The 128,096-nt window shown below is 42.9% G+C and overlaps 2 protein-coding genes across 2 annotated transcripts; one reads left to right on the forward strand and one right to left on the reverse strand.

Moving 5' to 3' along the window:
• Positions 1–4,480: 4,480 nt before the first annotated feature.
• PPP1R14C (protein phosphatase 1 regulatory inhibitor subunit 14C) lies at positions 4,481–57,870 on the reverse strand. The gene is made up of 4 exons (XM_049801304.1): positions 57,430–57,870; positions 17,002–17,085; positions 15,583–15,615; positions 4,481–5,757 (listed from the first exon to the last, which is right to left on the reverse strand). The coding sequence occupies exons 1-4, from the start codon at positions 57,715–57,717 to the stop codon at positions 5,683–5,685; spliced, it is 480 nt and encodes a 159-aa protein (XP_049657261.1). The 5' UTR covers positions 57,718–57,870; the 3' UTR covers positions 4,481–5,682.
• Positions 57,871–106,072: 48,202 nt separating this feature from the next.
• LRP11 (LDL receptor related protein 11) lies at positions 106,073–127,123 on the forward strand. The gene is made up of 7 exons (XM_049801282.1): positions 106,073–106,657; positions 111,844–112,001; positions 115,974–116,115; positions 118,206–118,331; positions 119,101–119,313; positions 125,368–125,469; positions 125,747–127,123. The coding sequence occupies exons 1-7, from the start codon at positions 106,111–106,113 to the stop codon at positions 125,899–125,901; spliced, it is 1,443 nt and encodes a 480-aa protein (XP_049657239.1). The 5' UTR covers positions 106,073–106,110; the 3' UTR covers positions 125,902–127,123.
• Positions 127,124–128,096: the final 973 nt, after the last annotated feature.

Raw genomic sequence — 128,096 nt, forward strand, 5'->3', positions numbered from 1 at the left:
TAGTCACCACTCCAATTCCCACAAGCCCCATATGACTATGAGCTACATGAGGGGCCACAGACCCATCCACAAAGCCAGGGCAAGAGTCAAAGCCTTGCTGACACAGATGTAGGAAAGCTTCTTGTGCTTTTGTCCCCCTCTGCCCCCTAGAAGTGGTGGTCAGACAAGTCTGTCCTTGAAGTCAATCGGCTCCTACATTTTTTGGTAATTAGTTATGTGCTTCAAGTCCAACCCAGTATTATAGAGTTAGTCAGACTGAAACCTCTGCTAAGGGCTTTCCCACGATATTTTTTACTTTGGACTTGGAAGAAAAGTTCAACTAAAATACAAATGCAGTAAGAGAAGACATTTCAGTTTACTGCTGAACAAAACCTGTTAACTGCACCTCCAAAAGAAGTTTGTCTCATATGCATGTTAAAAAAATGTTTTCAAATAGCTCAGTTTCTTTAATTTTAAAGAGCTAATGACAATTTTTGTTGGAAAACAGAGACGTTTGTAAGTACTGTAAGCTAATAGCTCAGTAGTTGGACATTAGTTCTACTGAAAAAATAAAGCAAATAAAATCCCGTCAGCACTAGGTAAGATTATTATAGATAGCAATTTCAAAACTTCAGAAACACTCTGTATTTACACTGATGGCAGAATCCTACAGTGGCAAGAATAAATCTTGCAGTGCTACGTACTTTCTAGGCACATTTTCTCTTCTTCACCTCAATTTCTCTCTAGGTTTCAATAGCAACTTTAATTACATTCACACTTACTATTTGCTTATTACCAGAAAAAAAGGAGAAGTAAAGTAAAAAAAAGAAGTCAAGTAAGAAGTAGTAGAAGTGTATATAATATATGTAGCTGGTACTGGTAATCTGATTCAACCACTACATAAGCATGTAGTGGCATGGCCACAACACATAAATATACAAATCAGTTTCCTACTTGTTTCCTCTGCTTTACAAAATTCTAAAAAAAAAAACACCAAAAAAAACCAAAAAACAACAACAACAACAACAACAACAACAACAAAACAAAAAGAACCAAAAAACACCCACAAAAACACACCACACCAAACCAATCTGAAGCTGATGTCTGGAGTTTTAAAGCCTTTGATTATCTTGGCTGAACTAACTCATCTAATGATATTTAATCTAGAAAAGCATCCAATTTCATTTTGGAGATACTAATAGATGGTCATCTCACCTACTCCCTCAGCAGTGGGCTCAAAGGGCTCCTGAACCTCACCATCAAGGTGCTCTATCTTCTTCCACACTTCCAGATTCTTCCAGGCATTCCTCCTCCTTAAGCTTTTCTCCAACACATGAAAACCCTTACATCTCTTTCTTCCCATACTGAAATATATGCAGCAAAGCAAGACTCTTCTCAGTTTCCTTAATAGCTAAACATGTAACAGGTAAATTTCTTCATTATTTTTTTTCCTAGACTTCCCAGCACTTGATTTCTTTTCCAACTCCCTAAATCTCCTTTAAAAAGCATTGCATGCAGTTATTCAGTACCTGCTTAAAATCTATGCAAGATGCTGGCAATGATAAACCTTATGCAGCCAAGAAACAATTAATCCTTTTGTTACAGCACTTCACCAGGAGTTTTAAGTTCAACTATTTGTTCAGAATGAGACCTGTATCATCTTCTAGTTTCCAAGCAACAGGCTCTCTGTTGATGTGGCCCACATGATTTTTTTTATTTTTATTTTTTTTACCCTGGAGGTACATGTTTACATTAAGGCTGTCTTGAATCAGCAAACATCCTAGAAATAGATTGCTGAGAAATTCCAATTTCACATACACTATTATACTTACCAGGGTAAAGTGCTAAAGACTCTTACCAAGACTCAGAGTTTGAAGTGCAGGAAAGGAGCAGATACTTTGTTCCTGCTTTTCTTGGTCATGTTCTCTGATAATAGGGAAAGCTTCCCTCCCACATTTTCCCTAGATGTTCCCTGCATGAATGGCAACTATAGGAGTAAAACCCACTATAGCAATAACGGGGAGAAGGGGCAAAAACAAGGCTGGCAGAAGAATGGCTCATCTCTTTTCTTCTGTGCCACAGGAATATACTATCCTGTCACTTCAGCCTCCCAAGGCACACTAAATATGATTACAAACACTTTCCCCCTCTTCCTAAGCCAACTGGAAGAGCAACCATGGGAGACATCACACTGTCAGCTCCTGCTGTAAAACATGCAAAGGCTAATTATGCCATGAAGCAGATCCCAGAAACACACACTCTTGCAGGCAATCTTTGTACACAGGAGAGGCACTTCAATAACCAAAACAAAAACCTCAGCTTCTCTACATATGTATAAGAAGGAACTTCAGTTCATTAGCCACTTAAAAAGCCCAGAGGAAGCTCTCATTGCAGCCAGACTTGGCCCTTCTCATGAAAGCCGTCCAGCCAAGGCAGTGAAGAGCCTGAAGTGAAGATTTAATTCCAAGTTGTTTCAGTAACAGTGTGCTATTGATATGCCCCCTGAATATTGCCCAGAGCCAAGAACACCAACACAGTATAAAGACATAAAGCACAATGAAATCTTAAGTGAATGGGTTGATTCTCCCCTCACTTACACCAATGCCAAGAGCATCTCCATTAAGTAAAAAGTAGCAAGAATGAGACCCTGTAAGTCTCCAGTAAAATCAGGCCAGGCCAGCTGCAAACAAAAGCTATTTAGATATTTTTTTTCTGCTCACTGACACTTGTAAGAGAACAGAACATGTGGAGCTGGAGGAGAGGAAGCCCTTCACAGAAGGGACTGTCCCATCCACATAAGACAAGAAAATAGTAAGGACTGTCCCAGTCTTCATTGTTTCTAAGTGTATCACCAAACCAATTGGTTTCAGAAGGGACACAGTGCTATTCTCTGCAGCTACTTCAATGCACAACAAATAGGACAAAAGATGCAAATGTGTGATGCACATAGTTGAGGGGGCATTTTTTAGCCAAGTAACATGAGGGGGGAAATAAATATATTTGTCAACTAGCATTTTGCTGTAGGAGGTGAGAGAACTGGTGCAGTTGCCATTACTTGACATTTCTGATTCTCCACACCATTATCACAAAGGAAGAAAAAAAGTTATGTTTGAAATCATAAGTGAAGTCACAAAATGCATCTGTGGATGTGGAAATTACTAGAACCTATAATATTCAGACTTGGGATTGTTTCTAAATACCACCTGCAAAAGGTAGGCAGCTGTAACCACCTCAGAAGTTGAAAAGGTGTATTGCATGCTCTCAGTTGTTTCATCCCATACGTTAAATGCACATGAATAAATCTGAGCCTGGGAACAGTATGCATGAGCAGACAGCATTTCAGACACCAGCTCAAAACTCTAAACATCAGTAATAATTCTCAAATCAAAAGGTTGTTTTGGTTTTGGTTTTTTTTTCCATTGTGGACATGATAAACTTGGTGTTCACAAAAGGCTCTCAGTGGTTTACAAACAAGCAGGCTTTCCTGAAACAGGCTTGTGAAAGCACCTGCCCAGTCAAACATCAGACTAGAAATAAGACATCTTTACTAACACCACTGGTTTCTGCCACCAGAGCTGAGTGGGGAAAAAAGTTTAACAAAAGGCCTCTTAACCTCAGGAATTTAAGGAAGCTTTTTCTGTAATTCTCTCTTCTTCAAAGGGTGATGTTCATACAACTTGGTAATGAACAATCTACATCTAGCTACAACAGATTTTCTGCAAGGAGCACAGACCAAGGAAAGACAATCTCTTTGTGGCAAGACAGGTCATTCACATGGGCCTCTTTCAGAACCAAAGACATCCCACTGATAATGCTGACACTGATAGTGGGAGATTCCAACACAAAAACAGATGAAATCACAAGCTCCTCACCAATTTCCCTGGAGCACAGATTTCACTTCACTTCCTCCTTAGGAAACCAGAGCTGAATTGCAACTTCAACAAGGTACAAGATTTAAATTTAAGATGCTGCAGGCAAACCAACTAAGTCTTTTCTTACGGCTGCTGGAATTTCTTGAGAATTCAGAGGTACAGAAGGGAAGAAAGGTAGAGTGCCTTCTGCTGAAATACTCCTTTCTGCCACACCTTTGGTAGAGAACTGAGTCACCCGGTATAAGCCCTCCTCTACGCTCACCTCGGGTGGAAGGAAAAAAGGAAGCAGCAGCATTTATTAAAGAATTTCCAGGCTTCCTCCCCCTACACTTTTTAAATCACCCAGGACACAGGTAAGGAAGGCCTCATCTGCAGAAGACTTTCAAAAGGGAAGCTGTGCACCAGGTTACAAGAGTTTGAGCAATACTGGGCAAGGGCTGAGCAATACTGGGCACATTAAAAGCCAATTAGGGTCTATACAGCTGGGTTCCCATGTACTTACCACCTCACAGGCTTCTCTTTTTTACAAGCAAGTCCATTTACCAACTTACTCAGCAACGGTAGTCTTGTAAAGTGTACATGTAACAAGTCACAAGTTGTTCCATTTATTTGAGTAAATATCTGGTAAATAAAATCATTGGTAAACATTACAAAATTAAATACATTAAAAAAGCTTGCCAGTATACATAAAATTCACAAACATGTACTTCTTTTGAAAAATAAAATATGTTCAGAGCACCCTTGATATAAAATGCCTGACTAGTGTCACCTACCAGCATATGGTAGCTTATTGAACATTTCAGTTAGGACATTTTCGAGGAGGGAGCAGGGATCTCTCTTCTGTTCTTGCTTTTACAAGTAAGAGAGCCCAAGTTAAGAAGTCTCCCCACTTCTCAGGGTACAGCCATAAACAAAAACTATAATATTCTTTGCCTACCTTAATAGGAGAGGAATCTGCATTCGATTAAGACCACATCACTAAATGCAAGAGCAGTGCTTGTAATTCATTTTGGTAGCACTGTCTTTCTTCCACTGTGAAGCAGCTTTTAAATGGTGATGGACATTTCTCTAGATATCACTGCAGGCCTTTATTCAGTATAGGTTAGCACAGTTCCAAGACATCATGAGGTGGAGAGGAAATGATCTGGCAAAGCATCAAAGTCAATCAAATAACTTTTAAGTCTACAAATTAAGCCCTTAAAACTCCCAATTCTCATATGCTGCAGTCTAAACAATGAGATATGATGAAATTCTTTACTGGGCTGCTTTAAGGGTATTTAGAAAAATGGCAGCACTCATTTTAGTAATCTAAATTGGTACCTTCTGGTAGCAAATTTGCTATAACCACCATTTAAATAATTTACTGTAACAAACTTTTCCTTCCATCCATGTGAAACAGTATTCACAACCCACTCCATAATTTATGTACAGACAAGCACAAGAAACTTGACATCCATGAGTTAAATGTACAGCCAACTTAAAAAAACCGTTATCCAACTAGTTGCAAGGAGAAGTCTCCTAGCTCTGTAAATTTACAAGATCTTCTGGTTCACCACATAGGCTTGCTGCCCCTCATCACTAACTCTTGGATTCTTCACTTGCTTCAGTATTCCTCAAGTGAAAGTTGAGCAGCATCCAAATTGTTGATATTCTTGATAAAAAAATTGACACTTAAAAAAGAACTCTTAAAACACACAAAAGAAATTCCTTGAGTCAAAACAACAAAATCAAAAAATTTGTGGAGAAAGACAACTATTTTAATAAAGGTCTTGTATTCAAAGTCCCATTTCCCTTGCCATGTCTTTTACAGAGTGCTACTGCTTCAAGTTATTTATATACTCTTCTTTTGAGGGGGACTGAGTTTCCTCATTCCTCTTATCCGAGTTAGCAGCTCTTTGATAAATTCCTAGGAAAAAAGATTAGAAAATAAGTAATTTTTATGATACCAGAATACCATGGTTTTGAGCTAAAAAAAATCAAAGCAAACTACACATTTTTATTTAAGCTTTTACTGCTAAGCTGTAGTTTCTCCAGCCTGATCTCCAGGAACCTTATATGCATACTCTCATTGCACAGTAGAGGTGTGAACAACTACCTTTTCCTCTGCATGAGTGCTCAGGCTCAGCTGCTAGCCATCTTTCAGGCTTTTATTACACAGGGCCTTCTACCAACTGTTGAATCAAGCAAGATCTATGGCTAAATACAATGCAAATAGTCAAAACAAACTTTCACAGTTTAAGCCTGCACAGAAATCAGCACTCCTGCCAAAAGGTGTTTCTCTCGCCACTCTCCATGCCGGCACTAGCATTTTGGTTGGCTGCATACTCAGCTGGAACAGGAAGCTGATCTGGCTAAAGACTCAGCCATTTTTCCTCTTGCTCTGCTACTTTCCCATGCTGGCTCAGCTCTCTGACCAGGCTCACCACTAGCCCCCACACTAACACTCATGCCAGTCTGAGGCAAGGCAGGAACAAGAAGCCAGAGGTAGCACCACTGGCTTATTCCGGTTGTGGAGCTCAGTGAATGACACTATTCTAAAAAAAATAAAAAAAAAATCTCATGGACCAAGTTTTTATTCACAGTGATATTTTCCCCAGTTTCAGCAGATCTTCTCTTTTTAAATTGTGGGAGAACAGAAGCTTGGGGAGTTACATAATTTTCTGAAATCCTTTTGGTGTACAATTTCTTATAACTACAGATGTATTAAAAGCTAGATCATCCCCTTACTGTCACATTGGGGCAATAATGTTTACCCACAGTACTATGTATACCCCTACAAAAAGGTTCTTGGCTAAATGATTTGGTAATATAAACATGGAATGCAATTATGGATTTAGTCAGTCAAGTTCACATGAAAGGCCAGGCTGGATGGGGCTTTAAGCAGCCTGGTCTAGTGGAAGGTGTCCCTGCCCATGACAGGGGGAGCGGAACTAGATGATCTTTAAAAGTCCCTTCCAACCCAAACCATTCTATGAAAGTGCAAAAAGCATGACTTCCTAGCTGAATGCTTGAGGCTAAAGATTCCAGTGAACAAGGTCACCACCTAAAGGACAACACAGTACCTCTCAAAAAAAGTCACAGGTGCTACACTGTGCATAAGGAACATCTCTGTAAATGTGCATTTTAACTTGAGAAATATGTCATGTTTCTCTGGTGGAACCACAATCCCAGCAGGTATCACCTCAACAGAGCAATTTCCTTTCCTGACAGTTCATGCACATCTATACTGTACTGCATGTACTGTTGCACCACAGTTATTGTTGCACCAACACTAGCTGTGGCTTCAACTAACAACAGCAAAGGCAGAGCAGCATACGTGTCAGTGTGGGCTACAAATGCTCACCAAGAACTTTTTATATTCTGTCTTCAACCCCTGAACTTAACTAGATCAAGGCCAGTACAGGAATACATCTATGTATATCAATATTACATTTCCCATCTGGAATGACAGGTAGCCCAAAGATATGATCAGAAAAGCAGATTTGTTAAGACCCCAAATCTTCCCCCTCCATCCTCTAGAAGCTGTCTTTTTCCACATAGGCACAAGCCACTGCAACAATATCTACTCTGAACTTGTCAGAGTACAGTACTTATCCATTCAGAGGTCAGAAAAAGGAGGGAGACAGGTTTACTCTAAAAATTCACAGCTTGCAATGCACTATGCATTGGTTCTGTATTATCCTTTCATCATTGTAAAGACCTGCTAGATAATTCAAAACTAATGTGGCATGGTGCTGTTTGAAACATACAAGCACACGTTAGGATTTTTTACTATCAAACTGAAATGAAGCCCTGCAGTGAAATCGCTACAGAAATAAACTCTCTAATGTGATCTTAACAGATTTTTACTTGGGATTAATGCAATTAGCATTGCCTTTCAGCAGTTCTTTCCATAAAAAAAGCTATACTCCCATGCCAAAACATCAGATTAAGACAGCTTTGGGAAGGAATGGGCTGAAGTTCAGTTCTTCCCTTTGAAAGACTTTATTAGTCATCTGTTAAAGCCACAAATACTCTACACCACCTTCACTCACCATCAAGGCAGCAACAAGACACTGCAGCTAGAAACTGTCAACTGCTTCACAGAAGTTAAAAGCAAAAGCATTACAGGAAGGGGCATCTGCAGAGTGGACAGGGAAATCTATGATACTCTGTGCCCATTTGGGATATCCCTGTTTTAGAGACACCTCTGCCATTTCTCTGTCCATTTTCTCCCACAACTCGGATGAGTTTGGAGCCTGTTTCCCTTGGATATGAAAGGCAGCCAGGGGTCAGTTGCTTTTCAATATGACATTACAGCAAGGGAGGGGAGTTCTGCCCTTATATTCTGAAGCAGTACCACAAGCACCTTATCTTGCAAAACAAGATTTGCTTGAAGTTTTCAAGCAAGTTTCACACAACATAGAAACCTCAGTGCTGCCAAAATAAACCAAACTGTAAGGGAAACCCCCTAAGCAGATCTGAGGTAGTTGAGTCTGTTACTACAGAAGGGAGCTGTATTCACTTAAAGAAGTACGTATAGTAATTGAAAATGCTTTACCCCAGGAACCATTTTTCTTGAAACAAAGGTCTGCAGTACCAAACAGTAAAACGCAAGGAACATTTTGTATGTGGCAGACATTTTACATAATGCAGTAGGGCTGTTGTGTACATCCCCTGGGTGTGCAAACTACAGCATTGGTTCAGTACATTTCTGATTCAAGTATCATTTCACATCTGACACTTATATGGAGCCAGCTGTCATTAACACAGCTGTGCTCCAGTGCTTGTGCCTTTGTTTTACAGCTCCCCATCAAGGAAAGGCAGCATTTCTAGAAAAGATGTGCATTTTCCCTCTTGGAGGCAGGAAAGGAGACTTCACAGCACTTCAATAAGCCTTCACTTTATAACTAACCAACTCAGCTTTATGACAGTAATACCCATTTGTTTTCTTTAAACATCACTCAAAAACTGCAGTTTTACTCCTTGTGGACATTTGAGTAGAGGCTTAATATCCACATCTATCTCAACCTCATATACAAAAATCATTTTACACAGAGCATTTTATTGAAATCCCCTCTAGGAGATATGCTAAAGCTTAGCATCATGCATTTGAAAGCTGATCGTGTATCAATCTATGTTAAAAGTAGTTCTGTTACACAGGTTGGATTATCTACTTATATAATACTTAATTCAGAGTTGGAAAACACTTAACAATAACTCAGCTAAAGACCTAAGAACTTAGGAATTATTCCTTAGAGGGCTACAGCAAGAAATACACAGGCCACATCTACTTTTAATAGAAGAAAAATCTGGTACCAGAACTTCAGGCCTTGGTAAATTAAAAAAAAAAAAAAAAGGCAAAAGTGTACACAAACTCAGTTTAAATTCTTTTTACAGATTTTCTGCAAGACCACCACCTTTAAATACAGTTGTTACAAATGTTGAGAGCCCTGTTAATTTATAATACAAAATCATTGTTTCTAGAAGACATCTTTCTAATACCAAAGGCAAATTTAAAATGAGACAGAGACTAAATCTACAGTTCATTTGAACTCATCTATACTCAGCCTTAGGCATTTGTCTTCTCCCTTCTCTAACACCTTCCCTTGAATCAAAGGCATTCAGTGCAGCAAAAGCATTCATCTAATGCAGAATAAAAAAATAAAGCTGACAAACAAAGGTGAAATGATAATTCAGGATAGGGGAAGAAACCACCTCTCTGCTTTGGAGGTGTGATTCATTGTTTTAATGAGGTCATTTGACAGGCAATGAATTCAAGACTTCCTATTCAAGTCTTCCAATTAATTCTGGAGACTAATTAGACTCTTGTCTCTCCAGATTTCTCTTCCACAAACAGTACACATGTAGTAGGACTAGTTCTTAAACCAGAATTTAGGGGCTTTAGTCCACCTGCTTCACTAGAGCATGAAATGAATCCTAAACCAGCTTTCCTCCACAGCTTTACCTCCCTGCAGCCAAGTAAAAAAAAAAAAATCATCAAGATTTCCTTGACAGTTTGCCCAAGGGTATTTCCTAGAGCGACCCTGACTGGTTGGATGTAAAAAAAGCCAAGTCAGCCTGGAGAGCAATCCCCACAACTACTTGGGGAAGCAACTAAACCATAGCTCAAAAGTGCCATCTGAATGGGGAGAAGAAAAAAAAAAGATAAAAAGAAAGAGGGAATCCTACTGCCAAACACCTTCCCTTCCACACAGGCTCAAACCTGAAGCCAATTGTACAGGAAGAAGGGAACTGACAAGGCACACATGCTTTGGGAGAATGGGGCCAGAAACTGCCTTCTATTAGCAGGAACTGGCACAGCCTCTCAGGTGAGGCCATGGCACCATCAGTGCCCAGAGGAAGACATTACACAGCAATTTAGCTTCTCCGTGAGGCCTGTCCAAGGCATTGACTACATACCACAAAGCTTAGCTGTCATCAACACAAGCAGTTAAGTTATTCTCCAATTAGGCAGCATGTAAACAAGCACAGCTTATTCTTGTCAAATCACCATTTATCCCTCTATTCTAACAATATTGCTATAGGTACTTCTAAGTTTTATTCAGGAGTACTTGCAGAAATGAAAACATGCAAGCTTAATTCCCCCAACACTGTAGTACAATATAGGGCAGATCTCAGCAGGCATATAAACAGTCTTAGTTCACTGAATTCAGTGGTCAAATGGATGAACAAGTAATCATGTTTTTCTAGAAACCCCCCTGCATTGCTTTAAAACATGCACGTTTCTTCACTTTTTTACCCCACAAAGTGTCCTATTTGATTTTGAGTAATATGGACATATATTACAGTTAACTGTGGCTTAATCTTTCACCAGCCATCAGCTGAACTGCAATAAATGTCTATGAGCTCCTAGGCTCACCCAAATGTAAGGCAGTACACTGCACTGAGGCTTTAGGGCACATCTTCAGTTACTATTGCTTCGAGTAGGTTTCCTACATATGCTGCCTTGCAATTACACTAAAAAAAACCAAACAGTAACATTAACTTGAAATAATTCATAACATAGTAGGACCAAAAAAAACATATGATCCTTCAAAAGTCTAGAGGTTCCATTCCAGAAAGGTTGAGCTTTCTATTCATGTCCGCACACTGAATACATACATTATCTGAAGACATACCCAAAATAGTTTTTAGTTTTAAAAACCACAGTTCCTGGACCACTCTAAAAAGCTGCATCACAAGCCTGTCATTTGCTACAGCTACAAATTAAACTTGGGGAAACATATAGTTAAGCAAATACATCTTTACCTTTCTCAAAATTAAGTGTTAAAAGCTGCTGAAATAGCCCAGCCACTGAAGTAACTGAGCAGTCAGCAACTTAAATCTCTGCCCAAATTCTCCAGAGAATATGCACAACAATTTAATATAGTTTCTTTGGAAATCATATTGGAAATTTTTATTAATTAAAAATTCCCAGCAAAACAACTTTTTTATGATGCAACTTCATCTCCCTTTTCTCCCATTTTGCACTGGGTGAAGAATTATACTAACAAGATGGTCTGGATAGATTTAATCCTGCCTAAATGGGAGAGATCTCCAGTCCATTTGCCTGAAGCTTTGTATATTTCTGAGAAAGGAAAGCAGCAAAGAAACCCCAAGCCTAATTTAGCTAGTTCTTTTCAAGGATTAGTTATCTGCAGACATTGTGTTGCTCAACTGCATCTTTGAGTCAGTAAACATAAAAATTGCCCACTCATTGGATTTCTCTCCCATAGTAGTTCAAGAGTCTCATCATCATTTCTCCTGTCATCACTTTGGCAGTCCCACCAGTGGAAGCTCTAATTCACATCAGCCACAAATATTTCAGATTTTCTCCAAAGCCCAGTCTAAATGGGTGGTCTTGCTGCTACCAATAGCAGAGCTACAATAACACAGATTTAGCCAGCCTCATTCTAAGCATATGTCTTGACAAAACCTCATTGATTTCATGCCCACAACTGTCATCCTATTCTAAATAAGAGCATATTGTCAAGTATCAAAACCCTATCATCAAGATTAGAGATTATATTTAAATTTCTTTCTTACATTCACTGCTAACATGAGACTCAAAATTCCCTGTGACCTACATTAAGATTCTCCATCACAAACAGAACCAAGGCAGCAACTTGTCAAAGGTCTGAGTGAGATTTTCCACAGGTGACGCATGGCACTGAGTGAAACAATGGCACATGGGTGATGCAGGAGGAGGATGCTACTCCCTGCTCCTTTTCAACCACAGAATTGTAAATCCAAGATTTGGTTATGGCACTGATTTTGCAGATAGCATACCCTTTAAGCCTGTGCAGTCCTAAAAATGAATTGCTATTCTCTCACATCAAGCCTTGTCTTATGTCAAGACTGCATGACATGTACTGCTTTTGAGCTAGGTATGATAGTAACAGAAGAGAGAAGGGGAAGCAGAGAAAGTGTAAGCTATCTGAAGAATACTTCTAGCATTGTTTAATTTTGCACGGTGGGAAGACCATCATCATGTCTCAAAACACTGTCCACATTTGAGATCCCAAAGCCTATGCCCCGAGTCAGGCAGCTACTCAACTTCTCTTCAACACTTGCAACTTAACTACAAAAAGCAGAGATATTGTGGCTCAAGTAAAAGGATGTAAAGTATAAATATAAGTCACATATTGCAGTGATTAACACCAATAAAAACACATACTTTACAGTTTGTTAGTTACCAGATGTATCTCTTAGCCACTGGGTTTTTTTTAACTGTCACATTTGTAGAAACAGCCAAGTTGGCAAATTGTGCCCAGAAATTATTTTTAGTTTCTGGCACATTTTACAAAACTAACTTTTAATGACTGAATGACACAGTCACACTGCATACAAATCTTGATTAGCAAATCAAGATTTTAATTTAAGGATCATTAATGTAAACTTAAATAGCACCCAAAAATCATACTGACTGTGCACACTTCCCTCATTAACCTTTAGTCACCCTGTTTGGGTAAACTACCTGACTCTTGACAACAAGGTTCCCACATTAAGCATACTTCCATACAAATTAAAATAACAGCTGTTAACAGCTACCTTAGAAAAGCTTTTAAAATTTTAGACCACATTCAACAGCCAAGCATATTTCCCTCAGAAGAAAGGTTTCATAGCAGTTCCTCACAAGTTACTGTCAGCTACTATCTTCAGCCAATTTATAAAGAGACTGAGAATTCCTTCCACCTGTCAAGTGACCTGGATAACTCTGCTTCTTCTGATGAAAAGTCAATCCAGAACACATGCAAAAGTCCCTCAGTCTTTCCTTAACCTTTAGTCTAAGTGAAAGACACTAAGCAAAACTGACTTAAGTTTGTTTAGTTTTGTTTTTTTAAACAGTTGGGATAAGAGCTTCAAGTTATTAAGCTTTCTTCCTGTACTGTTTTTCCTTATGTTCTGAATAGTGGAGATAAATTACATAATTTTTTCCTCAGTTAGGGATTACTGCCTTTTGCAAACTGTATAACTCTTGATGCTAAAATTCCTAGTGCACTTGATTGACTGTATTTGATTGGTCAGGAGAAATTCTATCAGCTCACATCCATTCTCCACAAATCTTCTAGAAACCCTTTCACAAACCAATTACCACAATAGTTTTGAATGGTCTGCAAATACAAGAGGATTGCAGATTTTCTAGACGAGGTGTGGATCCACATATAGCAAGTTTAAGCCAACTTAAAGGCTCTTCTTCGTCTACACATGGCAAGTTCAAAGTCACTATTTTTAAGTGGCCTGAGTTAACAGTCATGCAGTATTACTGGGCTTATGCTACAGATGAAGAAAACCTGCTGTTGTGAAAACAGTCCTGGGAGATGACTCCCATTTTAGCAACCATCCTTACAGAAGAGTAGATTAAGCACTCCTCTCAACTTGGCTATCTCAAAAGATTGTCAAGGAAGACTGATATTTGCTCAGGTAAAAGAGCTGCCTCCATCCTGTCAGCAGAGGGCTGAAGAGACAAGTCACAATTTCAGTATTAAAATTTCACCTTGATCCCTTGATCCAAGTGCCTTGAGGGCAGTCAAGCACACATGTCCAGGATGTTTCCTGCAAACTGCCATGCCAACTTAATTTACTGGCACGGCACAAATATTTCCTGCAGTTCTGTGACCAAGGTTTCCAGTGGAAAACTCACTAACATCTGTCATGTACCCTTATCAGACCTCTGAAATTTGTCCTTGCATTAAGTGTCAAGCCTCAAAGCTAAGAAAAATAGTTCATATTACATGTTCAATGAAGGAGGAAGAAAGGTAATTATTTGATTCTCTGCTTTCCTCATCCACCTTCAGAAAACATGGAGATAAGAGGTCAGCACATGAGTGGCTGCTAAACTCTTGGTAACCTGTTCCTCCCACCCACTCATGACCCCCACTTTCTCTCACTAGCCTGTGACAAGAACCATGTCAGGGTCCACATGCCATATCAGTCTTCACACCTATCTTATGAAGAAAAACTAAGGTTCAGTGGCAATTGCTGAGAGACAGCTGGAGGAGGCTGACAGCGGCCATCTGTAGTGTATCATTACTACAGTGCGACATCTGAAGAGTTGCTTTTTGGCCTGGCATCTCCATAATGGGCCCTGTGTGTTATCTGCTGTGAGGAAACCAAGGTACAACACAGACCAAGCTATACAAGTGTTATTATGAGAGTCTTTCTGGGTCAGTTCCCTACACTGTCAAAAAGTTAGTACTAGCAACTGTAATAGCAATTCTGGAGAATTCTCCCAATCTACCCCAGGAATCAATAAAAATGGAAGATCCCTGAAGAAAGTACCTGATGGACAGGGAAGTGTCTATTTAACCATACCAGTGATTCTTCCTGACAGCCTGACTATCCTTAAGTCCCAGTAGTTTAAGTAGCTACAGCTGCAGATGTTAGAGGAACCCAACTACATGCAGCCTTGTTTCAAAAACCAAATGCCTGGCCTCTAGTCATGCACAGCTGAAAGGTCCCTGACCAGGGGAATCCTAAAGCCACCCACTCTATTAAATACTGCTCAGCAGCCACTGGTGGGAAAGCACTGACTCCAAATTGAATGAAGAAACTGACCTACAACCAAGACTGTTTTGTTTTGTTGGGTTTTTTTTTGGGGGGGGGGGGGGTGGTGTTACAAAAAGTCCAAGTTTTTGTTACAATATTTACTCTTCCTAGTAAGCACTCATTACTATGAGAAGTAGACTATATTGGCACTGGACACATTAATGGATATTCAAGCTGAAAGTCGAGGGTTTTTTAACTAAATCCTGCTAGTTTAGATTATTCCACCATTGTATTCAAGTCCATTCACAGAAACAATTAGCTCAGCTGCATATCTACATAACAGTTCTCAGAATAAACAATTTTGCTGTCAGAGATAAATGGCTTCACATTGAAGAGCACACAGTCCATCTCTCAAGTTGACATTTCATGCAAATATAGTAGGGTTTTAACCATCTGATGAGAATTGTGTTTAGTTCTCTTGCAACATGACAGCTTTAAGCATCAGTAAAGTCAATAAGGACAGAGTACAATACTGATACTTCAGCTGGAATAATCAGCAGTTCCTCTACAGGGCCCAATCCTGTTCTTACTGTAGTCAAGTGACAGGCACAAACATTCCCAGGATATAAAGCCCCAAGCCCATCAGCTGCCCACTAATATTCCTATATTTACTTTATCATGAGTAAAAATGAAAGTTACTTTAGCTTGAATATAGCTACACTTTCCACACATAAGTAGTATTTAAGAAAAGTCTTTTTACCTCTGTTGGTTTGTAGCAATCTACAAGAGTTTCCTAGAAGCAAAATATGAAAGCATCAGTTCCAATACAGAATAACAGTGAACATAAACAAGTCTACAGTATGAAACCTGGCAAGAGTGGGGAAAGAAAAGAAGCAAGAACCAGGAATCACTGGATGAAGATGCTACTGAAAACCAAGCTTTATAGCAAGTCACCTTTGCTCCCTAGGTGGATCAGAATGTTTTGCAACAGGAGAAAAGCGATGGCTTCTTACTCCAGGTTGGAGGTTACAAAATCCCTCTCTCCAAGAAAAACTGGGAAGGAGAATCCTAGAACACTTCTCCCAGCAATACATATGTGAAGAGTAGCTTTCTGTGAGGGCACCACAGTCTTTGTAATGCAGAAATACAGATGTTAACTGGGTCAGGCATTCCTAGCAGGGCAGCTGCAACAGCTAGGTTAGGCAGAAGCAGCAAAGCTATTTATGAATGCTGAGTCAACAGCCTGGGGCCATGCCCCATATCTCCGTGGCTGGACAGTGGGCACTGAGAAAAGGGTGCCAAAAGGCACTGCAAATCAGATGTGGAGCATTTAACCACCACATTAGTCACCCCCCAGAAGTGAGCTGAGGGCAAACTACTACTCTGGGACAGTTTTCCTTCCTTTAGTGCATCTGAAAAGATTATAAACAGGGACCCTCATATTGGTTTTATATCTTGATTTAGATATATGAATCTCTATGAAGACAATAATGTTTCTTTTCTTCTACTCCTCATTCTTCCATTCATTAACTTCTACCTCAAGCAGGATTCAGAGAATTAGAGAGCTGGTTTGAATTGTACCATTTCAGCAGACAGCTTCTGAATTTCCCTACTAAGTTCTGTTGCCGATCATATTAACCTTTCCTGAAGCTTTTAGACAAGTTACTCCAAGATAACTCAATGGGTTCCAATTTCTAGCTAGTATAGACAGAGAAAAAATTTTCAGTATCCCAAGGACAAGGGAGGATTTCTGGTCTGTATGTACATGCATGTATATTTCTGCTGCTGCAGTGAATCACAGAAACTATCTGGTCATCATTAACTGACTCTCAACTACATCATTTTCCTACGCGACTGTTGTTTATTTTTATGTGTTTTCTGTTCTTTGTTTTATATACTTGTAAAAATTAGAACGAGTCTAATCTGTCTCAGCATATCTCCCTATATTACTGGATTCTTTGAACTTTTATTTACTCCTGTTATCACCTACCTTCCATTAATTTTTTATCCTAAAGGATTTTGATTACCTTTGTACAGTCCAGTAGATTATGCTAAACTTGGGCCTAGGAACCTCTCAGTTCTTATTCTATGCTTACAGTGGTTTCAGTCAAACACAAGATATGGACCCAGATGCATTAATTCAGCCACATTCTGATTTAAAATTAGAAAATAGTATTACCTGTAATTTGAGAGCTCTCTCCTCTTCATTAGCTGCATCAAGAAGGTCATCAATGTCAATTTCTACATCTGGCATCTCTTCTTCCTGAAAAGCAAGAATTCCCACTTAGTCTATAGAGATATCCTTTAAGCTAGCTCAAAAGCAGCCTAGTGATAGTACACAACCCCATCCGCCTGGAGCCAGACAAGGAGGAAATCAGCAAAGGACAGTGGCCTGATTCCTTGCTCCCAGGCCAGCAGAAGGCCAAGCCCCAGCCACACAGGAGGTGACAGCCCTTAAGCAACCCCTTCCTCACAGCTGGGAGTCATGTTACTAACCCATGCCCAGCAGCATAAGTCATACTATTCTTACAGTACTGAGCAAGAGATGAAGAAGAGGTCACGGAAGAAGCAGCAGATAAAAGCTGCAGCAAGACATGAAATTGCTTTGAAAACATTCTTGATTGGACTGCTTATTTTGTTACACTATGGAAGATCTCCCTCACTTAAAGTTGTCTTACAAGGATGTCATGCACATCCCATCAGAAGAGCTAAGATTTCCAGTGCCAACAGTGAAGCATTAAATCTAAGGCATACAGTATTTCAGAGAATTTTTTTAAACCTCCTCCACCCATACACTTCTGCTTTTGCATCACCAGCACATCAGACACACTGTTCCCTGAGTCAGAGCAGCAGTCCACACATTTTGAAGGACCCCTGAGCACTAGAATCGTAATGAGAATTAGTCATCCACAGACACCACCATTTATTGCATTTACAATTAAGAAAAAAAATATTCTGCTGGCCATTTTTTGCATTTTCTCATCATAAAAGGCACTTCAAAATGGTAAAGCAGCTCCTCACTGTACATAAAGCAAACACTGGACTCAGCCTCTCCCCCACACCAAGTCCCACCCTCACAATGGCCTCAGTGCCACAGACACACAGCTCCTCCATTGCCCCTGCCCCATCCGAGCCATGCACGGGCACTGTGAGTCTGTCTTCTCCCACAAGTACACTGTCATCAATCGGGTCATTGGTGCCGCATCACCTTGGCACCTCCTGAATTAAAGCAAGGACCTGAAAGTGTCCAAAGGGGAGGGTGGATTTGAAAGTCAGCATGAAGCAACAAGACCACTATACCCAGCAGCAGCTGTCATCTTGTACCCCACCAACACTTTTCAAGATCCTTTAAAGAAGCATTTTGAGGAAAAAAATGCAGTGGTTCCAGAGATTTGCAAAAGTTTCGACAACTGTGAAATAATTTAACGGCTCCCACAGCAACTGCCACAGGTAAAACCAAAATTACTCTTCTACTGGATAAATGAAGAGTCCAAACATTAGCAAGGAAGATAAATTAGCTTGAGTTAATCTACCAAAAGTTAAGTACCAAAGTGCCAAACAACTACCTATATCAGAAGCTCCACCTAAAATGCTAACTGTTCAACGTTTATTTGGGTGTGAGGAAGAAGGACACAAGTAGGATAAGTGCCTCATTCCCCACCTTTGAAGGAAAATGATAGCGTAGCCGCGCAGGCTGTTAGACCCAATGAATAAAAAAACAGAAAGCACATCCTTTGCCCAGTTAGCAGGTTCACTCTTTCAGCACATATTTTAGTCAGAAAGGAAGTGCGGGCATTTGCTGAGATTAATCATAGAAATACTAGTTACTGTAACACAATCTGGCAATAAGGGAGTTTCTAACCCAATGCTACAGACTCATTAGCAATTTAAACAAGGGGAAGAGGAGAGAAGTCTTCCACAGACTACAAAGATATTCAGTAAAAGCCATCAATATTGGAAAAAATAAGGATTAATCCATAATGGTGGTACACTTACTTAGTAGCTTACTATCCCAACTCTGCACTAATTCACATATCACACTAAGAACCAGAAATTCCCTAAATGCAGTAAACCTCCTGAACATTTTATCTAAACAGCTCATTATAAATACTATTAAGATAGGGAGCCTGGAGTTACTGTTGATACTGTAAACTTAAAATATGCATCCATGAACCTGCATAAATGCCGATTATGCATCTGTCTGCACTCAGAAGTGCTGTTCAGCACACCGAGTATTTTTTCAGATACACATTTTGAACTCTTGCCTGTCAGTGTGGCATTCTGGCAAACTGAAATGATGTTGAAAGGCAGCAGTGAGGGGGAATTCCCTAGAAGGTATATAATGTTTTTTTGTGATGACACTTCATTGAAGACAAGCGTTCCTGAAAGGTTAGTTTTACTCTGATTGGTACCAGTCATGTGGGAGAAATCCTTGCTTCTATCCCTCTTCACTCTTCTCTTCTTCAAATCAACTTTGTCCTACATCTTCAACGTTCACACTGCCATCAGTCAAGAGGGCAACTGTACCAGTAATAACTGAAGCTTTGGTTTAAGAGGTAACAGCTGCTCTACATGAAGGAAAGCCATAACAAAAAATTAGGAATACTTCAGAAACCTTGTGTCTGACATACTGGCATTCAATTAAGTTACATTTTCTGTAAAAAAGCATGTGTATCTTCTCAGTTCACAGCAGATTTGAACTCCAATACACAACACAAATGGAGGGGGAAGCCCCAAAAGGTAACTCTTGCTCTTATTTTTGGCTGAATGAACAAGCATAATCAAAGCATTTTTTTCCCCCCATCTGAACTACTGTGCCTGCATGATCTCAAGAGTTTTATGTTAGGAATGGAAAACATGCACTTACGTCAGGAGGCTGACCACTCCACAACAGCTGTAATGACAGAGAGAAGGAAGAAAGTCATGTCTTCTGTTTGCCTGATTTTATTGGTCAGTTAAGTGTCACTGATCCTACCACAATTAGGTAGCTAGATCCAGATTAGGCTGGGGCAAGCCTGAAAGGGGGTCTGCATAGCCAAAGGATGGTATTTCAAGGGTCTTGTTAGTGCCATGAAGCTGTGCAAGAAAACCAAAGCACTGCCATGTTTTGCTCCAGTGAAAGGGATACAAGGTGTTGCAACAGCAGATGATGGGGGGGATGGGGGGGATAAGAAACCGCAAGAAGCAGGCTGACAGGGAGCAGCCCCCAGAAAAGCAAAAATAAGAGGTGTGGGGGTTGTGGGTACAGACACCCATCAGCTGAAACAGTTGGGGGAAGGGAGGATGGACACCCTCCTTTTAAGCACCCTCTCCAGTTCGCATTAACGACGTAGGCAGGACATGAGCCAATTTCTGTTTGAGTATTCAAAAGTCAAAAAATATCACCAAAGTTAGCTTCCAAGCTATTTAATGCAACTTAAATTCAACCTTACATTGGAAGACAGCCTGTGGTTATTTTAGGTTGCATGAATTCTTTGCAGTCTACTGGCAAAAGACCTTGGGGCACAGACATGCATTAAGTAGTAAAATAGCTGTAACAGTTCAAGACATTACAACCTCTCCAACTGTTTACTATTCTCTGGCAGAGATGATCACAGCCCCAACAGTGAATGGAACAGAAACAGGTGAGCATCCCTTAGTGAGACCAGGGAAAAGGTCTGACAGCCTCTGAAACCAGCTCCCACAGCAGCTTGAGCCAAAGGGCTGGATTTTGCAGGGCCAGCTGAACAACACTTGCACACTCTAGTCTACTGACCCTGAGGACAGCACCTCCAGAACAGCAAGAACAAGTCTGACATTACCAGTATTTACTAATTAAACATTTATCTGAGGGTTTACAATTTAAAGGGCAATAGTTGCCCTGTGAATAACTTCACAGTATAAACCCAACCCTAAAATTAGCCTGCTATCCCTCATCCTCACTGCCCATTCACTGTGCATCATCTCATTCACAGTGCTGGGAAATAATGAAACAGATTGGTTTGGTTTTTACTTTATATTTTAAGTTTTGGAGAGAAAGAAGTAGTTAAGTGCAGCAAGAAAAGTTAAAGCCATCATTTGTACAGTGAGTTTGGAAGCAACCTGAAAGGACAAGAGAAAGATGAAGGAAAAGGAGGGAAAAAAGACCATACAATTCAGATGTATGAAAGTTTCAGAGTGTATGAATCAGGGATTTCTCTCAAAGTCCTGGAAGATGACCAGCATAAGTGATAAAAGCCAAACTAGAAAATAGGACCAGTTCTTTCAGAAGTAACCATTTAATATATGAAAAGATTTATTTATTTTTAAATAGAGGCATCTGCTGCACCTCTAAACAAGTTCATCTGCACATATGGATGGCACTGGTCTAAAAAATCCCAAGTGTTCCTCATTGCAAAGCATTCAGTTGTTTGGGGGGACTTATGGGTCAGGGCAAAAGTAGATAAAAGTGAGAATAAAAAGAATAGTTTAAGTGATCAAAAATTATGAAACCAGAATCAAAAAAGGTTCTTTTTCACTTAAAGCTAATCCTAGTTAAGTGAAGAGTCAAAATAAACAGCTAAAATAAAGCTGTTTGCAACACAAAAAGGCTGCTAGTATCTATTGATTGGTATGAGGAACAGAACGTTAGGAAATGACGTTAACGACAGCAAAAGACTCAGAAGTGCCAGGGTTGGGGACACTTGCAGTAGGAACAAGAATCCTCAATAGTACAACCCAATTACTAAGCGGCAATATGTTTTCTCCAATCCTAAAAAAAAATTAACAGCAGTAATGCCATAGCAGCCATGATGATCTAATGTTAGACGTGTAAAAAAAATTATCTCTCATTTCTGTTGGTCAATGTGAAGTGGTTCATACAACAGTGAACATTAGTTTGCACAGTTGATTATCAGTGCACACATTTAGGATCCTGCTCCCAGTATGATACAATCCTTATGCAGTTACATCCTATTTTCTCCCCCGTCGGACACCCATCTCATCAGCAACCAGTCAGTTGAACATGAAATCTCAAAGGCAACACAGAGTGCAAGGCTCCATACCCCTAAGCACATGCCATCCAGTCTTGGTTTCAACTGGGAGAAAAGCCTGGGTCACACCCAGGCTGTTCTAACCAGAGCAGCAGCCTCTTCCACCAACACCAAGTCTACCTTTCTTCATCACTCTTGTTCATTAAGTAAAAGTGCAGAGACAATAAAGGCAAAGTTACCAGATTTGTCCACTCATTTTCAGTCAATGATCCTACAGTTTCTGAATAATCATAATTTATCTGCAGCACTGTGGCTATTTACAGAAACCTTCTCCTGTGCTGTGTGTGTCAAAGCCTTGACCTCATGTGGATCCAGTTAAGTACCTAGAAAGGAGGGACACTAAGTGTCTGCTTCTCAATAGAATGGCTTACACAAATTGCCCAGTATCACACAGGACACCAACTGCATCTATAGCATGGTATGAGTGGCTGGATAAAAGTCAAGGACACAGTGTTTTATCTATATGGTCTAGATCTGATCTACCCTCACCACTGGAGCTATCAGGGGACTGTGCCCATAGCCTTGCACACACACCACTAGAGGGTGGTAACACTTTACAAACACAGCAAGGGCCCCTCAAGTTGCTGGTAGAGCGTGGAAGAGCCTTCCGAGACATAGATTCAGTTCTCAGGTCTGCAGAACAGCAGTCTAACTTCTGCCCTTAAGTACCCACTTCCCTCTGGCTCCTGTTCTTAGAAATTTAGTCCTCAGCTTTTACTCACAGCTTGGTTCCTGCAAAACCCTACCTCCTCTGCTCCTACCTCTTTCCTACATGTCCTTTCTCCTCAGCTGGGGACCAGAGGAAGGACCACTGCAAGCAGAGAAAACAGTGACGTTCAGCTTCTGAGGACTGTGACCAGGGCTCCCTGCCAAGAAGAACAAGAGCCCAGCTGCTCCTAGTTCCCTATAGAGGAAGCTTGTTCACATAAGACAATTTTTGAGCTTATTACCAAACTTTAACATGTTTGGGCACATGACAAGCACAAGTGAAAGAGGAGGGAAGATGCTTGATTAAATTGAGAACACTTTCATAAACTGGACACAGGCATCCCTGACACAAAGCAAGTCTGCTCCCTCCTAAATTCCCAAGATCAGACATACTAGTGTTTCAACTAAGATGTTAAAAGTCCTCATGCAATGCAGAAAAAACCACTTTTTTCCTCCTGATTTTAGTCTCAACATCAGAAGTAACTAACTCTTACCTAAAAGCCTTTCCAAGATACTCCAGCTGAGGCAGGCACCTACTGCAAATCTCTTCAGCTCAGATAATTTCAATTTGGACAAGTTTAACATTTTTAAAGTGTGTTTTCCAGTTGTTAAATCAAGGGTGATGCTAAGAATGCTTATGGGGCTCTGCATGGAAGAATACACACCTTGCTGTGAAGCAGAAGAGCTTACCTAGGAATCATCAGTGCCTGGCAATAAAGAGGATGTAACAAAGCTGTGGGGAAAGGTTATTAAGCTAGATGAGAAAGATGGACAGACACACACACAATGATAGTGTCTACACAGGCAGGTATAGCTGGACCTTAGCTTACTCAGCCAGTGTGCACAAGCTGCATGGTCAAGAAACTATAGCTGCATTAGTGCAGCTTTCAGACCAAGAGAATAAACACTGTTGGCAGAACATTTACATTCAGGTGCCATAGTTTATTAACACAGCAATCAAGATTTGCAGACCAAAGCTTACCCACATCCACCTGGCTCAGAGAAGAAAGAGCTAGCTAAAGCCTGTCTGCACCTACCAATTCACCCTATGTTGATTAGTAGGTAAGTGGGCAAATAGCCTGAAGCTTGTATTAGGAAGAACACATCTTACTCCAAGGAAATCCCAAAGAGGAGACCTGTTGGAGATTCGTGTCTGAACCCAGGGAACAGGGAACACTCTCAAGGTCCTAGGTCTAAAGTGTAACTTCACAGCATCCCAGGTCCACATCAGTATGCAACTTAGGTGTGTGCTGCCCCCAACTAGAGACACACTGAGAAAAAGCACAGGATTACATGTTAAAAAAGGATACCACGATGCTCCTTGGACAATTGGAAGAGCATGCCCATCCCACCATCTAGCCAGCCTTCACTGAAACAATGATGTGGTTAGGAATTCTTCCTTCTCCCTCCTCCCCTTATCCCAGCACAAGCAAACACACTCTTCTAACATATCCACTTTGAAATAAAGAGACAGATTAGCAGAAATAACCTTATTTAAATTAAGTCAGTAAAGGCTGCAAGGACAATACTGACTGGGTGGAGGATATGACAGTGACTAGGTAGTTCCCTTTGGATTTTCCAGGCTAGTACTTTTTGTATAAGACATACCTTTAATATATCAGGATGTCCATACACATCACTTTAAACAGCTGATCAACAAGTCACTCGTGAAAACATGAGTCCTGCAAGCTGAGGCTTCAAAGAGCAGGGAGCTCACTCTTGACCACCAATGAGCAAGGAAAAAAAGAGGAGACTGAAGCTCCTTCTTTAGCTTTAGATCAACAGCTCATTCACTATTTCTGGTGAATAACTACATAGATTTCACAGTATTGTCAACTGCAAATATTTGGAAAAAAGCACATAGGGCTGCAAAACCATACTGTCACAAGGTGACAATAACCTGTTGATCTAACACACTCGTCTACATGAACAAACTAGGGTATGCTCTCCAATAGACAGCAATAGGGAGTCAAAGGGAAAATGAGACTAGGGGTCTGAAGGGCTTTTACTCACATTTCATATAAGCCATTTGCAAGCATTCTGGTGAAAAACACAGTTCTTTTTTATAGGCTTGGTAAGATGTTATAAAGTTAGCCCTAGTTGAAAAAACACTAGCCCATGGTGCATCTGAAGCAAATTGTTTCCTTGGCCAAAATGCAAAAAACAGGAGAGGGATCCTGTGAGAATGTCTCCTTAATGGCTGGTTGTAAATATTCAGAATCACTTACTCCTTTCTGAAGGCTATGAAAGGGGGTAAAGTTAGCCAAAAGACTCACAGAGGAAGAGGCACACAGCTGAAGTATAAGGGCAGCCTCTAAGTAGCTTGGCCTTCTCCATACCCACCACCATCTCCATTATCATTTCCTGTTATACAAGTAACAGACCAGTTTGAGCAATATGTCCCTTACAGGCAAGGGAGGGACCCAAAGTTTGGATTTAACCAGCCTCCACAATGACAACTTTAAAGATTTTTAAATTTTAAAGGGATGCAGTCAAACAACAGGGACATGCTTCCTCTGTGAGTTATATTATCTGACAACATAACTTGTCATCTGGTACTCTTACAAGCTGCCTGGAAAGCATATAATCAAAGGTCACAGGTTTGGGGGTTTGGTTTTGGGTGGTGGGAGGGAGGAAGGAATTCAGGACAGAATGGTGTCAAGCAGGACAATCCTTGTATAAGGATATTACCCTAGGCAAACTGGGACAGTAACCCTGTATGTTACTGTTACTTATCAATACCAAGAACAGCTCAAACTTCCTTATTTAGAAACAATTATAAAGAAAAAACATAGTGCAAAACATATTTAAAACAACTTCTGGGAATCACTTAAGTATACGGGCATCTTAATGTCCATGTATGTGCCAGGAGTTAGGCACAGCTGTAGCTTCAGAATTCAAATAGAAATGAAAAATACACTAACAGGGCAATGACTATACAGGACACAAAACACTTAAAATTCTAGTTATGAACCTCATTAAAGAAATTAACAACAACTGATATTTTCAATAAGCAGGGGAGGAGCACCCACTCAAGCCAAGTTCTTCCATCTCATTACCCAAGCTGGCTCTTTCTCTTCCCTCAGTCACTGTAAACCGTTCTTGTTTGTTTCAAGCTGGCACTGCCACAGATCGGCCTCTTCTCTTGGCTCTCAAGTGACTGTAGAGCAGATGAAGTGGACAGATGCTATTCCAATTACAAGTTCCATTCAAAGAGTCAGCCCCTCTAAAGCAGTATACGCAGCCTGAATTTTTATTATAAAATAGCACACAAGTCCACCAAAATAGCAACAGTACAATCCCAGCACTTCAGTGATACAGAAAGAAGCAACTCTGTTGTGCCCTTACTTCAGTTGGGGTACCTCTGTCAGCATGGAGGCATCAGGGTTATGGGCAGAGATAAGATCATCATCCTTCAATGCAATTCCTGTGAAAGCTCCGTTTATGGGCAAGCCTTTGTGAAAGAGGATAGGGAAAGGACCTCCACAGCCAGAGCACTGGTCCCCACCCAGCTTCCCTGAATATCTTCACCCCCTGCCCCCAGAACACAAGCCTGCCTGCATTGACACTCAACACAGAGGCAGCTGCTGTCTTTGCAGATGCCACTGCAGTTTTGCCTTTCCTTCAATTAGAAGGCAGAAAGACAATGGCAACACACCATGATTTCCTCTGGACAAACTCCTTACAGCTACAGGCTGCCCAAACACTGAATTTAAGTCAGCTGCTTAGGTCCTACATCAGAACATGGTTAGCACATATGACATACTACCCCATTTAAGGGGTGGGGGAAAGTTACACAGCCAACTGTGTCAAAAGTCAGCTGAAAGAAGGGAAAGGGAAAGTTAAAGCACAGTAAGACAGGTACAAGTACTGCCAAACCATTCACTTAAGTGAAGTTACTCAGGGAAAGGGAGGCAGGGCCAATTTCAGAGGACAACTCAATATAGAGGCTATGCAACTAAAGGTTTTTGGAATTGGAGCAATAGAAAATCTGGACCACTCTCCTGCTACTGTCTTCTGCTGCACCACAGACAGATACCACACATCTTATCTAACCTGCCTTAGTGCCACTGGTTATGCCAACACAAGGCTTGGAATAAAACATGGTACCACTTCACATCCAACAAAAGAGCAAGTAGTTGAAGAACCGTTCACATATTTACTTGAAGCTAGCACTATATAACATTAGTAGCTTGTAACAGACAAAGCATCAAAACTTCCATGGGCTGTTTCAGTGTAGATTCTGGCCTACCTACACCCAAGAGTGATGGCAACAGGATCTTTAAATGGAGGTCAAGGCTCTCTTTAATCAGTAAATGCTAACCAGCGATTAAAATTCACTGTATACTTCTGCATCAATGTGACCATGACTGTCAGACACCTTTGTTTTTATATAGACCATGTGATAATGCCATGGTGACCTCAGTCAAATGCTCTAAAACTGTCTCTGCAGAAGAGGAAACCTTGGTCCTCTCTTTCCACAGTTACCTGTTCTGCTTGCTAGCAGGGCCACAAAGCTGCTATTGAAAGAATAACGTGTTACGAGAGCTAAACTGGAGTTTTATTGCACTTCAAACCCTGCCAACTCAGTTGAGGCTGGGCTTGCTTAGCAGACACACTGCCTACTGTTGGTCACCAACACACCTGTCAAGTTTTCTCGGCTGGAAGGAAGACTTTCTGTGCTCTTTCAGGAGGCTGTGCCATTTTACTTAGACACCCTCAGAGCCAGCATGGGCTGGCTGCCACATTTCACTGGCTGCACTCTCCCATCAGCAGCAGGGAGGTAACTGTATGTACAGATGCAGGCTTCAACTCCATAAACAGCACTGGAGGCCTGTGCAGGCACCTTAACCAATAAAGATAAATAACAGATCCTTTTACTTTTCTTCTCCCCACTTCTGTTCAAGAATTTTTTTCCTCTCAGCTTTTTTCTTTTTAATTATGAGAGCTAAGGAAGTAATTTGAAAAGAATCAACAGGAGTAACTTTTCCTCTTATAAGCTGCTAAATGGGCTTTTGTAAAAAGTAAAAAAATGCACACACACACTACTCAGGTTTGGTTTTTTAGCAAATTAATTTCTTGGTACCCTGTGTTTTAACAAGGTTTCAAAAGAGGCTGTTATGTAGGTGACTGAAAATACTTATCCTGGGCTCTGGACTTGCTATTTTTAGTTCGGTATTTATCTGTTGCTTGAATGGGTGACTGAAACACTAGTCAGGGGTCACACACTTGCAGTGCTGACTCTGGTCTGTCCATACACAGTAGTTCTTCTATGAGCAGCTGTTTAGGAAGCACTTGCTCAGATGTCCTGCCATAAAGCATCCAACAGTGAGAAACCAAATTAGGCTCTGACTTGGAACAGAACAGCTTCTAGGCATCTCATGCTGGCCAAAACACACAGTTTGGCAAGCCTTGCTTGGTTCATGGCCCCATCATTCATTTTAATACTTCCACTGGTTCATTTGGGAAATGGAAGTTGAGAGTCAAATACAGCTTGTTATTTACTCTTATTTTACCATATGGGTATTTAATAACTTCAGAAAAATTGTAACTGCCCTTAAAAATCAGACGGCTTTAACTATGACACTGATGAAGCTGCCCAGTACAACAGAAACATGGCCACTTCTCCTGAATAGGCAGGATACCTCTTTGTGCTTTCCTCTCCTGGCTGGGAAATCCTTGCCTAGTCTACCAGGAAAAGTCATCATGATGCCAGTGCAGACACAGCTGCGAAGTTAGGAAAAGGCATCTTTTCTTAACCTTTCCCTACAGAAAAAATAGTACAAGCCAGTAAGAAATATACAAGGAAAGCTCCATTTCTCTACCACTTGAATATTTAATAAATGTCTCATCTGAGAAGTTTGTATCCATAGAAGATAGAGCAAACAAGTAAGTGCTGGAAGGTGAAAGCTGAACATCAAGTTCAGACTAAATTCTCTGCCATTAGTATGGGCATATTAATTCCTTTCAAAATGGTGATTTTCAATGGAAGCATTCAGTTCTCTTTCTTGCATTGAGGTGGTGTCTTCCCAGCTGGTTTGTTAACCAGCATTTCTGTCTTGCAGCATCACACCTCCTTCACACTTGCAAAAGCACCATTTCACTACCTGACATATGGGTTCACAGGTCCTGTATACCATCTCATCCCATTTTAGTTAACATTTAATTGTCAGTAAGTTTTAGCCCATTCTTTTCCAAAACTCTTATTATATCCAAATGTAGCACATTTGAAAATAATTTAGGCTTTAGCCTTCATTTTAGAATACCTCCATTTAAAAGTTCTGAGAAGTCTGGCAAAAGTGTCTTCCCAGTCATTTAGTTTCAAGTATACACATTCACTCTTTCCTGAGAGTCTCTGAAAAAACATGTTGTAAGGCAGCACTATAGTTCCACATTAAGAGCACATCCTTGCAACCAGAGCACTGGATGCAAGAGAAGAGTTCATTGCAAAGAAGTCCAAAGCTTCTGGCAAACCCTTCCAAGTCCCAACTCCTCCCGCATTCTTCTACCCATTTCACTGTGAAGCCCCCTACATCCCTACGGGCACATTTACCTATCCCAAGAGAGGCGAACTTTTGCTCACTACCAAAGGATTGCACTCTAAACAACCAGCCAGCCTTATAAATGGTGTTGCCATCTTGAAAATGCAAACTGAGAAAGTATCATTTGACAGAGTCTGCAGATGATCTGCAACTGTTTTAAGAGCAGATACCAGCCTAACTGCCTTCCAAGGTAGCCTACGGTATCAGGACCTCCCACTTCTCCCAGGATCCTTAAACAGTGCACTTTTCCAACTGAATTCTCACTTTGCTGTGGTCAGCCTAAAATTTGTTCTCCTTCTCCTGCATCAACTTCAAGATTTATCTTTCTTAAGCAGATGCCATAAATACATGTTAAAATATTTTCTTCCATTTTTCAGAGACACAAACATGCAAAGTCAGGACTTGTCAGCAATCTCTAATCATCTGCATTGTTGAAATGGTCACAGGCTGAAGAAAAATGTGTGCTTCTCTTCCCAGTGGCATTCCAGTAGAATTAAGAGTTATGAATTATATGGGGGTTTTTTTAAATGAATAAAAGTTTTGTGGCTTCATAACCATAGCCTGAAGAGTCATTTAAGGCATACTGAAGAAAAAAAAAGTATAACAGAAAGCAAGATATTTGGGTTTTTTTACTTTGATACCAAGTCAAAACAACAGAGTCATTCTGAAGCATCTAATTTACTAACAACTTTACTTTTTAAATGCTAAGGAGCCCATCATCTTCCAGGACATGCTATCTTGCCAGCAGCAAACATGTGGCAGACCTTTTCACATTGGATAATGAAAATAATATGGTGGGCTACCTGATCATGACAGTGTTAGCAAGCCCAAAACAGAATGGGGCCAAAGTGCTGAGGTGTCCCTCTGCTCCTCATACACAAACAGGCAATATTTTCCAGCACAACTGTAAAAATTCTACATGCTTATGGAACAGCTGCTAGCCCTCACAAATCACTGTAGCTGAAAGATGATGCAGGCAAACAGAGCAAGTCCAGGACTGATGAGGGCCCTCACATGAGATGAACTTACGCACTGGCAATATCAAGAACAGAGAAATTGCAATTGGGCTGAACTGAAGGGAAAGAACCCCAACAGGCTGCTGAAGGATGAACATTAATTTTTTTCCCCCTTTCTTAGCAGCACAACTCCTATGTCCGTGCTAAAGAAAACAGCTGCTTAAACTGTTTCCTGTGACTGAAATACAGCTCTGGGAAAGGACTATTTTTTAAAAGCTATATCAAGCCTAGCCTTTCATTACTAGGTTGGAGCCCCAGCAGAAGGGCTACAATCCTCACATTTTCCAGTTAACAGAAGAGTGATAGACTCCTCTTAAGTATGTTAATTGACAGTAGGCAAAAAAAAAGGTGGGGAGGGGAAGAAGATTTTAAGGGGAGTATAATTTTCTCAAGTATCCCTTAAATGCCAGAAGGAGCCACCTTCAATTACCAGGAAAACCAAAGCTTTGCAGAAAGAACTTGCATGCATAGTCAAGATCTCATTTCTTAAATAGTTTCCTGGTTCTGTAGGACAGCACACACCAGGACTACCTGGGATCTAAAGCACTTCGATGTAAATCAGAAATCCTCTGCAACTCTTGAAGTCCAGAACACAACCAGAGCAACACTTCCGGTTAGCATTGAGTTTCCAGAGGCCAAAACAAGGTGTTAAGCAGAGGCTTTGTCTACAGCCAGCTAGACACAGCTTTTCAGACAGAACCCAAATGGGTACAGCAGTCTTTCAGTTTTCTCCTGAAGTTATTTACCTACTATGCAAAGCATTTCCAGCAGTTTAGGTATATTAAAAATAAAGCCAAACAGTAGCTTCATTCAGATTGATGTTCTACTGAACTGCAATACTATTTCATGTTACACCATCCAACAGCACACTATATACACAATATATACATATATATACACACTAACCCTTCAGAAGCATGTTAATAGACCACAAATATGCACCTACATACGCATATGTATGAACAGTTACCTGTTGTTACAGAAAGTTACCAGAAAAAGAATCTGTACACAGATTTCTGCAATGAAAGTATAGGTAGCAAGGCCTTGAAGAAGCACGGCTTGCCGTAGCACAGCAGAGCATATTAACAAGCCATCTGTTCATTATAACAAGCTCAACAGGATTCAGCTTCTAGCTGCAGAGATGCTACCTACAGCATGTCCCTTGATCAAGCAGACAGTTGTTGGATATTGCCAAAGTCTTGCCACATCCCTTTCAGAGAACATGTTATATGTTTCTGCCACCAGCACAGTCTGGATTTAAAAACTGCTTTCCCAGGGGGCTGTGCCTTTGAGCAGAATTAGTCACACTAACAGGCAGCCCAGAGTCAGGTTCCTCCAGCTAGAAATATGCAGACATAACCAATGCTATTTGCTTAGAGCTCTCAATTTCTGCTCTCACCTTGGAGAAAGACACACTGTATTTCCAGGAACACAAACACTGAAGAACATGAATCTGTTCTCAAAAGAGATACTGGTTCTCAAAAGAGACAAAACCAACATTTCTCTCTAGTCCTCTGCAAGCAAGATGACTAGTCTTTCAGTCTGTTCCCCCTCACTATGTCTCTCCCTTCAAACAGGGAAATTATGAAACAGCTGTTGCTTTTGCCAGCTTTGTGAGAGCCAAAGAACAGCAGTCAGCAGGGGAACAAGACTGTAATATACTCCGGGTCCCATCTGTTGAGAATGGGTGACAGAAGACAGAGGGCAAGGAGACAAATAGAGACTCCAATGTACAGTTGAACAGCTCCTTTCTCACCACCTATCTTAGGTTCTTTTGCTCAATATCCAGCAACTGCAGCAAAGGAAAGGACAAAACTCTTCAAGTTAAATGTACAATATCAATCAATTTAGTATCTTGATAGTGTTCACAAGCAAGTCATTTAATTAATACACTGTGCAGCCAGTATTTTGGCTTAGTTGTTACTCTGCCATGTGGCAAACTAGACAAAGCAGATGGTCAATAAGCTCTGTTAAACTGTCAGGGCCAGCTATTATGAAAAGACACAAAACAGCTCTCTGCTAGTTCCAAAATTAAGCTAAGTCTCAGCAGACTCAGTTCAGTTCCTCCTCCTAGACAGGATGGCATAAAAAAAAAAAATCAAGGTTAAACTAATAACTTTCCCAAGGCTCCAATCCTGAAGTTTAGGGCATATCAGGCCCCATACTAAGAGATGTTCAACTTCATTAGAAGGCACAAAAATGTGAGAATAGCCAGTATCATCTGCACTACACTAAGAAACCACTGACTTGGGAAATCAGCTGGTTTGCAACTTAAAAAAATAATAAAAAAGTGTAGCATTTAAGTCAGGAGAGCTAGGATTGAAGTCCAATATTAACTCCTCAGCTTTTGAAGTCCAAACAGGGAAACCAGCACAGCTTAAGTCTTACTTAAAAGGATCAATCTGTAAGAAGTCAAATTTCAAAATACTTTCTGCTCTTCACCAAAACAGTTGTTTCACACTTAAACTCTGAAACAACCTCAGACACTTTACCTCACATGTACCTCCAGATAGTACTTTGATCCTCACAACAAAAGACAGACGCTCTGAACAAATAACCAAGCAGAGTTGAAGTCTAGTTCAGTAAACAGCATAAGTTTTGCCATGTTAGACAAGGTTTCTGGCAGGGCACACATCTACACCTTGTTTTGTTCTGCTAAAGTCCACCTCTTCCTGCTACGGTGGCCCCTCTGTCTACTCACCAAGAGACATTCATGTAGGGGCCTTGTTCTGAGGCATCTCTGGAGACAAGTGTTCATCTTGACATCAAGATGCCTCTGCCTCCCATACAACCTCCCATGACAATAGGCTTTGCTTCAAGGCCTTCAGGTGGTACAGTTTAACTTCTGTGTTTCCCCTGAGGAAAAGCACACCATGCAGTTTTAGAGCAGTGCACTGTTATGACAGCCCTAATCCCAGCTGCAGCAAGCTCATCCGGCAAAACATGACACACATGCAGCCCTAGGCCTCCACAGAGCTCTTCTGAAATGAAGCATCAAATAAAGAGACTGGTATTTCTATGGTGCCCAAGCAAAGTATGTTGCAGTTTACCTCAAGAAGATGGGAAGTTCTACTTTCCCAAACAAAAGCAGCTGAGCCTCTACACCAGGAGACCAAGAACAACTAACTTTTATTAGTCTCTAGTACAACAGACCAACATCTTAAACAGAGCCAACCAAATAATGAACATGTTTCCTTAGCACAAAGTAAAAGTGAAATTTTATCATATTTTAAGGAAAACTTTGACTACTCGAAGGCTCATGCATCCACATCCACAGGCTTCAGTCGCACCTACATAGGGTATCATATTAACTATGACAATGCAAGCATGTTTTGTTTCCAGGGCCATAAGGAACCCAGGCAATGCCTACATGTACTGCTCCCCATCCCTATAATGGCTAAGCACAAGACGTAGTGCTAAAGCAAAAGGCACATCTACCTAAAGCAGCTAAAGTTTGCTTAGGATTTAAAACGTTTGGGCCCAGTTCTCTATAAACCCCATGAGGAGAGGCTAGAAGCTTAAACATATCTTTCAGGCCACAGAACACATGAAATAGTGTCACAAAAATACTGTAGCTAGAAGTTGGTTTGATGATGCCATTTCTTACTGCATTTTATCATTTATATTTACAGTAATTGAAGTCTCCCTTAACAGACAAACTGCAAACTTTACTAGGGTGTCTTGAGAAGACATCCAGTGAGCTGATGCCCCTGTCTCTACAAACTCATGAAAGGCAAGTTCTTGAAGTGTCCTTCTAGAAAACCACCTTTGTGTTCATATGCAAAATATTATCAGTTAAACATTCTGCCACCCAGAGCCTTTTCAGGGTCCAAGATGACCCTCATTTTTAGCACGCTACTTTGAGGCCAGCCACCTCAGATGACAGCTTTAGACTACAAAGAGCTTTTGGATGGATCCTACACCAGCTCACTTGGGTGCATTACAGGCACCATCACTAGACACCTCAGTACCACATTTTTCAGGCAGTACTATCTCTCATGTGTGTTTGCAACTAAACGCCTATCACAGCAGGGCTCTAATCTTAGTTGCTTGGTCTTGCAAAAGCTCCTGCAACAGCTGCCAAAGTAACTTTAATCATAAGTTCGCTGGCATCATTCAGAAGCTGTTGGCAAGTGTAATTAAGGAGTCAAGAGATCAACTTTGTCTAAATTAACTCATGATTTGTGTAATATGGGCTCAAAATTTCTGTATCTTGAACTCAGACAATACAATATATTTACAGCAAGGAGCCACACCAGCTTGAGAAAGCATCAGGTGAGGCTGTAACAGCATGGGTTTCCTCCTTTTAGACAACACTAGCTGGTTTCTATCCTCTGGCAGACTTCCAAGAAAGCATTCAAAGAATTCACCTGGATTCACACTTCAGCTACTCATTCTTCTGAGTTTTACTTTCCTTCCACTCTTGCATCTTGGAAACACTTGGAGGTTAGCCTTCTCCTTTCTTCATCTTCCCTGCTTTCAAACACATAGATCACATGACAACCAAAATTCACACACATGAAGCTGCTTAGTATGTAAACAGCCATACCTAACTCAAGAGGAGCCATCTTCCAGAATGAGACCTTCATCTGATAAAAATCATTTGTGTTGGGCAACATCTTAAAGCAAGGCTACCAAGGCCGAGGACTCACAAGTTGGGATTTCTCTCACCTGGCTATGTCTACCATCCATCTACAGTAAACAACAGGAGACTATAAAGGGAGCATCAAGCAATTACAGCATAAAGGTCTGTCTCACAGCAGATGAATTTTACTAATGGTATCTCTCATATACCTGCATGGAAGACCTGTATGCTCCTGTTATGGGAGCAGCTCAAGTTCACTGCTGCTATTTTTGATTCTGAAGGCAACATACAGCATTATCCTAACCTACAGCTGGAGCCAGTGCCCTTCTTCAGATCTTGATAAAAGTTAACCAGTGTACCTTGGTAAAGGTTGAGTCAGGACATGAGACTAAGGACAGACTGTCTTAAAGTCTGGCTGATTGCGTTACTCATACTGCTTTGCCAAAAGAGGCATGTTACAAATCACAATTAAAGTAATTTTGTTTTTCCATCTGTTATACTGTATTTTAAGACTAAACTTTTTACTACCAGATCAAATGAAACCCATCAAAAGTTCTACAGATGGGCACTACCAGCTGGCTACTTTGACCACCCAACAAATGTTAATTTCAGTGCCAAAAAGAGCCAAACAAACCCTAGCCTGCCTCAAGTTAAACATTCAACTTGTATAGATTTTAATTAATTTACTCAATATAGTGCAGTAATCTTTTCTGTAGAAAATTATTTTCTACTTCCAGATACCAAAAAAAGGAAGTAATACAGTCTGAACATCCTTTCTGCTCCAGTTCTTAAACATAATTTAGCGTTTTCTCATTAGTAGGCCTTAGTCAAAGAGCTGACTATTTTGCATTCTTCTCACATTATTCCACCTTTGAAATCAAAGATAGGATTGGAAATGCAGGAGAAGAAAATTTCAAACAGTTAAACATTACAACTTAAAATAAAATGGCATATGTAAAGGACAGCAGCATTCTCACTGACATGCTGTACTTAGCATATACATTCAAATTCAGAGTCTTTGGGTGGCAGTGAAGTATGTATAAGAAACATAACATCATTATCCCATAGGACATAGATAAGGAACTAACTCCAAGGAATCCAAAATAAAGTCCTTCAGTGGAGCTCCTTCTCAGATGACCCAGGTCTTACAAAACACCTGCATATAAACCAAATACCTTTAGCACCCTATTTCCATTCTAGGGACAAAGTGATAGCCATAAGTAAATCACACACTTTCTGCAAACAGAAACCCCATTGAGTCTGACCTCACAGCCACAGTAAAGAACCAATGCCATTAGAAGGCATCCAGAAGCACTCCTGTGCATTTTTAAAGTACCAGTTGTGTGCTAGTCTATATTTAATACAGATCAGCCAGTTCAAGGGAACTTTGAATTCGAAGTATAATATTGTGTTAAACAAACAAGTTATTTTTAAACTGGCTACTTTTCATAGAAACATCCAAAGCCTAAGATTTGAGGCCCTTGTAGAGAACAGCCTGGACACAAACATGTTCATGAGGAAGACTCCTATAATCTTTGCTCCTCCAGATTCTCACAGGCCTGTTTCTATTTCCATCTACATATTTTCTCAAATGGGAGATATTCCAGGAACACCAGAGACGATAATCAAGTCCTCAGACATGAAACTGCATGAACATGCACGCAGAAGCAGGTGGAAGGAAGGGAATAAGATCAAAGTCAGGCACTCCCTTTCCCTCCCTGGGAAAAAAAGATAAGAGAGGAAGCTCCATGCTGCTTCTGTCTCATTTCTGTTGTTTCCCACTTTAAAAGATTTCAGTCATCAAAATAGTTTTCAGCACAAACTACATCCAACACATCCCAAAACAGCTGACTTCCACAAGACTTCTCGTAGATGGAACAAGTGTTCCCAGGGTAACACACAGGGCCACCGGGGTCTGGGGGGATATTTTCAAGTAGCTTGTTTTGTTCTTTTGTTACATTACACAGTGGCACACAAAAGAGCAATGACTCCCTCTGCTAATGAAATGGCACATCAACAAAGTAGATTCAGGGGATGACTAGTAGCTTGAAAATAAGTTTTACATCAGAGTCTGACTTGTTACTAAGAGGTAATTTTCTTTAAGACAACATCCACTTTAAAGTGAACATTGTCTCCCATAAACTAAAAAACATATGGCACTATGATCTGCTATGAGTAGCAGATTTATGTCTGGTCTGTCAGAGACCAACATAGGAGCTACTCGAGAGAGGTCTATGTAACACATCTGTTGTTGAATTCCTCATGCCTGTTCTTACACAGAGCAGAAACAATGACATGGGTTAGGGAGCACCAGAGCTAAGGAAGCATGGGTTTCCTGTAATTCGTGTCTTGATTCTCAGGTGCCCAAAATAAAGCTCTTCCCTTATTAAGAATATACAGGAAGCTATACTAGCTTACCTGTGTGGATTCACTACCATCTAATAAAGGATGAAGATCTTCCCTTCAGTGAAGATACTCAGGGGGTCTCTAAGTTTTGTGAAAATAGGCAGCTAAATTCTACAGTTATCATGCTATGATATCATTATCCCTCTGGCCAATTTTAAGCTAGTATTGTAAGAGTTAGCATGGCAGAAGACACACACAGATTTTCTGCCACTTTTAGCTTGCCATTTTAGCTTAATAATGGAAACAAATACACTTGGTGCCTTTAAAATACAACCAACCCTGTTCTAGTGGGAGTCCAAACTGGTATTGGCCAGAGAAGCAGCTTTCATGATTTGTATTTGAATGGGTTCAACAAGCTGTTCTGAGCTTGGAAAAAGTGTTTATGCCCATAAAAATAACCTGCTCAGCTTTAAAGTACCTTGTAGCACCAGCTCAGAAGACTTACTGCAGTAGAAGAGGACCCTTTTAAAATTGGTAGCTGTAAATCACTGCTCAGGTAGCCCCAAAACCTCTTTTTATACCAAATTAAAAGCCTGAGCTTTAGAGGACTCCCCATGCAACATCACAACTGCACACAATCATTCTTTGTCCAACCTATATTATCAGATTTCTTTAAAACTCCCTTTTTAGGCATTCTAAAACATGTTAGCATACCACATTAGCCACAAGCTGCAAGAGATGCACATTTCTTTAATATTTTCTCTTATCAATGAGCAAGGAAACAAAACAAGGAAGGAGTCAGCATAATCAAAGTGACAGGTGGATTCTGAAAATCACTTCAGGCTACAGCTAATAATAGAATACCCAGTTTCAAATTAAAAGTTTGGATGAGTAGTCTGACACCCTCAAATACTAAAGAAACATTAGTGCTTTTCCAAGAGCTGGTCAGGGAGACCAAGCATGCCAAAACACAGGAGCAGCATGGGAATTCTCATGCAGTAATTGGCCTGAATCCAACCTCCTGGATAGACTTTTTCCTTCAACTAAGGGGAGCTGGGCTGCACACATATGCAGCCTCCACAGGCAAGCTTTGCTCCAGCAGATCAAGCCAAAACATTCTAAACCTAGCTTAGAAGAGGCACTGGCTGGCATAGGGTCATACCAGTCAGCACAAGGTGGTATCATCAGCTCCTTCCCACCAGCCTTCACTTGGTGTTAGCCGCCTTATTCATTCAAACTAGTGAAAGCAGAGTTTGAAGTTCACCTCACCACTTTCAGGATTTCTCCAGAATGAGCATGTGGTCAGACATCACAAATTCCTCATGAACAGCAGCAAACACTTTCCACCCCTGCATGCCCCCATGTACTGAACTTCACTGTCAGAGCAACAGCTTCAGAAATGTCTGACTCCTTCCTGTGACAGAGGTCTTGGACAGCTTGGGCCATTTAAGACGTCTCTAGCTGCTGGCTCAAAGACAACAAAGGATTAGGGGAGGAAGAACTGTTTTCTGAAACTAAAGAAGAGAAAAATGTCAAGATGTTTCTGAAGTAGCTACATCTGGACACTGTTTGAGGACCCCACATTCTCATTATTGCCCAAAGCTACCAAATAGCTACTTTTAATCCTCCTCAAATTCTTCCAAACCCAGATGGTTTGGAAAAAAAGATGGAGCAACCCCCTCAAACCCATCTTCACAGCTTGTAGAAGGTACATGTAAAGGACACTGTACCCATATTCCTCCCACAGGCAGGCAGCTTAAAGCACACAGGGTCCAGTTCTTCACACATGGTTCCAAGTACAGGAGTCAGGACCCTAATAAATCCTACATTCATAATAAGCAGTGCTACCTTCCGTAACAAGAGTTCACAGGATAAAATCTGCTGAATATGGAACAGGTGCAGCAGCCATTGCCTGGTCATTTAAGCACAGCAGAACATAGGCATCCAGGGAGCATTTTATGGCCAGGAAAGACTCTAACCCAAGCTTTGTAACTGGCCGATGGAATAGAGAGTTAAAAGAAGGTGGCAGAATCCATTGCCACTCAAAATCAAACCTATCCAGTATTCCTTGGTTCAAAATCCCCATTACCTACAGCTACAAGTAGGAGATGAGCTGTGCCAAGAATACTTTTAGTTGTATTCCACTTTAAAAATGCTGAAGAACCTTCATATAATGCCTTTGACATCTACCACTGAATAAAGACATGCCAAGTCATAGGACACTTTGTAACACGAAAATATTCAAAACCAAAATACACAAACTTACAACACCATTTTCCAATATAAAGGGATTAAACAATTATATACTTAATTAGAAAAATTAGGACATCAGTTTCACCTTGTTTCTACACAGACCAGAACTCATTTCCTCCTATGGTTTCAGATGTAGCTCTGTATGACTACTTATGCAAAGACAGTAAGGGAAGCAGGTTAATTTTTAAGTTCCTACATGGTGTTGCTCTTAAATAAAGAAAAAGTACACACAGAGAAAAGAACTACTTTTTATAATTTATGAGAATCCAGGATGTATGTACTCAAATAGGGAAGATTCATGTGAAATCCTGAAATACTTCAGATGGAGCCAAAGGAGAAGTAACAGCTGGTTGAGCTTCCAATCTACAAGAAAGATTCCAAATATACAGAGGAACAAGTGAGGGTAAATGAAAGTTGCAGTCAAAAATTACTCATCTCTTGGTAAGCAGAGCTCCATGGCTTATGTTGTATACACATTCAACCTAGCAATCTGGCTCAGGTGATAAGAGTTGTTTTGAGCACTGGGCCAAAGTTTTACATCAAAGCATCTTCACATTGCCCTAGCAGCCAAGGCAATGGTATTTGTCTTGTTTGACTTTTTTATTCATAAGAAACTACTCCAGCCTTCTTTTAACACTTTGTTTTATAGCAAGTCAGCTTTGGCCTTTACTCATGCTTTGTTCCTAATGAGCTCCTACCCACGTAAGTAGTCCACCATGCACTCAGCATTCCACTCCCAGCCACCCCGGCCTATTTGGAGCTACAGGCAAAAGCCCCACTGTTGTTTACTTGTGGGCTGGTACTCTTCCACCTTTTGATGATTATAGCCCTTTGATTATAGCCCTAAAGCAATTTTAGTCATTTGATGCTTTCCCACAATATCTTCTTCCCTTCCCCCTCAAAACATGCCCCAAGGACAGACAAGCTCCCACAATTCACTGGGAAACACAGAGCAGCTCAGTTTACTGCAGCAAAAAAGCTATGGGAATAAGACACCAGCAGTCCTAGCAACGGACATATGGGACTGAAGTGCCTAGGTACACAGTGATCCAAGCAGCTTATGAGTACACTGGGCCTGGGAGCCCAGGTTAGTCCATCTGGGCTGCATCTGGCTGTGTTTTACATACAGCACTTGCGCACAGAAGAAACATGCCAAGTGAACACCAAACTCACTCATACACTACAAGACTGCTACCCAGGGCTTACAGAAGTTTACAATTCACAAGGATGCGTGTTCTCAAAAAGAGTGAAGACAGGAATTACAGATAGTAAATGAAGGTAGTCCTGCAATTATACTAGATGAATGAGTTCAACAATCTTACAGTAGGATCTTACCATGAAGTATGTGTGTGACATTGGGCAAGTCATAAAGTGATTATTTCCATCTCTGACGTGGAGGAAATACTTAGCTAGCCCTTAGTCCTGAAGCTCTGTTCATTAACCTTTGAGCACTTGAGACTACCTGCTTCAGAATTAAAGCAATGTAAATATTTATCTGGGAAACAGGAAAAATAAAATTCTGTGAGTAAGAGTCAAATTAAAACTAATCTCAGTTTTAAAAACCTGTCTTCCAGTTGCTTGACTGTTCTCAATCGCAGAGCCTCAATGTTACATTAACAGGCTTCTTCCTTTTTAATTGCGTATAATTTTTCTTGATATGTCTGTTTAATACTGGCAGTTAAATGGATCATTAGGATTGGAAATATTCATCTCTTTGGAGATAAATAGGATGGAGCAGGATAGGTTTCTGTTTTCAAAGCTGCCATTAGCCTGCTGATAGATTCCTTTAAGGCATTAACACAGCAGCAGCCAAGACTGACTTACATTGCTGCCTAAAAAAAACCCCAAACATTTTTCCAATGAGTTTAATTCCTTTTTCACTTACCTACATAAGTCTTTACAGAAATCTTTGCAGGTCAGGCAGTACTCAATGTTATGAAGATACAAACAGAGGAGTCATCAGCTCCTGTACTTCCTTTTATCATGTGTTATCTGCCACTACACTTCCATGACAAAGTGATAGGAGGGCATTGCACATCTGACTTCTGGAGGAATACTGGGTCAGAAATGGGACTCAGGCTCTTACCATCTTTCCTCCTTTTAACACCTCCAGCCAGTCCCCAGTCCCCAACAGGGCTGCAGTCCCTCCACACAGCATTCATGGGTTCTGGGCTTAGCCTGCTCCCTCCTCTCCCTTCCCTACCCCTACTTTACCTTACAGACACCTATTTCATCCTCAGCACTGAGAGCCTGTGGCAAGCAGAATCTTTCAGCATATCAAATCGTTGTGATAGAAGGAAATTAAGATAAGAACCATTATTCCAGAAATTGACATTTAAATAGGTTTCATGGCTGAACAAAGGCACTTCAAAAAAATGAGTCTTTACATAAAAACTAAATTAATGGTGCTACACACACCTTCTCAACAGGCTCCATGCAACCGCTCTGGTTATGATAACACAGCTTGACACACTCAGTCTCCGACACACACGTTAACATACCTCACACCCCTATTTCCAGACCTGGAGCTCTCCCCACAAGGCCAAACTTCTCACATTTGCCCCCAACAGCCTTAAGACACACCCAGGACTAAAGGCTTTTATAAGAATGTATCCTAAAGCAAGCTCCACTCACAGGTGAGCCAGTCCCAGAAGTCAAACTCACTTGAGTGCCAGGGCCCTGGCCCCACAGAACTCCGCCATGGCCTGGGACCCCACGTCAGCCCCGGGGGCCATCAGCCCGTGCAACACCACAGCAGGGCTGGCCTCCAGCTCCCCCCAGCCCTGCCTGGCCACTGCCCGCCCTGAGCCTAGCCCACATCCCAGCCTGGCCTCGGCCCATCCCCAGGGAGATGCCAGGGGCTGCGCCGGTGTCCCTGGCTGAGGGGTGGGACAGGCCCTGCCTGCCAGGCCCTGCTCAGGCAACCTGCATGGTGCAGGCGCGATGCCAGCACACCGGGTGACCGGCAGCAAGGCCCAGGGCCGCACGCTGCGCCTGAGACCCCCACACAGCACTGCGAGACCACTGCATGAAACAGTGAGAAGCAAGATCGCCCACCAAACACTGTTTTTGTAGGCAGAGACGTCCCCAGCTAAGCTCAAGCAAGAAACGGCTCCCACCCGACATTGCGGAACCAGCCACAGGGCTGCTGCTGACCTTCCTCTTTTCTCAAGGGTGCTCGGGTTTTCCTTCCTTTGCTGCCAGCCAGCCTCGTCAGCAGTACCGCTGCTCTGCAGCCACGTTTTGACCAGAAATCAGCTTCAGCATCGCTGCTGCTCCACCCTGAGCATTACAAGATTTGAGAGGGGAGGGTTCATAAATTAAGAGAGAGGAGAGAAGAGATCACGCTCCTTTTCCCCCCAGCTTCCACTCCATGTCTCATTTCCTGCAGCATCTCAGACACCAAGGCAGAGCAATGCCAAGCAGGCATGTCTTTGCATATATTAATTCCCCTCCTATAACATGCACCCTCTGCTTGCTATTATTCTTCCCCTTCTCCTTACCCTACAGCAAGCAAAGACTCCATCCACAGCAGCTGAGCTGAAAGCCAACTACCCCTGTGCACAGCTCCTCTGCAAGCCAGTCTAACTCACGGATGGCTTCCCTTCTTTCTGCCTTGTCTGTGTATTTTGTCTTTTGGGGCAAAAAAATTCCCAGGGTAGGTTTTAATGCAGCTTTCTTCATGCTGATCTGCTACTGTTTGAAAAGAAAAAAAAAATCAGAAACCTGAATGACTGCTAAAAGAAACAATCACACAGGATGGAGTCAACATGAAAAAAAAGCCAGTGTGGGAGGACAGTCAGACATACTCTTAACTTCACTGCTTTTATGCTTAACACTGCAGCTGTGAAAATCAGAAGGGAAGAAACCTGCTTTTTCAAGGCATAGGCAGCCAGTCTGCTGCAGTGTTTCAGAAGCACATCCCTAGTGCTCCTGTTCAGCGCTGTAGAAATAATTGCATGCATAGTTCAGGTTTTGCCTTTCTGTAAAGATTTTTTTAAAAAGTTAAAAGCATGAGGAAATAGCAGTAGTCTGGAATAACAGCAGATGCCAGGATGTGACAGGGTGAACAGGTCACTTAGAGACTAATGTTGAAAGACCATCATTTTCTAACACTAACTGTTTGTACCATAGCTGGAGTATGAAAATTAAGTAAGTGTTAAGCTGGGCTCGGTGAGTGGAAAATTGCTTCTATTAAAAATTTGCCTTGTAACATGCCTCCAAGAGGCACAGAGTACAGAACATCAGCTCAAAACGGTCTATTATTTCATTTTTGCTATAGCCTGTACCTCAGACATTTGGACCTGGTAGTTTCTGTTCCATGAGAAACTCCTTATGACCGTAAAAAATTTATCTTACTGAACATGTCAGCCCAGAAAAGTCTGAGGAAAAGCCATTTACAAAGACCATTTCACCTGTTGGTGATAAGCTTGGAGTGAGGTGGCAAATGCACAACTGTACCTGAAGACACTTGCCCAGATCTGATACAGAGGTTACAAAAAACACTGGACAAATTCTTTAGAAACGTTTGGATACATCATGTGCCTTCAGAGTTAAAAGTACAGACATCCTCACTTAATTGTAGAAAGGCCAGCAGTTGTTGATAGTGATCATATTATTCTTCCTTCTAATCCACTTTCAGTGGACTCTCCAATACTGGCATTGCTTTAAACATTATTCAAACAAGCTTTCCTAAAATACAAAATTCCAACACCCACTTGTCTGAAAAGCAACCTCTAGAGCAAGAGAAGCAAACTTATAACAAACTACTGTCAATCTCATTGTATCTGCAACCCCCAACTTCTGAAGTTCTCTTCCACTACTACAGTGAAGATTTTTGTGAGTCTTGAGAAAGACAGAAGGGGACAAGCTGGATCAGAGACTTGGAGGCACAGGAAGAAAGCAGGCTACTGAATAATTACTTATATTTATCAAATTGGCACCTTCTACTGCCCATACTACTGCTGCTAGAAGCAAGCCAGCAGAGTTTAGGCAAGGAGACATATACCCACATACCTGGATCAGAAGTACACTCTAGTGAAAAAAGTAACATGGAAAAACAAAGACAAGGTAGGCAGCCTACTATACGTTTTCTATATGCATTCTACCATCTCTACCTTACTTCTGCCTCTCCAGGTCCACCCAACTTTCCATTTTCTCCTTCACTTCTCCAATCCTGCCTGCCTCTGATAACCCAACACTTAAGCGTTGGTTGAGAGGCAGTGGATATCCTTCTACCACCTATTACAGAGATGGACAGCAGCAAGCTCTAGAGGAGAGAGGAGTATTTGTTCTCCACTAGTCAAAGACATGGTGTTCTGGACAGCACAGAACTTGCTGGCACAGAACTTCATCCCCACTTGCTGGCAGTGGAGAAGTAGGTGGAGGAAGGGTAGGAAAATCCCCATCTCAGAGCCCTATCAAAAACTGCAATCTTTGCACTTTCTAGGACAAGGGTTGCCAAAAGAGTTCCCAACCACTCCATCCTCTCAAGCACTTAAATTTCAGAGCAGTTCTCAAGGCAGGAGATGCATCCTTGTGGTATGCATCCTAAGAATAAATTACCCTAGAGCCACAGGCAGTAAAAGCAGGGATGTAGCCAGCAGGTGGAGGTGTGGGCAAGACACAAGGTGGAGCAGCAAGTTCTCTGGGATTCATGCCATTGCTACTCAATTATGGAAAACAAGCACCACAAGAAATACAAGACCAAATGCCATCAGATTCTGAATTTTGAAAACTCTACACCTCATGGTACCCATAACTTTTATTATCAAAGTCAATCCTCTGTTACAATAGCCACAGCTCTCTATTGTCTTTATCACAACACAAAATAAAACCAATTGCTGGGAAGATGTGACTATAGTGAAAATACTTTAGGAAACCAAAATACCCATTTCCCCCAAAAAAACTGCCAATAATAATACATCACATCAGGCATTACATTCACCCATAAGGTTAATTTAAGAAAAAACACACCTCTGTTCATTATGCAGAGAAAGAATCTTGCATTCTGCAACTGCAGTGTCATTAGTAAGCATAGAGAAGGAACTGACATTCAGTCACAGTCAGGTTTAGTCTTCATTTAGCCTTCTTTAGTACCAACATTGGTATTTTACTGTTTTCATAACTGAACTGTCAAAACAACTTCAGCTTATCCAAAAACACCCATAACATGCTGGTTAAGGAATTGTTGTCTAATTTGTGCATCTTCTAAAGGAATCACTAGAGTGTAAAATTGCTAAATGAAGAAGAGGGATTGATCACGAACTACACTGAGCAGAGGAAGAGAGAAGCATTCAGCACTTCCTAACCATAACCATGACATGGATCCAACCTCAGCAAGACATTTGTTAAGAATCAAGTGCTGTCTCCAAAGCAAATGCCTTGTGTTCTCGATATATAAATAGGACATGCTAAGTCTATGTTCATTGTCACTTCTGTTAAACACTCCAAAGCAGATAGGAAGGACACATCATGTTGTTTGTCATCATCCACTTTCACAGAGGGCAGAAATAGTTTGGTATGAGCAAATACATGTTGTACTCTAAATCACTGTTACATAGTCATCCTTGAGAAGCACAAGAAGTTAAGCCATCAGGAGCTTTCTAAATGGTGGTACTTTGAGGATTATGCCAGTGGAATGACTTTCCACATTGCAGTCACAGGACATCCCTCCCTCTGCCTGATTCACAGTAGCAGGTCACTCTCCACCTCCAAATAACAGAAGCCCAGTTGACTGGTTCTCTGCAATTTGTACATAATTCTGCATATGGGAAAAATGCAATAGTTTGATAACAACTAAGCCCATACTGTATTGTTGTACCACATGGAGAGCAATGGTGAGCCAGAGAAGCTGAAGAAAGGACTTCTTGTCTAAGGGAAAAAGTGCTTGTGAGAGCAAGCTGTGCTGCATGGAAGCAAAGTTTGAGTGTACTCCAAGCTCCACAGCTAGACACAGGAGCAGCATGCAGGTTTTCTACCGTTACAGGCTACACCTCACCTCATCCTTGCATTTCCACACTAATACAGCTTTACTTGGAAAGCACATGCCGTGCTTGGAACGGACTTTCTAGCCTCTGGAAAGATCCATTTTCCTTTCAGAAAGGAATAAAAGTCATACAACACTAGCTTAAGATTCCCAAGTGCTGACCTAGCACTTCAGAGGAGCCCTGAGATTCATCAGTTTTTTCCTTCATTCACACCATGGTGGTGCCACACTCTGTCCTAGTGTGACCCCTGAAGACAGGCACCACTCCACACTAGGTCAAATTTGACAGATTGACTGCCTTCTTTTAAGAGTGGAGGTGAAAAAGACACAAGCTAAACAATTTAAGGAAACATTTCGACCAAGCAGGATCAACACCAGGTCCTCTGCACTATGGGAAATTAGGCTAAACACCAGTGCAATTAAGTGCCTCTTGGGGCACTTCAAGGATTAATTACACCATCAGATCACTTGAAAGAACACAAGGAAAAAGCAAGCAAGATGAGGCCTCTAAATGGCTCTCCTTACCTCAGCTTCAGCAGCCCCATAAAAATAATCTGTTAGTCTCCAGTATTGATTTCCTCTACGCTGAGAAGCTGTGTGTAAATTGACTTGTGTAATAAAAGTCATACAGTATGGGTACATCAAGCAACAGACACGCTCATCGTTCTCACCACATTTTTGTCTTACTAGCCAATTAAAGTGTTATTGGTTGGAATAAGAGACAGTTTTCAAATGTCAGTATTTCTTTAGTCAGAAGTATTAGGTCCTGTCAGATTTGACATTGGAGACAAGAAGTCTGCCTTCTGAGGCCAGGAGGAATGTTTTATTCAGTGGTACCAAAACAAGGGCTCTCACATCCCACAGAATCTAGGAGCAACATAATCTTCTTGAAGAAGCTTAGTCTGTAAGAGATGTTGAGAGCTTCTCATGGTTTGTAGCAAGTCATTCCTTCAAGTGGTGCCCGGGCATAGCAGTGTGCTCTACACAGTGATGACTGCTGGACCTCTCCCTCCACCCAAGACACTAATTTCGAGCAGCAGACAGGCCAGGGACTGGCAGTCAGTTTTGGCCCTGGTCCACTGGTGTCAAGAAATATCAGCAGGAGTTCTAACATGCTTTAAAGCAGACACTCCTCTTTCCCAGGGGTAAGAGACACCATTTCTACCTTGCAGTCTGGGGACTTGCCTAGGGAGTGAAGAGTGCCTGAGGGATCATTAAAATTAATTCACCAAACAGCTCCAGATCTAGGAATTGGGATAATCTGCTGTGACTATCCCACCATGGACAATAAACCCTGGGAGAAGGGAGCTAAAGACTATACGGACCCCTCTGATTCAAGTGCTGCTTCTCACTGTCAGATTCCCAAAAAGGTATTTCGGCACACAGTCCTGCCTCCTTCTACTTGCTACATCCAATGCACTGCAAACTACTAACTCATAATAAGAGCTAACAATTTGAATATCAAATGTAGTCATTACATATTTTAAGGTGAAATCTGATATAAACTTAAAAAACCAGGAAAAATTGTTCAGAGACCTACTGAAAAAGAACACAAAGGGGAAAGGCTGTTTAGATGTTTGCTTTTACAGAAGAAGTCCCAGAAGCCCCCATTGCAGGCAACCCGAGACAAGACAGCCTCCAGATTAATAAAGCAAAGGATTGATATCTTGCTTCCTCATATAAATGCATTCTTTGGTTATCAGAATTACTTCAAGACACTAAAGCAAATCCTCTGCATAAGAATTTGGTTTTGATAAACAAATAGCAGCTGGATACCTATAAGCAAGTCAATTACATCTTTAGCTATGTAGACTAGTAAACTACTACTACAGTAACAGCTGAATTAAGAGCCAAGATTCTTCTGGCTGCCAGTGAGCTAGTTCCCACCAGCACTCTTCCCCACGTTAGTTTCAGCACTCAGAGAGGATTCAGTTTTCAATATTAAGAGGAGGAATTCAACCATAATCCAAATTTAGAAAGTTTTTTTTAACTTTCTTAGAAAGAAGACTAAACAGTTTTGCCTCAGTGCACCTGAAACAGCAATACAGAGTTTGACAGTAAGCCTAGAATGGCATGATTACTACCAGCATAACAAAACCAAAAGATCCAAGAATTTATTCTAGAACATCTGGACTTCTTTTCTGACAAAAAACCATAATGTGCTTCAGGTATTATCTTTTAAAATGTAAAGCAACCAATTGTAAAAGCTCAAGGCGTTCTTTGTGTTTAAAGTAAATGTGTCAAAATGTTATATATCAGTCACCTAAAGTAGAACAAATCATTTGTACCATGCTAGAGTTAATTTAGGTATCTACTTCAAAGAAGTTATCATTCAAGTGCTAAAATAAGCTAGGATTTTGAGCAGCTAACATCATATGTTTTCCAAGTACAGCTAAATTAATTCCATGAAATATTAGTTGGCACATTTCTCCCAGAGTCTGCAGACATCTACTCAAAAGACAGATTTTGTTATAAGGTAGTAAGTGACCCACAGCAGAATCACTGTCTTGATACTTATGCCCCTCTACTGTGGTCATGACTTGAGCCTGATGATGCTCAGAGTAATGACAGATGGTAAAGTGCATTTATAATCTATTTAAACTTCACCCCAGAGTGAAAGTCCAGGCAAGTCCATCCCAAGCAAGCATTGGTCTTGTGTGTATGTCTTTCTATATTTTATGAAGGGGGTGGGAAAGAGCCAAGTGTCTAAAACGTTTAAAAGGTATATTTAAAACTATGAAATAACGTGGAAACATCATATAACTGAGTTACTCTATTAAAAAGTGATACCAAATGCAAAGAGCTTATCTGCAAATGAGAAGGCAGACCCTGTGACCTAGGAGATCCTTCCCAATTCTGTGTTCCAGAAAGTAATCTTATTAAGACAGTCCGATAAAAGGATTTTCATTAGGCATTGATTGTGCCATCATTTGCATTTATGAAGCCCAACACACAGGACTGAAGTGTGTGAACCCCTTGTTGGCAGCACACTCAGAAAGGTGAATTCATCTTAGTCACCACTGGAAGTGTCACCTGTAGACGAGCACCACTGCACAAGCTAGCCATTTACTTACCATTAGGCCACTTTAAATCAATGCTATCTTTTGTACTAGCTTTGCTCCACATGCTGAACAGAATTGCATTGAATTAAGCTACCAGCATTCTAATAATTAAAGACCTATAGTACATGTTATGATTTTTCACCAGGTTTAGATCCACTAGATATGCACTACTGATAAATATCACATGGATTGAAAAGATACAAGATGCCTTCTAGGGCTGTGATCTGTGCATTCCCCAAAAAATAGTTTAAAGATGCCAAGATGCCATGTTGAACTGGTTCCTAGAGTAGATATCATGCTCGGGGGGGGGGGGGAGTAACAGTTCTGCTATTCAAATGTGGTCCTCAGAATTAAATACTTATCACTTCAAAGAAGATTTGATTTGTTTCAGTGTGTACCTCTGCCCAAATGTTTCCATCTTCCAAGATCTTTACAGGCTAAATTTATTCTACCTTTGAAATATAGTCATACTGCTGCTGTACGGACTGCATACAATTAAGATTTTTATCCCCCCTTCTCCAACATTAGTAGCTTCTAGAAATCTTGACTTCGATCACTCCACATGTCACACGGGGGGACAGCAAAAGAAAACTGCCAGTGTTTTACCACAGGCAGCCAAAAGTTGCGGTGACACAGATGGATGGCCACATCCAACCTACTCAATATGTGCTGTCAAACAGAAGTTTCTGGAGTAAGATGTAGGGAAGGGAAATAAAAAAGGAAGGGGAAAACGATAACTTGGCTTTCTTGTACTGCAGGTGAGACAAGGCTGCTGGAAGAACAGATTGATATTACTGCTGCTGCTTTATCACCTGTGGTGACAAGAGACAAGGTGACCATAATTCAGCCTGAATCAGGTTAGAGACGGGATAGCATATTTTTTCATCAGCATCTCCTGTACTCTCAGAAAACTGCCTCACACACTACACACAGTACTATGAACTACAAAATTGTTCAGGTTTTTTTTGGTTGGATCTGGGGCCAAGTACAGTGTCTTTTAAGTGGCTGGACATAAGCTCATCTAAAGGGAGAACTACAAGAATGCAAACAGGAGTTCAGCCAGCCTTTGCAAGGCATGAATCAATACAGAATTAGTTTAGTCTCATGACAACCCTAAACTATCACACTACTTGCTCTTGAACTAAGCCTTCATTTAACATCATCTTTTTATTTAGATATAGCACCTATTTAGAAACATTCCCTATGCCTTTTAAGACAAGGCAGATGTGCCATGAAATACATATTTTCCTCATTTAAACAGGGTTATTTTGGTTTCAGGCATTTGCACAGATTAGATCAGCTAATGCAAAGCTATGAGAATAACAGGAAAGATCCCACTCTGTCAGAATACTGGGGTACAAGGGACCAACAGTGCACAAGTCAGCCCAGCATCTTCAACGAAGTGCAACATAACCAGCTCCCAGCTATCTGCAGATAGATCATCCATGTTGTAGTTTAATTATGCTACAAGTACAGACACATCCAAGCTCAAGTCCAAAAGCAACACAGATGATTGTGTGATGAACCCGAGTGGGAGAAAGGGGTAGATTAACGACCGATTCCCCCTCTTCCCCCTTCGGCTGTATCTTCACTGCATGATTTGCAGCATAGTTGACGATTTTTTTTTCTTAATCCACGGTTTTTCCATTGTATCCATGTTCTCTCTTCTACCCCCTCCCCACTCCTCACCCTTGTTACCCTGGATAATCAAGCACTGACTATATAAAGCAATTTGCCTTAAGGCAGCAGAGCCTTTGTAGCCACAACGGTTGGAAGCTACTGTTTATAAGAAGTACAATTATAAAAATTTAAGTGATGTAAGCAATCAATTATTTCTCTGCTATGTTATAAAACAGCCACACCTACCGCTTCAAAAAGACCAGTTGAATCTTGAACAGGAGAGGGAAAGGACAAAAGATTCACTACGGAATAGCTGATGGAAGATAAAGATTTATGTTGCGAAGCTTCTAAATTAGAAGTCAAGAATATTGCTGCTACTTAAGATAAAACAATGGACCATGACCAACGCAGAAATGACATCCAGACAATACAAAGCTCAAGTAGTAGAAAAATAATTTTCCTGAATTCCTTTGAGATGTAGTGAAAATTTTGCATGCAAAAAGGAGGAAAGTAGCTGAATGGTGGTACATTTCCTACTACATTAGGGTCTTTAGAACCTAAGGTCAGAGTTTAAGCAGCACATTTAGGGACAAAAGGCTCTGGCCTCACCACCATCAGGTGCTTGGCACCCTCACAGGTACTTAAGCCCATTCCTTCTCTGAAAGCAGCAGCATGCATTTTACAAGGGTTGTTTTACAGCAACATGCATTTTATAGGCCATTTTGGGCTTCCTATTTTCTACTCTTGGGATTCAAATGCCTTTCTGTGGTTGCCACGTGATATAAGAAGCCTCTGCTACACCAGTGTTGCCTATGTCCAATGCATCTAGACTGTAATACTCCTGAAGAAATCCTTTATTACGCTTCCTACCGACTTGCATCCTTTCAAGGAGTGACACTCTAATTCTGAGACCCCTCTCAGTCTCTCCACTTTTGATCCGCTTAGAAAGGAGTCCACACGCAGTTACCATTTGTGAGATCTTAGTCCAAGTTAGAAGTCTACTGAAAGAGTCAGTCAGTCAGCAAATGTTTGCTTCAGTAGTGTTTTATTCAGTGGATTTCCTTACCAAACACCTTTCTGAGAAAGGAATAACAAATTTCAAACATTACCTCACCATAGCCTGAGGAATAAGTAGTACCTGATCATACCATCAGGTCCACATCACTACACGGCAGCCTTAGCAGCATGCTGACCAGGCTGTTTTGGAAAGGATGGGATGTTTGGGTGTGTGGGGATGTGTTTGGCCCTGAAGTCCTTGCACCATTTTATTCGGCAGTCTTCCAAATCCAAAGCAAAAGAGATCGCTGGTAACCACGTCAACTGCCTCAGACACACAGGATCTATGGGGTATGCAGAGCCACTGACCCATGAGTGAGTGGGCTGGAGAAGATGGTCCATACTGTGCAGAAGGTCAGTGCCCCATATAAATACAGTCCCAAATAGAAGGGAGAGAAACAGCCACAACTGCATCCGAACCACAGGATGTGCCCGTTTGGATGCAAATGCACAAAGGAACTGATACCCCATACAGCCATCCAGTTATTCAGCATATGCAGCACTGCTCTTGGTAGACCAGCAATACCTATCAGTCTGCAAGCAGAGTCCGTATTGAAAAAATGTTCTGAAAATATAGTCAAGGCAACTAACTTGTTCAGAGCTCAAGGTTAAGTGACTAGAATCCCTCTTGCAAAAATCCATCCTTTTCAGAAAGCCTGACACAAGACACACAACTCACCTTCCCTACAACCCTCAGTCCACCTTTCACACCTTGCCACTAGTTTTTCCACTGTGGCCAAAACATCTGTGCAGCAGGAGAGGAAAGGGAAGGCTAAGAAGTTTTTACTTTTACTTATTCTCCTCAGCCTAGATAAGGGCCTTCCTTTTGTCTTCTCCTGTCTAGCACCAACCAGTTCAAATTGAGGTGGGTACAGACCGACAGACTCTCTGATGCTATATGAGGGACAAGCTGTCACTGTTGGCACATCCCAGCAGCTTCAGGAAGACGGCCAAAGAGGGTGTTCTCCAGCACTGCAGTGACAGAGGATCCAGGGGAAGGGAGCTCAAGCCATGCAGGACCAAGTTAAATTGCTCCCTTCTCTCCCATATCCCACCAGTACTTTTTTTTTTTTAAACTAATGGCCACAGATTGGCCCTGCCAACATGAAATCCCTTATCTGTTGCAGAGCTTCATGCCACTCTTGTTGTTGCAGTACCCATATCAGGAGGTGGAAGAGATTCTTACATATAACAATTCTCAGTCCAGCATGGCTTTATACTCTTAAAGGAAAGGCTTGAGGGGCTTTTATAGGCAGCTCTTCCAGCTATATTTTCTTTTACGCTGAATTTTTAAACACAATTCCAGGGTATTTTGCCCTGGAGTGGAAAAGGGGTAAACTTCGACGTAATTCCCTATTACTTCCAGACCAACATCATATCCTTTGCCGAGCGCTGATTTCCATACATGAGGAAACATACTCTAATAAAATAGTTGATTATCCAACTAAGCTCAGCTGTACCTCATATTAGCAGGCAAGTCTTATATTCAACTTCTAGAGTGCAAGGGCTCATTTGAGCTCATTTGGTTTGTACATGCAAGCCTCTAAATTAAAAAACACTCAGCAACAAACCCATAGCACAAGCAAAATCTTTCTTCATTGTTTACTAATGCTTTGCAAAATCTGTGTGCCCTCAATGCGCTCATTCCAGCATTCTGCCATTTATAGCAAATGCCGTAATTCTGGGTAGACAGGACCCCTGAGCACACTAATTCACCTGCAAAGTTGAATGGTTTCTGGGGACAAATCCAGTAGCCCTTTTTTCTTCTCCATTTATAAATTTGTACAAGTTTAGCAGGTGCACACAACATAGATCATACAACTGGAAAACTAGACTGTCATCACTTTCATGCTGAACTACAAGTTGCAAACCATTAGGGAATGAATAGTGATGATGTAAGTTGTTCTGTGCAACATTATTTAGCAACTCTTAACCAATAATGGACTCAGCCCAAAACATGAAGCATCTGTTGAGAAACTATTTTTAGAAACAAGATACCTAGTAAAGGTCAACAGTGTAGTCAGTTCAAGTCCTGCAGTTAAGGCACTCCATTTTCAATATACTAATCTGTGACCACAACCTCGGTTTCAGCATTTGTAGAAACCAGAACAAACAGGTTATAAAACTTCCTTTTTTTTTTTTTTTAATGAGGCAGCTCCAGGAGCAAACAGCCAGACTGACATTCACCTGAAGCACTTGACCCGAGTACGTTAGCCTGACAGGTTTTGGTGCCAAACAAATCTTGCTTAAGAGTCTCTGGCCCTGCTAAATTTTTTCTACCTTGGTAACCCTTTACCATTCAGGCCGGTTTTTATCCCTCAAGTCTGCATCATGTGGAAGCAACCCTTCTAAAGCTGATCTTTGTATCACGGATCCGTGGTCAACATCAAAAATACTCTCAGAGAACTCCTTCTAAACTACTTCCCCCCAACTCCTTTATCCTGCTCACTGTCCAATTTTTAAAACTAAAACTGTACCACTAAAGACAAGATCCACTAGAAAAAGAACACAAACAAACCTGTCTCCTTATTTCTCAACCTTGTCTCCTAAACTTTTTCACCAAGCCAAGACAGGCTTATAGCTGACTTGACTTGCAAGTACTTGAGAGACAATGAATACATGTTTACCTTTGAATAAAGGGAGTCCTTCTGCGAGTATCCACTTACTGATGAATCTCAGCATAATTTAATAGAAAACATTAAATGGAAATAGTGAGCAGGCACTACATGTACACAATCCCACAAAGAGACACCCAGGTGTTCTTGCAGACTTTCAGTGCACCACGCTGCAAGCACCCTCTACTTATTTCTGCTCTTCCGAGGAATGGAGTGCACTACTCCTTAGAAACAGAGCTCCGAATCAGAATAGCAATGGAACACTGACACTGGGTAGCTCTTCCAGGATTAGCAATTTGATGGCTATTTCTGACATTCTGGAAGATCTCAGTTTCAGAACTTCAGCGTCATCACATCAGGAAGTTATGGTAGATCTTCCACAGGAGTTAAAGAGAGCAATTCCCACCTCCCCCCACCCCAATCTGCCTTCAGACAGGGTTTTTAACTGTCTGCATAGGTGATTAAGTTTCAGCCCGAGATCTATATCTGTAAGCCTAAGAGTAATTCAAGCAGATCTTGCATTAAATGGCTATTGTCTTTAATCACTACACTCATCATGCATCTTCAACTTTATTCTGATAGCACATTAATTGCTTGACCTTTTCACTACTGTCATCCACGCTGACACTGGATAGAGTTCATGCATAACAGCAAAGAGCAGAGGCAGACTTAAACGTTTTGCCCTCAACCTTCAATCTCAAAACATTTTCATCTGTTGTGTCAAACCATCTTTTCTCCTAAAAGTCACCTTAGAAACCAAATCATCAAAACAGTTTTTTATGCAGCCACATATGGTGCCCATCTTAATGGGGAGCCCTCCTTCTAAAGCAGGCCTCCTATTTCAGTCAGAGGTGGCAACCAAAATAAGAATGAAAGATATTTTTTTTTCCCTCCAGCAAGCCACTTATTTGAATACTGTGAAGAAGAACAATAATTCCTCTGGACCTTGGTTTGGGCCCCATGTATCATACCCTTTCTTACATGCAGAACAACTATGCCTGTATGTCAAAAGCACGCAGCACAGAGCCCAAACAGGTCTGGTGGTTTTGAACGACGAGAGTCAAACCAGAGGCAATGGATCCAGTAGGCCTGCTACTCAGTGCATTATCAGCTCATGCGGACACAAAATCATCAGTTCATGCAAACAGTTGCAATTACTTCTGACCTCAGAGAAATCACTGCAGCCTATAGGCTATGCGGCCTAACAAATCATGAGGTTGGAAAGGTAAGTCACACCAAGATGGAAGAGTAACAACTGCTTATTTTTAACCAGAGTTTCCATTCATATCTTTCCTTCCCTTAGTTCATGGATGTGAATAGTTAAGGTTTAACTTGTCACATGCACATTTTTTTATGAGGGCAAGTCCTTCCGACAAATTTGCTGATAAACTGGTTTTGAGATGAAAGACAGTTTCTTTAAACATTTGTATTATGTACGTGTTAGATATTCAAGCCTGGTTATTTAGGCCCTCACATCCACTCGAGACATCCACACCTCAGAGACTGTCCAACTCTTGCCTTCCTAGCTCTGGGATAGCCGGGAACCCTGGGGCGAGATGTGGGCTCCCGAGATGCTAACTGCAAAATTCACGTTTGGCTTCAACAAATCTCACTTCAGAAGTCTCTAATAAAAGTGAATTAGCCTACTGAGGGGAAAAGTATGTGCAAACTGCAGTTTAGACTTAACATTTTGATCCTTTGTAACAGTAAATACTCAAGGTGGCAGGGAGGTAGGACCCCCTGGGCACTAGAAGGTCTGCATTTCTGAGGAAGCTCTGACAAAACCAAGTACTGGTACTTCCTTTACTTACGACATTCTCATCTCTATATGGAAGACAACGTGTTGTTACTATTCCTCTGAATAATCCTGAAAAATCCTCCTGTTCACTTGTCCTCTACAGAAGAAAATGCATTCTGGCAACGCTCGCTTTTTGCCCAGAGCAACAGAAAAACAGGTTTTGCATCTACAAACCAGATACCTCCTGCCCAGTATTTTCTATCCTCACCCTAGTGACCTTCTAACTGCTCACTGAAATTTCCTGGCTGGTACCTACCCCGCTCCCGGAGGCCGGGCCAATACAAAACCATGGGCTAGCGGGGACCGTACCCGCACCGGCGCCCTTCCTCCACAACAGCCGCCCCCGCGCAGCTTCCCCCCCCCCCCTCCTCCTCCTCCTCCCCCCGCAGCACACCGGCGGGCTCCCTTCTAACGGGGACCGACCCCCCCGGCCCGGGGAGGACCCCTCCGCGCCCCGGCCCTCCCTGCCCTGGAAGTCTGCAGGGACAGCGGGCCCCGGCCGAAGGTCGCCCCGGGGCGCACGGCCGCGGGAACCCGGCGCCGCCCGGTACCCCCGGACCTGCCGCAGCCGCCGGCCCCCGCGCCCCCCCCCCAAGGGAGGAGAGGGGCCGCTCCGTGCGCGGCCGTGTGGCAGCCGCCGCCTGTCCCCGACGGGCGGTCCCTTCCCGTTCACCTCGCGGGGTGGGGGCAACACGGGGGAACACCTTCCCCGCGGGACAGGGGACACCTTCCCCCCCCCCCCCCCGGCGGGGCACCGCAGAGGCGCGGGGCGGCGGCAGGGGAGGGGGCGGCGGGCCGGGAATGTCATTTGGAGGTGGCGGTGACAGCTCTCCCCTGCCCGCAGCCGAAACGCGACTCGGGGCGGGAGGAGGAGGAGGAGGAGGAGGATGATGCCGGGCGAGGAGGGGGGGGGGGGGGGGGGGGGGGGGGGCGAGGGCGGCAGCGGCGGGCGGGGGCACTGCGGCGGCCGCCCCGGGGGACCCCGCCACCCCGGCCCCGGCCCCGCACCTCGCAGCCGTAGAGCTGCCCCAGCTGCTCCACGATCCACTCCTCCAGCACCAGCCGCTTCCGCAGCTCCTTCCGATCGTATTTCACCGTCACTTTCCCCTGCTGGTGACGCCGCTGCTGGACCTGCACCACCGCCGCCGCCGCCGACACCGGGTCCTCCCGGGAGGCGCCGCCGGAGGAGCCGCCGCCGCCGCCGCCGCCGCGGGGGGGGCTCTGGAAGAAAACGCGGTTCCCGCCGCCGCCGCCCGCTGCCGCCGCCGCCTCGCTGCCCCCGGTCGCCACCGACATGCTCCGCTCCGCCGCGGCTCCCGCCGAGCCGAGCCGAAAGGCGCCCGCCGCTACCGCCGGGCCGCAGCAGCCGCCGGTTGCGCGTGTGCCTGGCTCCCCCGCACCTGCCGTTTAAAGCCTCTCATGGCAGAGCGGCGCAGCCGGCCCCGCCGCCGGGAGGGCCGGGCCCAAACCGGAGGGGGGCGGGGACAGCCGCGGGGCGGGGCGGGGCGGGGCGGCCCCGCCCCTCCGCGCCGGCACGGCGTCCCGGTCCCGCAGCGGAGCGGGGAGCGGAGCGGGCAGCCCCCGTCCTCCCCCCGAGGGAGCCCCGGTGCCGGCGGCGGAGCCTCTGGGCCGCCCCGGTGCCAGCGGGCTGCGGGCGGCTGCCTCCTGGGCGTCGTCGGAGCCGGAGCGGCGTGTGGCCGCGGCAGGGCGATCCCCGGAGGCACCCCGGGGACTTCGGCTGCCGGGTGGTGGTTTCTGGCTTTTTTTTGCTTTTTTTAAGGAAATGCAGTAGTGCCCCGTCACGCACGCTGCGTTTATAAATATTGTTTATCCGCAGCACTAAAAGGCTGAATGCGATCGTTTTCTTCTCTCCGGGGGCGGGAGGCATGATTTCAGGGCAGTGAACCCAAACGGAAAGCAAATGTTTCGAGCTATCAGCAGTTAGCGTAACAATTAGCCATTTGGAGATGGCCGTCCTTCTAAAAGGCACCGGTTAGCCTTAGTGTTTACAGCAGCTTTGTGTCCCGCAGGAGGCACCGCGTGAAATCACCGGTGGTCCATCCCACGCACCAAAACCTGCCTGTGAGCGCAAGCAAGCAGCCGAGATAACCCAGGCGCTGGTTAGGGGTCCCGGGCCGTCCCAGTTAGCAAAGAGGTTTGCCTGCGACAAGAGGCAGAAGCCAAGCCCCTGCGCAGGCAAACCGGGGACTGGAAGTGCCCGCTGTCCCAAAGCTCGGGTACGGCTGTGGGGACCGTCCCCTGCCCACGCTGACCTGGGGGAGGATGACTGAAGTCAGCAAGGGGCAGAGGGGAAGGGGGCATGGATCGCCGGCCGTAATTACCTGGGCATGGCTGCTTCGGTCAAATCCTTGCTGCTGTTCGGCGTGCCCGTCTGGTTGCGGTGGCATTCCAGCCTCTTCGGCTCTCTGCATTTGACACACCGCTGAACAAGAGGCTAGCATGAGCCATTTGAGCCTCACCGAGCTATTTAGGTAAAACTCAGCTTGTGCTGCTAAAGAGGTCACAATCTAATATGATCAAGAGATAAAATCTTCTCATTGGTCTTAAATGCTATGATAGCTTTAGATTTTCATCTAAAAAAAGCACCAGCTCTTCAAAGCAAAGCATACGAAGTTAAGTTCCTTGTCTGTATTTAGGGACCACATGATTTTCAGAGATACTGAGCAACTGCAAGCAGGCATCAGCGTAGTTCCCACTTGAAGCCTGGACTGCAGGCAGAGCTTGAGAGAAAGCCACATCTCACAGCTCTGACTTTGCCTGTCCTATCTGCTGGGCAGTCTTCTCTGCCATTACCCAAGGAAATCTCGACTTCCAGCTGCAGCTGGGTAGTGCTGCCTGCCTGGCTTTTATAAATCTGGGCTTGGGTAAATACAGAAGGAAAATACCATTGTCAACAACTTGTTCTTAAAGAAACCAAAAAGATGGAGGGGAGTTTTTGAAAGAGGGGAGTGGCTGTCTTTTAAACTTCTGTGTTTGGAGCGGCCTATAATTTGGGTCTTCAGCTCTGCATGTCATGTTGGAAGTCTGGTGCTGATGTTCTCAACCACAAAGCTTGAAACTTTCCTGTTTAGAGCATTTTCATCTTTCTAGACTGATTCTGTTTTCGGTTGCTGAGAAAAAAAAAAAAAAAGGATTAATGCAAAAGAAGGTAAATATTGCACAAAAGGCTTTTTAAAACCGTACTAAGCATCATACTTGCTGTTCCATAGGATATAAAGCAGGAATACCTGAATTGTCACCATAATAGGACATTTTCTGGAGCCAAATGAAAGCTGAAGTGTTCCACACTGGAACTAAGCTGGCTGGAAAATACTGAGATTTTTGTTCCCTGCTGTAGCAAATATCAGGTGTACAGATGGCTAAAATATTCTCATTGACTCTGAGTGTGAGAATCCAGAAAGTCTCGGCTGAAGGACTTTTTCAATACTATTATTAATAGGACATTATAATCGCTGCAGACATTTAAAAGCTGGCACCCGCTATTAAAATAGCACTTCTGCAACACTCCTAAAGTAGAAAATGAGGTACTGGTGATTAAAAAGCATGTCCTCAGAGGCTATCATTTCAACGTTACAATTCTAACATAATGCATAGTGGTTGGTAAACGTGGGTGGATGAGAAACTGGTAGAACTGCCAGCATTGTCATAAGGCAGTTTTATGTGCCATTGGTTTTTTCATTCAGTTTTCGAAGCAAGTGCATTCCTCAGGAAGCCAGGGCAAAAAGTGCTGCCAAGAATCTTTCCTGCAATGATTTCGCTTCATTTGAAAGAAAGATCTAGTTGTTTTAAAGTCAAAGTTCAGCAAAACCGTTTAGATCTGCTAACATCCTGGGAACGAGCAATGCAGCCCTGTGCGGGCACAATCTCTGCTTCACTCCTGAGTGGCCGGAGGGACTATGAGAGCATTTTTTGGAGCTAGAAGTCTCCTCGCAAATACTTCTCCATACCACAACGGGGCCATTAATGGTTACACCCATAACAAAGACATGAGTAAATGTGGCTGAGGGAGGAACAATCCTTCCCAACCCTTCAGCTCTGCTTTCAGACCTACCTTGAGGAATGAATTCGGGGCATAAGAGATCAGGCTTCAAAGGCGAGGGTCTTCCAGCAGCTAAATCAAAATCACAGTGCTGCATTTCACCTAAACCTAGTGGTTGATCAATAAAACCAAAGGAGAAATAAAATACACCAGCACTGAAATACTGTGCTTTCTCAGTGTGATCATGTCCAGGTCTCTCTCACAAGAACATTGTACTGGGTGACAGGATAAGCAAACAGACAACACGAGTTAGGAAACACCAAAGGCAGAGAAACACTTGCATCACCTGCACTTCCCTGTGTTTCTTTCCCAAACAGTGGATGTGGGAATCTCTAGTGAATATAAGCAACATGAAGCTGTATCCACTTCCCATGCACATATTGCATGGTCCTAGCCTGTTTTCCAGCCAAAGAAAATATTAAAGAGCATCTGGACTAATTTTTCAGGAGGCTTATGCAGTGAACCTTGAGGGTTCAAGGCCCTGAGCATTAATTGCCTGTTCATCTTTAGGAACCCTGTTTGCCAGCAGGTATATTCTCTTCCTAAACAATTGACACTTCTGTCAGTGCTGGCCACAAATGTCAGTGTTGACTCATTTCTGTGGCTGAAAGGTTCTTCTCTAGGCAAGCTTGCTATTTAATGAAACAAAGTTTAGGCTTGTTATCTTCAGCGATAGTCTAAATCCCCATTCTCCTATGCTGTCAAATACTACACTGGCCAAAACCAAGACCCCTTTTTATGCTGCTCTCCACAAGTTTTCCTTCCCCAGAGGCTGCTTGAAGGAAGGACCCCTAAGGCTTGCCTCTTCTCCACGGCTTTCCACTGTTTGATAGCAGCTTCTCTTCAATGTTTCTATGCTCTTTTCTGAACACCTTTGGAAATAAGAAGTGGCTGGACTCTGAAATAAACCAGTATGTGTCATAAAATTTCATTCAGTTTAGCATCTGTTATTTTCCTGAGGCATTTGCTCTTTAAGGGATTCACGTGTATGTAGTTTTGGTGGTTTCTGCTTCACATGATGATGTGTTCAGGAAGAAATTAGAGTCCAGCAGAAGACTCATAGCTGGAGATTTTCAGCAACCCAGAATTGTTTAAAACTGCAAAATACCACCAGTTGGTGATTTTATTTCCTTACTGAAATGCACATTAGCCTTTACATGTTCTCAGAATCATAGGAGTCGTTTCATGCTTGCATTCCCTGGCTTGCTAACAAAATACTTGAGTTAGTAGTTGCCAGGGAATCTCCTGCATGTGTAATGATAGACTCCATTATTTTTGCAATGCTAGATAGAGTTTGTCTACTGGCTACCCTGCCATTTAAGAGCTCTGCACGGCATCTCATTGGTGAGACGTGAGACTTCGCTCCAGGCACACTAGTGAAATTCACTGTCCCAGGGCTTCTCTTTTGCACGATTATCGGAAACTTCCATCAACCAGATAACCTGTCTTGTGCCTGGTGACTGTGTCTGAGAAATCTGAAGACACTATCCTGAGTTATTTAATGTTATTTTTGTGTGAGAAAAGTGTTTCATCAATGAGGAGCCTTGACAGCCCACTCAGCTCGGAGGAGGTTTCACCCCTGTGGTGTGGGTACTGGGGTCACGCTTGTGCATTGCCTTGTCTGGATCAGCGTTGCCATCCTCCCCATCAATAAGCAAAAGCAGTTCAGGGCGATACTGCCACAGTTCATAAGCCACTGCAGAAGTAAGCTTTGCTTTCATGACAGGGATAGCCAGTGTGTGTCAGACAGTGTGTAAGTGCCATTTTTGTGTCTTCTATTTGAATTAAGCTTGGGGCTATGAGCTGTTAATGGGTTCTGTGTCTCTAAGTGATTTTCTACTTTGCATGTCCTAATTAATGCCCCTCCCTCTGACTGGTAACTTCCTTGTGTCCCCACACATATTATGATTTTGTTTTCATTTTCAATTGCTTTTCATCTGTTTGCAATATTGATGTTCCATACTCCAAAGACGCTGTGTTTGTGTTGATCTATCATTCCCAGCACTGCCGACTTTTTGTTCTTGCAGCCATCCTTTTGATGCTCCAAACCCCTACTTTTTAAGTTTATTTTGCCTTTACGAAAAAGCTCCTCAGCGTCTGGCTCTTACAAATGTTGTTACCAACGGCTGCTTTTTCCTTTTTGTCCTTTCTTGTAAAGGACAGACTACCAGCTCATTTCTCAACTCCCTGCTGTAATACCTGTGGTCCAAGCAGTAATTCTAATACCAGTCCTATAAAATAATGACACAAAGCAAATATTTGTTACGTTGGAGTGTTTGCTCTGGCCCCTCTTGCTTATGATATAATCTGTTTCTAGCTTGAGACTCTCTGATAATGAAACTGTGGAAGACTTGCATTTCAAGAGGAGATCGTTGGGTACTCAGGAGTTACAGAGTCCAAGCTACATTCAGGTACAAGGTAAATGCTACATGAGAGGGAGAAAAAATAGAAGGAAAAATAAATTCGTACGCATACACCCATTATTTCCTACTTAGTAAGTGTGCACAATGACAACCTCTTCCCATCTCAGAGCAGAGATCCAAGGATGGGATGTGACTGTAACCTCATTTCTCCCCTATACCAGTAGTGGCTGAGGACTGCAATGCCCTGAAGTCTGCCAGCAGCGGCCATTCTTCTGCAGTGGAATTCCTCCAAACTCTTACTTTACACACATACTGTAGGACCATACGATACACCTGTGTAGCCGCTCCCAGACAAGAAGGCTAATTAGGACCCCTGTATACTAGCTGTCCATAGGAGCCTCCTCTCCTTCCCCCAGTTCTGCCTGTGGCTGCCCAGCCGGCGTCCTCAGAGAGAAACCTGCCCTTTGGTCTCGTCCTGAGTGCATGTCTCGGCAGTTTGCACGGGACCCAGGGGCCATTCGGCTCTGGCTCTCCCAGCTGCTGTTGCAGCGGCAGTGGTGAGAGAGGACACGGGGTCCTTTAGAGCAGGAGGTCACTCTGGAAGGGCTCCGGTTTGCAAAGGTAGGCAATCTGGGTGCCCACTATTGGGTCTCAGAAAACAGCCAGAAATTCAGAGCACTCCCAACATCACGTAGAAGTACAGTATCTCTGAGCATCTCTGGTGCGTGCTGTTCAGTCGCGTTAGGATACACAGGCTATGCTGTCATGGCACTTTGTGTTGAGGATAGGTAGCAACTAAAGAAGAAGTAGGTAACCTCTGTTTACTTGCACTTGCCCTCAATAACATCAGCAATTCCTGGTACAAATAACCTATTATTGTTCATCTGAGCACCACCACCCAAGCTGTCACTTTTATTTAGAAAGATGTGGACAGCCCTCCTTTTTTCTGGAAGGGATTAGTGGGGAGGTAGGGAATCAATAAAGGAAAAGATTTGAAAAAAAAACCCAACAGCAATCCAAACCATGAAGCAGGGCTGGACAATTAACATCCCACAGCCTCTAGTAATATTGATTGTTGTTTTGCCCTTGAATCCCACTCTGCTTACATAGAAGTATTAACCCTTTGGTAAAATGCAAAGAGAGAAAATGAATGACACACATGAAGCATTTGTGTTCGTCCATAAAAAGAGACAAACAAAAATATTAAAAGAAAGTATGGGTTAGAGAGTGAGACACTCCCAACATCTAGATTAATAGTATTCTGGATCAGTCATCTCCCCGACTGGTACCTGTCACCTCTGCTACACACTCCATTTCACTTGCACTCAAGAAATAATGAAGAATGATAATAAGTTATTCTGCAGAGCTTGGCCAGCCTGTAGAGGAGGGACGTAATGTGTTTTACCCATTTTGCTTGGCAATTAGTGGTGAGTGATGGCACTCAAGTGCTTGGATCTGGGGGAAAAAAACCTGAAAAAACCTGAAAGCTAGATAGAAAGCAATCACTTAGCAATCTGGGTGCCAACAGTCCTGCTTTGCCTCATGTCCCTGCACCTCAAGGCATTCTGCAGAAGAATGTATGCAGAGTGAGCCCAAGACTGTCTAAAAACCAGCATGCACGTGTAGCTAAAACCTGGCGCTGTTCCTGGTTGTTGTACAAGAAAGATATGCTAAACTTCCCAAGTCCTTAACTACCTCCTTTGGGTAAGCAGGAACAATACTCAGCTCTTTAGCATGGAAAGAGCCTGTGGCCTCTCTGGCTATAACAAGAGATGTCAAGAGCACAGAACTGTTAAAAGCATTAAGTAATTGATGCCATCCCAGTGCACGTTCTTTCACACTAAAAGCTATTTTGATGGAGGAAGCATAAACAATCAAGAGAGCTAGCTGGTGAAACCTATCAGCTATGGTTTGAAGAGAGAACAAAACGAGGAGCAAAAGTAGAACAAGCTCTGCTGCTCAGGTGCCTTTCTGGAAGATTTTTACAAGAGTGCTGAACATGCTTTTCAAACCTTAAGGATATTCCAAGTTGCCACTCAAAACCTAGTAAATGAAAAACATGAAGGATGCAGACATTGAAGAAAGGAGATCAGCAAAATGTAGAGCAGCAACAAAACTAGTTCATCAGTTTTATATGTATATCACAGGATGCAATTCAATAAAAGAAATGCAAATGCTCCATATTCATCTGGAGTAGTCAGCTGCACAAACACATGATTGGGAAGTGTGAATTTAACAGCAGTTCTACCACCAAGGACCAAGGGGATCTGAATCACAGGCTGAACATGAGTCAGAAACATGCTGTGGCGAAAAAAGATACATTGCAATGGGACGTATAAAGAAGAGTGTCATGCATATGAGACATGAAGTAACTTTACTGTGTGAGGTTCTGTGGGTAAGGCCCCTGTTAAAAGTGTGAGATGCCAGAAGAGATTGGACCAATTTGGCAGAAATTGGAGAGAAGCAACTGGAATGATTGGAGGTCTAAAAGACATGCCCTTTCTGTAATAGCCTACAGGGAAAGACTAAAGGAACTAGAAAGATTTAATTTATAAAATGCAGAAGTGTCGATAAAGCTGAGGGAAATAATGTGCTCTCAGTCTCATGTGGTGAGCGCAGGGAATAATGAGCTTAAACTGAAGCAAAGGAGATTTTGATTAAATGTGATGAAAAACTTTCCAATGGTAGGGATAGAGAAATGGCAAAATATGCTGCCTAGGGAGGCTGCGGAATCCACATCTTCAGAGTTTTTTTCAGAAAGAAAAAGGCAAATATTTGTTGTTTATTTATGTCTTTACGGGGAGAGTTTATCCAGCCCAAAGACAAGGAGGTGAACCAGGAGCCTCTCAGGCTACACCTGTCCCCCTAAGCTCTCCAGACCCAGGAGCAGGCTCAAGCACTGGTACCCAACTACTCGCTAAGCTACCAGTTGCATCCCCATTGGAGCTCAGCCCTGCACTGGTCACTGGCCTGGGGACCTAATCGCCAAAAATTGTCTCCAACAGCCACTATGGACAAGGCTATCGCATTCAGGGGGAAAAGTATTCAACTGCCCTCAGGGCGAAAGAAGAGGTCATGGCCCTGTTTCTTGGGAAGACATAGCCTAAAAGCACCCTCCAGTCCTAATTTCTCTGAGTATTTCTGTATCAAGCTATTTTTAACAAGGAGAATCCAAAAGCCCTCTCTAAATATGTGCAATTTAAATGAACAAGCTTTTATGTGTACAACAACCATCCAGCTCTGGGGCATTCATGCAATTTTGCTGCACTTAGCAACTCGTATAAATAACATATGAAACGAAATATTCCATGTGCAAGCATAAGATGTTCATAAATACAAAATAGTTATAATAATTCATTGCAATATTACCAAGATGAAAGTACCAGTATCCTAAGTACTTTTACAAATCTGTAGCAAGAGACACTCCCTGTCCCAAACTTTGCACAGTATGGTTTGAGACAACAGAGCAGAGGTTAAAAACAGATGGCCATGTAAGGCATTTGGTTACATAAAGGACATTTTTTTAAGTGTAAAAATGAGATTGTCTGTAGTAATTTTCAGTAGAAGGCACAATTTAGCATTTCCTCCCCCACTTAGGCTTAAGTCATTTTCCAGGAGGTTCAGCTCAGTAATGTTTATACAATGGTATGACTGCTTCAAAATTTAATTTTCTTGTAGGAATATACATATTGGTTAATCTGTTAAATGCCTGTCTAGATTGCCTCCGTTTAACAAGCGTCAAAGAATTGGGTAGTACAGAGATGATTTAGGAGCTTTTACCTACAGTTATTGTCCTATATTTAACTTTCTAATTGTAATGGGAGGAGAGTGAAACACTGTCAGGTTCAATAAACACAAGTTACTCTTTTTAACTGTAGTCAACTTTAAAGCTATTCTGTCATTTTGGCCTTGCACGTTTCTAAGCACCACTGAAAGTTTGGGTATCAGCACTTCATAAAACTGTTTGCTAAAGTGAAATTCAGAGAAGTGTTGCAAAATGGGCCTACATATTTCTTGCAGCAGTGAAAATACCTTCTACATCAGGCTTATTTTCTTTTTCTTTCAAACCACCATAAGAAAAACACCACAGGCATCAGCTAGTTAGTAACCTCTTAGTGCACTGACCTGTTTGATATTCACAGGAGGGTTAGTCAATATATTAGCCTTAGATAGGGTACCATTAGTAATTTATGCATGAATTTTATTACATAGCTCAATCTTCATCTGCCCCACAGCCTGCAAATGCCCCCTCCATCAAACACTACTACCTAAAATGTGAGTTATGAAAAAATAAAGTTATTAATGCTATTTATATTTTGGTCCTATGCAACATGAAAGGCATGGTATTGAGATTTGTTTGTAATATTTTGCACTTAAAAAGTGGTAGTATGTTACTACTTTTAAATATGGCATCCTAGCGAATGTTAAATTAACCATTAATCATTTAAGGCATTTCTAATGATTCTTATTCCTAAGCCTCTCTGTAATGATTCTCAAAAATTCACTAGATTGACCTCAGAAAGAGCCCTTGGCATATGAAGAAATCACATGTAGATATATGCTAGTTTCTGTCAGTTAGTACATTAGTAATTCACCTTTAAAGAACAGACAATAGAATGTCCCTGGTATGTTGTAAATGGGAAAAGATTGCAATCCGCCATGGATCGTCCTGAAAATGGGAGGAGCTTAATGAAGCAAACCAGGCAGAAATTGAATTTGATAAGATACACCTGCTAAATTATGTGCTTTCCGATGATGAGGCTGGATCTAAAGCAGCTGTTCTAGAAAACATAAGGTGACTGAAAAAAACTAGAGAGGCAGAGCATATGAAAAGGATTGAACAAATGTTTGGTGCTATGTGGAATGGTCCTTCAGCTCAGGCATGCTGTTGTTGTATTACCTATCTATGCCTATTTTTTGATATATAAGTGCACTTCACACTCATATTTTTTCTAGCAACAGTGCGTTGATATTCATCCATCTAAATTATTCCTGGAATGATAGATACCACAGCTCTGTAGCACTAGGAAATGAGGCAATTATAGGTAGAGTTAATAAATCCACTTTGACTGCCCTCCCCTTTCAGAGCTGAATCCCAAGCCCGTGGCTAGGTAGCTACAGATTTGACACCATGCAGGAGGCACCTCAGAAGAGCAATCCAAAAAACCTCCTGCTTTTGCGGAAGATGCCCGAATTGAGTCCGAAGCGGTGTGCCTCGTTCAGAATTGCCTTGGCCGATTCTGAATGAGAGCTAGAACCAGCGTAGCAGTGTCATTGCAGCACTTTGTTTCGGTTTACATACCCTGCATCTCACAGCGTGACTTCAGCAGAGGCTGTGGGGGCTGCATTGGTGGGCATGGGGTGGCTAGAGCAGTCTCCTGGGAGGAGGCATTTTTTTAGGGTGACTCTGAAGTGATCCTAGAATCAACCTCCCCAGTTAACTACACGAGTCTCCTTAACTATGAGGTTGCAATTCAGACAGTGGAAAACACGTTTACTCACTACATCTCCTTAGCAGTTGGTACCCCCCCATCACACCCTAAAATGCTTCTGCCAGCAATTGTCTTGAAAAATACTATTAAACAGCCTTTCTACAGCTTTCTAAGTCAATAGAAGTATTGCACTCTTTCATGGCTGGAGCCAGTGTCTTCTGCCAGGCTTTCTCGCTTCTCCTCCCTAGGATTTTGGGCCATAGGATTTGGCCGTAGAAGTTTGGCCTGTGGTCTGTTAGTGAAAAAAAAAAGACACTTCCATGAAAAGACATGTCTGACTTCATCTCTAGTCTGATGTACCTGCTAGCAGAAGCACATCCCTGCATCACTCAAAAGAAGGCAGCACAGTGCTCATCTGAGTTACATTTTTAGGAATCTCTTTTTTAAAAAGATAAAAAGAAAAAACAGATGTTCCCTACTGGCTGAAGGGAGGTGGAGAAATTAATTCTGAGTTATTCCCTATACTGCACCATGCCTGGATGACTATATTAGGCTGTACAATATTATCGTTATAAGAGATATGATATTAATGGCAGTAACTATTTTACCGTTAAGTAATTCAGCAATAACCAGCTGCTTGTTTATAGTGTTTTTACCCAGCTGATCTCCATCTTTCCTATATTAGCTATGGGATTTGTGAATCCTCTAGGTTCATGGATTAACATGACATGACGTTTCTTTTTACATCAAAGCATCTACAGTATATTTATCAAAATTAATAGAAGGTTTTAAATAAGCACCTCTCTTCACAGCACAGTTAGGTTGTTTATTTCTAATTTTCTTATGAGTACTGTCATTAAATTTGGTTCCTCATAGTGGAGTTCTCTGTGTTTTCAGTAAAGTCAGCTGAAGTGTTTTCTCTGTTAGTGTTCCCATTAGCCATGACAAATCTTTCTGTTGCTGCCTGTGCATGCTCTGACTGCCATTTCAACACTGACTCATGACTGAGAAGAGATTAAGACTTTGAATCAACAGGTTATAATCCTCTGCCTGCAACAGGAATGTCTCCTGCCTACAGAGCAAAGCAGGGCTCTGATGTCTTACAACTGCCAGTCCGTGCCCAAGGAGGCATGATGGCCATGTCTGATGTAATTCAGCTTGTCCTGATTAGATGGCGGGGGGGGGGGGGGGGGCAGGGAATACACACATATCTAATTGAAGCACAGGAATTATTTTATTGGATTACTAATGCACTTGGAAAACCTACGGTAACATTTATTAAATAAGTGTTTGGTCACATGTGTAACCTTGCTCACTTCATTACACAGGATGAAGGTTGGAAACTGCATCCTGTGAAGCGGCTGGAGCTTTTCTTGATTGCTGAATAGGCAGCATTTTTCATGATCTTTCCAAATCATCCTTATGATTCACAACAATCTCCCTCTTTCTGAAGGTTTATATTATTGCACGAATGCTAAGAATGGCACCTGTTCTACAGAGCACTGCCTGCACTTTAATATGTACTCCATATATTGGAATGCATACATTGAAAAAAACTTACCTTAAATAAAATGTAGCAATACACTTGCACAAAACACACCTCTTATATCTTCTTATGTGGTTAGTTTCCCACCATCTGCTTTGCACATAATACTCATGCTCCTGGAGCAGCTTCCAGGATTTTGGCATTTCTATTGCAGATGCCGTGCTTTTTCCCTGTTACAATGCCAAGCTTTTCTTTAATTTGAAGAAGAACATACAGAGGTTATACACTAGCGGACAAAGCTGAAAGAGTGTAATTGAAGAATAATGATTTCCATTGGAAACAGCTTAAAAAGCCTGCTAGGGCTACATCGTATCAAGTTGGCAGATGCTAATTCTCAATTTATATTTAACTGTCATTAATTTCCATACTGAGGTAACGTACCCACCCAATTTAGAAAAATGCCAGAAAAGTCCTGAGGATCATTACAAAAGCCCAGTTTTCATTAATATGGTTCAGAGTGTGGAACTGTACGCTGTGTTTTGCTTCCCAAAGGGCATAGCAGAGAGGAAGACAAAAGTAGATTTATGGCACTGATGCAACAGGAGGACCCTGTCTGGTGTCAGGGGACTCCCTGAAGCCACTCCACAACCTGGGCCACGCTGGGTACAGGGCATGGGCCATGTCATCTCTCAATACAACTTCTACAGACATGCATCTCTGGTCCAGGTTGGTGTTATTTCAGTAAATACAGCAAAGTATTATTACCATTATTACTATTATTATTGTTATTATTCTCTAATTTTACCTCCTGAGTGGGAAAAATACTGATTTCATCATTTCTGTGATTATTCCTAGGACTTTTTCTTCCACACTCCTTTCCCCATGCAGAGCTTCGTTTGTGTGTTTCTGAGCCTTTTGCAGTGATGAGCCGCTCCAGAGAACTACAGAGCTATCTTTATTTAGCAGGGGGCTTTGAATTAGGCAATTAAACTGGGCCGCTGTGCTTTGCCTTACAGACTGGCCATCTTCTCTTGCTATTTTTTTTTTTTGGCAGTTGATTTTGTGGCTGACGTTCTGCAGTGTTCATTCATGTCTGTGCTTGTCACCTGCTTTTGCATCTAACAGTACAATTCTGTCTCCTGGAAAATTTTTTTTCCTGGTCTTCCCCTCAGTAGAGGGGACCTTACTGCATGGAGGGTAAAGGCTGCATCATCACCCACTTCACCTGGAGGTTGCCTCAAGCTGGGCCTGGGGAGAACGGCACGAAAGCTCAAGCTAAAAACAGGTGAAAGGAAAAAACCAAACCAACCCAAAACTAGAAATAGCCCTGAAATTTGGGAAATAATCCCAGGGCATCTCTGTTTCTAACTCATTCCTGACTTGTTTCTGCAAATGTCCAAAAGGTCCTGCTCTCCCAGCACAGACTCGGGAAGGCTCAGAGCCAAGCGGGATACCGGTTAAGCGGAGCCAAGCTGGGATACCGGTTAAGGCAGGTCATGTCGGTGTCATCTGCGGAACCATGTGGCAGCTTTGGATGTGCAGAGTACCGCTCTTTCCCCACGATGCTGCACCCATGCCCGCTGCATGCTGGCATGCCTGGAGGCCACAGAGGCCCAAGCAGGCTGCCGCACAGCTGGTAGAAGTCTTGCCGCTGCCTGTTCTTCGGATGTCCATCCTAACCCAACTCATCCTCTCTGTGCCCAGCATAGAGCCTCGGGCTGAAGGCCAGCCCCACCGAAGCCAAAAGCAAAACTCCATCTGAGCAGATGAAGTTCAGCCAGTGCCTGGAGCCACACAGTGGGTCTCCTCATTCTTAAAGCGATGTCCCAGCCTTAGCGTCTGTGGAAAAAAGACTGAGCAAATGTGCAACTTCTGAGCAGTGTGAAGGCTTAGAAACAGAAGAAAAGCATTTTTCTTTTTAATGTGATGCATCTCAGGGGGAGGGGAAGCTGGCTTGTGATATCTGAATACGGGGGCAGTAGCTAAGGGCCACGTTCGCAGTGGGCTGCCACTAATCCAAGTCCATGCCTCCAGGTCCTCGGCTGCATATTCTCACTGCCACTGGTGCCAATGTGAGCACTCCTGCAGCTGCACAGTCATCCAGACCAGGGACCTGATCCACCAGAAAACATCCCTTCCTCAGGTGAGGTAGGAAGGAGGAAGGACTTGACCCCAGTACTGCAGACACAGCTGCATGAATGCCCAGGGTGTAGCAAGTGCAGGTATTTGGGCAGGGGGCAGGAAAAGGTGAGATAGCCCATTTTGGAAGTAGCTAGTGCTTCAGTCAACATAAAATGATGGTTAAGTCACGTACTCGGGTAGCAAAGTGCGCACACCCATTCTGTTTTCAGAGCATAATGCTGGACCTCACAAAAATGAGGTTATAGGTCAGACTGCAATATATCATTAGCCAGCACAATATCAATTCCAATACTCATATACAAGATTCACTACGAAATTCATAAGGGTAATGAGGCACGCAAATTTATTGCCCCCAGGAAGTGGAGCATCTCCCTTTGTGCCTATTTAAGAACAGGATAAACATGGACAAGGTGCCTCCCTGCTTCCCAGATCCCCTTTTCTGTGATTCCACAAAACAAAAACATTGTCAAGATATTCTAAAACAATTTCAAAACCCAAATGCATTCAAATATATCAACATGTGTCTCAGCCGAAGAAAGCATCACAACCATCTCTATTCTTCAATAGCCACAGCTTCGTCCCCATGCTTCACTGGGAACATTCTGCCTATTTGAGGCCTCGCCAGCAGTGAGCACCATGTAGAGTCAAACCAGCTACCTAGTCCAAGAGCCAGTAAAATCCTTGAAACCATCGCTCTTTCCTCTCTTGAACACTTAACATTAGATTTGTTGAAATCTATAACTGAGACTCCAGTTCAAGGACAGCTGTAGGGTAAATACACGAAAACAGCTTTTTTTGGTGGGTGAGTTCATCACAACTCCTCCATTTGTGGCAGTACGGTCCCTTGGTGAGGCCTCTGGTGTGTTGGTCACTCACCTCTTCCCTTGGACACCACAACCTCTGACAACCACTGGAAAGAGCTGTTTCAATTTCTGTAACACGTGCTCACATCTCAGGTCCACTTCATCTGCTCTCATTAATAACGGAACAGGTTTGATTTGGAGCAAATTGAGCCTTTACGGTCAGCTAGGTTGAGGAAGTATTAGGTCTTTATCGATTGTCCTTTTGAGATTTTTTCCCCCCATTTATTTAGTTGGGAACCATTTCACATGTGTAGGGCTTTTCTTACATTTACTGGGCACCAGAAATCAATCAGAATGCGGGAAACAAAAATCTTGATGGTTCATCAATATTTCAGGCCCCATCAACAACACATTCAATTTTATTCAGAAAGGGATAGGCAATTTTGCTCAGTTTGGGGCTTTGGAGTGGAGCCAGTCCCGTTCAGCAAAAGCAAAGCCTCCAGTAGATGATGGTGCCAGATGCTCCCGCTGCCCCTTGCTGCCACCCAGCCCCTCGTACAATGCCACCCCTCCAGCCACAGAGGGCTGTAGAGCAACAAGGGTTTCACGTGATTTATTTGCTTCTCCCGCACTTACTGTGGCAAAGGGCCCTGCCGGTGTGGCGGGACAGAGGGAGCACGCAATTTCGGCCTCTCTCAGGGACTTTGGGCCAAAGCTCTTGCCCTTCTGCCCTCACCCTACTTACAGATGGCTCTAAGCACTGGGAGAGCAAAAATTCAGTCTTTACTGGGAATCCCTCCTTTCCTCAGGGCTGGCTTGTATGTGGCTGATTTATTTTTTACCTCAAAGACAACAAAACATTATCCAGAAAAATTGACTTCATTTTCAGAAAAGACAAAGGCAGCAGTAAGTCAGGCATAACAGACTCAAAGACATTTAGAAGGATATGAAAACTTATTTCTTTGCAAGAGCGCTACAGCTTTCAGTTGTTTATTTATTCTTTTTGGTTCTTCTCTTTGAAAGATTATTGCAGCTTTATCTTTGCTTAATAAATGGTGGGCATTTCTGTGCCTTGGACTACAGTGGCGTTTTGAGGAACTCTAAGGCAGACCCCAACAGGATCATATTTGTCCTCATATTTTCTTCTCTGTGGGAGTTTAATTTTCCAAAACTAAGTTCCCCAGTTTCTCTCTGTATTTCTGTGTGACTGTTTTGTTTAAGGCTCAACAGTCTTCTACCTGTTGAAAGTGCACCGGATTGACTAATGAAACATGCATCATGATTCTGGAAAAGTATTTCCTAAGCATGTATATTCTTGTTCAGCTCACGGTGTTTCTCTCAGTGGGAGAGTTACTATGCTTAGACGAACATGTTATGTACCAGTTAGTCAGGTACCCTGGTGATTACACGTAGCTTTTTAAAGGAACATCATGCCTTTTTGTGCAGTTTCGACTTGCTTTTATGTACTTTGTTGGCAGCTTGCTCTTTCTACTTTTTTTTTTCCTCCAAACTGCACCATTGTCTTCAAGAGTCTTAGAAAATTAGATATGAATGTTTTGATTTTATTCTTCCTGTTCAATAATTATGCACTACCCTCTCTATTTTTGCTTTCCTCCCATTCCAATGTGATTAATATACAGCAACACAAAAATAAATCTTGCAATTACTGAAAATGCAATTCAGGGATACGGTTTCCAGAGATCAAAAAAAGAATAACCCACAAAGAAATGGAGGTTTGATTTTTACTTTCTGGCAGGCACAGCAACAGGCGGAATCAAACATATAGTTAGGATCTAGCTAAGATGGTAAGCCACAGCCTTCAAGAAGAGGCTGCGTGGACTCGTACTGCCCAGAAAAAGCCTGGGGAGGGATGCTTCCCTAGCTGACCGCAGGGAAAACCCGGACTCTGCTGTGCTGTTAAAGGCAGGACACAACGCATTTTTTTTCCCACCGTAGCCATTTTACATGGGTGGGCATGGGTGCACTCTGATCCCTCACTTTCTACATGCCTGGTGTGATTTTCTCTGCCTGCAGCTGCGCTGGGGACCCCCTCTGTCAGCTGTGGGAGGGGGGCTCGGCAGCAACCCTATGCCATGGCTCCCACCGTCCCCCCTTGCTCAGGCACAGCCTGGCTTCTGACGCCTGGAAAGCTGCGGGTGTTAGAAAAGCCTTTTGCACTTTTTTGCCCTCCTTCGGATAAGCAGGGATCCTGAACTGTGGGCAGGCTGCCCAGAAAGGTAGGCAGGCCTGGAAAGAGAGACTAGGGCTTTGTCTTTAACACTTCACAAGGAAAAAAAAGATGTTTTCTTTACTTTGGAACAAATAATGGGCATGTGATAAATTTGCAGGAGAGACTGGGCATGGCAATTATACTGCAAGAAAAACTCAGTGAGGTACGGCATTAAACTCTGCCTCTTCCTCTTCTCTCCAAACACCTTTTCAGGCTAAACTCATTTATTCTGTACTAAAGCTGCAGGGTATTATCCACACATTGGTTTTGGTTTTTTAATGTCAGGAGACTTCATTCATGTGAGGTACCCCAAGGTGTAAAATACACCACTTTAAGCAACAACACACACACACCCCCCCCCCAAACTACAAAAAAAACAAGCCCTGTGTTGGACTGGATGTTGCTCATTTTAAACTCTTCCATCCCAGATTACTCTTGTTTTCTATGAAGGCTGCATGCCGAAAAGCACTCCTTCCTTCCTTTAGATCATGAAACACTGAGGAGTAAGTGGTATACAGCTGCTCTGTAAGTCAAGATTTGGGATGAACTAGCTGTTAGCCAAGAACATCACAGGACAAGAGTAGCAGAAAGATGCTGAAGAAGATGCTTCTCGAGGGCCAAAGAAAAGCCTGCAGGTGTGAAGAGGGCCTAAGCTTCTCCATTTGCAGTAGCACTGGGGAGATCACTGGTGGATCAAGGCAATTATAGGAGAGGACAAAGAGAAAGACTCACAAAGGAATGTTAAATGTATTTTACATGACATACATTACAAGACATATGCAGGTAGTATACAGACTTTTGACGGTTAACTCCACACCCTGAAATTCCCTTATAATAACAGTAAGTAACACACGCAGATAAAATCTGCTGTGCTACATCATTCTTTCCATCCCCCCGGGCAAAAAGAGTATGAAAGCTGTCAGGGCTGGCATCCACGCAGTCCAAAGGCTGGTTCCCCCTTCTGCATCCCCAGGCTCATCGTGCACACACCTCCCTAATGGACTAGAATTGGCTTAATTTGATCTTGACAAAATAAAATTAAGTAAGCGCAAAACCACTGAAGTTATTATAGAGAATGTCTGTCTGAATCATATTTAACTTCATGCCATGCCAGGAGATAATCTCCAGCTAAATCCAGCCTCAACTGAAAAGAAATATGGAACTAATTCAGCTCAGTATACTTCAGATCTCAACAGCCCAGTAACTACAACTACTAACCACTCTTTTAAAACCTCCTCCTTTCCCAGGCCATTTTAGGAAGCTAATCTGGATGATCACCCTCAAAATCGATTCAACTTCCACATGCAGTTGACTTACTAATTTAAAAAAGATATCTTTTTCAGAGGTCTCTCATCTCCTGTAGGTTTAGATTGTCTAAACACAGCTATCCTGCCATGTTTAGACTACCTGTTCAACTGCCTGTTACACTGCTTTCCCAGTTTATTCAAGTTGATCATACAGAGATGGAAAACAGTTTTGTCTTGGTTGCAGACTAACAAGTTATAAAGGGTATTCAACTGACAGCAGTTGTGATTAAATTATGATTAAAATAAATTCACATTCAGATGCCAGACCAAATCCCGAGTAAGTGTAAAATCATTATAACCCTGTTGAATTCATTGAATTTCTGTCCATTTTTATCAGCTGAGGCTCTGACTAGAGCTGGACTCTTCTCAGTAATCTTCAGTTCTCTGTTACTAACAAAATCAGTAATTTGCTTTTCCAAACATCTTGCAATGTTTCTACCCATTCATTTAAGTAGAGTTACTCTTCAACGTTTCTTGTAGCGTGAACACGAAGCAGGGATCCTGCACCAATTCTTGCTGAATCAGGGCTCAGTGCATATACTACCAATCGCTCTTCTCGAAAGGGTGCTTAAAATAGGAGCTTCAGCCCATCCTAGCTCACTGGGAAATCTGTCAGCAAATTTCATGTTTCTATTATTACAAGACCAATTTTAGAGCCAGAAAAAAAATAATAGCAGTGATAAAGCTCCGGAGTGTTTTAAAAGAATCCAGGTGGAGATGGGTCAGCACTGCAAACACTTTCACAACAAAGTGCCAAAATTTCAGGGTGAATTCACTTTTAACATGTTCATATCATCTTGAATTGGCTTTCCACAAACATTTGGATGATTAAAATGTTGATTGACGGCAGTGTTTACACTTCATTTCTTATGAGGCTGCATATGCAAGTATTCATGGTTAATGAGCTTTGCATTAGCATTAGCAATTACTCTTGCTAGAAATGCTCACACATTTCTGAGTTTACGAGAGCAGGTAGGTGTCCACCTAGATCCATCCTTACTGCAGGCAGTTCTGAAGTGTGTGCTTGCATCCCAAAGACTTCCTCCATGCACAGCTCTGAAGTCATCTATTGATATGCAGGACCCCAGAACTGAAGCTGTAATGAGACTGGGGGAAGTAGAGACTGGCTGCCATATGACTTACCGACCAGTAAGCTTAAATAGCTGACACCTTGCTATTGCCCAGAAACTTTAAAAAAACACGAACAGGAGCGGCTGAAAAATCTCTAATAATACATCTTGAGAGAAATCACAAGGGCTTGTACATGTCCTATAATTAAGGAGCATCCATTATTTAGTCATTTCTGTCAAACATCTCCTAAAATTCAGACCAGTCTAGCATTGGTGGGGGGTTTTGTGTGATCAAGGCCTTTTAGACCAGACTGCAGGCATACGTGTTAATAGCAGAAGATAAAGGAGTTCTGACACATTCCTAAAAGTGGAGAAAATTCCTCAATATCTATGAGCCCTATGTAGTAGAAAATAATTAGGTAACTCCTAACACCTTGGCTAGTTGTTGTGTTGAAGGGAAAGTCTGATTTAAATGCATGCACCCACCTCCTGGAATAGTTTTCTGGGCTCTGTAGTCCTATTTCAACCATGTTCTGAAGGGTGTCTTAAAGTCTCTCCCAGTGCAGCACAACACTGAGATGGTCACAGCGGTGCTGCTGAACTGACTCACTCTTGAGAGGGCAGTGGGAAACCAGCCAATATCTGAAGAAATTTTAAATAATCTGGAGAAGTGGCTGATTTCAGTTGGGAACTGAAGCAAAAAATAAAATTAAACTCTAATAACTTGTCGCGCCTGTGAAATTTGAAGGCTGAACCATGCACTGCAGATATGTCATTATGAAATATGACTTTGTGGTTCTTCATGGATGTGTCCCTCAGGGACCAAACACAATTCTGCATAGATTGTTTTACATTTGGTTGACTTTGAGCAAACCCATAAAATCTATTACTGTTACCACAGTCAGTGTAAGAAATACAGATCATGAAAAATGTATTTAAATCCTTATTATCCTCCTCTTTTTTTTCAAGCCATCAAGGAGGAAGATGATAAAGAGCAGGGTGTTTTACATTTATGGGTAGGTTTTTGCTGTAATTTTGTTTTCCAGTCCTAGGGATAGGTACCAGGACAGAGATTTATACATCATAATTTTGGAGTACTAATTATAAACATGCATAAATTATTTTAAAAATGCAACAGTAATTAGGAACCTGAACACTGCATGCTGTTATAAAACAAACAGCCTCTCCTAGACCATAAAAAATTTCCCTTACCCATATGCTTGCTCAAAGAAAATGGAATTTATAGTCTCCAGGTATTGCTTTGAAAAATTGATGTCAATAAAGGAGTAAGACCTGAAGATAGGAAGGATTCAGAAAGAAAAATTTAAGAAAAAACCCAACTAACCATTCTGGCTGGAATCTGAATGTTCTGCTAATAAGCAAAAGAATTGCTAACTGGTGCTGCTGACTTGTGCTGTTCCTGATGCATCTGCCACCATATTATTATTATTTTGCCTCAAGCGTTGCTGTGGAGCTCACTTTAGCTAATGATCATGCAACTAACAGTCTGTCAGCCTTAGTATCTGCGGGAAACAAAATGGAATTTGTTCCTACACTATTAGCCATGCTTTCTAAACACACTTCCTTTGGCCATATGTATTGAACATTACATTTAATGGCTGCTCTACTATACACCTACTGGATATGTGCAATAAAGACAAATATTATAGGGCAGTAGGTAGAAGTCTACATAAAATTCTTTGGCATACCCTTGAAATACAAAACTGCTCAGATAGTTGCTCAGTATTTGGAGTAAATGCAGGAGATGAGAAACAGTGGGTCAGTAGACCAGCGGCCAATAACAATGCCAATTTATTGTAAGACTCAGTTGTTGCCTGAGGTCATCTAATTACATGTATTGTAACCACAATGAGATGTAACACAAGGACAATTAAAGCTTCCATTTTGAGGAGGTAAAAAAGTCTAACTCCAATGTGAATCAAAGAGGAGTACAGGCAGCTGGGGCAAAATCAGAAAGGGTTCCTGATCTGGGAGATATTTAAGCACAAGGAGGGATTTCTCTCTTTAGCGATAGCCACCCTAACCACCGCTGCCCCAATGCAATGGGGACTGAGCTGTGTCAGGAGAAAAGCTGGCTGCCTGTTCGTGCCTGGAGTGAGCTGGGAAGGCTCAGAAGCCCGAATCCTTGCTCTGCATTGCTGCATTGGCTACAGTGCTGCTGAGGTGACCTGTATGCTACAGTGCCGCTGAGATGACCCATTTCTTATGGCAGTGAACTAATGTGTGAACTGTCAGGAAAGCATGAGAGAAGGGAGCTGGGGAAAGCAAGCAGTGGATTCCTTTCGGGCAAACTATTGCTGTGTCAGAGTTTGTCCCTCTAGACTATGTTTCCCTTTTCCACAAATAGCTTTGCATTAAAGAAATCGGGCAAAGTGAAATGACTACATCTTGCTTTTACCACTGTTTTCCCCTTTCTGAATGCCATTACCACTGTCTCTCACAGGTCACTTGTTTAATTGGTCAAATTTCATCCCCTTGGCTAAGAAGTACTTGAGATTTACTGGTTCTTTTCAAGTGTTCAGTGACAGAGACAGCAATCTGCCCCTTTGACGTGGACTCAGGAAAGCTTGAGTTTAGGACTCCTTAGCATACATCCAAATGAAGTACAAGGAAGCATTTGAACCTATAAAGATCTCTGCTTATTCTAAAACGTGGCTCAAGGAGTAAACACTCACTGCAAGGCAAGGCAAGGCTTATTCTCTACACCTCAGCTCTGCTATTTTCCAGCCACCATGGTTGGGGCCCTGAGTATTTGGATATTCACACTTTGAAGAAAGGATTGAAAATACAGCCAATGCACCGATACCTCTTTTAGTTTTGTTTAGAGTAAGACTACAGGATTTAATTCTTCGTGCTGTTGGGTGCAATCACCGGAAGTGCTCTGAAAGGGTAGAGTACTAAATAAGTAGGCACATTAATTCTCCAAGTCGTTTAATTAGCTTCATTTCCGTTTCCACATCAGATTCTACTTCCTTCTACCTGCCCCAGGGTCTTATAAAATGCATTATAGCTCTTCCCACATGCTTCCATGTTTTGCTCAGTACCAGCTTTCTGCCAAAGCCAGTTTGTACCTTTCACCTTTTCTATGCACATCATCCATTCCCATACATCTCATCAGTTACTGACATTTTTGTTTAACTGGAATATCTCAGTTGTATATCTACACTCCCTTAAAAAAAAATCACCTAAAAAAACCTCTACAAAGAAGATTCCTACAGAACCTTACTTTGCTGTCCTATGTATATTTTTTAATGTATACTATATTATGCCATGTAGGTATGTATTTTACAGATGTAGCTTTAAAGCTGAATATCTCAGGAATAAAGACAGTCTCATAGAGACAGGGGTGGCATATATAAGCACTCAGCTGGAGTACTGTGTACAGCTGTGCATATCACATGCTTTAGGAAAGATGTAGATCATCTGGTGTAAGTCTAGGGAAGGCAAGAGCAGGGGTTATGAGAAAAACAGGAAAATGGGGTTGGTTAGTCTAGAAAATGGGGGATGTGAGATGTCTTTCAATATTTAAAACATTGCAAAATAACCTGAATTATAATTTCCATGTGACTGAAGACCGGGGAAACACGTAATGGGTTTATGCTACAGCATGAGAGATTTAAGACAACTTTTAAGACGATCTTTCTAATGGTTAATGGTAGTTAAACACTGGAGTATCCACTGGGGAGGGAGTGGAGTACTTAGCTGAAGTAATAGGGGATAAATCCACTGCTTTTACAGTGGTCTTGACATAAGATTATTAAAAGTTTAAATGTGTTTCTCTAGAACATCCATCTCTTGCCACTCAGAAAAGCAACTGGATGTAGACGGCAACTTCCTAGGGAGAAGCAGGAGCACATCTTCAGCACGGTGAAATGTTGCTACTGCAGCCTGCTTTGCTGCAACACATGAGTCTGTCCTTCCATTTAGTAGTTGATAAAAATTCTGTGTGGCAAAACTATGGACCCTTCACTCTTCCTCTTAAACGGAAAAATAATCATTCCAGTATTCAGGTGGCAAGTGGCTTGTTCATCTGGTTAGTAAACACTGCTAATTATGCTGTGGTTTTGAAGTCCTGAAACCATAAATTCGCACTACTATGCTTGAGACACCACAACAGAGGCTTGAGGGATTTAAAACAAAAACAAAAAGCAAGTTTTTACTTTATAAATCACATGCAAAATAATCAGAGTCTTTAGAAGTCCTTTTGAGTTTTCCGAGAAGTTATCTCAAGTTAGATCTTTATCTTCAAGAGTTTCATAAAAATTGAAATAAGAAAAAAATTTAATGTATTAAGCAATCTGGCAGAGCACCCAAGAGTTATGCTCTCCTTGGTCCCAAATCACCTGTGTTAACTTCACAGAAGTCTGATACACTATAGTCTTTTATTCATTGAAAAGGTCCTTTAGTTTAAGCAACACATTAGGTTACAAACGTCACCTGGAGGTAAAAGCTTTCAGCATCTCTACACTAGAAATTGCAGGTTAGCAAAAGGCACAGGAGCCAATCTTGCCACAGTGGAAACCAGGGTGGGGGCATTTTGGTCAATGAGTGAAGGTCCTGGAGAAAGCTTAATTGTATACAAGCTTTATGAGGCATGGAAGGTATTCATTTTAAACAGTAAATGGCAAACTAAACAAAAGATTAAATATAGGGCCTCATAAATAACTACATTGGCAACTTTATATTTACATTATAAAAATAAAATGATTGCTAAATTGTGTCAATCTTTGTTACTATACAAATTCAAGTGAATAATTTAATATTCCCACTGGTGCTTAGGTTCTACACACACACTTTTATTGTAGCAAGAATTGCTGTTTTCATTTCCATCAATTGTTAGAGTTATAAATGTTTGCACTTATTATATCTCTTTCGCTGGAAAATTAGCTGGCAGTGGTGGATGTAAACATTTTGACACTGAACAAAATCTGCTTAAGCTCAGCAAAGCATCTCCATTGTCCAGGGAAGAATATACATTTAAATATTAGGACAACACTAATGTGGAAAAATCTATTTGCATTTTATAGGAATGGTGTGTTGTACTGTTTAGGAAAAAGGGGAAATTTGAGTCTGCCCAATATTTTTGTCTTTGTGGTAACTGTGCTGTACAGGTAGTTCTTCCAAACAGAAAACAAATGGGGCTTATAGTGGAATAGGGCACTTAGGGCATGAAAGAACATTAGAATCTTGCTCTCTGTTTCAGTTAAAAAAAAAAGAAAAAAGTTTAAAACAAAGAGCTCCTACTTGAAGTTTCAGCTTTAAACAAAAAGTACTTAAGAGTTAACTGCAGGTGCACATAGGAATATTGACTAACACTGTAAATAAGAGTGGAATTTTCTCCTGCTCAGAAGTAGGTGTATTCTTTCTGACATTCTCTAGCCATCTCACTAGTCCCTGCTATGCTCTGCCTTATAATCAGTATAATTTGCGGAGCAATCAATATCTCCATTTTTATGACAAAATGACATCTTGTGTCCAAGTGAGAGATCTCAAAACATCTGTATCAGCATGGCAGTAATCAAATTGCTTGGTTGCTCTGTATCACAAGTAGGGAACACATCACAGGAATAAAGAGGGACGGTCACACACAGTTGTAATCTGCTAGTCAGGGAATAGGCATAGTAACAAGCCTATGTGAAATATACACTGTTCAATTTTCTGCTTCCAGGGACTTGGTTAGTTTAGTATACTTAGATGCTCAGCATCTCCACTTGTCAGTCAAGCTACCATCTGCTCCCACTCACTGTAACCCCTTCCAGGTTGCCTATGTACTACCACGTATCTTCAAATCCCTTCTACTTCAAAGAGTTTGAGACAACCTCTGATCCTTTCCCTCCTGCTTTGAGCATGTCCCAGCTCCACATTATGCAGGCTGAGAAGTGCTGGCCTGTTACAAGGTTATGTCTACATCATATTTTGAAGACAGATGTAAGTTTGCTTCAAGCTGGTAGGAAGTGAGCCAGTTTGGATGCAGAAGCCATGTGACTGCATTATCAGCACAATGCTGAGCTTGATGCAATAAGCCCAGCGAAGAAACAGAATATATTAGCTGAGCTTCAGTCAGTGCAGAGCACAGGCAAAGCAAGCTTACATCTGTCTGCAATCTGTCAGGCAGCTCCATATTGTGCCTGAATCGTCTAACTCCCCCTTCAGCCTTATTAGCCCACACACAAACTGAAGTAGAGACAGAAAGCTATTCTGTTTGCTTTCTACAGATGAATTTGCTGATACTGGGCTTCTGTCAGAGACAGCACACCTGTGTGGATTGGGTTTAGCTCTGCTCTGCTGCCATTTCTATCACGGGTACCAGATCTACATTTGCCAGAAACCCTTCATACTCCACATCTACATTTACATTTGTTCAGTTTACCAGCAAGAGATTATTTTCTGCACAGCTACCTGTTCCCACCCACTGAGCATCAGCTTGCAGAGCTCTGAAACATTGATTACCAAAAAAAATTTGCAATTCTCTTTCCATTTTTGGTCTGTCCAAAAGCACACGAGTGCTTATAACGTAAGACTTAAAAAAGCACTGCTTGCTTTCAGTGCTCTAGCATCACTTAGGATGAAACCCACAGTTAACCATTTTGAAGCACATAAACATCATTAGACAATAAAGAGACTTTATTAACCCTTAGGACCATATACCCCTGGGAGATTTTACATGCAAGCTTTCCCAAGGTCCATTTTCAATGTTACATCTATTGAACATAAAGGCTGCACATTCTTTGATGAGGCAAGCTGCCAGATGCTCTGGCCATTGAGAGCCCTTCTTTAATAAAATTCTGAGGTCCCCTGCCTTAGAGTTCTCTGTCCACAGGCATTTTCTCTTTTTTCCCCCAAAGAATACCTGATATATAAAAATGTCTTCTTCAAGGCGACACAAACCTGCTACTTGCAGCATTGTGGATCAGCTCCCTGAAGTAGCTGCCTACTGCTTAGGTTGCAACACTGATCATAAGACAGCTTTGATCCCTTTTTGCATGTTGCTCTCCAACATGCCTGTAAATTCCTCTCTCACATCACAGAATTCATGCTGAGGGATACTCAACATCCCTGCTGCTTTCTTCTATAGGAAGTGAGGGTGTTAGTCAACAAAAAGCACCTAGCTTCTCGATGGGGCAAGAGAGATTAGTAACTCTTAAGTGGCATCCAAATTCAATGAAATTAAGAAGATGAGAAGATGCTAACAGATTTCCAAAAACAAGTACCCATTCCAAAATCTAACATACAGGTTTACTCCCCTCCCCATGCTCCCAGAAACATCCAGTGGCAGTTGGTCCAGGCTAGAGCAAACCATAGGACCATCTCCAGGCTAAAGAAGAGTGCGACAGGAGCAGCACCTCCATGGCTCAGTGGCACCCTGTTCTCTTTGGTGAATCCTGACCTCGTTTATCCCTGCAACACAGGATCCATCACCTCTCTTGCAGGCACGTGCATCTGGCTTGACTGAATTTCTACTGCGTCAATCTGCTTCTCAAATCCTTTCAGCCAGCAAGGAACACTGGTGATACCTGAGCAAGAACAGACAAAGCTGACAAAAAATTCTCAGGGCCATTTTGCAGTAGGAAATTATTTTATACTGTGTTTTGCTCAGAAAGGTCTGACAAAAAGTCTACCCCAAGAAACTTCTCTGCCTGCCGTCTTACATAGCTTGCTAGCTAATCAAAAGGACACAAATACTTTAAGTGTGAAATAATTGCAAATATTTTTGTTCAAGGGGTTTTATTCAGCCTTATATGAAATACTTAGATGTCTGAACTCCTGTCTTTTCACAGACAAAGAAGTCTGTTCAGTCTAATCTTTGGACTGGAGACAGCCAGCTGCTAGACTGCTCTTGAAGTATCATCCCGTGACTGTACCGCAGTGTCTTGCGGTCAGCTCCTCAGGCTGAAGCACCCTGCCTGTGCTGTTATCCCAGCTCCATAGGCTCTAGGAGAGCTCTGTGGCTTTGCCTGCACAGCAGGCAGAGTATCGGGGACAGTTGCTTACCCCTGCAGCTCTTGCAGAATGAGATGGCACCTTGTGTAACCCCATGACTCCCCACAGACACCCACCAAATCTCCCAAGCCTGGAGTCACCAGGGCTCGCCAGACACGAGCCATGGTGGGGAGGGGAGCAGGGAAGGTCCTCCTCAGGGGCAACGGGGAGATGAGACTCAGGGGTGCAGCCGAGTGCTTTAATGCTGGCAGGAATCAACCCCAGGTCTTTTTGCCTAGCACAAAACCTTTCCTATCTCCTGCCTGAGAAATGCGATACAGGCAACGAACCAGCATTGCCAAGGTTGCAATGCCCAGGTGCTACAAGACTGGTCTCCCAGCCCCGGATGGAGTGTGCCGAGACAGTCGCTCGACCAGAAGCGAATCCTGCTTCAGCAAACTCCTGGCTAGGAGCTCCCCGGGGGGGGTCCACCGGGACAGGGCCTGCCAGCCCGGGCCCGTGCCACCACCCCAGCCAGGAGCAGGCCGCCGGCAGGCCCCAGGGCAGCTCCAGCCCCGGGCGCCATGAACCTCCCCGGGGACAGGCTGAGCTTGGGCTGGGACATGGGCCCATGGCCGGGCAGGGCTGGGGGGGGGCCAGAGACCAGCCCTGCTGCGGCATCGCTGGGGCAGGGGCTGACGGCCCCGGGGCTGACGTGGAGTCCTGGGCCGTGGGGGAGCCCCGAGGGGCCGGCCAGGGACAGTCGGGGCTGGCCGTGCCATCAGGGCCCTGGCACCGGGTTTTTTTTGTATCAAATTGCTGTTCTCGGAGACTTTCCTCTCATCTGGACACGTTGATGGTCTTCTGCTGCGCCTCCCTCAGCACTCCCTGCCCATGCTTGGTCATACTGGCGCTAAAACAGCCACCTCCCCGAGACACACGTATTCTGCCCCCTTACTGCACAGCTGCCCAGCCCTGCCGTGGGAGAGGTGGGTGCTGCAGCGAGGCGGTGCGCTGCGTCACGGCCGCCGGCACCTCCAGTAATAGGAATTCCCCGCCTTTCCCCCCTGGGTTTCCAGCTTTCTTCTGACTACCTCCCTCGTCACCCACAGACTCTCTGAATCAAAAAAATCCCCATTTCCTGGGCTCAGAAGGAGTAGTCACTGCTCTCCCTCTCAAGAGCTGCGGCCGAGGGACCATTTTTGTCTCTCCTCATCTGCCCACCGCAGTCTTGGCTACAGCCGCCCCTGAGCTGCCATGTCCTGGGAGGCTACTTCACGCCCGTGCCACAGCTCCCTGCCTCGGCACTGGCAGTGTCTCTGCTTTACAACCCACCTTTCAGCTATTGAGTTTTATTAGAAGCTTTCCACTACAGGTTACACCGGCTTCTTGCCAGATACCCACTCATTTACAAGTAATGGGTTAGCCTTCACCTGCCTTACTCACTGTTAACCCTCCCTGACTCACACTCCAGTTCAGGGAGCGCAGTCCTGTTGTACTGTGGTGACGTTTTAATTTAAATGCGTTGATATTTTGAGCAGAGTGGCCTACTTTTAAGTTAGAGAGAGAGAGAGGTGAAACTAAGGTTCTTGCCTGCAAAAAGGCCGACTTTGATAAACCCAGGGAACTAGGAGATGAAGCCTGAAGATCGCAAAGAATTAAATGCTCACAATGCTCCACAGTTTTTAAAGTAAAAGATGAAAACTTATATAGACATTTTTTTTCCTCAAGGAAAGGAAAAAAAGCTGCCGGAAAGGGATATAGAATTTAGTGGATGAACAGGCGTATCAAAAAGGATATTTGGGCCAGACAGGGAAATACAGGAGATGGATGGGAATGATCACTACAGAAAGCTGTTTTGCAACATCAGTAGCAGAGTTGAAAAGACAGACCTGTCACCAGGCAAGCTGATTTAGCCCACGCTAAATCTGAGCTCCGATGAAATCGTCATTTCAGTAATATCTTCTAACAATGAGTCCTATGTGACAGTTACGCATTTACCCTTCAGTTTCACAATTCAGGTTTTTTAAATATCTTTTGTTGCTATTAGTTTGACTGCCTTTAACATTAAATCACTGCTGCTCTGGCATTCAGTGCAGAACTGTCTTGTGAAATGTCTCACTTGGTAATTGCCTCCACTGCCCTTTCTTCCCAAGGCCATCGTTACTGTTTTCCTCCCAGGCTTGCAAATCTGCCAGCGGCTCCCACAGTTGTCTCCTAACCGCACATTTCAGTGACCTCATCTCTGCAGGCCACACTTGGCATCAACTCAGATCAACAAATCCACTCCCCAAAGCACAGCTAATTATATTTCTCTACCGCCAGGAAGCTCCAACATGTCCCAGTGAATCCCAAATCAAACGTGGCGCAAACTGAGATCTTTGCAAACAGGTATGCTCTTTGTTACTGTAGATGTCTGTGTGCATCTTCAGTTTGAGTACAGATGTCTTTGGAGCATGCTTGTGCAGCAGCAGTTTGTCTCAGGCATCATTTCATGACCACTGGGAGAGATGGTGTTTTTCGAATTGTGACAAAAAAAGAGTCAGTTTGGTCCTATCTCCATAGTGTCCCACTCAGTTGCTTTTGTAGAACCAGTGATCAAGTTCCTCTCAAAGTCATCAAGCTGCATTTTCAGTGGGACGAGGCTAAACTCAAGCTAAAGCAGCTAAACGGCAATGGGATAAAAATAAGGTACTCTCATGAAGAAACAAATGGTTAAAAGATAGGACACAAAGGATAAAAGTCAGTTTTCTCTGTGGAGGAAGATCGCCAGTGGAGACCCACATGAGTACATATTGATTGATCTAGTCCTAAGTGACCTGGAAAGTGGGACAAGATGAAGTAACCAAGTTTGCTGACAATACTAAGTTATTCAAAGAAGTAAATTTAAAGCCAACTGCTAAGAGCTGCAGCGGGATGTCATAATACAGAATGACTTGGAAATAAAAAGCCAGCCAAATTCAATATTGATAAATGTAAAGTAATGTGCATGGGAGAAAAAAGCCCAACTATACATATGCAATGATAGGCTCCAAAATAGCTGTTACCACTGTGGAAAGCAATCTTGAGGTTATTATTGAGGTCTATGAAAATGTCAGCTCAGTGCTCAGTAGCATTTAAAAAAGCAAATCAAATGTTAGGAAAGAAATGAAGACCAAACCAGAAAATATCATGATGTCACTGTACAGATTCACAGTGTGACTGCATTTGAATAGTGTGTGCTGTTCTGTCCCCATCCTCCCAGCTCAAAAAAGTGGGGGGGAAACAAATATGCTCTAAAGTCTGGAAGGGTTTCAATGTGACAAATGGTCAACGAGACCAGGAGCCTTTGTCTGGGAGAACAGAAAACCAGGGAGGGCACACAATAAAAGTCTAAACAATCTTAAGTGGCTAGAAGGATGGAAATGGTGAATAACTGTTTGCTGTCTTCCAATATAACATCAGATTAAATCAGTAGTGATAGTTTCAAAGAAAGCAAAAGGATGTAGCTCTTCAAACTACAGTTCAGCTGTGTAACTCATTGCTACAGGAGGCTGCAGGCACAAAAATTCTCTGTGGGCTTAAAAGTTTCATGGAAAGGGAATCCATTTGAGAGTTACTGGATACAAAGGCTTAGAGCTTCCCAAAGATGCAGATCTGGGGAGTGTGAGAGAGGGGTCTTGCAGCATGGCTGTGTCCTTGCTCTGTTTCTGCATTCCTCTTCCCGCTGGGCATCCATTATTGCCCAGTGCTGATGAGGAGTGGTGGGACCTGCTACAAAAGTCCCGGTGTTTTAACATTGTCCCCTTAGGGGATCAGAGTCAGCCCTAAAGCTCACCCTTCCCTCCTTGGAAGTGAGTGAAGCAAACTTAGCTCTGATGTCTATTTCATGCTGGAATAAAATATAGTTTGGTCTAAGTCAGAAGGGAGGTGTAAGCTGTGTGACTTGGATTAATTTGGCATTCAGTGGGTGTGCAAATGATGACAAACCCACCAATGGAACAGATGGTCCGGGCAGCAGAAAAAATAACTAGATAGCTATAAAATAAAGCAAGCTCCCTCCAGGCAAGTTTTGATCTTCATTTCACTGGGATAAACCTGAAACAATTTCATTGAAGGGACTGACCTGTTTACCTCTTTCATTCGAGGTATATCTTAGGTCTTTGCTGAACTTGGCCCCTTGCCGGAACTTGCCGGAAAGTCATCTCCTTCCTCCACACTGAATTTGGCTCCTTATGTTATTAACTCTCTTGTTGAATCTCTTACACAGTGTCTACACAGCAACATTTAGACTGATCTCCAGGAAGGTGAAATCAGTCTTACATACACCTCTCCTCAGCCCTGCACGTCTTGGGGGAGGCAGCTGGGGTGAAGAGGTCCCAAGGCAGGTGGGACAGGAGTGATACTCATGTCTCTGCAGGCATTGCTCAGCACCATGGGCAAGCAAAAAAACCCTGAAACCTCTTTCACTTGAGCTAAATGTCTCTTGAAGTTGTTGAAAGCCAGATAAGGTATCAGTCCTTAAATGAAACCACAACCCTAGACTGCAATAAAAATATCTCCCTAACAAATGCATCCACTGTCTTTCCTTTTCTTCTCTTGCCCTTTCCACACACCTCACACAGTTCTTTGTGCTGTGGCTGCTTTGGTGTCAGAGGCAGTGACAGGGAGCACACAGGTAACAGCCAGTGTTGCACAAGGAATTTATAAGGTAGGTCCCAAAGCAAAAAACTTTTTACATGCCCTAAAGTGACAGCAAGATAAATACCAACAATGTGATAAACAAAAGGATTCAGATTTTAAACATAATACTAAAATGGAGAGCTCAGTGACAGAGCTTTATCCTAGAATAATATTTTCGACATCATAGAATGCAGTTGTCTCTATATTTTTGTAATCTGATAAACACAGTTTCTGTTATCCTAGGCATGAATGTTTGTCAATACCAACTTTAAGTAATAAGAGGCTGATTTGGTTGCAGGAAAAAAAGAATGACTCACCCGGCTGCACATAAAACACTGCATTCTTGTAAATGTATCCTGTATTCTGTATACTTAAACAAGCCTAAGATATGATGATGCTATATTGTTTCCAAGTAGAAACAGCATCCAGATCTCTGTGTGGGTGGATAGGCAGTGGGTGGATATAATAAAAACCTCTATGAGGTATTGTACATATCCCTCTGTTGTTTTCAAATATGGTTCTGAATTATTAATATCTAAAAATGGCATTGTCCAGTTCTGCTCTTATGCATCATTGTTTACTTCAATAAACCTAAATTTAGTAGGAAATGCTGAATATTTAATTGTGCAGTATAAGTAAAGAAGACTCCCAACTGTTCTGGAAAGTCCCTGTTTCAGAGATGGCAATAGTCTTGAAGTGCTTAATTTTATTTTTCATTGCTATAATCTGCTGCTAAAGTCTTCTGATTCATGACTCAGCCACTTGATGTGCTGTGATGAACTCTTCACTTTCACAAACCAGGGGGAGAAAACAGAAGGGTCTCCGAGTTCATATTCAGGGCATCATTTACCAAGCAGATGTGAGCAAATACCCATCTGCATCAGGCATCCTAATTTAACTTTGGCTTACTTTTTCCTTTGAGACCCACTAGTGGAAGATGCTGAGTCTTCTGCTCATTGTTTCCTTGGCTGGTTTTTGCAAACCAGACCTCGGTGCCTGCCCCACCTGTGTTTTTCCCTTCTGGTGCTGCCTGGAAGGAAAGCCATGTGCCTGACCATGGGGGAGGCCCCCTGCGTTTTTGCCTGGCACCCTGGACAGTGGAGGCACGGCTGCCTGTGCTGGGGAGGCACCCTCAGAGCCAGCCATGAAGTGCCCGAGGTGGTTTGTAGAGCAGGATCTGCCCAGCTTGCGATGGCAGGTACTGACAGGAGATGCACTGATCTCCTTCAGTTTCTGTCTGCTAATTCTTATGCAGGCTTTTTTCCCCTTTGTTTTGGCACTGGCACAAGTCTAGTGCCTCTCCATCACTGCCTTTGATCTACGTCTGAGTGTTTTGCAGTTATGAAAAGTCTGTGGTTAAGGCATAATTGGGCTGTTTCCTTACCCTAGATCTCCAGGAAGTCCACGGTCTCTTCAAAAATCCAAGCTGGATTCATAAGACTAATAGCTCGAGAAAAACACACAAACGGGGCGCATCTTGCTGTGGGCCAGCATGCAAATGTACAGCTGTATGCAGCGGGGCTGTGCTGGGGGCAATCAGATTTGTTAAAATCACGGAAGCATCCTGGAAGAGTTGCTAAGCATCTCCAGCAAGCTCTGGTCTCCTCTGCCCCACGGCAGCCCTGCCCATCTCCAACACAAGGGTGTTCTGGCCTAGGCGGAGGTTGCACGGCCCCTGTCTGTCCCCACATGCACCCTAAAAACATCAAGACCCCTTGCCACCTGCTCACGCAGGAACCAGTGCCATGCCTGCCCCTTCGGGGCACGCACCCTAAAACCTCCCTGTAGACACACACACGTGCCCTGGGGGACAGCGCCACCTGATCCCACACAATCACGGCCACCCATTTAAATAAGACAGGAAGCTGAAGCCAGCCTCGGACCCCAGCGTGCCACTGCCTAGTCTGGAATACTAAATAAAGTCCATATTTTGTGGGTCTCGGGAGATTCACCACTGTGTATGAAAGGGCCTCACCAATCATCTGCTCCCTATTCTGTATACACCCTCATCTACCTCACTGACTTTAGTCCTTCTTTATTCACTACCATATAGCTTGTCTTCACTAGCAGTGGATAGGCAGAACCAGAAAAAACTGCACATTTATTAGTTTTTATTAAAATTACCCGTGTGTCATTGTACGAGTCAGCTGGCTGGCTCTGGCTGCAAGCTCCCCTTCCCAAAACCTATCAGCCAGGAAGCAACGCGCAGTTCGGCAACATGTTCGCGTGGAGCTCGTGACCGTGGCTTGGGGTTTCAGGAAAAGGATTCTACAGGAGGATAGATAAGCAGATACAAAGGCATGCTGCGTGTTTCTTACACACCAGATTGTATCTTAATTCCTGTCAAGACTAAGTATCTAGGCAATGGTGAAACTTCCCCAAGCTAGCAGAGCTCTCTGCATATCATTTCTCTCTAGAACCTCAGAGTTGTACAGATACTACCTTTTGATTGTCATTCACATGTCCAAAACATGTATACAAAATGGCTTACCTAGAAGTGAAAGTATTTCTAAAACATATGTCTTAAGCATAAAGAAAAAAACTCTATTGATTATTTCTCATTACACTTACACCCACTTTATATGTTCTTCCAGTGCCATGCAGATTATGAATCGTGTAATTTCACACTTCCATTTGTAGATAATGATAAGCAACTTCAACATTATAGTTAGCGCACACAGTCCGGGTCAGATCTGCAGCATCATCTCCAGCGGAGATAAAAGTGTTACGTGTACATATTGTATCACACAATCGTATGCACACAATATAACTTCCAGAGGGAGTGGACTGAAAACAGCGCCCAAATCGGGAGTTATGAAAAGGTCCCCGAGTGCGATTGCAAAGCTAGAGATCGACAGAGAAAAAAATTGGAAATTAATAGGGAACGTTATTAATACCAGAATATGTGGGCACTACTATACAGTTTGGAAGGCACTTTCTGGGACCTGTTCAATCTTTGTCTCTAAAAAGAAAGGGAGCCAGGAGCGCTTGCTAAGCTGGTAACAAGGCATATTCTTGTGCTGAAGAAGTGTGAAGCAACACTAAATGACACTTGTTTGAATTATTCTTTCAGAGCCCACTGAGGAACAAGCAGTCACAGAGGTAATACAGAGTATGGTAAAGATAGTTTACTGCAGTACATTGCAATTACAGATCACACAACTATCGTTTAAAATGAAGGGCTTTAAAGTCTATACTTAGAGGTGCTGCGCTAGCTGCTGCATGACTGCTGGTTAAGTAAGTTGCCTAGTCTACAAATAGTTTGGATGCTCTCCACTCATTTGTAATACATAGCTCTGTGCTCATACAGGTTAATTACAATGTCTGAGGGCAGATCGGAAACACCTGTTTTAAAATATTACAGTAATCTTTTCTCACTCTGAGGTAGCTTCTCATCTCAAATGCAAACCTGCCTTGTTTTTTAGGAACTCCTTCAACTGATATTGAAGTCAAAAGTCAGCCTACCAATGGAGCTAGCTGATAACTTTTTGACCACTGGCAGCATCCCAGCTGATGGTGGCTCTCAAGGGCCTAGACTTTTTAACAATAATTCTGGGGGGTTCTGTTGTTCTTGAAAAGCACGTGGGAGGGATAGCATAGTTTCTCATGGATTTGTATAAGATGTAAAGACTGCGGTTAACAGCTCCATTTCTGAGATAAAGTGACGATATCCGCTGTGAGGAAATAGCCCACCTGTTAATATCATTTTCCGGACAGAGCCTGAGGCTAAAGAATGAACTCTTGCAGCCACCAAGAACCACCTTAAATACTACCATCCTCCACCTTTCAAAAAAGGCCTTTCTCTTGAGCCTTGCCTTCTCTGAAAAAAATAAAGTAAGTACCTTTACATAGATTTACACATAAAAATATATGTATGTTTGCTTTATATACACATGAAGTGAAAACAAGACCCTATTAAAAGAAAAACAAAACCCTATTAAAACAAAGCATTACTCCAAATGCACAATTTTCCCCAAGAGAGTGATGAGGCTGAGCTGTTAGTGGCAAACAGCAGATCCATCACTTCAGCCTTGAGCTTGGATATTACTATGAAGAAAGTAAAATGAAAAGGCACATCAAGCATAATGGAGCACTCGCTCCCCGCCTGCCAGAACCGCCGCCCACGGAGAAGAGGACACCCTCATAAGGAGTTAGAGGTTGGCACAACTCTGAGCTCGACGTCCAGGCTGCCTGCAGGCTTCAGGCAGCCGTGATCTGGGGTAATGATTACGAGGCGCTTATTCCTGTCCCAAACCTGTAGGTGTTTTGCAGCACCCAAACTGAGGAGGAAGCGAGGGGATCGCAAGGTTTTACCCCCCAGTACAGCGCCCACTCCTTTCCCTCACCGTCGGAGTACAGACGGGCAGCTTCTCCCCGTCTCCTCTACCCGGTCTTCTCCTCCCAGCGAGAATCCGATTGCTTTGTAAAATGTCACATTCGCATCCTGCCTTCAAACCCAGCTCTACTTTAACTCATGCCAACGCAACCGTGCTGTGCAGGCAACCGTAACGCTGCCCCAGCTTTGGGAGTGTTTTGGCTGCCTGGAAGGCAGGGTGGCTTTGTGTGGAGGTAGTGCTAGGTGGCATCTGGGGGACACTGTGCAGGTTTCCAGGGAAAAGTTTGATGGCGGGGCTGTGCACGCTCGTAGGGGATGGTGAGGTGCCGGCTAAGGGGCGGAGCTGGGGTAGCCTGTGTGGAGCAAAGGGGTTGGTGCAAAAAAAGTGAATTTGGGGTTGCAAAGACTCAAGACCTGGCTAGCCGCTTCAGCCTCTTTCCTTCAGCTTGACTGAGCTGAGGATGGTCAGGCTTAACTGAAGTCTTCTCAAGCACCTCACCACACCATGGCAAGCCTGACCCACATCCAATTAGGGAGAAGGGATGCAGAAAACTCCGGTCTCAATCTGTAATGTCTGTTAAGCAGACTGTGAGTTCCCCTCCGTCCAGAGCAGGCCAGCATAAAAGCGTCACGTTGTCCTTCCCCAAACAAATCACAACATTTGTTTCAATTGAAGGTGTGGCAAATTATCAAATGAAATTACTGAATTCTTATCCCATTATTTTAAAGTAATCGAAGTTCAGAAGGATGCAGGAACTTGTCTTAGCTAAACAAGAAGTAGTGCAACACACTTGAAACCTTGGTGAGAGAAGGAGGCAAAACACAGCCTTTTCATGACCTTGGTGAGTATGTTAATATACTCCCTTACCTACCACTGTACTGTATATAATAAAGGCTATACACCCAGAAAGTCTCCCTCCTCTTTTTGCCTAACCAGAATAAATCAAATAAGATTTTTTTTTTTTTTTAAATTAGAATTAAACCCAGAACACATTTAGCTGGGAGAAAGTTATGGGCTTGAAAAGGGAAGCAGAGGCACACAGGTATGATGGTCTGGTCCCAAAGTGCAGGGGAAGGCAGAGAAAAAAGGGGCCCAAGGGTTCTGTCCTGTATGGGAGAGGTGGTGTGTGCTGTGGGAGATAGTGGAAAGGAGGGCAGGGTGAAAAGGGAATAAAGCGGTTGTGTCCTGCTTGGGAGAGGTGAGGTGTGGTATTGCCCAGGGTGGGGAAAGAGAGAAGATGCAGAAGAGCTGTGTCCTGTTTAAGAGAGATAGGGAGCGCAGCTAGGTAGGGGGGAAAGAGCAGAGTGATTGTTCAACATGCGGATTTGGGGTGTGAGGAACGCAAATGTTTTTCTAGTACAAATTAAAGATACATCTTGAAGTGCACGGCCAGACTCTTCCAACTGATCAGGCACCACTTACACAGTGTCCTGATCTGGAACTGGGATATCCTAGGGGAACAATTGCAACAACTGCACTGAGGATTTCCTTCAGGGTGTGAAAGGTACCCAGGAATTCACTTAGAGAAAAAGTCATGCCATTAAACTGTTGAATGTGGAAGTTGTCTAAGCAGATTTCCTTTATGCTTATTGTCTAATAAGTGCAAAATCCTGTAATTACAAAAAAACCCACCCCAAACCAGAACACCCCCCACAAAAAACCACATAAATAAACAAAAAAGCAACACGCTATTTCTCAAACTCTAAAGCTGAAGGGTTGCACAGGCACGTTCCCAGTGTCCCTGGGTTTGGAAAGGCAACCTGGATTAGCGAGGCTGGGTGGATGTTGAAAGGCCATGAGCTAGTTGGGGCACTGCAGGGTGACAGTTGGGCAATTTATTGTAAGGATTTGGCAGCTTTGTTACCGGAGAAAATGATACTGGATATTCATGCAGGCTATTGCTAAGCTGTTTAAAACAATACACTGATTAATAAATAATTGAAGGGCCTTAAATGAATAGGAAGATATATCTATTGTAATCAAGTAACAAATGATGCAAAATATGGCAGGATCCCAAACTCCATTAAGAATAGGTGTGTGACTAAGTGGTATCTTGACCAAATGCAATGTGAGCCTACGGATAGGTGTGTTACATTCACCGAACAGCCTACAGATGCTTAAGCAATACTTAAATACATAATACGTCTGCCGTTCCCCTCTGTGTCAGACCACTGGAGAGACAAAGGACAAATATCCAGAGTCTCATAGGTGGCCATAGAAGATCCAGACATCATGGAGTCAAATATCAGATTTTGAGAAGTCTTTACCTTGAGATACCATACTGAATAGCAAGTAATACCAGGGAAATGATCCTCCGACTTGAAATTTCAACAACAGCTCATGAAGAGTGAGTAAGCAAACCTGAAATGCCCTGTTAAAATCACAGCCAACAAAACAACAGTAGAGTCTTTCCCTCTTTGTCACACATGTTGCAACTAAAACATGAACTGGCTAATGGCACCATTCTTGAAAAAATACTACATTAGAATTTTCCAGGAGGATGCCCACTCATAAAAATTATATTTCCACTAAGGAGAGGAGAGTTTTGCTGCAGGAGCTGAGAGAATTTTCTACAAAGTATGGAAATTACCTTAATATACTTCACATATTTTCCTCCTGAAAATAGGAGCTGAGTTACAGTTGTATAAATAAAATGTTATTATAATATAGTTAAATCACTAATTCATATAAGCATTAAGTTACATGATTCTCCTGCCCCTTTTCTTGGAAAAAGAGAGAGGGTAAACACATTCTTGCCCCCTCTGAATTAAAAAAGTTGCTGGCAGAAATGAAAAAGCTAAGGAATGAGAGATTTTTTTTTAACAACATTAAGCAAAGCACATGAGCTTTACTGAGAGCTGTTTGAAGATAGCAGAAAACCCTATAGCACATACCATTATCACTTTAATCTACCTCTCAAGTAAACTGTCAATCCCACACACTATCCAAACTTTCCATACCATCTGGCAGGAAGTTTATACAGAACCTGAGAAAATTCCTCTGATTCCAGCCTGGATAGACCTAACAGTGCAATTTGTGAGGTTGATCTAAGCAATACATTTGGATACTTGTCCCACACATATAGCCAAATTTCTTGGCCCTTGGAGAAGACGTTTGGTTTTTACTGAGAGAATGGAGAATGGAAAACAAAAAGTATGCATTCAAGTATTTATTCAAGTATTAGGAACCTGAACACTTGTAGACTATATTCAGCAGGGAGCAGGAGGTTGAAGTCTGGCCCTGCTGGAAGAGATCCAGCAAGATCTCTTCTACAAGACTTACTTAGATTAGAAGAACAAATAAATTCAGTAGTTTTATCAAAATGAGCTATTGCACTGTATGCATGCTTTATAATCAAGCAATAACAGTAATAATGTTCTACAATCAAGTAGCTCCATAATATCCTATAGCAACGCCTCAGGAACTCTTCTGGATGTGATCTGACTTCCAGTCAGGAACATGAGTTACCAGCAACACACGTCTCACTCAGAGACCTAACTTACTACACCGGTGATATGGTCTCAGGATTAGTCCTCTGGCTTTTCTGTAGCTGCTGGAGATGTAAAAATGTGGGCAGGCTTTCAACTCCAGAAGTGCCAAGCACATACGCACTACACAATAACCTGACTGTGCAGGGAAAGACTTTTAAAATTGCTTCATGATACAAATCGGATGCTCTTACTGTGAATTGCACTGCTTCTAATCACGGTTTCCAAATTTCACATATAAATAACTTCTGTACAATATTAGCACCAAGAAAACCACCTGAGTGAAAAGTATACTGCATAATGTGTATGAACGGCATTCATACACAGCCCTTTATATTGACTGAAGCACTATCTGGTTAAGTAGGAATATAGTATCTTGATCAAATATACATATAAAAAGTCAGTATTGCTCAAGTCCAAGTATTTTCTTTTTCTCTCTCTAAAAGAAACACAGCTATGAACCTGCCGGAATCTTTACCTCCTGCCAGAATTGAGCTTCAAGGAAGTTGCTTCTGAGGGTCTGAAATAAATGGTTTTTCACTGCTAGTTTCCAGATTAGCCCAGATAAGAAGTGCAGAAACACCAAGAAAATGGTTGTTATCACAATATTTCCAGGCCACATTTGAAGCAAGAAGAAAACCAAAACAACTCATTTTAAAAGTATTTTTCAAAAATATTACCAGCCAGTTCTGGAAATTCGTAGTATGCAATAGCTTAGATAGGTATTCAAGCTTTGAGTGCTTATTAAATAATAATGCAATCTGATGTGTTGGGAAAAAACGGAAACTTAAACTCCCTAAAACAAAGTCTATATCATATTTAGGACTTTTTTTGGTAAATGCAACCAGTACATCTTCATTGCATGGTTACCCTGGGTAATGTGTATCTGAGCCTAACCAAAATCCAGATATTCTCCCATCACAATTTATATACTGTGATGGTATTTAAATTATAGGTGACTGAGACAAAGTGACTGTGGGGTTTTTATGCTGACACCTTCTGTGGTATTTGCTTAGCCGAGTTTGTCACCTGTGAGGAAACATATGCGTCCTCTGAGACGCATATGGGAGAACATTGGAGGATTATCTGCATTCAAGTCATTTTGCCTCAAGCTTCACTACAAAATGTGTGATTTGCAGCCCAATTTAAAGAAAATCCCACTCTCTCATCCTTCTAAGTTAATTTAACAGCCCTCCTGCTTTGAAGTCCAGAAAGACTTTTTTAATGAGGATAGAAGTAAAATGCTTGGGATAAAACTCATAAGAGCTCCAATTAACAGGCCAGTTACGACACACCTAAATCCCTTTTCTTCACCATTAGCAAAGCAGGAACACCACTAAACCACACCACTGATTTTACCTGGAGAGATTTGTGTGTGTGACCTACAATGCAACAGTGACAGCAGTTCTAATATGACACCAGCCAGAGGTATAAGGGAACTGCTAGAATTGTATAGTTAGAGTGCTTAAAAAAACTACACAAATGCAAATATAGTAATCTAAAGCAAACACAGTCAACTTAACGTGCAAAAGAGGAATTGGATTGCCAAGTGAAAAACCAGACAAGAATATTTTTCATTGAATCATTTAATTATTCAATGCAATGACCTCAAAGTGTGTTATTAACATGAATTAATTTTTCTATTGCAGCTCTCTTTTTCTAGATATCTATTAGTATTTCCAATTTGCAAATAAGAGATGCAGATTATGAATCTGACCCAAAGGCTACTAAAGCCAGCAGAAGTCTTTTCTCAGAGCTGGGAGGGCAAACTATGGGATCTGCTCTGCAAGACAGAGAGAGGATCTACCAATCTTGTTTGTACACCTTCAGACTAAGAAAAAAACATTGTGCTTCCAGCTATCGTGGGTTCATTTTTACACCTGCAACAGAAAAAATACATCAGGTCCTACTTCTTTGACAAAATAATAGCTAGGCAAACCAACGTGGACGGCCATAAGCTATCACTTTCATTATTAAAAATTACATGAAGACCTAAGAAGAGCTGTCTTTGGCTATTTTTGAACATCGACGTTCAGAATTAAAAGAATCCTTTACGTGAACTTTACTGTCTTTGCACCTAATCATGGCTGCACACACTTAAGACAGTAGAAGAACATGAAAGCAGCAAGTCAGGCTGCTGACTGAACTGAACCAAATTGCACATTTTCCCCACATTAGCTGATTTATTAAACTAGCCAGTGCATTCCCAGTGTTAAGAGACAAAGCTTTATCCACATTAGAAAAATCACTGGGAGACCTATCAGCTGTAACACAATGGGTTAAAATTATCCATAATAGTTGCTACACTCATTTCTATTGTTTAACAGCCCCAGGGAAAAAAAACAGAGAACAGAAGTGTCTGGGAAAAGAATGGAAGTAGATTTGAGTTTACAATGAATTTTGTATTTTGCAATGGAGGTTAAAAGGCAGCCTTAAAACGAACAGAGTGAAGAAGGGCAACATTTTCCACTACAGATCAAGCTGTCCAGTCAGCTCATGGTTTCTACTGTTGGCAGTAAGTTAAATATTATCATCATTATATTTCTCTTTTCCTGTAGAATCACTAAAGATGCGAAGGGTCTGCTGCCCTTGCAAACGTTCCCGGAGCCCTGTATTTTCTGAAGAGTTTGGAAACTGCCAAAAAGAAAGAAGTGCCAATAAGTTCAAAACTGTTCATTTAAGAGCAGCATACTAAATTCAGAGTGTAAAAATGAAGAATTGCATATAAAACTGCTCCCAGTGATCAACTAATTGGCTTCTTTTTGCCCTTTACATGAAAAAATCAGGAGTCGCTAACCAAAAAAATGAGCGTTGGTGGTCACATCCAGTTCATTCGCTAATTCAGCGGCATCTGCAGAGCCCGCTATTATTTTGTAAGCTGTTACAAAATCTTGACATTATTGATCAACATCAAGGCTGCCACCATCTTCCATTGACTCACTATTCATGAGCTTATTACCCGATTGATTTTTATCAACATACCATACCGCAGAAGAATGCATGGCTGAAATAGCAATGAGTCAATTTTTCAGCCAGATATTTTCCTTCTGGGAAGCAATCCTTTGGAGTTTTATGCATAATATCAAAGCTTCCTGTATTTCAGAAAAATCCAAGTATAAAGGATTTAGGCTGTCAATTACATACTTTCAGCCAGTACATGAAACAGTTTTCCGCATTTTCAATATGCAGTAGGAAATTTTTTTCATTGACTAGTGGACACAGATTATACAAATCTTTGCTTAGTTAACACCTTGGAGCACAAGCTCCACTACAAATATAGGCAGAGTCAGTGTCTTCAAAGGTTAAAATACGCTGACTGTGAAAAAAATGCATAATATTGACCCATCTTCATTCTCTCAACCATTCCCCTATTAACGATGCTGTTTACAAGCAAAATGACTTTTTCTACTCCTAGCTTAACCTGGCTCTTAAATTAGGTTTTTACTGTTTGCAAATCAGTGGTAACTCACCTCTCCAGAACTGGCTGAAATACCAGTTACAAATCTACTGCTCTCATATCGCTTTTCCCAGAGGAGCATTTGAATCATTTTTTAAAAAATAAAATCACAACCGTCCTTCACCTCACAGACTGCAGTTAAACAGCCTTCATTCCCAAAGAAGCAGCTGCCAGTGCTACTGCACTGACCAGACGGATGCTGAAGGAGCATTGTGTGGACTCCAAGCTGGAAAGACATGTTGTGGTTTTCCAAGATCCAGCTAAGAAATGTGGTAAGAGTCGTACTATTCTGTCAGCGATATTAGGATTTCTTTGCTTAGCTTTACCCTATCTCTCTTTTTCCCTGCTCACATCCATGCATGATTTTGACGAAACCCTAGTAGTGCCTATACCTGAGCAGCAATGAGCACGATCATTATGTGACCTCTCCTCTCACAGCGAATTTCACCTTACACCAGGTAATAGACACAATTAATAAATTCACTTTACAGAAATGCCTCCCCCCTTCTTACCCCTATCCATCCTGTTCTTTACAAGGAGGTTTGTTTTTTTTTAAAAAAAAAAAAAAAAGATTTATCTCAGTAGCAGAGCCTCAATGCTTTTTCCATCAGAGTATCTGTGCTCATACCACGTGGTGCCTGGCTAATGCCGTGCAGTCAATTATGCAGTATCTGGGCAGAGAAGCAATCACAGCACATATGAACGTAACGTTAAAGTAATCACCTGATGTCTCTTTCTTAGCCCAATCCTTCCCACTGCTGCTAGCGGGAAAGGGTCTCTAAAAAATAATCTCATGCCTTTTCTTTCATTCCCTGTCTCCTTCCTTGTTTTAGTAAAATACTTGTTTTGCGTTAAGGACAATTACAGTCAGGCTTATAAAAACGAGGGGGGCTTGTTAGTAATATTCCATTTCATCAACTAGTAGAGCTCTCACTTTTTGCAACACTGATATTTAATATAGCAGTTAGAAAAACAAGCACAATTATACGCGTTCACACATATTGGCAAGGCTGGGCTTGGCTATTCTTCTCTGCTTAAAGAGGGCAAGGAAAACTGTTTACCATACTTGGACTAAAACCATCTAAAGCTGTAACTGGTTGTACCTTTTTAACTTGCATCCCTGTGGGATGTACATATAATCAATACCATATGAAACATTTTCATTATTACATTGCATTTATCATTTAGGAGCTTGCAAAAGGATTCCTCCTGCTGTTTTCATAACACTTGTACCATAGCATTATACAAGTTTGATTGTGAGGGATGGGAAATATTTAAAAATGACAAAACACAAAAGCTGAGTTATACAGCTGTAATTCCTCCGCTCCCGCTGCTAACATTTACCACCCCACCCTCTGGAATTTCTGCTGAAAGCCTCGGCTTTCACTCTCACGGTCAGAAACCTGAATCTTCAAGAAGCAAAGAAAAGGTTATCACTTCAACTCATTCGTGGGCAAATTGCTCAAACTGAGCTGTCAATCAATGGCTGACTCCAGCATCCAGGCTGATTTGTATCCATCATGGGTGTTTACTCGACAGATTCTCACAAGCAAGCTGGAACAGAGAAAATGTGTTTAATGACAGCGTCATGCCGATGACACATTTTTTTGCAGATAAAAGTTTGCATTATGTGTTTACTGTTTGCAGAGCATCTGGAAGACATCAAATGAAAAGGAAGACTTACTTCTGTTTTCTAAGCACATATTCCAACAAAAAAAAAGAAAATATGAGTCCATAGGAAAGCGCTTCAGATGGGGAAGCCTGGATGTAACTTTGCCTTTTCTTCCTGCTCCCTTTCTACCTTCTCTATTTCTTTCTATCCTACTCCATTACCTTTCTGTCCCCTGCTTTTTTTTATTCCTGTTCTTCTCTTACTTTGGAAAAAATATATTTAAAGGAAGAGAAAGCAGATGCACTCATCTCTTACTCCCATAGTTTCAGTGATTTATGAATTTTGAATACGAATAGGGATTGAAACTAATCAACAGATGGTTGGAAACATGAATGTTCATTAATTCTGAATCCCTGTATTACTCTGCCAGGTATTGTTTAGATGTAAAGAATACATGTGTTATCTAATCACCACTTTTGGAAAAGAAAGCTAGCAGTCTCTTTAACTGTCCCATGTCTTATGAAGTGCACATTTTGGACAATAAACTGTGGTACATACATGTATCCTTTGAAAAAGGAAAAAAGAACTAAAACCTGACAAATATCTTTATGAACCTCCAATGCCCTCTGCTTGAAAATCGAACCACCCCAAAATTCCACTTTGATGATAGGCAGGAATAAAATATCTTTTAAGTATTACTATAAACTAAATAATCATTTCAATTTGCAACTCCACAACCTAAAGAAAATCTAAGGCACTCACAACAATAAGCCAACAAAGAAATGTGAAATTAAGTACACTTAGGTAGACATTAACATCTACCAGCAATCTGTGTTATATAAGCAATAAGCTGCTGCCACCTTCTGAAAAAAGCTCAGCATGACTACAAACGTCATCTTTCTCCCAAGGACAAAGTAACACGAGATACACGTTCTGATAGAAGAAAATGGGCAACAAAACGAGTTCTGCTCCAGCATCAATACAAAAAAATCTGCTGCACTTGCACGTTCTTGCTAATCTGAGGGTGGCCTCAACACTTCCAAGCACAACTGTAAGCATGTCATCCTTACCCTAACTCGGGAAAACACTTGGACATCTGCTAACCATCAAACAGGCAAAAGTGCCACTGAAGCAAACCAACGGTACAGTTACTTCTCTTTAGCCATACCCTTCTTCACCTCTTAAATGCCCACCTGCTTGACGAAGAGTCTGCTCTCCTTGGGGACACCTTCCAACCGCAGCTTCCCCGTTATAAAGCAACAGAAAAATCAACATTTCTCTCAGTGATTTCTGCAAGAACAACCCAGAGGTGCTGTCACCATTGCTGACAACCAGGGGCCACCTTTCTGGTAGAACTGGATAGACCAAGGGTGGTGGCATGAGTGACCCACTATGCCCTGTAAATGGGCCCCCACTAATCAACACTGGCTGTGTGCTGATCCAGAACGGGAAGGCTCTGCTCAAGCAGAAGAGCCCCAAAGCTTCGGTGACTATGAGGAAGTGATGACCTGGTACATTTGCTCCTTCTGCCAACTTCAGCCACCATAGTGGCGGCATGAGCTTTCTTTGCGGTTTACGTTCTGGCGGCACAAGTAGTAGCAGCAGGTACAACGGCAGAGCGGTAGCAAACTAGTGTTACTGCTGGCAAATCAGTGCTTCACAGTCTGTACCTCTGTGACGAATAGATCGATCACCTCTCCAAAAATTTCCTAAAAAATAAACTCACAGCATTTCAGCCGGATTTTCAAAACAAAAACAAGATTACATCATCTTACCTGCTGCTGCTCCATCTTCCTATAACCTTTGAACGCATTGACCGGTTTCAACTAAATTTGATAGGAAATTGAAAGTCTCAAAGATATAATTTCTAGAAATTTAGAGAACCCATAGAGCACATCGACAGAGGAAAGCTATCTCCAAAAGCTGCACTGCTGATGGGCCAACCTGCTTCAAAGAATCACTGAACTGCAGTCCCGTGACTTGGGGGAGGAGGAAAAATCATAACCTGAACCATAAGCTGCACGTGCATTTCCTGGGCAACACCTAAGGCCCCACGATGGCAGAGTATGAAAACAGATTTGTCTTAGAAGCAATTCTGAGTTATGCTGGGAACGTGGCCTAAACCAACCCAAAAGTATGAAGGATATTCCAAATACTCTGCCGTAACGATCACTTTTTTTTAATGGAGCTATTAAGACTTGTCCGGTAACTCAAGAAACAGATGAGTCCATGCTTAAAGATGTTTTCAAGAATGAAACAAACCAACGTGGAAACAGGGTTACCCCTTGACCTGTCACTACTAAAGAAAAAATACAAACACCCCCCCTTTGTATGCAGCGCAAAGCCCATCGCCATCTCTATATATTTACTAGCATGTTTATGTTTCTTACGCTAGTAGATAGTTCTCAATGTGCCATTCAAGTGCTCTGAGGCACCATTCACCTGACAAAAAAAAAAGTAAGGCAGCTATTTTGAGGGTTGCTGATTTTCAGGGAGCTCTTACTGTTAATAATTTGTATCACAGAATGAGCAAGGCCTTATTTCCTGACAAAATTAAAACAAAAGTTATGACAGACATAAACCTGATGATTTTTAATTTGAAGCATTTCTCCAACACTCACTGAGCCTTTACTTCAAAAACTTGCATGAGCAGCTATCTCCCACCATCTCAGGTGGTCAGGAGCCCACCCGGGATTTTTTGCTAAAACTGAAGAAGTCGCAACTTTGCTCATTACATTTTTGACTGCTGGGCTTTTTTTCTTCATTTCTGAGCAGCAACGCTGCAGCTGGGATGGAGCCCTCCACAATTTCTTTTTTTGTTTGTGTTGTTCCCTCCTATTCCCACACCCACCACCGATTTCAGTGACCACCCGCCCCAATTTTTCGTAGGTGTGACCTCACCGCACGGAGCCCTTTCCAAGTACTCAGGCGCGGAAATTTCCCTGACGCCGTCGCCAAGGGAACCCGTTTTAAGGCGCGTTCTTAGAGAAACCCGCTTAGTTTAAGGCGCCGGGCAGAGCCGGGTTGGCGCCGGGCGGGGCGGCCCGCCGGGGGCGGGGCGGGGCAAGGGGCGGGGCGGGGCGGGGCGGGGGGGCGGGTCCGGGCGCGGCCCCGGCCCCGCCCGGCGGAGCTGTTCAGGGCGGCGGGTGCTGAGCGCCGCCGCGCCGCCCCGTGCAGCCGGGCGGGGCCGGCGCCTCCCCGCACCGCGCTCGCGGGTGCCGGCGGGGGGAGCCGGTCCCGCCGCTCCCGCCTGCGCGCCGCCGCCGCCGCCGCCGCCGCCGCCGCCGCCGCCTGGGGCCATGGCGGCGCTGGTGCTGGTGCTGCTGGCGGCGCTGGGCGGGCGGACCGTGCTGCCGGGCGGGCGGTGCGCGGCGCCGCTGGCCGACCTGCGCTCGCAGATCTCGGGCGTGGAGTCGCTGCTGGAGGAGTTCCGCCGGCAGCTGCAGCAGGAGGAGCCGGGAGCGCCGGCGGCGGGCGGCGGCGAGGAGCCGTGCGGCGGCAGCAGCAGCTTCTCCGCCAGGCCCGACTCCATCATCCGCACCAAGGACTCCATCGCGGCCGGCGCCACCTTCCTGCGGGCGCCCGCCGCCGTGGCGGGCTGGCGGCAGTGCCTGGACGCCTGCTGCGCCGAGCCGCGCTGCACGCTGGCGGTGGTGCAGGGGCCCGGCCGGCCGCGGGGATCGGCGGCGGCGGCGGAGCTGGGCTGCTACCTCTTCAACTGCACGCACCGCGGCCGCCCCGTCTGCCGCTTCGCCCCGCACCGCGGCTTCAGCACCTACAGCCGCCGGCCCGCCGGCCTCGCCGCCCCGCCGCCGCCGCCGCCGCCGCCGCCCGCCGAGCCGCCGGGTAAGGGCCGCCGCGGGCGGCGGGGCGCGGGGCCCGGCCCAAGATGGCTTCGCGCGGGGAGGGCGGGGAGCGGCGGCCCCGCGGCGGGAGGGAAATGGCGGCGCGGAGGCCGGCCGGGCCCGCTCGCCCGCCGGCCGTTTGCCGCCCCGCGCCCTGCCCCGGGGGTCCGCCGGCGAGGAGGGGCAGCCGTCCGTGCGGTGCCGGCAGCGGGGTGGCGGGGCGGCCAGGCGTCGTCGCCGGCGGGAGGCCTTTCGGCGGGGCCCCCCCTCGGCCGGGAGAGAGGCCCGAGGGCTCGGCCGGCCGTGCGGGCGCGGAAAAACCCTTGGGAGCGACCCTGCCGGCGGGGCCTGCGGCTGGCAGCCACGGGCACCGCACCCCCGGGGGGACCAGAGGGGCCGCGGGGGGGTGGGGGTGGGGGGGGTCCCCGGGGGCACGGGGGGGGCCACGGGCACCGCACCCCCAGGGGGACCAGAGGGGCCCCGGGGGCGCGGGGGGGTGGGGGTGGGGGTGGGGGTGGGGGTCCCCGGGGGCACGGGGGGGTGCTGGGCGCCCGGGAGGGTGTGAACGGCCGGCGCCGGCTGCGCCGGGAGCTGGTGCCGGAGCTCGGGAGCACGCACATAGGCGTCTTCGTGGGGGTGCCGTCCATGTGCTGCCACCCGAGCGGGGTTCTCGTTCACTTACTGCGGAATTTTTCCCGCTTACGAGCGTGAGAGCTCGAGCGAAGGAGACGAGGATACCTCACCGGTAGTCCAGAGGCAGCACGGGGACTCTGTGTAACCGCCTCCGGAGTCCGGCCCGCGTCGGAGGCAGCCGTTCGTTCGACCCTGGAGCGCGTTTAAGAACAACAGAATCCAGAGCAAGCAGCTGTAGAGGAAAACAAGTCTGTATTTCTAAATTTGGAGCCTGTTTCCTAGAATCTGATCCGAAGAACTTGGTCGCGCTCCCCCACCTCCTCTTGTTAAAACAAGTCGCATCTTAGTTCTTGTTGTCGTAATTTCATTACCTTCTGTTGAGAATACTTGCCTAAATGTCCTCTTCTTCATCTTCTTCAGCGATATATCTCCGCTGAAGTAAATTAGTCGTGGCGTCCAGCACGAAGAAAGCCTAGCAGTGGTGTGAGTGACAACTGTGTGTCCGGATGGCACCAGCTATTACTGCTCCCTCAGGCTTGAGGTCCGTCCGGTCTTGCCTGTTACGAGAATGCCAACGGGAATCTCCTGGAAATAAGAGAGAGCTGGGGCTCAATTTTTAGAGGAGTTATAATGCTGAAGTAATTTTTGCAAAGTACACGGGCGGGTAAGCTAGAGAGCTATAGGGAGGAACTTACGGCAGTAAAGATGAGGTACCAGAAAAACCCAAGGTATGACTTTGACATTTTCAACAGGGAAAGTATTAGTTCCACAGTATTATTTATGTAGCAGCTTGGGGGTGATTGTGTTTTATAACCCTGTATGCATTTGCGAGATGGAAGGCTTAAGACTAGATTTTACATCAAAGTCACAGAGAATAAGGCTTCTTTGAAAACATCTTCAAATGTCCTTCATCACTTTGAACTGCCTTAATTCCATTAAAACTGGCCCTAATGTAGGGTGCAGTTACGGCACAATATAAATAATAACTGTTGTTCAAACGATACTCCACCTATTCAAAATCTTGGATTTCTCTAATTCCTTGAGTTCTTGAATTCTGGAGTTCTTGAACACCTTGCCTTTTTGGCAGCATTCATGTCTTATCAGCGCTGGGCTTGCAAGGCAATTTCAATTCCTAATCCGCAAGTTGCTCTGTGTCCTGTTGGGTTTATTTAGAAGTCAGCCCTGTGTGCGATGGTGGTATCAGAAACGGGACTATGACTTCTTCATGCAATTACACTGGAGCTGAAGCAGAGCCACAAAGGAGAATGAACTTTTATTCAAACATCTGTCAGCCATGACATAGACCAGGAGAGAGAAAACTGAGATTGAATTATTTTGCCGTCTGATGTTATGTTACCACTGCATTCTTGAATTACATTGAAAAATTAATCTGAACAACAGTACATAGCCACAGGATGATGAAGGCACATCTCTTTTCCCTTATGTCACCCCCCATGACTGAATTTAGGAAATAAGAGCTTTTCATTTCGAGATTTTCTTTCACAAAGGGATCGCATTTTACCTGGGTTTTGGGGTTTTTTTTTCAGAGTACTGTGATGTTGAGTTTTCTGCTGTGTTCTTTTTGATAATCCCAAACCAACATGTATCCATAAACGTGGTGTCCTCATAATTCCAAAATATTTCTGAGCATTAGTAGACAGTGATCTCTAGGGTGTCGTGGTTTCATTTGTGTTAAAGATCTTCAATAAAACAGAACCAATTGCTTGTTTGGTTCTGGGAGCAATGAATAACAGATACGTATTTCTCAGATCAAGTGTATCTCTGTATACTTCCAGAACAGTCAGCGGTGGGATGAATTTTTGAGACTGAACATATCAGTGTAAATCTAAGTCCTTCACTTTACACCCACTTTGTGCTGGTTTGGCTCTGCATTTACTTTGCACTTCCAGGCGGTTTGTGCTCTGTTAACAATGAAACCCCATGTGCCTATACTGACAGAAGAGGTAACTGGTTTTGCCTTTGTTAGGCAAATTTTTAAATTTTTGACGTAGAAAGAAAGAGGACTTGAGCGCCTTACCAGAAATGTCTGACTTCCCTTCTGTGCTATTCACTAGTGGTGAGCAAAGGGAAGACTCAACATTAACGTAAACTAATATCAAAGACACTCAGGAATTGGCAGTGAAATAACCTTTTATAACTAAGCCTTCATTTAGACAACTAGCTGGCAGTTTCATTATTGGCAGACCAAGTCTGTGTAAAGGATGGAGGAAGCAGAATAAATTAAGCCTGTCGTGTTCCCCCCCAAAGAAAAAAAGTGTTGCCCAGAAAGTTGCAGCCCCTTTTCTAGAAAGCAGCCAGCTCCACCATCTCAGAGTGTTTGACCTGGTGTATCAGTTTCATATTGCTCAGTTACGTTCAACCGAAATAAAAGTTAGAAACAGAAGTTAAAAGATGCTTTCTGAGCTTGATTTTTCTGCTAACCTGTGGCTGATAGTCCTTTACTCCCGTGAGCGGTGGTTGTAAGTGGCTCCTGAGTATGCCTCCTTGCTTTTTTATGCTGACTTCTTAGAAGCACGTATTCCCCAGATTTGGAGGTGTTTCTCTCGCTAAGGATAATATATTCCATTGCTTAAAACTTTGCTGTGGAAAAAGAGTCTTTAGCTCAATAGGCTAGATGTTTCTCTCAGGCCAGTTTTTTTCTTTACCAGAGCAAAAGATGAGCTGATTTGCCACTGATTTACCTTTCTGAAGATGTTCTGGTGGGTTACAAGCAAGGGCATGGTGCCTCCATCCCTTGGGACCAGAGGCCTGAGTGTGGTCCCTCACTCATCTTTAGCAAAGAGCTGGCATGAATTTCTGTGACCTGCCCCGGCGTGAAGTGGTCCTGCCATTGCAACTCAGGCTGCTGGAGTATCAAGTTAGTCCGGGAAGAGAATATCCTTATTGTTTGGGGCCCATGGGGAGTGGGGCTCGTCTCTGACCCTGCAGGGCATTGATCGAGTCATTTAAACCAGACGGGTGACATGAAACTACCTGCCAAGGTAGCAGCGGAAGAATGGGCTGTGCTGTTTCACACCCAAGTTGGTCTCTTTTTGGCAGTGATTAGTAAAGTAAATAATCGTGTGAAGACTGTATGTAACTCATATATACCAAATAAAAGTTGCCTTGGCACCATAATGATGGTGTTTATTAACAAAGAATATTTTTTTGGGGACCTAGGTGTTGCTTTTTAAACAAAGTTGGTTTTGAGAACTGAGCGTATACAAATTGGGCAACGCTTCCTGTGCCAGCTGCATGAGCAAGAACCGTTTCATACTTTCTATTACTAGACCCTGTTTTCAGTTATTTGTAGGTTTTCCTAACTTAAGGCATTTGCCTTGAAATTTTCTACGCCTTACCTACTACTGAGAAAAACAAGAAATAAAAAGTTTGCTTTTCAGCCAGTGATAAGAAATTGTCCCGCTGCTCCAATGAGCTCCATGCCTTCAAGCAAGTTCTTGAAACTGGAGAGGCGATGTGCAAGGGAGAATCCCTGCACTGCTGTGGAAGCGCCTCTTCTTTCCTTGTGCAGCTCTAAGTTACAGCCTAGCGTTCAGTAGATGCTTCTCTGAGCTTGACATCGATATCCTTTACAGGATATCCTGCGCAGAGGTTGAAGAGCAGAAAGCACCCTGGCCCTTCAGGGTGCCAGGAACATCCCGTGCCCAGAGAAGGAGTGAAACTTGAGCGGGGAACTGCACAAAGATACAATCCTGTGGCTGAAGCTGTCGAACGGCTGAAGCTGTCAAACGCTGACTTATAGAACTAAGTTTTATCCCTCTCCCTTCCCTGCACTGCCTGAAGGTTGCAGAGCAAATGACTTAAACCTCTTCTCACAGGCCACGTCACTTAACTTCTCATGGGTTTTGTTAGTCTAACCTGAAAAACTTGTGGTCTGATTGGCAAAAGTACTTAGTACTTACAATTTTAATCAATAAGAATTGTACTTTGAATATAGCAAAATGCTGCAAATCCCAAACAGCCTGAAAATCAAGCTTTGAATATCTTAAATTAGGCATTTAAAACTGGTGTCATTTCTGATGATTTTTCATCATTATGTGCACTGCTTCACCAGGATGCCAGCTTATGTTAAGTAAGTCTTTCACTCCTGTAATGATGTATTATAAAAAGAGACTAAGCCTGTTAAGTTATGCAGAATGCTCTAAGAGGTGTGCAGTAACTGCCGTCTGAATATGTATGTAATTCATATTTAAATCCATTTTCCTTAGTTCAGATTAAAAAACTACGCTGATGCTAACAATCCTCTTTCTTGTATTAGTGAAACATCCACGTACAGAGAAGTTTTCTATGCCACGTGTTTCTGATGTAGCAGTTATTTCCTGAAGACATCACCGCATATGGAACAGTTAACTAAAATTTAGGTAGATAATACTTCGCTTAACAAAATGTGCGCTAATGAACAAGTCCTATCTTCCAGGAAGTTGCACAGTGGTGAATCGATACCTTAGCCAAGAAAAAATATGTTCTATATAAATAATCACTCAGCTTCCCCTGATAAATAACGGATCTTCTCTTTTTTTATTGAAGAAGAAGAATACGACGAGCCCCCACAGTGCAAGGCGGGACAAGATGTTGTGCTGCAGTCACCTGTCGACTGGGTGCTTTTGGATGGCCGAGAAAGTTCAGATGACCGTGGAATTGTGCAGTACGAGTGGACGCTGCTGCAAGGTGACTCATCGGTTGAAATGAAGGTACACGTGCAATCTTGCACACGGCCAGTTACTTGCAGATTGTTGTGTTCATACAGTTTTAAATGTAGAGCTAAAAATAATAAATGTATTCAAATGGATATGGCTACCAGGCACCAAAAGTAGGATGACTGTGCAACTTGAGCATTTATTTCATAGAAATATAGAGCAGCCCAGGTTGGGAGGGACCTCAAAAGATCATCTGGTCTAACCTTTCGTGGGACAAGGAGCCTAGATGAGATTATTTCATCTGTCCAATCACGTCTTGAAAACCTCCAGTGATGGGGACTATACCGTGTCCCGGGGGAGTTTTTGTTTCAGTGATTATTTCTGGCAGTTTATACAGTTCATCTCTATCCAGGATGACATCAGACAGCCAGCAGCAAACTAGTAGATGCTAATTACTGTATTTCAGCTCTGCTCTCTCTCACCGTTGCTTGTGCTCACGGCACTTGGTTTTCAGCTGCTGTGGTCCAGGTTAGAGACACCTCAGTAATTCAGTTACTAAAAATAATAAGGTATTTTCACCAACAGTCTTCTGTCAGTGCTTATGGAGAAACTGCAAAGACATGTGTGATGCAGACCTTATGAGATGTCTTGGGATACTATTTTATTACATCCATACAATTTCTGCTGCATTTGGGTTTCAACTTAAAATTAACCATCAAGAGAGGGATTCTCCATCCCACCCATTCTTGTGAATGCTCTAGGAGCAGGAGAAAAGGAAAGGAAAAATGTCTCAAACCCGCAGAGTCTACTCACAGTCTGTTCACAGCCCGCAATATTCGGGGCACACTAGGAGCTCCACCCAGAGCAGGAGGGACATATAAAGGGGAGAAGGTGTGGACCATAGACCCTACTGTTGCTGAGATGCTGCCAATGGATAGGAAGAGTTTAAACAGGACAGGATCAGCAACAGGAACAGTCCAAAACCCGAGAGGCCATGCGTGCCAGTGCCACCACGAGCAGTACCTGGCAGTCTCTGCTTATGTCTGTTCAGCTCAGTAATATCAAAGACAAAATACCAATATCAGCAAAGTTACTCAAGATGTGTAATGATGGAACAAACCAGAGTTTTGCCTAACACAAAGAGCTAGCTAAATGCATTGAAACCTAAAATTGCCATCCGTGGAAAAACCCAACAGAGCAAGTGGTTTTTCCTTAGTCTCCTGGAAGGCAGTGTAGGTTATGTGTAGGTAATTAAAGTTCACCATGTCACGGTTAGGAAACATGCTACCGGATGAACCCAAAGAAGACAATTGGGTTTCTCTGGTGAATATCTACTGAAAGTTATACACAAGCAACTTTTTATAAACATACTCCTCACGGAAAATGCAGCAGGGCTCTGCAAAACTGTTAGTTAAGCCAGTGCTGCGTGCTTTTGAAAGTTCTATCTTCTACTGCAAGATCCACGTCTTTGGAAGGATGACTACGGTGAGCCAGTCCTGAATGACTCGAGGCTGTACTGCAGTTTGAAACTGTCATGGCAAAGACCACCGTGAGTTTGCTTATCTTCATGTATGATTTTATTGGCTTGAAAATTAAAAGGTCGAAAGGCTTTGATAAGGAGTGCGAACAGCATAATACATAGAACAGACTTGAACAAAGCTTTAAGAACAGTTGCTAGATAACATCTGGATAAAATGAACATTTTATTATCAGGAGTTTTTAATCTGACCCTTTGCAGCATTATTTTCTTTAAATAGCAATTAAATACTCTTTAAATTAATCTGTGATGTAGTAATATATCTAGAGGAAGACAAAAATTAGAAGTTAATTAAAAATTTAAAGTTCACGGTTTTTTACTCAAAATCACTCCACAAAATAGAGGCAAGTCTTATGTCCATTTAAATCTGCAAAATTCACATTAATCTTGGTGACTTCTTTATATTTGATAATGGAAAACATATTTGACGTTCATGCTTAAATAAATACTTTTCCATTGTGTTCAAATGAGCAGGGATTTCTCCTACAGATACGTACCCTGATGATAAACCATGATAATTTAATTTTTAGAGTTGAATTAATAATGGTGATTTTTTTTCATACAGTCTTCAGTTGCTGTCGTTAGTGCTTTAGTTGCTGTCCTGAAGTGACTGGATTTCATGCCATTTATTCTTAGAAAACAATATATGAGTCCATAGCTACAAGGGAGAATGAGATTGTGTTTAAATAAGATAAAAGGCAGCTGTTGCATTGCGCTTACGTACCAAAGAATAAATAGAGGGCAGAGGAGGGGGGAAGGACTGCTATAATGCTATCATATTGTAGAAGGAAGCCAGCGGAAAATTTTTTTTTCTGTTGTGACTGATTATTACTTCTTAGATAATGTACTTCTCAGATTGCTACCCATGTGCTGTAGCTGCACAGTTCCCTGACACTTGGGGGCAGTTATGGGTTGTTTTTTTCTAAATGCTGATTATCTGAAAACTTACTATCTAGTTTGAGCCAAAGTTTGTAAGAAAGCGGATACAGCCAGGCATTCTTCAGGGCAGGATGGAGATAAAAAGGAAAGCACAGAGGTTGCCAAGAGGAGCGGCGGCATATTCGGAAGTCAGTAGCGTTTCTCTGGCTCTGCACTGAGAAGAGAGTTGGACTCCACGGCTCATGAGTTTTAAATACCGTATTTGCTCTCCCAGACGTCGTGGTCAATGGCAGCAGGTGGTTTTTAGAGGATATTCGTTTCTGTAATAGCCTAAAGAATAAAATTCTAAGGGGTCATATACTCCATCAGGAGGTAATCAACAGCATGATCAGATAACTGAGTGCATTCGCATAAATAGAAAAGGAAAGAAATTTCAGTTAGGAAATTGACTTAGCAGGAGAGAAAAATGCATTTATCAACACACCCTGCTATCAAGCTAGGTCTAGGACTCTATTATCATATTTATCAAAAATTCCGGTTCTCTTTTAGGCATGAAAAGCAACTTTAAATAAGCAAACCAAAGATCTTCATTGAACTTTGTTTTTAATATTAAAGATAATCACAGAGGATTTTAATGTACCTTTCAATTCCTTATAAAAATAGCCCTGTGTGCCTTGTTTGTAAAAATGCACTACATGTCAAATAAACCTGCAGCACTTTTTTGTAGTTACTGAAGTATGTGTTACTGAATTCTCAGACAGCTGGAGTTATTTATGACTGGTAATTGTCACAAGGTTAAAAAAAAGTTCAACATTTACAAATATCACACTCATTTTATACAAACTTACTCCTAAATGACTAGTGTACTAGTAATGCCAGTTTGGTACCTGTTTTAAATTATCATAAAGTAAGTTATTTTATTAATTTCTTAATGATCTAGTCCAATTTAAGCTGTTTCTGTATTTGTGTCACATGACTTTCTGAAACCTAATGTTTCAGTCACTCACTATAGATTAACTTATTTCTGGTTCAGAGCAAGGCATGGAAATTCAGTGTGGGGCATGGAAAAATTCAGTCCAGCAATTTGTAAAAGTTGTGAGTGACTACATGAAATGTCATACTGGACAGAGGTGGGCAGTCTTATTAATAAAGCAATGCTATCAGTCACCTTATCGTAAATCAATATATAGCAAAAGTAACTTCTGTGGATACAGCATACATGTATGCTCTATCAAGACTAGCTCGATAGAGAGCAAAATACTCATAATATTTTACTGCCTACCCTCTAAAATTACATTTCTAATTCCTGAAAAAATGAGTTAAATGTATGTTTCCATTTATTCTCCAGTGCTAAGATCCACAGCTCCAGCTAACTGAGTGCACCATGAAAAACAATACATAAATGTTAAGTGAGTTTATTTTTACAAACGGATGCAAAAAGAGGTCAAAACGTTACAAGTTGATACATGTGCTTGAGTGGGCTGGCTAGGCTTAAGAGAAGTATTTGATCTGTATGAAACATTGTACAGAAATGAGCTCCTTATTCCCAGAAGTTTACGGACAGATCCTTCATACCAGTATGGGTTTTTTCGCTGTGTTTCTTTAATCAGGTACCACAACCAGGAACACTGAAACTGTCTCACATTCGGGAAGGCGAGTATATTTTCCAGCTAACTGTGACAGACACTGCAGGTCAGCGGAGCTCTGACAACGTCTCTGTGACCGTTCTGCCCATGGTTCATTCTGCAGTAGGTGAGAAAATGCCTGGAGCCGTTGCCTGTGTGACATCCAGGGTATGGTATTCGGAGCAAGAGTCTGAATGTAGGCAGAAATCTTCCTCTCCATTTCCAGTGTTTTATTTTGCCCTTATTCATTACGTAATGACATCTCTTTCAGCTTTGAATTGCTGTTTCAAAGTGAGAAAGCAAGCAAGCATCGCTTGTTTGTTAGAGTAATAAAGAATACTTTCAAGCATTTAAGTGTTCATCTTTGTATTGCTAATAAGCATGCAGGGTTGGAAAAATGAAATACTGACTTATGTAGCAGGCACACTGTTAACAGTTCATTGTATAGTCAGATGGTGTGTGCAACATGACAGGGCTTGTGCTACAGGGAAGACCCAGTTAAAATCAGTTAATGTATGTGTGAGGTGCAGACTAATAATATTGACTGGCATCTGTAGTCTAAAAGATGGGATGGTTTCTCGTTTTCATGCGTGTAAGGTTTTCTGTGTAATGGTTGTTATCGAAGCCTTATGTTACTGGGGAAACTAAAACTGGAACTGACCCATCATTTTTAAACTCTGAGCTCAAGAAACATGTAAAAAGCATAAAGGTAGAAAGTAAGTTATACTTCAGTGGCTGTCAATTCTGCACTCATTAATAACTTCTAATTATGTTGTAATTAGCAAGTTGCTAATACAGATCTGCTGCTCGGGCACAAAGTAAAAGTTAAATAGCATCGTCACTATGTTCAACTGAACCAGTGAAAACTTTGCTCTGCACCAGTGCAATATCTCTACCTGAGAGGGTAGTCCCTGTGGCAATAAATTGGTATTACAAAAAAACCAGTTATGAGTCTGCTCAACAATGCCTGTAATGGATGATAGAGTTGTATTCGTTAATGTTTAATTCAGCTAAAGCAGCCAGAGAGACTTGCTGGTTTGTTTATTTATTTGCTGCTGTGGGTATCTGTGGTACCTTTTGGATGGAGCGCGTAGAGGATTTGCTGCCTTTTTCCTTTTTCTAATGCCCCAAGTACATTTGCAATTCAAGTACTGTAGTTAAACCAGTGCCTGGTGCCTTAATGCATGCGAGACCTGTGCTATTATTAGTGCTGAAGTTTAGGAGATGCATTTTCTAACTATGATTTCAGGGGTTTTAAACGAGCGTCTGTGTTTCTGCCGTACTTTCCTTAGCATTGCGCGGCTTTTTGGCACTTAGCAGGGTAACAGCCAAAGGCTGTGATTTCCTTATGCAAATGGATTTGCTGTTAAAACATTAACCAAACACTGAATTTGATACTGCTTTACAAAGCAACGAACTACACCACAGTTGGAAAGACAAAAGCCCAGATGTAAACACTTGATAATTACAAGGTCAGAATGGGTTTCAGGAGAGCTTTGAGTATGCAAAATGAAATATCCAGGGACACTCCCCATTTCCAGGGGAATCTAAATATTAAAGCAGGCAGCAATCAGTTCTTTCTGGTGAAGGTCTTTTGTGAGACCTTGTGCTTAGTCCTGTTCTGGCATGTGCTATGTTGGAGTCAATGGATTGCTGACATAAATAAATGACAAAGCGTTCTTTTAGTATTTTAATTAGGTTGCAGAAAACATGCCATAGAAGATTGCACATAGTCCATATGTGTGCGTGTAAAATAACATATTTTCAGAAATACAGAATGGGTGGGTAGTAGGAATTTGGTGTTGGAGAGATGCAGTTACAGCCATAGAGATTTCATTTATTTATTTTCAGGACTGTCCTGGGTCCTTTAAGCCTGGAAAGATCTCCTTTCAGCTTAGGCCAGCAGAGTTTAAAGCACTGCAGGGGTGCTGCACAAGGTGTAAGGTGCAACAGCCCCCAGGCTGAGTATTCCTGTAGTAAAGAGGTTGCCAAAATAGTGATGAGGGTGCCAGGAACAGCTATTAGCTACATTAGTTTCTGTGTCAATCTAGCATCGTATAGCTGAGCCAGGCCTTTCTTCACCTTTCTGGCTTGTTCGTGGTCCTTCTTGACGTAGCATGGTTTTGCTTTTTCCTTGGTGCTGCAGATTTTAGTCATTGACTCAGTATTTACTGCTCGGATTTCTCTTTTGGTAATTTGGGAATTGTTTCTCAACAGCCTGTGTCGGCGTTTGCTCTCGCTACCAGTTTATCTGCGATGATGGCTGCTGCATTGACATCACGTTTGCTTGCGATGGCGTGAGACAGTGCCCTGACGGATCGGATGAAACTTTCTGCCAGAACCGTGAGTGTGCCAGGCCACAGCGTAGACGGTGAAAGTAACCGCAGCCTGAATGACCAAAGGGGAATGGTGCCCCTTCTGTGGCTTCTCTCCCTGTGAGCAAGCAGCTTGCTCCCACCATAGAGCCTTTCATCGGAAATAGCACATGGGAAGGTTTAATGTCCACATGTAGCAGATGCTCAGAAATTAAATCCTTTTTCTTCAAAGCGTATCAAAACTGTCAAAGGTCCCCAAATGACAGGTTTTGTGTTAAGAGTTCTGAACATTTAAAAGACCAGTTCTTTACTTGCATGATGATTCTGGAAAGAAGGACCCTGCTCTTGATCAGAAAGGCTGCCTCAGAGGTATGCTTCAAAGCGCAGCTACACGCCTTGCAAGAATCTGAAGCGCTGGAAATGTGAGCACGTAGGGAAACCAGTTGATTCACCATCGCTCTGTTTGCTTGCATCAGTCATCCTCGATACGTGCCTAGGCTCAGCTAAGTGAACAAAAATCATCAAAGGGTGAATTGGCATGATGGCTGACCACTCTTTCATTGATATTTCAGTTGCTGGATTTCACTGTAGTGTTCATGAGTGTACTCTTGCTTAACAGCTGACAGCAGGCAAACAGTAACTTGCTCTGTATCTGGAACTCACATTTCATCATATGTCTGAACCTGAGGAAGTTGTTTAGCCTATCTCAAGGCCCATATAGTAGGATCTTCCATCAGAACACTCTCATTCCCTTTAATTCTGTAGAAAAATTATGATTTTTGTTTCTGTTAACACAGTCAGCCCAGGTCGGAAGGCAGTGACCCATGCAGATCTTGGCACTACCCAGCAAAGGACTGTAGGACTGACCGAAAACAGAGATGAAAACTTCTCTGCAGGAAACACCCTGAAAGCCACTGCCAGAAATCAACCGCTTCTCTCAGTGGATGCAGACATGTCTAACCAATCGCTTTCTCAGGGACCAAAGAAACAAATCGGTGGATTTGTGCCAGGTAAGAATTGAAATTAATCCGTTTCAATAAATCATTCTCTTTAAAGAAAGAAAATGTCTCGCACCTTGAATTTATTTAACTTGTCTTTTGGTGCCTGGCTAAGAGTAAAGATTTGCAAATGTAAAAAATATGAAAGAAGCTTGTAATAATTAAGTTACAAGTAGGTATTGCTTTATAATTGTCAAGTCTGGTTCTTACCAGGTACAGAAAGAAAGTTAAAATGTAGGAATGCTAGGAAAAGAGTACAGTCTAAGGAAGAGAACATGCAGTGAGCTAAATACAAATTCTGCCACAGGTTCAGCTGTGTAAGCTGATGTATGAGGCTCTTTAAATCTGTAGGGGAGTACCTTCAAGAGAAGATAACAAAGTACTGTTCACCTTGGGTGAAAGTAATTGCTTTTCTCCCGGTGCTAACTGATGACTTCTTTTTTATTTTCCTGAAGTAACACCTTGATTATGGTGGGCACTTTTTTCTGAAGTGTGTCTCCAGGGCAGGAGAAGCCTTTCATCACTATAGAGAAGGCTCAGTCTTTGGTAACAAGCAACCCCAGGTCCCCAGTAGTGTTCTCTGTAGTGGCTGCAAGCCTGTTGTTAGTCAGTGTGTAGTGATGTTACAGGCAGAGTCACCAACCCTTGCCTTGGTAAAGCTCCAGAAGCTGCAATTAAATTGGTGTGTCTTTTAAGGTTCCTGCTGGTGAATTAAAATGATCTGAAATGGCAACTGAATGAAAGCAAAACTGTGTGCACAGAGTCTAAAATGAGTACGAGACCTCCCACTTTTACTTCGTCATGGTTTAGCCTGATTCTTGCTCCCCAAGACACAGCTATTTATAAACAGCTTTATTTTCTTGTTACAGCAGAGCAGTGCTCAGTGCCCTCTGCTGCTGACTCTTGTAAAGGGCACGTCCCTGGTTGGCACTTTGATGTTTCTTCAGATGCTTATATTTCATCTTTGGAGACTGCAAAGGGAGTGAAAACAATGCTCTTCAGGAGTTTGACTGCCGCGGTGAATGTCTAGGAACTGATCGCAAAATCCTCTCTCAAATGTCTCCCTCTTTTCTGGCAGTGTAGGTGACCTCGGTGCTCCTTATTGGAATGACTTAAGATTCTGAAGTCTTCCCCAAACCCTTCTTGCTCGCATAGTCCTGAGTAACACCTGATACGGGGCCACCCAAACTAAACATCAAATTGCCAAAGGGCATTGCAGGCGCCAGTGGAAAGTCAGCTACTTAAGTAGGTCTCAAAAACCATTGGGCTTGTGAACCCAGAAGTAAAACCAGAATTGAGGTCACCAACTTCGGCCACCTACAATCAGAGGTTATAATTGGAAGTGCATGTAAAAGCGTGGCACTTTTGCATATTCATCTTCTGTGTTTACCCGTTGCGTAGTGACTTACTTGCACCAGTTTTGCTTTCAAGGTAGCCTTTTGCACAGCAGTAGACAATAAAAGAAAAATATTATTATAAAACTAAAAAAATGTGATGAGGCTTCAGTCGTTAGTGTACTACGAGAAGCTGTTATAATCTTTTTAATTTTAAACAGGCATGATTTCCAGCTGACCGTGTCTGGTTTTAACTCTTGTGGTTTTAATATTGCTCTTTTGACAAGGCTCAGTCAGAATTTAATTTCAGTTAAACGATACTTAAGGCTTTCCTTGTAGAATAGAAGGACCCAAGAGCCCAATACTTCCAACCAAAAAGCAGCAAGAAGCTCAGTGAGTTTTTAAATCGCCTATGGATCAGTTCCAAAGAGGGTGCGTGTCGTGGGACATAAAGAGGGACTAGGTACCTGGGTCCAAAGGGCAACTGCCAAAATCTGCTCTGAGTTGTTCCCTCCTCGTGCAGACACTTAAACTCCATAGGACTCACATGCCGTACATTCATGGTTCCCAGAGGTCCAGAGAGGTTCAAGTCCTGCTCCGCTGGCAAGCATCACGGTCTTTATGGAGTTGAGGAGACAGGCATCTAACATATTCCTAAAAATCTACCCAGGTCCACTAATTAAATTTCTCTCCATCACTGCCATCTCAAGGAGTTACAGACCACATCTAATAATTAGGTGCTACAAAAATGAGAGACACAGAAACACTGGAACAGCTCCATGAAGCCCATCTGGAAAAGCGTTCAGGAGGGCAAATAATTGCTAGACGCATTTTTGAGGTGAGGGCAAATAATTGCTAGATGCATTTTTGAGGTGAGGTAAGCAGCACTGAACAGAAATCCTACCAACCTTCTCAACAGTTCAGCAATTCCACTGGCAGAAATCCTGTCCTGGGGTGGACTGTCTCCTGAGATAGCGCCGCACCCACTGGCGGTGCCAAGGCAGAACCTGTGCCTCCGAGTCACACTGTAAAGGTCTTCGTTGGACCAAGACAGTAATGTTGCTTGTTGGCCTAGAGTTGACTTTGCAAGCATCCAGGCTTCTGATATAAATAAATTTCAAAAATAAGCTTTAAGGATTTTAATGTCAACAGGGTGAAAAGCTGTCTACTTAAGATACATATTAAGGGATGTGGCTTTACAGCGGCAGCACAGGTTCCAGCTTTTCACTTGAGAATGCTCCATTCAGGGCAACATTTGTCTTATTTCTTAGTTGGCATTTGCAGGTCATCACGGAAATACAAGCCAGGAAGGAAAAACGTGATTACTATTAGATCCAGTGACTGCAAGGCAAAGGAAGAGACGGCGTTAGTATTAAGGGTAATTTACCTACCGGAGACAGCATGTGGCGCATTGTAGGTGGCTGCTAGGCAGGATGCTTGATACAGAAACTTTCAGCTGACTTTTGAAGAACAGAAGTTTTTTCCGAGAAGTTGCAGGACTGGGGAGTTGCTTTGTTTTCTTTTTTACATTTGTTTTTATTACAGTGGTGGTTACAGTACCAATAAAGACAGGTCCCTTCTGCTACTTGCCTCCCCATAAGCAGCTTTCATCTCTGAGAATCCGATAAAGATGTCCAGTAGAGGGACCTCCCTGTCAAGGGCCACCATATTTGTCTTTTCTCCACTTCAGAAGCAGCTGGGCTAAGCTGTACAGTTTTGGGCTGTGGGGTAGTTCATCACAGCAGGAATATGAGTTTTCTGCCTACGAGGGTAATACTAGGGGAAAGTTGTCCCAGAATCCATTTTCTCCTAATAGTTTCTCTGTTCCCGATTTCCCTTAACCTGCTTTCTTTACTCGAGTAGCCTCTCATGTTTGGCTCTGACTTGATACAAGATTTTTAAGGATTTATGCGTAAGTACAAAAATGTGAAAATATGCAAGTCCAAGGTAAAGACTGTTTAAAACTTCTACCTGACCTAGCAGGGGATCTAGTCACAGTAAAGAGGGGGAAAAAACCCCAAACCCCCCAAATCCTTCATTGTTGACAATGGGTGAATCTTGTTCTGCACTCCTGCTTTTCCAGTGGGATTTTTCTTCAGCAAGGTGACTCCAGGGGAACACCAAGGCCACCTTAAAGATAACCTCCTCAGGCACTCAGGGCATGGAGTCTTCTGCAACAGACTCATGGTTTACTTTTGCCCAAGCTGGAAGGCCGGACATTTTCTTCCGTAGTTGGGAGCAGATGCAGGAAGAGGCACTTGGTGTCAATAAAAGAGTCCTTTCCCTTTGCAGACATATCTCCGTAGTGAAGTAACCCCGACTGCATCTCCTGAAAAGGCCAGCACAGCAGTTCTGCATGGCTGCCCCCGAAGTGCCCTGGTGTCCTTTTCCAGGGACGCTCTCAAGCCCAGCTGCATATTCTGGCACTGCTGCATTTGTAAGTGAATATAGCAAAAACATCGTCGCAGCAAAGCACACTGGAGTGAGCGGTGGGCTGGTTTCTAAGCAGCAGTAGCCAGTCTAGCAAACACGGTCATACAGACGGGTTGAATTCACAAGCAGCCCGAGGTTCTGCACTCCCCGGCATAGCCAACTTGAGTGCATAAATCACCGTAACAGCTTTGCATTCCCCTGGCACAGGGTCTCTGCCTCTCCCCAGGCTGCCCGCGCCAGCTGTTGTGCGGTACTGATCGGGGCTGGGATTACAGCGTTTGACTGGGTGCCCAAGACTTAGTCATGGTTTTGCTGCAGAGGCATTGACAGCAGTAGCTGTAACTTAGCTCTCTAATTTAGGGTAACTGGAAAGGACTATAAATTTCAATTTCCTAGGCATGGACTAGAACATTAAGAGAAAGTGAAAACAAAATGAAATCCATATAATATGCTTCGTGTCAGGCTCCTAAACCTGTTTGGGGAAATCTGCCTTTGTTTTCTAGCTGATAAGAGATAAGGTGTTGAGCAGCCCCTCCAGTCCTGTAAGAACAACCACAAGTCTTAACAAAGCCCTACAAACTTTATTGAAAGGATTCTGTTATTCTTCTACCCTTCCAAAATTTTCCCGCTAAGCTTCTTTCCATATTCAGATATAATTGCCAGATGTCTACAAGCGGTTGACTTAAATATCCCCTTTACTCAAATGGCAGGGAGACAAATTTATAAAACAGGCATTCAGATCTAGCCTTGTCATCCAGGCTGTAGCATGTCTAAGAAGAGCTGATGCCTTTTGGGCATTTCCAAAATAAAGAAATACTCATGTAATTTCATTTGGGGAAGACAGAATCAGAAAACAGCTGCTGGTTTTGGTCTCAATTACCTTCAGGTTATTTTGCACAGCTCTGATACCACAGAGGTACCTTAAAGCCAGTACAGTTTACACTTCGGATTTCCCTAAGTCCCTTTTACATGCCAGAACATCTTAAAGAGCCCGAATGAGGAGGAGGGCTGTGGCTTGTTTCCAAGGCATTTCCTAGCAGGTGAAGTTAGCGTTTTTGCCCCCATAGCCATAATGACAGGGCAATAAAGCCAGAGCCTGGGAGGCTGTGTTGGGCCTTAGAGGGGGGACATTAGCACTAACCTCATGCCAGTATCAATGAAACAATTTAAGGTTTAATTAATGGTCGTGTGTATTTGCTGCTGCCACTGACAGGGATGCGTTCTGCAGCTCTTCGGAGCTGCTGGTGGTGGGTGGGAGTTACACGTAGTGCATGTTCCAAGCTGATTGCCTTAAACACTTCCATAACGCCCACCGCAATATGTAATTCCAATTACAATGTTTCACATTCATATTTTACAGATCTTGTAGCATAGTGGGTTTCCACTGGCATTGTCACCGTTCTGAGGGCTGCCAGCAAATACATCACAGCGCAGTCAAAGTGCCCTTCAATATTTATGTTATCTGTAAAAACCAAATATAGTCATTACATTTAAAAACACAGGCGTATTTCTGATATTTGTGAGGATGTTGGTGGATTAAGCGTGTCACTCACGCAGTGTCCCCATAGCTGTTGGTGTAGGACTTCAGTGGGAGGACAGGAGGAGGGAGTCCCAGCTGAGTTACTCCGTGCTTTTATGAAGCAGAACTGCAGCCACCTGCGCTCCCAAGATGGACGCTTCTTGGCAGCAAAGCACGCACTGTCTCTTCTTGTGTGGTTACAAGGCTCTGTAACATCTTCCTGTACTACACAAAGCTGAAGTGACTCCAAGTCCTCCTCTTCGAAATGTTTTCCCCATGTATTTTTATGTCTTCCAAGTATGTAAGTTTTGCATCTGTAGGTGTCAGGTAATAGGCAAAATTAAGGTGATTTGTGCAGCCAGCCTGCGTGTTTCCTGCTTTACAAGTTCCAAGGGTGGAGAAAACTCAACTTGAAATGGCCTCATTTTCAACTATATATAACTGCTTTAGTGATGTTTTAGCTCAGATTGCTCTATACCCCATTATGGAAGTTTGTAAAAGAGAATTTATATCCATCTTTTTTTCAGCGGAAAATGACCCCACTTGGGTTTGGCTGAGATGCACCGTGGTTTGTGATGCAAAATTGAGTTTACATTTTAGCTCTAGTTTCACATTATTTAAAAAATTCAAGTTACACAATTGGAGTCAAAAGTTCTTAAACTGGCGTGTTTTTTTCATAAATTTAAGCGCTTTGATGTTATTTAATTCTAGTGTCCTGTGGATAAGACTTCCTGAGTCACTGAACTGCAATATTTATTTATCTTACCTGACTTTGTGCAGATAACAGTTCCTCAGGGAAAAGAACAGATGATAAAAACGGGAATGGCATAATGGTGCCAAAGAGTGATCAGCTTGGAGGTGGTCGTCCAGTCCCAGAAACAGGTAAGACTGACCATCCGAGTTCCTTTGAACTATATTAGTTTTTCAGTCAGGTGCTATAGATCCAGATACTGTAGTCAAGAATTGAATAATGTACTTCCATATTCTGAACTGTTCCTAACACGTATGATCATACAAGTTAGTTTAGCAGCGTGAGTTGCTCCAAATATTAGCACCTAAGTGACAGACTAGCTGTATTTTTAAAGAAAAATTTCAGGTTTTCTCTACCAAATTTCTCAGTGTATTAAATAAAGTGTAATTTCTCTTAACCTCGTTATAGGTGCTGTGTTACCCTTAGCCTTAGGCTTGGCCATCACTGCTTTACTGCTGCTTATGGTTGCTTGCAGACTGCGTTTAGTGAGACAGAAGCTTAAAAAAGCTCGACCCATTACATCTGAAGAGTCCGATTACCTCATCAATGGGATGTATCTCTAAAAATTGGATTTTGGTCAGTTGTTTTCTCCCCTTTCTCCTGTATCCATGAACCTCTGCCTCTATAAAAGGACCAAAACCTTTAGTTAAGTTTGAAGCGTAGAAGAAACCTACGAGATGAGGAACATGTTCTTCCCCTTCGGTGACAAAATAAAAAAGTGGGTAGATGCCTGTGCTCAGAAGATAAGAGGTGTTCAGGCTCCAGGGCATAGCTCCAGTTGGCTCTTGTGCAGAAGACACTGCAAGGTGGGAACACCCCAAACTGGATGCGGGGTGCCCTTGCCACAGCCAAGCGTGCCCCAGGGCCGGAGAACTGGAGCAGCCGAGGTCCAGCAGCTCCGGCTGCGCCGGCCGAGGCGTAGAGGGGAGCCTGCGGCACCCTGCTCTTCCCAGCACTGCCACCGCTGTGCTCCGCTCCGGGGACCGGTACGCTCCAGACCAACGTGTTACTTCACTGTCTAGCACAGACTGATTTGTGGACTTCCCACCTGATTTACTGGGAGTATTTTCGTTAAAGAATTGGTCTTTCTTTGTTAATTAAAAGCAATCGCTATCTAAGCACCAGCTTTTGTAACAAAATTCGGGATTTAAGGAACGAAGCGTCTTTTTTCCATTTGTAGTTTAAAGCTCTGTGCAGCTAACGGAGTCATGCTTACTAAATGCTAAAATGAAAAAACCCCAGTCCTCAGCGGATGAGTTTGGACCTACCAGTGCTCAACAGCAGTCACATGCGATCCCAGAGCCGTCTCTCCCCGGAGCTCAGGGCTTGTTCAGCCTTTTCCACACCTAGCTCGACACCCTCCACGGTGTGAGAGCAGCACACAGCGGCTTTTACCTGAGACGCCGGAGCGCAGGATTCCTGCTGGTTATCCCATAGCTCCCTGCAAAGCTTGAAAGCTTCGGCGACCTGCCCTCACCCCGGCAAAATTCTCATAGAATTAGAGCAAGTAATTGATATGTGTGAGTGAACTTCAGATGTGTTAACAGTAAAATGTGTACAGTACATGTTATATATACACACACCGTGCTGTCTATCTTGTTTGACTGTCCCAGGATGTTGCATTCATCACGGGTCCCAATAAAAACAGAGGCAAATGAGGCATGCATCTTTTTGTATGTCGTCTTTTGTACTTCGGTAACTTTGAGTCAGCGAGAATATTGCCATGGTATACAAATAGTTCTTTGACTTGCTCGGTCTTGATTACTTTATGTAAAATAGCTATAATAAACCTATTTTATTCTTACATTTCTTGCATTGTCTTTATTTCCAGCTACTAGCTAAATTTGACCATAGCATGAGAGCAGCAGACAGAAGTACGTTTCTCCTCTCTGTGAAACAGCCTTAAAAGAAGCTGGAACGTGTGTGGTGAGGGGGAGTTGTAGAGATATTTTGTTGTATGAAGACTGAGAAGAGCAGGATGTCTACCTCCATGCCCTGTCTCTCGAGCAGTACTTGAGGGGAGCAGGACAGCGGTCGCAGAGCTGGCTGTACCAACCTCTCAGGGAGTCCGGTTGCCGGCGCTGCTTGCTCAGAGCCCTCCTGCCACGTTAGGCAAAGTCTGGTTGTTTGTACTTCGGCGTTACATCGGGTCCAGGAGACGCTGCCGATTTCTAACTTGGGAGCACGGCCTCCCTTCCAACCCAGCCTACAGAAGGCACGGCAAGTAGCGCAAGACCCAGAAGACCACATTTTGAATACAGCCTTCCAGGAAAGACACACTGCTCATCTGGTCAGGGTATTATTTCCCATCGTTGAAAAAGCGTCGCCTTCCTTTGTTTGGGGTTTTGAATATCTAATTCTCCTTTACCATCTTACCGTAGCAGCAAGAAAAGTAGTCTTTTCTCACTGTGCCCATAGTGTTCCTGTTACTGAAACCCGTTACTCTGGCATGCAGCCAGCGGAGGAACAAAAGGTTTGGTTTTGTTCTTCCAGGCAGCGAGATCCCGCACAGAGCACAAGGCAGCCAGTACCACCGTGGTGCGAGAAGCTGCTCAGCTTTCCAGTTGCTTTACCAGACAGCAGGCTTCGTTGCAGCGCTGCCGCAAGCGGAATCAACCTTTGTGGGTTTCACGTATGACAGCCAAGAATAACCACTTCCAAGCAGAGCTGGAGTGAGAGCGGCAGACAGCAAGCGCAGCACAGGAGTCTGCCTATCGCTATGTTAGAGCTGCCACAGTCTTGCCAGGGACTCCTCTTT

Source organism: Accipiter gentilis, chromosome 5, assembly GCF_929443795.1.
Source record: "Accipiter gentilis chromosome 5, bAccGen1.1, whole genome shotgun sequence".
In the NCBI taxonomy this organism is placed as follows: Eukaryota; Metazoa; Chordata; class Aves; order Accipitriformes; family Accipitridae; genus Astur; species Astur gentilis.

Bases quoted from the DNA above. Each gene is read 5' to 3' on its own strand.
- PPP1R14C (XM_049801304.1), bottom strand. From the start codon at position 57,717: ATGTCGGTGGCGACCGGGGGCAGCGAGGCGGCGGCGGCAGCGGGCGGC. The intron at 15,616-17,001 runs GTAATACTATTT...TTTTGCTTCTAG, and splicing joins AGAGAGCTCTCAAATTACAG to GAAACTCTTGTAGATTGCTA. The intron at 5,758-15,582 runs GTAAAAAGACTT...CTTTTTTCCTAG, and splicing joins ATTGCTACAAACCAACAGAG to GAATTTATCAAAGAGCTGCT.
- LRP11 (XM_049801282.1), top strand. From the start codon at position 106,111: ATGGCGGCGCTGGTGCTGGTGCTGCTGGCGGCGCTGGGCGGGCGGACC. The intron at 112,002-115,973 runs GTACACGTGCAA...TTCTTTAATCAG, and splicing joins ACTCATCGGTTGAAATGAAG to GTACCACAACCAGGAACACT. The intron at 125,470-125,746 runs GTAAGACTGACC...ACCTCGTTATAG, and splicing joins TCGTCCAGTCCCAGAAACAG to GTGCTGTGTTACCCTTAGCC.